The following is a 138,090-nucleotide window of genomic DNA, read 5'->3' as shown; positions in this document are numbered from 1 at the left end:
TGGTAGATAGGTCCTAGTCACTAGCACTATGTTGTCCAACAGGATATCCACTAGCCACATGTGGTTATTTAAATTTCAATTAATTAAAATTAAAACTTCAGTTTCTCAGTCACTCTGGCCATATTACAAGTATTCAAAAGCACCATCAGTACAGAAAGTTCTACTGGGCAGCCTGGCTCTAGAAGACCGAGGAAATTAGAGAGGCTTTCCTTTCAAAAAGATTAGGAGATACTCATCCAAATTCAAATGCAGTTTCTGCCTTGAAACATTTAACCATTAGTTCAAATAATAAGAACACTGCCTTCTTCCACTTTTTCTACAGCGACTGGTAACGGATTCTGTACTCAGGAGCTCAGTACTGATGACTGATCAGTTAATAGTAAGCAAAGTAGTGGGGTAGTCTTGTGCAATAGATAAAACTGCTCTGAGGTTTTTGAATGAATATACCTATGAATCCATCTGTTTCTTGCAGTTAATGAAGATATTGTCAGACACCACACCTCTGAGAGACATAAGTCCCATGCCCCTAAGTCCAATGATACAAAGGGGAAAAAGCGAGTCACTATCCCTAAGGTACCTACTCCGAAGCTCACGTGATTGCAGGAATGAAGGCTGCCCTGGGCTCCAATTCTGTTCTGTTATATTTAGTTGTGCCACATCTTGTTCAAGTCCACCTGTAGTAGAATCCACTGGAGCCTCCCAGTTCCCAGTCTTAGCAGGTGGAGGAGGCGTAGTTTCTGGGACTGGAGGTGCTGGGGTCAGCCCTTCAGGTGGAGGGGGCACCTCCTCTGCAACCTTGACTGCATCTCCAGCTTTGACCCTGGTTCTTCTTGCCCGGGAATAGGATTTCTTCTCAATAGGCCTGTCAGGAGCTGGTGGTGCAGTGTCAGGAGCAGGATTTGGTATCTCTGGGGCTGCCTCTTCCTTCTCAGGACTACCAAGCACTTGAGCATCTGCTTCTGGAGATGGATCCCTTACTGGAGTCTGCTCCAGGCGCCGTGACCGGTAACTAGTCTCATGTTTAACAGTCTCACCAGACCTGCCAGCATGCTGCCCGCCAGCTTCCATAGGCCTAAAACCAGCACAACCTTCCTTGAAGCCTCCAGATCGAGAGTAATTCCTGGCAGCAGACATGCGGCCAGTACCTACAGCATTCCTGTTGATAAATGTCCTTGGTGGTAAGGTGCCCCCAGGACCCTGGTGGCGATGGGACTTATTTGGCCGCTCCCCAATCCAGTTTGGATCTCTTTGTGGAGGACTCCCAAACCTGAACAAATGGAACAGAGAAATAACAAAAGGGACCACTAGAGACATAAACTGAGGGTCAGGGAGACTTCCTATATTCCTCACCCAATTACGGGCCAGAATAGCATTTTTTTTTTTTTTTTTAATAATAGTGTTTATTTATTTTTACTTGTTGACAGTTTGCTTTATTTATGGCTGTGTCGGGTCCTCGTTTCTGTGCGAGGGCTTTCTCTAGTTGTGGCAAGCGGGGGCCACTCTTCATCGCGGTGCGCGGGCCTCTCACTATCGTGGTCCCTCTTATTGCAGAGCACAGGCTCAGTAACTGTGGCTCACGGGCCCAGTTGCTCCGCGGCATGTGGGATCTTCCCAGACCAGGGCTGCAAACCCGTGTCCCCTGCATTGGCAGGCAGATTCTCAACCACTGCGCCACCAGGGAAGCCCCCAGAATAGCATTTTAAAAAGCAGAGACCTGGGCTTCCCTGGTGGCGCAGTGGTTGAGAGTCCGCCTGCCGATGCAGGGGACACAAGTTCGTGCCCCAGTCCGGGAAGATCCCACATGCCGCGAAACGGCTGGGCCTGTGAGCCATGGCCGCTGAGCCTGCGCTTCCGGAGCGTGTGCTCCGCAATGGGAGAGGCCACAACAGTGAGAGGCCCGCGTACCGCAAAAAAAAAAAAAAAAGCAAGAAAAAAAAGCAGAGATTTTCTCCTGTAAATATCAATAGTGTAGGCTCCAAAATTTCCTCACCTGGGTTTCCGAATTCTTCGGGGTTTGATGTCATCAGGATTGTGAGCTGAGCGGATATCATAGCCATAAAGAGCAATGAGCTCCTGTCGGGACTTTGGAGCCTGTTCATCTTCCCGAAACTTGTCATGCTCCCAGCGACCCTCATCCTTCCACAGCTTTCGTTGACGTCCCTTGGGTCTGGTTGAAACCAGGGAAAAGTGTCTTAGGTTGGCAGATTCTGCCAAGTAAAGATGTTCATGGGGCTTCCCTGGTGGCACAGTGGGTGAGAGTCTGCCTGCCGATGCAGGGGACACGGGTTCGTGCCCCGGTCCAGGAAGATCCCACATGCCGCGGAGCGGCTGGGCCCGTGAGCCATGGCCGCTGAGCCTCACGTCCGGAGCCTGCGCTCCGCAACGGGAGAGGCCACAACAGTGACAGGCCCGCATACCGCAAAAAAAAAAAAAAAAAAGATGTTCATGAAATAAACAGGGTTGGGCAGGGAAACAGTAGGAACTCAGGTATTCTCTCCATCTTTCCCAACAGGCTATACAAAACAGGCCTTCCAAAAGCAAGAGTGAATCACAGCACCTCAGGGCCTGCTGGGCTCAAATGTAACAGGAATAGAAATGAGGAGAGACTTCACTTCAAACTACTCAGCACTCTGGAAACATCTCTCTCCTATAAGGCCACCTATGCAAGTATTTCAAATCCCAGAGGTTTTGAGCCTCAGATTAAAGAAGGCAGTGGAAGTGTGGCTCTGGATCCCAGCTCCTCCACCAAGAGTTACTAAATATTCTAAGCCTTACTTTCCTCATTTGTACAAGAGGGATAATCACAGTACTTACCTTAAAATGTTGTGAACAGTAAATGAGATAATACAAGTAAAATACTCAGCAAAGTGCCTGGCATATATTTCAATAGTAAGCACTAAATACATACTAACATACTACAGAGCAGTGGCAAGTGGCTGTTACCTGACTTCCTCCTCCTGAGTCTGCCCTCGAAGATCATGCTCAAAAAAGAGCCCTTTCCGGGGTATGTATGCTGGGTTCTTCCGATCTTCATCATCATCCAAATGCTTAGGGCCATTTTTACCAACTTTGTTCTCCACAGGCTCTGTGCTCTCCTATCGGACAGATAAAGGACTCCTTACTCACTCCAAAGTTAAGAGCTCCTATTCCAGAACCCAAATGGAGGCCTTTGGTGGGTACTAACCTGTCCATCCCCACTTTGCCTCTCTCCAGTCACAGTGCCTTTGGTATCAGGCTTTTCTTCCCCCTTCTCGTCTTTCGCTGAAGAATTAGCAGCATCATTGGCTTCTGATTTCAGCTCCACTTTGGAGTTTTCCTCTTCACTGTACTCCCCTTCATCACCCTGAAAAAAGTTTCCCTGTCAGCTGTGGAGATAAGATCTGAATGGTGTATTTTAAAATTTTCCATTTTTTAAAAAAATTTTCCATTCTTTAGGAAAACATTTTCTAACGAATTAAAAGCAAACACATCAATATTCTTACTAAAATTTCTAGAGAACAGAAACATTGTTAAAAAAATTAAAAGCACATTAAAAATATATATATACAGGGAATTCCCCGGCGGTCCAGTGGTTAGGACTCCATGCTCATGCTTTCACTGCCAAGGGCCTGGGTTCAATCCCTGGTCAGGGAACTGAGATCCCACAAGCCGTGCAGTGTGGCCAATATATATATGTATGTTTATATAGATTCCTGTAAGTTTTCCAGGAAGAAATGCAAGGGTCTGTTAACAGCAGCAGCCTCTTTCATTCACTAAGCTTATTGTGATAATCATTCATGATGTCAAATCATGCTGTACACCTTCAACTTACACAGTGCTATATGTCAATTATACCTTAATAAAACTGGGAGAAAAAAAACCCAAAAACCAAAAACAGTGGCAGCCTCTGGGGAAGAAGTCCAGGGGATATGGATGGGAGGCTTTAAGTGTCTAGCATACAGAAGGAGCTTTATCTTTGTTGATAATTTCTCTCCCTCTCAATGAATCGTCTCTTTAAACATGCAGTGCCTGATAACTACACTCTAACTCAAGCTGTTAATTCTCTCATCTCAAAATGGCTTAGAACAGAGATTCCCAACCTTTTAGATTATATGAACCCCTTTTTAGGATCTAAAATTTTCATGGATCCCCATGAGACAATAGCTCAGTATAGTATCCACAAATTGAGAAAACATGTAATGACAAACAACTGCTATACATTCAATAATACTTTTAAATACATTTATATTTTATTAATTCATATATATATTCAATAATAGTAGTACATAAAGGTGGGAGATGTCGATTTGGTCTACAGATAATGAGAACACAGCTAGTGAATTTGCAACCCTTTATAATAACTCCATGATTTCCCAAGGCACTATTACTCTCAAGTTGGGAAATAGTGGCTTACATTTTTTATGTCTATGATATAAATACTAAATTTTCTGTAGCGTGAGAGCCCCTTAGCAACAACTCTGTCCAGAATAAAATTATAAAATTATGACTTGGTAAACATTAGAAGGACTTGTACAATCACTGCACCTGAGAAATGAAAAAAATTAAAGCCCAAATGCTCTCTCTCCTCCACTTTCTTCCCTCTCTTAGCACAGCAAGATTGGACAATCCAATCAATTATACTTCAATTAAAAAAACAAACAAACAGGGGCTTCCCTGGTGGCGCAGTGGTTGAGAGTCCGCCTGCCGATGCAGGGGACACGGGTTCGTGCCCCGGTCCGGGAAGATCCCACATGCTGCGGAGCGGCTGGGCCCATGAGCCATGGCCGCTGAGCCATGTGGCTGGGAGAGGCCGCAACAGTGAGAGGCCCGCATACCGCAAAAAACAAAAAAACAAAAAAACAACTGGATAATCCTGCTTGTGACATAGAAGTGTTAGGTCTGCCCATACAAAGAAGGGTCCCTTAGGCCATCCTTTAAATAGGGGCCACTAGAAAGGGTTAGGCGATAGAGGTGTAGCTAGTTCTAGGTAGGGAAAGGGAGCAGCTAAGGCTCCTGCTAAGGGGGCTGGCTTTAGACTAAAGTTACTCTCATATCCTTGTCATTCCAAGATTTGGACCTAAGGAGGCAGGGCTATAGGCCAGGGGAGGTAGGTTTAGAGACCTATGAGGACACAAAGAAATGGATTCAAGGGAAGGTAGTTTAGTCCCCACTGCTGGGTTAACATGTAAGGGTATCAATATACCTCTGCCCCTCTGGTATATTCATGTACACTGGTCTCTTATTCTCCTACTGGGTCTGACACTCAATCTGTACCAGACCCTCTCCTGACTCCAGGTCCAGGATGGCCTCAGGAATCTGATCAAAGATACTCACTGAGACTCCTGATGAAACAAGAAGCTCTCAAGTTCTAAGTTTTTGACCTTTTTTCAAATAGGGCTAAGATTGCTGACTGGCCCAGACTAGTCAGTTAATTCCCCTTCCCCTTTATTCCCTGCTCAGCATCAGGGCGTTTCTGCCTCTAAGTGTTTTGGGTTAGGAGTCCCAGGAAGGTGACACTGCTATGAAACCACAGAGTTCAGGGAGACTGCTTGACCACACCCACACTATGAGAACCACACCTTTACCTACAGCTTTTTAACAACCGAGTACCCTTGATTCTTCCCATTTCTCCTCGATCACAAGAAGTTTTCTCTCCTCTTGAGCTGGGAATAGGTGGGTGGTAATCATTCAGTTCTTTCCTTGGTCCTATGTTCCCTGCAGGTTCTGTAGCAGAAATTGCAAGAATCTTGCTTGGGGGACCTCCCTGGTGGTCTAGTGGCTAAGACTCCACATTCCCAATGCAGGGGGCCCAGGTTCGAATCCTGGTCAGGGAACTAGATCCCACATGCCACAACTAAGACCTGGTGCAGCAAATAAATAAATATTAAAATAATAATAATAATAAAGATTTCATCTTTAAAAAAAAATGCCTTCCTTGGTGTGTATGTGACCTTAATTCACTACTCCCCCCCCCCCACCGCCCCAACACTGACTAAATTCAAACACCTTAAAATAGTATCAGCATGATTAATGAGAGAACTTTGTTTTACGCTCTATCCCCTCTTAGTCTGTGGTGGAATGCCAAATGAGGCAACTCTTTTATTCCAAATGAGAAACTAATTTTGTTTCCAGGGCAGGACAGAAAGATACAAATAGCACAGTGCTGAGGAGACTCCAAATTAGCATCAAAGTCTGGTGTAATGGAAGCCAAGGTGCTACCCTAGAGTCAAGCTTCTTCAGCTATGGGCTGACATCAAAACCCTTTACCCTACTGCTGACTCTCCCATTCAGTGAACACCCTTGCCAACCCTAAAGCCTAGCTTTCTACTGAAGCAAATGCTTCCCTGGCAGAATTCTCATGCAAAGGTTTTAGCTCATTTTTTCATTCCCCACATATTTCAGAGTAAGAGGTCGACCTGGTATCTTCCTCATTCTCAATGTCTCTTCCAGATCTAACTCCTCTGCCTCATTTAAAAATTTTTATTGTTTTTAATTTATTACTTATTGAAGAATAGTTGAATTATAATGTGCTAATTACTGCTGCACAGCGAAGTGACTCAGTTATACATATATAAACATTCTTTTTCCTATCCTTTTCCATTGTGGTTTATCACAGGATACTGAATATAGTTCCCTGTGCTATACAGTAAGATCTTGTTGTTTATCCATTCTATATATACCAGTTTGTATGTGCTAATCCCAACTCCACCTCATTTTAAACTGCTGTTTCTCTGAGGCTCCTATCACCTAGCTATACCCTGCTTCTCGAAGGTTAGGATTACACCACTTCACTTTTATGAAAGACCTACAGTAGCACTTGTTTTCACAAACTGAAAGAAACTTGAAGATAATTTTTGTTTTAAGAAAAAAGGCAAAAGTGAAAATTGTACTCAGTGTTTTGTTTTGTAGTGAGCTGTCATACTGGCAGCTCCACACCCCAAGCAGAAATAGTGGCACCACCAAGCTCCTGCCCTGGGAACTACACTCAGCCTCTCAGCATCAAGCTACCACAGCTTTGAACTGTGTCTGTGAGCATCCGTGCTTTATGTCGATTTATTCTGTGCATCCCTTGGCAAGATGTGTCCTAAGGTAATTGCTTCTTTGCTTTAAGCCATTTCAGCTCACAGGGACGCTCTATCAGACCAAGGGGGAAACTGTACCTCTATGCCTCTGCCTGGGTCCACCTTGTCATTAATTTGAAGACTATGGCAAGGAGCTCACAGTTTTCACCTCCACTTTGGTCATCCACTTCCACGTACACACTTCAGTCTTACCTGGAACTGCTATATACATTTTCTTTTTTTTTTAAGTAAACCTGATCTACTTTTAAAAATCTTAAATTTAAACACCTCAGACTTTGATCAAAACTGCCACATGGGGGACTTCCTTGGTGGCGCGGTGGTTAAGCATCTGCCTGCCAATGCAGGGGGCACAGGTTCGAGCCCTGGTCTGGGAAGATCCCACATGCCCTGGAGCAACTAAGCCCGTGTGCCACAACTACTGAGCCTGCACTCTAGAGCCCACAAGCCACAACCACTGAGCCCACGAGCCACAACTACTGAAGCCCATGCGCCTAGAGCCCGTGCTCCGCAACAAGAGAAGCCACCACAATGAGAAGCCCGCGCACCGCAACAAAGAGCAGCCTGCACTCCCCGCAACTAGAGAAAGCCCGCGGGCAGCAACAAACACCCAACGCAGCCAAATATATATATATAAATAAATAAATTTATTAAAAAAAAAGCCACATGGAAAAGAATGAAGTTAGACTCTTACCTCACCCCTTATACAAAAATTAATTCAAAATGGATCAAAGAGCTAAAATATAAGAGCCAAAACTATAAAATTCTTAGAAGAAATTATGACTTTGCATTTGGCATGGATTCAGCAAAAGCTTCTTTGATATGACACCAAACACACAAGCAACAAAAGAAAAAACAGATATATTGGACTTCTTCAACATTGAAACCTTACACCATCAAGAAAGTGAAAAGACAACACACAGAATGGGAAAAAGTATTTGTAAATCATATATCTGATAAGAAACTTATATCTAGAATATATAAAGAACTCTTACAACTCAATGATAAAAAAAACACCCAATTAAAAAAAGGACAAGGTATCTGAATAGCCACTTCTTCTAGGAAGATACACGAATAGCCAATAAACACAAGAAAAAATGCTCAACATCATTACTCATCAGGGAAATACAAATCAAAATGAGATACCGTTTCATACCTACTAGGATGGCTGGAATCAAAAAATCAAGACAATAATAAGTGCTGTTGAGAATGTGGAGAAACTGGAATTCCCATACATTGCTGCTGAGAATGTAAAATGGTGCAGCTGCTTTCGAAAACAGTTTTGACAATTCCTCAAACAATTAAACGGTTACCACATGACTCAGCAACTCCACTCCTAGGTACACAACCAAGAGAAATGCAAACATACAACCACACAAAAACTTGTACACTAACATTTACAGCAGCATTATTCATAATAACAAAAAAACAGAAACTCAAGTGTCCATCAATGGATGAATGGATAAACAAAATGTGGTATATGCATACAACGTAGTATTATTCAGCCATAAAAAGAAACGAAGTACAGGGGACTTCCCTGGTGGTCCAGTGGTAAAAAATCTGCCTTCTAATGCAGGGGACATGGGTTTGATTCCTGGTCAGGGAACTAAGATCCCACATACCACAGGGCAACTAAGCCGGCGCGCCACAACTACTGAGCTCACGCGCCTCAACAAGAGTGCCTGTGTGCCACAAACTACGGAGCCCACATGCCCCAACTAGAGAGAAAATCTGCACACCACAACTAGAGAGAAGCCCGCACACTGCAAAGAAAAATCCCACATGCCTCAACGGAGACCCTGCATGCCGCAACTAACAGCTTGGATGAAAACCTTGGAAACATTATGCTAAGTGAAAGAAGCCAGTATATTATATTATGTTGCCATATAATATATGATTCCATTCATATAGAAGGCCAGAATAGGGAAATCTCTAGACACAGAAAGTATATTTGTGGTTGCTTAGGGCTGGAGCGAATAAGGATGGAGGAACTGTGGGGGGCAAGTGACAGCTAAAGGGTACAGAATTTCTTTTTTTCTTTTTAAGATTTTTTTGATGTGGACCATATATGTATATTTTAAATTAATTTATTTTTTGGCTGCGTTGGGTCTTTGTTGCTGCACGTGGGCTTTCTCTGTGGCAAGCAGGGGCTACTCTTCATTGCAGTGCGCAGGCTTCTCATTGTGGTGGCTTCTCTTGGTCAGCACAGGCTCTAGGTGCATGGGCTTCAGTAGTTGAGGCACGCAGGCTCAGTAGTTGTGGCACACGGGCTTAGCTGGTCCGTGGCATGTGGGATCTTCCCGGACCAGGGATCAAACCCACGTCCCCTGCATTGGTAGACGGATTCTTAACCACTGCACCACTAGGGAAGTCCCCAGAATTTCCTTTTGAAGTGATGAAAATGTTCTGAAACTGACGGCGGTAATGGTCACGCATACCTGTATATACTAAAAACTGTAGAACTGTACACTTTAAAGGGGTAAGTTGAATGGCACATAAATTATATTTCAATAAAGCTGTTAAAAAAAAAAAAACGAAAACCCGCCTGTTATTCCTGTTCTTCCCCAGTTACTCCTTTACTCTCTAGTCTCCAATTTCTTACGTCATCCACTCCCTTGACATTTCTACCTTTTCCCTACCGATCAGTCCTTTCCCACATTCACTTTCCTCTCTCAACTCTGTGACCCCTTCATTTCAATCACTACTAGTAATTCCCTCAAGTCCCCTACTCCCATGTGCCCAAGACTGGATCAACTATCTTTTTCTAAGCTTACAACCAGACTTCTGATCATCACTAAAGGGAGTTAAAAAAAAAAAAATCATACAACTTCACCCATCAGTGCCACCTCCAACCTCAACTACTCAAACTTCCTTTAGTCTCACAATTCCTACACTGCCCTTCCACCAACAACCATTCTTTACGTTTTTCCTTCTACTTCACAAGGAAAACAAAACAAAGGGCACACCAGCTTCCTCCCCATATACCTTTGCTTCCCACTTCTCTATAATTACAATGGAAGATGTTTCCTATTTCTTCTCATGTACTCAGTCAAGGACACCAATACACGCATTACCTATCCCCTCCCTTTCCTCTCCCTTTCTACTGATTTCTTCACCCTTTAGCCATACTTTATTCTCCAACTTAAAAAATAACACCAAACCCTCTCTTGACGTTACAGCCTTCTTTCCAGCTACCAGCTCTCTAGCCTCCCCTTCATAGGCTAATTTCTTTAAAAAATTTTCTTGGAAAAAAAAAAAAATTTTCTTGGAGGATTCTGCGAAAATGGCAGCAGCATAGTTTTTGATCTCTTCAAATCTCCACATGAAATGGGAGCAAGATCAAAACACTCTGGATAACATTTACAACAAAACTAGGTTACAAGCTATCCCCCAGGACCCAAAATATAAGCACATAAGAGCAAAGCATCAACAGCCACAAGACATGCATCAGATTGGTATCAGTGCTGGAAAAAGCAGAGAGCACTAAATGGACCTGAAAACAAAAGAACCCTGAACTAGTCAATAGAAAGCAAAACTGAGAATAACAGTTGAAACCAGAAGGGGTTTTACTGTCTCCAATAGAATGTGTGTTTAAGGGTCCTGCAGTAAGAAGGTCTGAAAGGGTTAGAGCAGTCTAACCCTTCTGAAATCTTAAAACCAATCTAGCTGCCAGGGCTCCCCTCTAGGAGAGTAACACACTGAAGATAAAACTGTTGAGAAGGGAATCAAATTCAGCAGAAGAGGGATAAAAGGAATGAAGGAAAGAGAAGGTCCAAAACAAGTTAGAGAAGGGAACAAAAGCAGAAAATCTCAGAAAGTAAGCCATCATATATATATTTTTTAACACTACAGAAAAACAACTGAAGAGGGAGCTCTATGAAGTTAGAAAAAGTTACTCTGAGCCGTACTTCCTTCGAAAAGATCAGGAAAACTAATTTTTAAAATCAACAAAGGAAAAATACAGAGATCAAATCCCACATAAACTTGCTATGAGAAAAAAAAAAAACGTAGAATAGCATTCCTACAATGAAAGCATGCCAAAAAGACATGCATATCATATCAAAATTGTAACTTCTATTTCAAAATGAGCAAAAAAGACATTAATATTATATAAGGCATGAAAGAACATCAGTCAGAATTAGAAAAATCCAAAAATGAAATGAAAGAACTCATTCATTCAAAGGGAGATATTAGAAATTAAAAAAAAAAATTCATTTCAAATACAAAGTCTAAAACTAGAAGGAACACAAACAACACAAACACAACAATAATGCCTTATGAGAAATTAAAAGTGAAAAGGAAGAAAATATTTAAAAATCAACAGAAAATGAAGAAACAGATATAAAGGATTACAGAAGAAGGGTCAAACACTGAAGACAGGAAAAGAATATTGGGATAGAAGTTCCATGACATACTGTAGAGCACATCTCATACCTATGAACACTGATCCAGAATGACCAACTCCAGGACAAATTCTAATAAATTTATTGGACTTAAAGAAAACATACTGGGAATATCTAGACAAAAATAGCAAGTGACTTATAAGGGAAAGAAAATCAGGTGTTCACCAGTCAGTCCGGTGCAAGATAAAAGCTCTGGGTCACACTGGTATTTTTCCAAGGGTATCATGGAAAGACAATTTGCAAGAAATACAAAGGACAGAGAGAGCATGCTGAGTTGTACTATGAATGAGTGACCATCAAAATCTTTTCAATGGATACACTGTAAAGAAAAGAAAGGGATGAAAAACTAAACTGCAGACTAAGAGATAGATCAAAATTTTAAAAATAGGCAAGACTAAAGTGTAGCATCTAGGTATATACAGTTAGTAATCAACAAGAAATTCAAGCAAGTAACATTACAATGAAAGGCAAGATATCAAGTCTACTTCTCTAATCTAGACAAGTGCTGTCCAACAGATCTTTCTGGGATGATGGAAATGTTTTTATTTATGCACATGTGGCTACTTAAAATGTAGCTACTGCAACTGAGGAGCTGAACTTTTCAGTTTAATTAATTTAAATAGCCACATTTGGCTGGTGACTACCCTATCAGACAGAACAGAACTACACCTCTCTCTTAAATTTCAGACAATATATACTAGATATTGCCACATCAAAGTCCCACATGTTCCTCAATCTCAAAACAACCAAAACTTAACCCAACACTGTCCTTCCTGAAATCTCCTACCACTGTGGTCTGTTTCTTAGTGAATAACAGCATTCATCAACCTGGGAATCCCTTTGACTCCTCCTTAATTCAGGCTCCACATTCAATCAATCAAGAAGTTCTGTTAGTATCACCAAAATATCTCTCAAATCTATGTCTTGCTAGTGCCACTGCCATGTCCCTTCTTTAGGGCACCATCACGCTCCTTGGACTATCCTAATAACCTTTTAACAGCTCTGTCTCCAGTCTTGCCTCATCCACAATGCATCCTCCACACTTAAGCCTCCAACAGCCTTTCTTTCTTTGCTGTTAGAGTAACATCCAAACTCATTTATAAACAGAATGGTAAACTCCTATAAAGTCACAAGCACCAAACCTCACTGAACACTCCATATTGCCTGGCAGTCTTTCTGATGTTTCTGTTCTCTAGTGACAACTGCAAACATTCCTCACTCCAAAACCTCTTATCTCCTTTTTACTCTTTGCAGATAACTTTACCATTGACTTCAAAGAAAATAAATCATCTCATCAATCACCACATTCTGTCAATTCCATAGCCTAAATAACTGTCAGTGCTGTCCACTTCTATTTTCACTGCCACCACTCCACTCCATGCCACACTTACTACTTTCCTAGACTTCCACAGTAGCTTTCTTAACTAGCTTTGCTGTCTCTAGTCTTGCTCCCTTCAGATCAACTCTCCCCACTGCACACAAAATAATGGTTATAAAAATAATAATTCTAAAATATTACTGTGCCTCAACCTGGGATCTTGTTAACATACAAATGTCTGAGTCTTCCCTCCCTCTGCAAGATTGTTTCAGTAGGATTTTTTCATGTAGGTGTTCCCTGGATCTGACAAACACTGCTTTAAAATTTAAGTCTAATTCATAACCTGTATCACACTCTTGTTTAAAACCCTGGTACACTTTTTTACTTCCTTAGAATAAAATCCAAATAGTTTTCAACCTGGCTTATAAAGTACTTTAAAATTTGGACTGAGATTCATCCTTACCACCAGTCATACTAAACCTTTCATATCCTCCAACTCACCATGGAGTCCATCCCTTCTAGACCTTCTTTCCACACTGTTCCCTCTGCTTAGAAAATTCTACCTGGCTAACTCCTACTCACCCTTCAGGTCTCTATTTGAACATTCGCTCCTGTAAACATTTCCAAACACCCTAAACCCAGTTAGTTGTTCCTGCTATGTGCTCCCAAAGCACCATATGCTTCCAATAACATGGCATTTACCAAACATTATTGTAATTACTTAGTTAACTGTCTATATTTTCCCCCTCTGACCTGGAATGTACTGCTAAGTTCCATGAGGGCAGAACCATGCCTGTCTTTTATTCCAGTGCCTAGTACAGCTCCTGGCTCTGAGCAGGCACTTAATAAAGAGAAGGAACAAGTAATCCCTGCATGATCTGGCCCCTACTCACTAATATGCCCTTATTTCTTGTATCCATCCTGTCCCGACAATGTTCCAGCCACACCAAACTACTTTCAAGTTTCCAAATATTTAATCTTCTCTCCCGTCTCTGGGCTTTTGTAGCGGTTGTTCCCTCCGCCTAGAACATGGCTTGCTTGGCTAACTCCATTCATTCTCCTCTGACAGCCTAAGATGGACTCAGTACCCGGCCATTAACACCCTACTTAACCCTATCCCCTAGCAGTTGTCACCAAGTCCTACGATTGCCTCACTGTTTGTCTGACTTCCTTATTAAGTTGTAGGATTCCTAAAGATAGGAACTTTGTTATATCTGTTGCATCTCCCGGGCTTAATGGAAAGTCTAATATGTAGCAACAGTTCTATAAAATTTATAGAATAAACCTTTGATCCACAATCCAATTCCTCCTTATATCTCAGGGCTCTGTTCAACAACTCCAGTAAACAAATAGCCATTCTGATAGCGTCTCTAGTAGTTTATCCAATCAAAACAAGTAAGTTCACAAACGTCTGGCTTAGGGAAGCTTTCTGCTAAAGACCGAAAACCTTATCCACAAACTGAGAAATGTTTCTGACACAAACCACTCAGAATCCTACCCTTTTAAGGTCTTCAGATATACTCAGAAAAAATATCCAACTGGCTGGCTTCACTACCTAGGCATCATGAAATGGAGCGTCAAACAACCTGTAAAAGGCTTCAAAATGTTCTCATTCTCCCATTTAGAACCTTATTTCCTTTAGATAGGGTGAAAAGCCAGCTATTAACAGTATAACACATGTGGCCTGAAGAAGCTTACACCAAGCTTCCCTCCCTATAACTGAACAAGACCCTTTATAATAGTTTTCAGAAGCACAAATGAAGAATGCACAAGAGGAGTAACAAGTAGGTGATGGTACTTTTGAACCACAGGTGCGTACAGTTTTTAAAATACACTTTCCAACCTACACCATAGGAAAAAGAAACTATCACACTCACTTCTGAGTCTTCTGCACTTTCATAATCCGAGAGAACAGCTGAAAGGAAACAGAAACATGTAAAGAAAAAAAATTCAACACAAGTTATTATAATTACATCTCCCGACTGCCTGTTGCGGATCAAGCTAAAGCTCTCATTTAATTCTGGCTTCAACCTATGAGGGAGATAAAATTACAGTCCCCATATCCAGACTGAAAACAGGTTCAAAGAGTGACTTTGACTTTCCCAAGATCATACTGCTAAAACGTACGCTTTTAAGCCCTATGCTACAAAGAGCCACTTTGCGGCACCCTCCCCCAAATCCTTACAGTCTGAGAGGATGTCAATTGCTGGAAACAGCTGACCTGAGTTTATGGGCAAACAACTCTGTCAGGATGCTACTCACCATCGCCCTCGATGCCATCTTCACTCTCCTAAAAGAAAGGAAAAGACATGGGTTAGTTCTGTGATTTCCAAAGGGTGAGAGCTGAAAACCGAACACAAAATGGTTGGAAAGGGGCACGAGGAAAGGTACATCTTTAACAAGCAGCATCCGAGGGAGGTCCCGTCTATTCACCTCCAGTCCCAATTTCTGAATAAACATCCACTACCCATCCGCAGAAGCTCTGCCCTCCCCCCACAAACCGCTCCTCCTCGCTTGGGGCTCCGGAGGCAAACCGCACTGGGATAGCTCTCTTCTCGAACACGTTACGCCTCAGCATCTACCGTCAACTCCCAGCCTCCCATCTTCACCTACACCCCGCCCGCCCCCCGGCCCGCCCCGCCCGCCCGCCCGCCCGCCGGCCCGCCCCGCCCGCGCGCACTCACACACTCCGACTCCTCAGCGCTCTTGGCGCCCCCGCTCTCCAACCGCCGCAGATGAAGGGCCCCGGCTCGGCCTCCGCGCTGGGAAAGCAGAGAGCCACTGCCGCCGCCTCCAGCGCTACCACTACAGCTCCCGCCGCCCCGCGCCGGGGAACCGCCGCTGTCTGAGCCGGAAGCACCAGATTCTTCGTCCTCGGTGTCCTGCGAAGCGCGCTGCCGCCGCCGGTCCGCCATCTTACGGAGAACAGCCGCCGCCGGCCAGCTCCTGACGTATCCCGCCCGTCGCAGGGGCTGCCGGGAAGCTCGAGACCTGGTCCCAGCATGCTTCACTTGCGGCGCTGATCGCCTGGCTCTTCAGAGGGAGGGGCTGGGGGCGGAGCTGGCGCGCTGCGACAAGTTTGCCGGCGAGCGGGATTGCGTAAGTCGGTGACGTGAGGGGGCGTGACGCGGCCCCTGACTTCCCCCGGTAGGGCACCGGGCAAGGGGGGAGTTGCACTCGGGCAGCCTCCTTCGGCTCCACGCCCGGCCATCTTGGGCTTTCTGAGTGGATATCGTTGACCTGTCACGGCTTCACTGCGGCATTGGAGTTGTTTCATGATTTTCTTTTTCGTTTCTACCTACGTTTGAAGCAGATCGTTTGACTGAATTCGTTTGCTTGGTAAAATCACGAATCAAGGGAAACCTCTGAAGCCGTTGTGCTGCATCAGATTTGTTACACCAGCCCATTTTAAGCTAAAGGGCGGAGGAGAAACCAGTTGTCCGTAGTGAAGCCCGAGGATTTAGTGTTGCAGCACTACAGTGTTTTCCCTTGTATTCTCATTTACTCTTCCCTCTTCAAGTGTCTTCCCACCCCAGCCATCACCTCTCCCAAAGCGCAGGCTGGTATGATGGTAATCTTACCAAGATTTTAGAACCGATTTTAAAAAAGAGAATCATAGGAATGGGCATTTGGTTCAATATCCTGACATGATTTCCTTCTTGTTAAGGGCATGCCAGACGGGTAGATGAGGGAATGCTGAGATTTTGGCAACACATTTTTCAGCAATGAAAAAAATCGGTATATTTGTTTTGTACCATAATAAAAACATATAAGAAGCGTTAAGCTATTAGTGCACCTACAGGAGTACACATTTTAATAATACACACCAGAGAAAGGTCACTATCATAGCACAGGATTCTGTCCTGTGTAATGCTTTTACAAATGCTATGGTTAAGGATACTGATGTTTATCAAATTTATAGACAATATGAAACCAGAAGGTATTCTGAATGCCTTCAGAGATATAATCAGGATCCAAACAGATCTCAGCTGGCTAAACAAGTGGTCAAATGTGACAACTTGTAAATACAGCTCCAGAAACCAACTGCCTGAGTTCAAAATGGAGGATGTGTGATCTAATAAGTGTTTACAGAAAGAAAAAAAAAAAAAGACCCAGAGGATCCTATCTATCTCAAAGTAAATTGATATAGTAAAGCTGCCAAGTTTAGTGTCTAAATAAGGAAAGTGATAGTCTGCCACTTTGCCTTTCAGTTGTTTGGTCTGGATTCAATTTTTTTTTTTATAAATTTATTTATTTATTTTTGGCTGCATTGGGTCTTTGTTGCTGCACGTGGGCTTTCTCTAGTTGCGGCGAGCAGGGGCTACTCTCCATTGTGGTTTGCGGGCCTCTCATTGCGGTGGCTTCTCTTGTTGTGGAGCACGGGCTCTAGGGCACAGGCTCAGTAGTTGTGGTGCACGGGGCTTAGTTGCTCCGCAGCATGTGGGATCTTCCCGGACCAGGGCTCAAACCCAAGTCCCCTGCGTTGGCAGGCGGATTCTTAACCACTGCACCACCAGGGAAGCCCCTGGATTCAATTTTTAAATGGACATGAGCAAATCATCCAGAGAACTGAAACATTCAAGATCCTTTCTTTTGAGGAACAATTGTAAAATCTCTGAATGTTAACCATGAAGATTGGGATTGCCACAGCAAACTTTAACTATTTGAGGGACTATGAGGAAAGGAGGAATTGATATTTTTTCATCACCCTAGAAGGCAAAGCAAGAACCAGTGGGCTCGAGTTACAAGAAGTTAGATTTTGTCAACGAGGAAGAATTTTCTAACATTTAGAAAAAAACGTATAAGAGAAAACAAAGTGTTAAAGGAGAAGCTGGACTTCATTTGTCTGGAATGTTGTCAAAGGGAAATCATGTATTGGAGTCAGACTAGATGACCTCTAAGGTCTTTCCAACTGAGGTTTTACTAATTTAGACACCAGGCACCAAGTATCCTATCATCTCTTGTTTTTAAAGTTGCCAATTATGTGTAAGTAAGAACACAGGACAAAGAGGGATGAAACATACATTGTGTTCATACACAAATGGAAGTTAATATCTCATATAAAAGGGAAAATAGTGTTTTTCTATTTTGTGAAAATGGATTTCTTTTTCTAGTCTTTTAAAATATACAAGCAGAATTGTTTAATGCTTCCCAATAAATCTAATAAATTGAAGCAGAAGTTCAAAATTAACAGCCACAATAGTTTATTTACAATTGAACTCTTTATAAGATATTTACAAGACAACCAATTTTACACATCAGAAATGGTATCAAAAGTATGAATTACAACACAGACAACAATATGAAACGGGCATAAAACAAAGCTGAAGTGGACAGACAAGCAATTTCTCTTTTTAATTTATTAACACTAGCTTAAACTTTGTTAAGGAAAGAAACAAAGAACTGTGTTTTAGGAGAACTGCAGGTCCTTCAGTTGAAGATTGAATTTCAGTGTTGTATCCCATGTAGGGAAAAAATAAGACTAATTTTCCCCCCACACTTCAACACACTGTAATTTTGCTCTTGGAACTTTGCTAATCTACTCTCCAACCTCCTTCTCAACAAAACTTCAACATATCCAAATCAAAGGAGAATTGATCTAGAAGAGGGGACAATAAAATAAGAGGTCCTAGGTAGAGGGAGAACCAAGGAAATAGAATCCACTTAAGACTGGCCAGATAGCACCCATGGATTCCTCTTAGTCTAACTCAAGTTCAAAATCTGGGGAGTCTGCTGGATAGGCACAAACATAAAGGCTAAGTTTGCTAATGCATACCCAAATTAGGAGTCTGACAAATGCTGAAAATCAAGAAGAAACTGAGAGAAATCAAGGAATAAAAGAGACACTGACTGGTCTTTTTCTTCTTGGGCACATTATAAAGGAACATAACATAGGTCAGAGTAGGAAAGCCAAACAGCTTGCCATATTAAAATGATGGAGAACAAAGAAAATCTGGCCCAGTTTTTCTAGAAATCTCCTTCCTCTCCTTAAGGTGTGAGATGAGAGCCCCTAGTGGAATAAGTCCTATTTCTCTCTACATTCTTGCTGCAATGAAGTTCACAGCAGGTTCCCTTGTGGAGAGCCCACTCTCCTAAGCAGATGGAGTTACAAATGAAAACCCATAGCCACACACACACACACACACACACAAAGGAGAAATAAGAGCAGCAAGATCATCCAAGAATACTACATGTGCTGCCAGAGTAATTCCTTTAAAAGTCAAACTCAGGGAGCACAGATCAACATCTCACAAAAAGCTTTAGCAGTGGGAGGCCCCTGAGGAACTTTTTTCTTCCCTTCCCACAATGGTATCCCATTCTCTCATGCTCCACTGATGGGCCGGCCACACATCCTACATACCTTGGCTTCTCCTCTAAAAGTGCTAATAATCTGGGGACATATTCTCTTCAAGGATAAAAGCCCCTACCTTCTAGGAGATTAGACCCCTACTTGTTTTCATACAATAGTCCTGAAGACTAAAGAAAGGCAATTCCTATATATTTAAGACCAGAGGTCTTGGCTCTATTTTCCTTCCAGATAGTTACAGGGATCTTACACTGAGACCAAAGTGGCCTGGAGTGCTGTCCTGAAATTCTTTTAACAAAATGGGGGTGGGGTGGGAGGTGGGTGGGAGGGGGGAACTAAGATGGTACACATACAAATCTATTTTTACAAAATGAACGGAGAAGCTCATTAGGTACATCTGTTTGTTTCAAGATGTAGACATTTGCCAGCCAAAGGAAGCACATATTTCCACACACACCCCCACCCTCCCTAAATCTCTATCCCACCACCAAGAGCTCAGCTAAAAGGATAAAACCCAACTAAGGAATACTGGAGAAGTGATGTGACACAAAGACATCTATACAGGATCTGGCATGCCATCCCCAAACACCAACGGCTTTTGTTTAGAGCCATGACTGGTCCCAAACTTACCATCCTCATTCTCTTTTCAGAAGATTTTATTCTTTGAGGGGTGGGGGAAGAAATTCAGTTACCCATTAACTAAGAAAATAATCACAGCCAAACATCCCTTCCCACATGGCTATATCACAGGATAGTTTTAAGAGAACTGTCTTTTCAGATATTTATCTACCAACTCCAACCTCTTTTCTACCCTGTGAAGATGACTTGCTTTATCACGTCACTTGTTATTCCTCATCTGGTCCTTAAGCTCATGGTGAGGTTTTTTGTTTTGTTTTGTTTTAGGGTAAAAACCACTATGCTCACACTATAAGGAAGGGTATACCAGGGCAAGAAGAGTGCCATGCAGGCACAGCTCTAAAGGCAGGGGTTGCTTCATCTTCCAAAAGTCTAATGAAGAGAGCCCTTTCACCCTTTTAACATAGGCAAATGTAGAGAAGCAGACCCCTGAAGCTTCCAAATCTGCCATCCTATAGATTTAGCTTGAGAGTTCATTTCCCCAAAAGGGGAAAAGAAATCCCAATCACCCTCCATAATTCACAATTAGCCCAGTGAAAGAGTATTTGTGAAATCAGAGTGATGAAAACAAAACCAAGATCAGGGGAGTATGGAAGGGCATTACCAGCGAATGATAACATACATGAGGACATCGGTCACATATACAGGTCTCTGCCACTCTCTGGGAATGGCATGCTACAACTATCTGAAGACAGAAGGTTCTTGCCAGCACAGCTATTTCCTACATGTCCGATGAGGTGTTTGCTTCTTCTGGATCTCCAACCTGCATCGGCTACGCTCATCCAACCAGGGCAGCTCAAAATTCCTGGCAAAAAAGGATACAGAAATCAACCTGCAAGACTAGAAGAAACTCAGTATGGACATGAGACTAACTCAGAAAAAGACACTATGCCCTTTACCACTCCTAGCCCTGACTCCCAAGTCCCAGGTTTAGATTGTCTTTCCTGCCTCAAAGCCAGAGCAATGGTGTGCTATTAAAGTGATTGAATAATCTATTTCTAATTCAAAAAGCAATCCTCCTAATTCCTGGCTTGGGAATCTTATCACTGCAAAAACTAGTGGCCCAGGCAGCCTCACTTCTGTCAAAGAGCCATGGCTATCCCTAAGCCAGCTATTCCACCTTATATCTAGGCTTTCATGAAGTCTGGAAGGGAGGTGAAGCACAGACTACCTGAGAGAGGAGGGGAAAAAAACTTTATACTTACTGTGGAGTTAGTTTTGGTAATGGTCGTCCAAATGCTACAACAGGCAAGAAGGGGGTAATCATCAAACTTTCAACTACGGAAGAAAGCCAAACGGGACCTTGTTAGTGACACAGATGGAAAATGTCTAGCAACTATACCTGTTCCAAAATACTGCATTCATTCAGAGCAAGTTGTATCCTGGAGCCCTGTACTCTTTTAGATAAACAAAACTTACCATCATCTGGCTCAGGGAAAAATGAGGTAACCTCGGGCTCAGATTCCTGAATTCCTTTCTTTTTATACATTCTGAGCTGCAGTCGCTGTAAAATTCTTTGTTCCCTGATCCTCTGAATATCCCATCTGGGAAAAACAAACCAGACAAACAAAACAAACAAACCCAACATTACTGAAAACCAGCTCTATAAAGGCAACTCACACAATCCAGATGCTAGGGAGATCTCTGCTGAGTCTTCTAGATGGGGGATGGGGGGTGGGGAGGGGTACGGGGGTAAAGAGAACCGCCTGCTTGGTTAGGGAAGAGCTGTATAGGTCTGGCAGTCTAGATCATGTGTTGGTGTTCCCCAGAAGAAAAAGAGGCCAAACGTGTATAACAACAACCACTTCACACTCTGATACTCAACCAATTGAGTAATTGAAAAGTATTAAGAGCTCCAGGGCTCCCCTCAGCATAGATAAGAGAGGTTAGGGTCCTATAGGGCTCAGTTGTCCCCAGAATGGACATCTCCAGCCTCACCTTTTCCTTCTCTTCTCATCCAGCTCCAGTTTTGCATGCCGCTTCGAAAACACACTGTCATCCAGGTTCTGTGTAAAGAATAGCAGCTGATAAGCTACTTATCACCGTGTGACACATGTATACTCATTTCCAGCTTCCAGGAATGTAAAATCTTTCACCTTCAGGTCCCACCTGAGTCTGTGAGTTCTATGGATATCATAGGAACCTCCTGGTAACAAAATCAACAAAACACATACTCCTTTCCCCACCCCTACCCTGTAGAATCTCCATATTCCAAAGTCATTTCTATAATTTTCCAAGGTGAAAGTCACATCAAACTGAAACAACCCTTGAGACTGCCACAAACCCTCCCTACCTCTATACTTTATAAGAGTCTGAGTTTAAAGTAAGTATCAAACTTATAAGAGTCAAATGAGGTTGGAATATATAATTCTGTTGCTGAGTGGTACACGCTAACTTTTCTACATAGCATGGAATCTAGCTTTGTTTTGAACATTCCCTAGTTATTTATTTTTTAATAAATCACTTAGCCACTCTGGACCTCAGTTTTCTCATCTATACAACAAAGGAGTTGGACTAGATAATCTCTCAAGTTACCTTCTTGCTTCAAAGTTCTATTTAACCCATCCATACAGTTACAATGACATATTCAAGTAACAGCCCCATTTCTCTCTCTCACTCCCTTCTACTGACAGGTCTTAGGTACCTACCTCCAAAAGGTCTGAAGGATTTGGGTCCCTTAGAGGCTCTACTGAGTGGTCCCTCCAAGAAGGAACTGGAAAGAAAAAAGAAAGAGAGAAAGAAAGGGAGGAGGGGTGGAACCACCCTTAAATCCAAGGTCACACAACCTACTATTCACTAGGACAAGAGATCTCTCCCAGATAAGACGAAGTTACCAAGTGATAGGAATCCATTCTATGGCCTCACCTGAAGCCATATTCAGTGTCCTTGCTACGGTATTAAAAGAACCTAAAATGCCATTGCAGTCTGCCAAACACAGGATCACAAAAAACCCTAAACCAATACCTGACAATTCACATAATGGATGCTATTGCAGTTCCTGAAAAACAACTGAAATTTGTAGTCATTTTGAAGTCTATAGTGTAATCATACACCAAGGAATCTCACTCTCCCCCATCCAACTGATGGGGAATGCAGCTCCCAACCATCCACCATCCCACCACCCCCACCCCAGACCCAGCCAGCACAGTTCCTATTCTACTCACCAGCCAAGACTGAAGTTTCTCCTGCAACACTTGATGGCATCAGACACCCTAAATAATGCAGGAAAGAAGAATCACCTCAGTGTAAAAAGAAAAAAAGCCCATACCCAAAATGGAGGAAAGGATCATCACTGAAGTTCTCACTAGGAAGCCATTTTGGTTTTTTGAGTTGTTCTTTTGAGAATTTCTCTCTGGGGGAGGGGAAGAGGGAACAACAGACAAAAGAAAAGAAAATAAGCCCACCACTTTTTTTTTTACACTGAGACGACTTCTTTTCTTCATTATTTAGGGTGGTTTCCCTGCAACAGTTGATGGCCAAGGATATCAAACCTTAAACTCAGAACATGGCAGGTGAGTAAAAGTTGACCCTATTTTTCAAATAAAAGATCAGTGTTCTCAAAACTTACATATGTAGTCTTCTTAAACAGCTCCCTCCTCCCTCCAAACAAACTACCTTGCTGGTCCAGCCTGAACAACATGCACAAAGACTTTGGCTTCCTTAGAACAAGCCATTGAGACTTCCTCTTGAGATAGGGGCGTCAAGAATAAGGATTCACACGTTTATTCACAACTCAGGGTCCTCAAAGGACTAGGATTCCCCCCAATCAGACTCTTTCTGTACTGCTAGGCCCACAATATTAGACGTGTTTGGAATTTTCTGTACTAGGGCAGAAAGGGTTTTCAAAAATAGCCAGTCACACAGAACAGCTCCGGACTAAGCCATTTCCCAATCCTGGATGGGAAATTGCTTCACGGTTTCTCTTGTTACACAGCATTGCCATGGCAGCAAGAAGGTTAACCATTAAGGATGAACCTGTTCAACTAACTGAACCAACAAAAAACCTGAGCCTAGATCAGGGTCCTGGTCTATCGCATGTACTCAAGTGTAAGGCCTAATGAATTTTAGATAATTAAGAAGAGTAATCTATCTTCCCCACTTAATTTTGTCACCAGAACAGCCAAACAAAGCCTGGAGAATGCTCTTGTCTTACTGGAATGGATTCCCATCCCCATCCCTACTAGGGCAAGACACAGCATCAGAAACTCAGGGCTGTGACTCTATCCAAGGCTTCCCCACCGTCACCCCGGAGCACCCGCTGTGACTGTCACAGACTAACATTACACGATTGAAGGCACATTCCAGTTACTGGTTGATGTAGGAGATAGGGGAGCATCTCTGTGTGGAAGCCATGAAGAAAAAAAAGGGAATGAAGACCAAGGTCCCATACCCCACACCCATCCCAAGCAGCTCAGATATCCCAAGATAGTCCTTATTGTTTGAAAAATAGTTTGTAGACCATTTTATTTAAATATATGAACAACCAATGGGCTACTGCAATCCAAGTAAACTCTTCACATTTAGAACCTTTGTGAAGTATCGTAAGATAAAGTAAGACTGTTGGTCTTTGGCAGATTCCTCCTGCCCCCCAGACCGGGACATAGAGATACAGATAAATGTTTATATAGTTAAAGAGCGGAGGCCCAGGTGAAATTCCCCACCCCAAACTGGCTCCCCAACCCAAAAATTACCATTGGCCCCTGAGAACACCCAAAGACCACCCTCCCAGGTTTCACACAATATCAATTGCAGGAACAGTCGTGCATGGCAAAGTATAAGTTCTATGCATTTCACAGCACAGAAAACCCTTCTTTCAGAGGGCATGCAAGTTGCCGGAGATTACACCCCCAAGTCTGGTGCTCTTGTGATGAGCAACTTACTGGCAAACACATCTCCCAGTGTTGTAAGCAGGCAAATACATTGAGCACATTTTGCTGTAATTCCATCTATTTGCAATGCCTGCACAGTGTCTGTCTCTGGCTGTTAACTTACTCATTCTTGACAGAACTCTGCTTTATTGATTGCACTTTTTTAAAAATGCCAAAGGCATTTTCACACTTGTTAGCTTGACCGCCACCACTAGGGTATAAGAGCAAGTGTTCTCTATGCCTTACTTGCTACAGTCTCCTCCTTCTTTGGAGAGGATTCCCGTAATGGTAACGGTGATGGGGGAGGCTGGTGCCAACGACACAAATACATTTCTGTGGTGGAAAGGTACGGCAAATCTTCTATCTCACTTGAGAAGGCTTTCTCCTTGGGATGGGTGCTGGGTCCCTTCTGGGGAGTCGAGAGTCTTGGCGGGGTGTCCACTGAAGACCGGGGCTTTTCTGGAGTTTCCTGGCTCCTCAATTCACGTTTACAAACAGTTTCAGATAAGGAACCACAGGGTTCCTCTTTAACAGGAGAGTGCTTAGGAGTTTTTGTTTTGACTTTTGAAAATTCAGGAGCCAGCTTTTTAACAGGAATCTTTCTTTCTGTACTTCCAAATGGGGATTTCCTATTAGATAGGGAAGAAAACATTATAGAATTTATTGACTCTTGAATAAAATCTAATTTGATTACATTTTGGGGCAAGAGAACTAGCTTGCTTCAAAATAACCAGTATTCAAGTATCTAAATATCTGCGTTCATTTGGCTGTCATTAGCAGGAACAGCTTCATGCTTAACAGTATATATAATAGGCCCTTAGTAAATGTTTGTTGAACAAGTGAGTTTCCATGCTTAAGAACCTCTACTAGTATCCTACTGCCTACTAAATCTAAAAAGGTCCCTATTTTATTCAAGATCCTTTAGCTGGGGCTTCCCTGGTGGCGCAGTGGTTGAGAGTCTGCCTGCTGATGCAGGGGACACGGGTTCGTGCCCCGGTCCAGGAAGATCCCACATGCCGCGAAGCGGCTGGGCCCGTGAGCCATGGCCACTGAGCTTGCGCGTCCGGAGCCTGTGCTCCGCAACGGGAGAGGCCACAACAGTGAGAGGCCGGCGTACCGCAAAAAAAAAAAAAAAAAAAAAAAAAAAAAAAGACCCTTTAGCTAACATTAGAGGCCTCTACTTTGTGGCCTGTTTCATTCCTGTCAGCCAGAGACCAGTCTCTTATTCTACCCCTCCAAACCTACACCATGTTAATTACAATCTCTGTTTCTTTTTTCTTGCTATCTTCTGGCTCTCTTTCTCCCACCAGTCTACACACACACACACACACACACACACACACACACACACACACACACACTTCTAGGATGCCATCTCCTCTCCTTTTTACCAATCTAAATTCTATACTTCTTTTTCAAGATCCATCTCCTCCTTAAAGTTTCACTATTTTAACGCACAATAATCTTTAATCTCTGAATAGTTTGTATCACTGTTGTCTATCTGCATATTTTATTGCAGTTGAATTCTGAGTTTTCAAAACTTATGCCATCCTTATAGCTAGACTAATCTCTTCGAGTCCAAGGACACTTAGAGCTTACATTTTAATGTCTACCAGTGCCTGATGCAATGAAGGAATTTAACACTTCCTAACTTGAAGTGAAGGGCTATAGTTTTCTTTAAGAAACTCAGCTGTCACATTTGTTGCCCATTCTCTTTATGATGTACTCTGCATTCTGTAGTTACTACAGTGACCAAAATGTTCCTAACAGACGTACATAGTCTGCGCAAGAATGTTTCAAGACAGTTTCTCAGCACAGAAGACCTCATGATTCAAGATATAGTTCTATTAAAACAAATTCATAAGTCCTAATCCCTTACTCTCAGTCACTGGAAACAGGTGACCTCATGTCCAGACAGTGTAACAAAGTTATCAGCACACCTTTTGTGTCCCTTTCCACTCCGCCCACAGGAGAAAGGCTTGGGAGGCAGAGTCTGGGATGTCTCGGAAAGCTCCGGCTGGCACTCCAGTTTAATTTTCTCGGATATCTCCGTTTCCTCTCTCTCTTCAGTTTCATAGCCCTGAAACAGCTTGTGCCTTTCCTTCTCGTTATCCTTCTTTACCAGCTGCATCCGCCTTTCCATACGTTCAATCCGAGCAAGGAGCTAAAAGAGAGAATGGCAAAATGCAGACTTAAAAAACAAAAAAATTAAACACAGGTGCTTAGCCCTATTTGCGAATCAGTATGGTCTTCTGCCTCTTTCCATGAACCATAGCAATTCAACTTATTTTTAACAGGCAGACATTAATCTGAATAGATTTTCTTAAACACAATAGAGAAGACAAGGTACACTGCTTGATTTTAGGGGCTAAACTAGTTGGGGAGGGGCATGGGGGAATTTGTACTTCATTCTTCTGAAAGAAAATCCTCTTCACTGGGAGGGGCCACAACATGCCTTTTAAATGGCATGGTCTCTGCTACTGCTAACCATGTGGCTCCAAGTCAGTTTGGGAGTTTCCAGAATTAACCTTAATGTTCTTTTAGGAGGCCCTAAGGTTCTCCAAACCCTATCCTCTCTACTTCCACTCCAAAACACTATACACAAGGACAAAGTCCAGACAGTACATTGAGAAGGAATTAAAAGCTCACACAATCACAGTGCCACTAGGGATTGCAGTGTTATTTGAAGGCGGGTGGGGTGGGGGTGGGGAAGTGCCACCTAAATAATGAACACTCAATTTGGAAGAATTATAAAAGAACCAGTACCCATAAATCCCATCAATCATCAAATATACATATTGCTTTGCATTTGAGATAACAAAAAAATTATACCTATTTGTCTGAATATTGAAAACAAAGTCTTTTAATTCTAGTTAAAGGGAGGACCACATAATCAAACAGAAAATGGAAGTCTATTATCATTGAAAAGTTCACATTAAAATGTTCTGAGAAAAGATGCCAAATGTGCTACTTACACCCTATAATAAGAATTTTATTTGGGTTAGACTGTGATATTAATGTTGACTTCATTACATCCACTTAGCTGCACAGATTTCATGAGAGGCCAAACAACAACTGGAATAAGAGAAACAAGCTTAAGCATCGCTAAGACTGCAATACACAACAGAGGCAATGAATGCCAAGTTCAGACTGACACTCTATCCTTAACTCACCCCGCTTTTCCTGCCTAGGAAAGTCTGCAAAGGGGCCATTACCTCAGGTACTGAACAGAAACCTCCACAATCAGCAGAGAGCCCCCCTGTCAGCCACATTCTCATTTCATCTTCTGTTTTGATTCACAGCCTTAACATTACTTAAACACGGTTTATGGGTGACATTTCCTTGATTTCTTCTCCTTCACTGGTCGTTCTCTTCCCGCCTCCCCCCCCCAAATAAGGACACGATGTGTTGTAATTACAGTACCATCACACCCCTAGACTGCAGTACAGTAGCTGAGCAGTGCCACCTCCATGTTGAGTAACTTCCACAAATCAACACCATGAGATATTTTAATGAGACCGGCCCCAGCTCCCATTCCACCTTGCAGAATGCATTCTCCAATAAAACAGTCGCTGCCTGGAGAGATTCATTTGGAAAGCAAACAAAATGAACAGCCCTCTGCTCTCCTGCTCAGCCCTTGGCGCACACAACGCCAGAGAGGGAGAGGGAGGGAGAGAGGGAGAGAGGGAGAGAGGGAGAGAGGGAGAGAGGGAGTGAGAGGGAGAGAGGGAGAGAGAGAGAGAGAGAGAGAGCGAGTGAGAGGGAGAGAGAGAGAGAGAGAGAGAGAGAGAGGGAGAGGGAGAGAGAGAAAGAGAGAGAGAGAGGGAGAGGGAGAGGGAGAGGGAGGGAGAGAGAGAGACTGCTGCAGCCTGAACACAACAATTGTAGAAACCATGTTTATTTTTAGGCAGCTGTAAGGTATGCTAGCACAGTAATATCCCACCACCACAGCTTTCCTGATATCTGGAGGAATATGTTTTAACACATAAGGTGCCCTTAACTACTGCTGCAGTAAAAATAACCCTATATAGTCGTGCTCCTCAGAAGTACAAAGAAATAATAAATGACTTCCCTACTACCCTAAGATTCTAATATAGGGGAAAAAATTTTGGTCTACTTAATACATTTAATAAGCTTAATTTCCCCTGATGCCTTAAAAACCTTCCAGCCTCTAAACACCATGCTCATACAAGGGAGCTGGTTAGCAGGTCATGTTTTATAACTCAGATTCCTATGAAAAACTGTCTGAAATCAAAGGTGATGATTCTCTTAATATCATTTTAAAAAGCTGTAATAGGGTTCCACTGTGAATCACCTCGACCCCTCTGCCAATTAAAAGGCCTACTACTCTGTCTAAAGATGCTACAGCAGTGCTTAGAGCAACAGCTGCTATGGCCCTCTCCTCCAGAATACATTTATAACGCAAAGCTCTTTAAGTTAACCCCTTCCATAAAGCCACCACATATGTATCCCACCTTTTCATTTTTCAACCCCTCACAAATCAGGTCTTTTCCCACTCTAAACGTCTTTCCCACACGTCTGGGGCTGTCATTTTAAATTAACCCTTTGGCACCTGAAACTTCCCCTCCCCCTCCCCCTGGGAGGTTGCCCTTTAACCCCTCCCTCCAACCCAACGTGTGTCTGTGGGCCTGGCTCCCAAGGACCCGTTAACTAAGAAGACTCCTACGTTGGTGGCCAACCTCCTTACCCCTAACCTAGGGATACCTTAACCTCCTACAGCCCCCTTCCCCCGAGCATGCGCACAACTCGCTCCTAGTCCCGAACGCAGATTAACCCCTCCCGTACCGTGTCTCTCTCTGACTTCAGCTCCTCGATCTCCTTCTCCTTGGCCTGCAGCTGCTGCTGCTGCTGTTCGATGAGGTCCAATTGCAGCAGAAGGATCTGTTTGAGGCAGGCGGCCTGACTGGAGGCTCCCGAGCCGCCGCCACCCCCGAGAGGGCTCTTCCTCGTACTCTTCCATCGGCCCTCGCTGGCCGCCAGGGTTCCGGCGGCGGCGGTGGGCGCGAGGGGTGGCGGCCCGGGCAGAGGTAGTGGTGGGGGTCCCGCCGGGTCCGAGGCGGTGGCACCTGGGGGAGCCGCCCCACCCTTGTCCCCAGCCCAGGGCGTAGGCTCTTTGGCCGCCGCCACGAGAGAGCCCGTCTGAATGGGCAGCACCGCCTGATACTTGGGTCGGGGACTGCAGCCGGCTCCGGCTGCCGCTGGCTCCCCCCCAATGCCAGCTTGTTTGGTGGCCGGGGGCGGACAGGGCAAGGGCACCGAGCCGCCCCAGCTCTCTTCCTGCTGCCCGGGGGCCGCCCCGGCCGGGAGTAACAAGCCCCGGCCCTTGCCGCCGCAGCCGGCCGGGGAGGGCGCAGGGCTCCCGCCCTGGGAGGAGGCCAGCGGAGGCCCCGGCTCCTTGAGCTTACGGTGCCGGGGGAGGAAGTGGGCTTCGGCCGCCCCGGGCTCGTCCTCGGGCCCGCCCAGCGCCGCAGCTCGCTCGTAGTCCAGTCGCTGCTCAGGGTTGCCGCCGGCAGGGGCCGCGGCCGCCTTGAACACTGCGGATCTCATGGTCATAGTGGTCCGGAGCAGCGCCGGGGACCGAAACGGAGGAGGGGGTGGGGAAGGGGTGAGGTGCGGGGGGTCGAGGACGGAGGAGGGGGAGGGGAGTTTGGCGGGCTCGCCTCAGCAGCGCGGCAGCAGGCCTTGGCTAGCGCGGCTCCTCCGGGGCCCGGGCGCCATCCCGCCGGCGTGCGGAGAAGTGGAGGCCGCGGCTGAGGCCCGCCGCCGGCCCATGGGGGCCTCGCCGCCGCCTCTGCTGCCGCCGCCGCCGCCTTCGCCTCAGAGGCAGGAGCTCGCACCCAGCCGCCCCCGAGCTCATCCCCGGAGCTCGCTTCGGCCCCCCCTGGCCCGGCCGGGCCCGCCTCGTCTCCCCACCCCACACACCCCCTTCCCCGCCCCGGCCCCCCGCCCCGGAGCTCGCCTCAGCCGCCCCGAGCCTCCATTTTCCCCCCCCTCCTCCTCAGGAGGGGGTGGGAGGGATGGGTCCGCCCAAAGCCCTCCTACTCCGGGAGGGGGTCTGTCGCCTCCCCCGCGGGTCTCCGGGCTCGGGGTCCCCCTCCCCCACAGTCACCCCCGGCGCCTCAGCGTTTCCCTTTAAAAAAAACGGAGCCGCTCGGAGCCGCCACAACCGCAGCCGCCGCCGACCGGAGGGCGCATGCGCCGGGAGGGAAGCGGGCGGGAGCGAACCGGGAGCGGAGAGGAGGGAGGCGGGCCGCGCTATTGTGAAAGGGGCCGCAGCCACCTCGAGGAAGGCGGGCAAGGGGCCACGGGGGCCCCGGGCGCGGGGGGCCGGCGAGGGGAGGCCGGGGATGAGGGGCGAGGACCGAGGAGCCCGCGGAGCGGCGGGGTGAAGGTGGGCTGCCGGGGGAGGAGCAAGCCGGGGGAGGGTCAGGAGGAGTGAAGAAAGGGCTGGGGCCAGGACGGGTAGAAGGCGAATGCGGAGGCTCCTCGGAAGAGAGGAGCGTGAGAGAATGGAGTTGAGAGGAAGGAAGGGCTCTTCGGGAGGCAGATGCGCCCTCCGTGGAAGTGTACCGAGCGGTCCACGTACCCGGCCTGCGCTGGATTACCCCTTCCCCGGGCACCTTGGCAACCGGCCTGGCCCTCGCTGGAGGGGCCCAGCGGCCCCGCACGCCTCCTGGACCAGTCAGGATGCAGGCTCCTGTTTGAGCCTATGGGTGTTTCCTGGGCATAGAATTCTAACCCTCCACCCCCAGCACTCCCCAGCAGCCCCACACTGGTATGGGAAAGAATGAAGTTCTTTGTCTCTAAGGGATCCAGGCCAGAAACGGAGGGGACCTCTGGTTCCCCGAGGGAGGAAAATCCATGATGTCTGCTGCCTAGGGAGTTGTTGCCACCACCTCCCTGGAATGAAGTATTGCCAACTACCGACAGTTCTTTCCCAACGGCCATCTCCCCAGCCTTCTTAAGTCACTTCTAGCATCTTCTGGGGGTTCATGAAGGATTGAGGCAAAGGAAGTCTCGGAAGGGACCTTTACCTTTACCGGGAATAGGAATACTTTAGGGTATTCTCCTATGCTGAGCACTTTGTCCTCTCTCTTCAGTGTTCATTTTGTGTGTCTGTCTGTCTGTCTTAACTTACAGGCAACTTTAGCCAACAAGTCCTCACAGAATTTCTCCTGGAAAAACTTTTAAATAGTTTTAATTGATTGTTTTTCTTTTGTGTTGAGGTGGGATTTTTTTTTTTTTCCAGTCTATATGGAGATGGAGATGACTTAACATTCTTTGGTCTAATGTGAAAACCTCCCCAAAACACAGAGCACTGGAAATTTTAAATAGATGGGTGCGAATATGCTAAGCCAAGGGAGCCCCAGCGCTCTTCTACCAGACTGTATGGCCTCAGATCTGCAAGGGGAGTCCTGGAGTTAGGGATACCAGTGAAGGAGGTGTGTGGCAGGAGGCATATAGAATAGTGGTGATCTTTTTCAGTGTCGAGACTTTCAATACCATCTCTACACTGGCAACTCCTAAATTTATATCTTCTTCTGGGATCATCCTCTCACTCCAAAATCATATATTCAGCTGCCTAGGAGACATATCCACTTGGATGTGTAACAGGCATTTCAAATGTACGTCTAAAATCACACTCCTGAATTTCCCTCACCCAAATCCTGCTTCTTCTACAGCCTTCCTCTCTTTCTCTCTCACTCCACATCCAATCAGTCTTCAATCCCATTGCCCTTCAATATATATATATATCCAGAATCACACACCTTTGCAGCATCTCCACAACTTGCACCTTGAGTCATAATCTGTGCCATAATCGTATCTCACTTTTTTATTGCAGTAACCTTGTAATTAGTCCCTCAGTTTCAAGCTTTGCCTTCCCCCACTTAAGTCTGTTCTCAACACAGCAGCCATCGTGATTCTGATAAGATATGAGGCAGAGCATGTTCTTTCTCTGCTCAGAACCCTCTCATGACTTACCATCTTACTTGAAGTAAAAACAAAATCATCATTGTGGCTTGTGGGATCTAGTCCCCGGGACTGCTCTCTGACTTTGGCTCCTACTACTCTCCCCCTTACTCACCCCCCTCCTGCCACACTTGCCTCTTTGCTGTCCTTCAGACACACCCAACATGTGTCTGCTCAGGTTCTTTCACTTGCTGTTCCCTCCACTTGGGTCACTCTTTCTTCAGATAGTCACATACCTTCCTCTCTCATCTCCTTCAGCTCTTTACTAAATATCATCTTTTCATCATGCCTTCCTCTCTGGTTACCCTGTGTAAACGCACAACCTCTTCCAAATACCCTCCCTTGCCTTTTCTGCTTTATATTTTTCATATACTTATTACCATCTAAGATGTAATTGACCTTGTTTATTGTCCTCTCACACTAGAATGTGAGCTTTGTGTTTTGTTCACTGCTGCATCCTTAGCCCCTAGAACCATACCTGGCACAAAGTAGGCAGTTAATAAATATTCATTGAATGAGTAAATGAGCTGTTTATATTAAGAGAAAGCATGTACCCTTGACCTTTAGCTTGGTTGAGAGTGACAGTCTTGTAACATTAATAGAGTGTAAAAATTAGTGAAACCTAGGGAAGAATAAAGTTGTCTAGAAGCACAGAGAAGATAGAACATATTATCTGGAGGGAATTGAGGAAGTGACAACTGAAGTGGGTCTTAAAGCTTGAGGCCATAGGAGGACATTTCAGACAGAGGTGAGAACATTGCCTAGGCATGGGATAAAACGATGTGTTGGAGTAAATAGGAGAAGTTGGCTGGACTTTAGCTTGGATACTGGGGAGTACAGGGGGTAAAGCAAGCAAGGTGTGTTGAGACCAGATTGTTAAGGTCTGAAGGCCCAGTTAAGAAATGGATACAGCCGACCCTCCATATGCGCAGGTTCCACATCTGCAGATGCAAACAACTGCAAATTGAAAATATTCAGGAAGGGACTTCGCTGGTGGTGCGGTGGTTAAGAATCCGCCCGCCAATGCAGGGGACACAGGTTCGAGCCCTGGTCTGGGAAGATCCCACACGCCGGGGAGCAACTAAGCCCACGAGCCACAACTGCTGAGCCCGTGTGCCACAACTACTGAAGCCCGTGCGCCTAGAGCCCATGCTCTGCCACGAGAGAAGCCACCGCAATGAGAAGACTGCACACTGCAACAAAGAGTAGCCCCTGCTTGCCGCAACTAGAGAAAGCCTGCACGCAGCAACGAAAACCCAATGCAGCCAAAAATAAATAAGTAAATACATTTAATTTAAAAAGCTGACCATTAAAAAAACAAGAAAATATTCAGGAAAAAAAATTCCAGAAAGTTCCAAGAAGGAAAACTTGAATTTGCCGCAAGCCCGACAACGATTTACATAGCATTTACATTGTGTTAGTTACTGTAAGTAACCTAGAGATGATTTAGAGGATGTGCGTCAGCTATATGCAAATATACGCCATTTTATATAAGGAACTTGAGCATTCGAGGACTTTGGTATCCTGAGCAGGGTCTTGGAACCAATCTCCCTCGGATACTGAGGGACAACTAATTTATCAGCCAAGGTGAAACATCGAAGGATTTCCACCAGAGTGTGGAATGATCAGATTTGTGTTTGAAAGCTAACTTCAGTATACCTTTGCATGGAAGGCAGGAGGCCAGCTTGCAGGCTGTTAGTCCAGGTGAGAGATGATGAATCGTTAATCTAAGGCTTGAGAGTATAGTTATCACATTATTAGTAATTTGCAGAATTTCTTGATCGATAGAAAGTGTGAGGAGGGGGTGAGGGAGAAGGAGGACTTTGTGGTCAAGATTTCTAAGGTCAGGCAGATGGCAATTCCATGAACAAATTGCATATGTTTTCTTCCTCACTAGACAAAGTGTGGTCCTGGACTGGCATCATCAGCATCAGCTGGGAACTTGTTAGAAATGCAAATTCTCAGGCCCCACTCTAGACCTAATGAATCAAACTCTGCAGTGGGACTCAAGCAGTCTTGTGTTTTAACAAGCCCTCCAGGTGATTCTGATGCACCTCAAATTTGAAAAACACTGCTTTGGAGTCTATACCAGGACCTATTCTTCAAGAGCCACATGGTAAGTATTTCAGGCTTTGACAGCTGTGGAGTCTCTTGCACTATTCAACTCTGCCACCGTAGCACAAAAGACAATGTGTAAATGAATGAGCGGTGGCTGATGATGAGTGGTTAATCTAAGGTACCAGTGGTACGGGGATTTAGAGGGAATGACAGGTGGCAGACTCATTGTTTGAAAGCAAAGGCTCTGGGGTGAGGCTGCAACCAGCGATTACATTCCCACCATTTTATAAAATTTTATTTAGGAACACTGAAGTTTAAATTTCATATGTTTTCACGTTTCATGAAATATTATTTTAGATTTTCAACTATTTAAAAATACTTAGTGGGACTTCCCTGGCGGTCCAATGGTTAAGACTCCATGCTTCCAATGCAGAGGGAGAAGGATTCAATCCCTGGTCAGGGAACTAAGATCCCTCATGCCTCTGGGTGTGGCCAAAAATAAATAACAACACACACACACACACACACACACACACACACACACACACACACTTAGCTTAATTATTAGAGAAATGCAAATCAAACTACAATGAGGTACCACCTCACACCAGTCAGAATGGCCATCATTTAAAAGTCTACAAATAGGGCTTCCCTGGTGGCACAGTGGTTGAAAGTCCGCCTGCTGATGCGGGGGACATGGGTTCGTGCCCCGGTCTGGGAAGATCCCACATGCTGCAGAGCGGCTAGGCCCATGAGCCATGGCCGCTGAGCCTGTGCGTCCGGAGCCCCCGCAATGGGAGAGGTCACAACAGTGGGAGGCCCGCGTACCGCCAAAAAAAAAAAAAAAAAAGTCTACAAATAAATGCACCCATGTAAATTAATGCAGGGTGGCTTAATACTGTCATTTACTCAGAGATCACATACTTCCTATTTTGTATATGTTAAAATGTACTTTCGTGAAATGATAGTGATAGTACACAGCAATCGGTGGTGGGTAGTTTTTTTAATGTCCTTACTTGGCAAAATAAAAAGCTTACATCAGTCCCCCACAATTTTTTTTCCTGAAAACTTTACAGCTCTGAAATCCAAAGTCTAGGATTTCACTGCTCCAGACTAAGTAAACATGCTTTTCTCCCCCAAAGCGAAAAGGCTGGAATTTTGGATTTGAGGTCTGATCTTCTTGATCTCAATTCACAGAATGAGGTGGATAGACCACCAGAAAACTGAAACCTGGGAAGAGAAGCTCTCTAAAAAGGGAAGAGAATTCTTGCTGCCAAAGCATTAGGTTCTAAACTGTGATAATCCCTGACCTAGGACATATATAAGGACGTGAGATATCAAAGAGTAAAGGACAAGAGGGAGAAAGTGGACCTACTGGCTGAGGAGCCTTAGGAAAACCATAGGACCCATAAATCAAGTCCCTAAACAAATCTCTGTTTCATCCCTAATGGGATAATGACCATTCCCATTTGCCCTCTGGCTAAGTGTATGGATGCAGCAACACTTTCACCATTCCTCTAAGACTTTTTGGAATGACAGAATTCCGTTTCTATGACCTACATTCTTTGAAGGGAATGCCTATAGTGTGGAAAGAGCATGTAGCAAGCCCTTTTAACAGTCTGGGTCTTGGTTTCCCCAGACCAAAAAGAAAATTGAAACAGATCATCTTTAAGACCGTATGAAGCTGTGTTTTCCTACTAAGAGTGGGGCCGAACTAGGTATAGTAAAAAGAGACTTGTTTTGGCTTCTTCCCGGAGACAGAGTACTCATCTTGGCGACTTCCTGAGCCTCTTGGAAAGGTAAATGAAGACGGGTTGCGTGGCTGGCATTAACCCAGCTCCACATGGCACTGAAATGAGACCACGGGTGGAGAGGCCACCTTTCCCTTTTTGGGGAGGATGGGGGATGGGGAACCAGCATGGAGCCACAAAGGTTTCCGGCTCTGAAGCCCTGCCCCGGCTCAGAGCTTTTTGGCAAAAACCCTGCCCTGCGTTCCAGGCCTCCGCGAGCAGGATGCTCGTTTGCCGCTCCCCTTCTCCCCTCCGCGGGGGCCTCTCCGCAGGACACACCCTCCCTGCTGCCTTTCTTTCTTTTTTTTTTTTTTTAAATAAAATTACAACTCAAATTCGGCTATTTCTCTCGTTTTGCCAGCCCCGCCAAAACTTTCAGCGAGTTCCGCCCACTCCACGTGGACCTCCCTTCCCTGGCCCAGCAACCTCTGCGAGGACCCCGCCCCCAACACGTGACCAATTGTTATATTTCCTTCTTGGGGTCCTTTTTCGCTGGCACCAACTAACGACTGAACAAAAGTGACCCCTTCAGGGTGAATGTGGAGCAGCAGCCTGGGGAGGAGAGGAAAGTTGACTGAGGACTGGAGTACAATAGGGGAACGTGACTGCCTCTGCTTAAAATGATTTCAAAACCATAACTCCCTGGTTAATAACTTTAAGGATCATACAATTAAAAGATGAGGCAGCTTTTCCGGTAAGCGGTCTGAGGTGACCTCTAAAAATGGTTCGCTATTCACTTGACCCAGAAAACTCCACAAAATCATGCAAGTCAAGAGGTTCAAATCTTCGTGTTCACTTTAAGAACACTCGTGAAACTGCCCAGGCCATTAAGGGTATGCATATCCGAAAAGCCACCAAGTATGTGAAGGATGTCACTTTAAAGAAGCAATGTGTGCCGTTCCGTCGTTACAATGGTGGAGTTGGTAGGTGTGCCCAGGCCGGACAGTGGGGCTGGACGCAAGGTCGGTAGCCCAAAAAGAGTGCTGAATTTTTACTGCACATACTCAAAAATGCAGAAAGTAATGCTGAACTTAAGGGCTTAGATGTAGATTCCCTGGTCATTGAGCATATCCAGGCGAACAAAGCCCCCAAGATGCGGCGCAGGACTTACAGAGCTCATGGTCGGATCAACCCATACATGAGCTCTCCCTGCCACATTGAGATGATCCTTACTGAAAAAGAACGGATTGCTCCTAAACCGGAAGAGGAGGTTGCCCAGAAGAAAAAGATATCCCAGAAGAAAGTGAAGAACAAAAACTTATGGCCCGAGGATAAATGCTGCAAAAATTAAATGCAAATAAAAGTAAAAGCAGAGTGTTGGTTGTCTTAATTAGTAAATCTATTTCAAGTGTCATCACAAAATGGATCAAATGAGTTTTCATAAACATGCTGTTTTGCAGAAAAAAAAAAAAAGATGAGGCAAATTCAAGAGGAAGGATATCATTTAAAAAAACTGCTTTGGGGGCTTCCCTGGTGGCTCAGTGGTTAAGAATCCGCCTGCCAATGCAGGGGACACGGGTTCGAGCCCTGGTCCAGGAAGATCCCACATGCCGCAGAGCAACTAAGCCCATGCGCCACAACCACTGAGCCTGCGTGAGCCTGCGTGCCACAACTACTGAAGCCCGTGTGCCTAGAGCCCGTGCTCTGCAAAAAGAGAAGCCACCGCGGTGAGAAGTCCGCGCACTGCAACAAAGAGTAGCCCCCGCTCACCCCAACTAGAGAAAGCCCCCGCGCAGCAACGAAGACCCAACACACCCAAAAATAAATAAATAAATAAATTAGGAAAAAAAAAGAAAACTGCTTTGGAGGTGGAGTTGGGTAGAGTTTTAATCCCTAGCTGCTAAGTTGGTTACCTCTACTCCATTTCCCCTAGACTTCTTCGTGATGCTGGCAGAGCTCTCTGAGATCCCCGAATACCACCCGAGTTCTTCAGTTACGGGCGGGATGATGGGAACGTGGCCTCTCCTAGGGTGAGCGTTCTGCTTCTTGCCTCCTCCGTCACCTCCTCTTCCCCAACGACACTGGAAACAGTTCTTCCTCTCTGGGCTCAGTTTCCTCAAGCTGCAAATTACTTCCAGAATGGAGAATACTCCTCTCTCAACGTTGGGTACATTTGTCCTGGATGGGAAGAGTCCTGGGAGATCATGGTGAAGGAAGGGGGAGAGGGCAGGACAGCAAAAATTAGTCCAGTGGGAAGGCTTGATGCAGAGCAAGGGGACTAAAGAGGAAAAGCTAGAAAATAGGTTAAGTGAAGCTAAACAGAGGAACTGTTTTCCTTGGGAAAGATTCTGACCGGGGCTTTGTCCATTTTCCGCCCCACTCCTTTTCCCCACATGAGATGTGGTGTTGAGAGATGGGGTAGGAAATTGGGGTGACGGAAGTTATGTGGTCGGAGGCTGACTAGGAGAAAGGGTTGTACATCAGGTAGTGATCAGAGAAGGAAGGGTAGGGAAGGGTAAATTTAAAATCAGAATAGTTGGGTGCCATTTGTCCCTCCAAAGTCACAGAGGTCATGAATAGTAGATAGTCCAAGAACTACAAATCTTGGGGCACGAATAATGGGACTTCCATTGTAGCCAAGAAGCACACCACCCAGGGGCATGTTAAAGAGAGATGTGTCAAAGGGAATGGGAGGAGTCCTAAGGCACCTATTTTCAAAGGAAACAGCTCCAAAGCAATCAAGCTAGAACGTTAAGGACTAGGGACACTTGCTCTCCTATAACTCAGCATCTGTCAGCGCTCTCATTACCAGGTGCTATTTCCAGAGTCCTGGGTCTAGTGGAGGAAAAGGGAGGGGCCCTGGTGGAGAGACAGAGGGAGACCCGATGGGCTCCTCCCCCAGCCCAGCTGCAGCTCTAGATTCTCGCCACTCGGGGGCTCCCGAGCTCAACCACAGTCCCAGTGTTAGGGACGGGGACGGGGACGGGGATGGGGACGGGGAAGGGGGAGGGGGTGGGGAGAGAGAGAGATAGAGCCTTCAGAGGACAGTTTGGGACGTCAGTGGTGACCCTGAGCAGAGAGGTGACTTAGGGGACATTTGCTCTGAAGCTGCAGACCCTTCGCATGGCCGTTGGGAAGACATCCAGCCTCAGCCCTTCTCTCGTGGGACTGGGACTAGTTCCCCACCTCTTACCCTCCGAGGTCATTTCCTCCCCTGCGCGTTTCCTTCCCCTCCCCCATCCTTGTGGTAGGAACACCACCACCATCCCCCACAGCCTGTCAGAGTCCTGAGGAATGCTCTCACCCTGGCTGGGTGCCAAGCTCTGGACTTCCTGGGCTTTGGGGTGGGGCTTGGCCAAGGGGAAGCCCTTTGGACAGGAGAGCCACCCAATCCTGCATAGCCTGCTTTCGCGCGCTCTCCCCGTGTCTCTCTCTCCCTCCGCCCCCCCCCCCCCACCCCCCGGCCCCAGGCAAAAGGCTCATCTATCATTCTCTGTCACCATCACCTAATTTCCTACCCCCACAATAGGATTTCCTTGCCAGGGCAAAACATCCACAATATGGAGACGGTGGGCATCCTAAACACTGGTTTGTAGTGAGAGAGGCGGAAAAAACCTATTACAGAACCTGCCTTCCCTGTTGCAGAAGGCATGTAGCTGGAAGGAGAGGTTCAGCTGCCAGGTCCTGAAGGTAAGGGTTTTGTAAACGGTCATTTGGCCCTGGAACTCCTTCTGGATCCTTCTCAGGACCATTGGGTCTAAGGAAGTACGTCTCTCTGTAGTAAAGCTTGGGAGTGAATTTCTGCGTATCTGACTACCTCTGCTCACTCTCCATGTTCCTGAAATAAATCAGCTGAAATCTGAACTTGTTGGTCTACATCAAGGCCAAGGAAATCTTTCCACCCAGTTGTAGCCGACTGGGATGGGATCAGTGAGAATGGGGAACAGGCAGAAATTACTCCCAAATCTAATGAATAGAGACCAGGCCTGTCAGAGGCCTCTGCGTCCTCTCCAAGGGGTCACTGCTCAGAAATGTTTTTGCATTGAGGGGGTTGGAGAATCTTCTGATATTGTCCACAAGTGACAAAGTGAGAACTCAGTCCTGTGGCATCCCCTGCCTCGCGGTCCCTTGGTGCAGATTTTGCAGACTGTCTACCTGAAGTCATCATCTGTAGACCTGTGCCAGATTCCCAAGTTCCTATCTTGAAATCTCAGCCCCCCACACCCAGGGCCTAGAGGAGAGCCGATGTAGGTCACTGCAGCTGAGCCTGCGGGGCTGTTTGCTCCTTGAGCGCAGAGCCTTTCAGGCACAGAGAGGAAACCTTGCAGAGAAGTGAGAGAAAGGGCTCTGTGAGTAACAGAGGAAAGCATTCCTCAAAAAATGAAGCATGGAGAGGACAGGAGTCAACTGGTCGCACCTGAGACAGTGATGGGCGCTCTGCTCCTAAGAGGCTGCATGTGACAGAGGAGGGAAAGGGAGAGGAGAGGGGCTGAGCATGGCCCCCTCCCTGGCTTTCCCTCCCATGCCCCACCCTTGCTCTCTTTGCCTGTGTAAGGGAACCCTTCTGATCTACTGTCCATCCCCCATTCTCCAGTCACCTTGCTTTCAAGGCTTAGATTTCATTCTCTGGAGCCTTTGTGACTTGCCTCAGAGACCCTCTGCTTCCTCTGGTCACAGTTTCTGTGTCTCAGGAAGCTAGAGTAGGCCAGGGTTGTCCCCACCCGCCCCATTGAAAGACTCTTCCTGCTTGTTATCTGTTAAACTCATTTTGCCCAGGGTACTTCCAACCCTCTGGGGCCTCATTTCTTTTCTTGGCTCTCCCTACCCGCCAAGATCCAAAGGAGTGTGTGTTTTTGTGTACATGCATGGTGCCCATACTGTCTTGGTTTTGCATGGGGTGTCAAGGACCTATGGCTGTAATGAGCTTGGGGTCCTCATGGCCAGGAAAAATAGACAAGGGACCAATTTCTACCTCCAGACTCAAAACAATTTAAACCACAATCAATTGTTCTGTAGGAGTCTCAGGACAGGAAGAAAAGTAGGGAAGATGGAGAAAGGATAAATAATCAGTCTTAGCATTCTCTTCCCCTCAAACCCTTACCCTCCCCTTTCACGTCTCAGCTACTTATCCTCCCACTACTTGTTTGCTCTCATTCCCAGAATCCCTGCACACAGTAGGCACTCAATAAATGCTTTTTACACTGAGTCAAACTGAATCCGGTTATGCTCTCTGGCTAAACTTTGAGATGAAAAAGCACAAAAGGAGAAGGTAGACCCTCTCCAGATCCTGGGCTAGATTCTCCTACAGGACTGATTGCTAGGGAACAGAGACCCAGAGCAGTGGTTCTCCTGCATCAGAATCACCTGCAGAGCTGGGTGAAACTCAGATTGCTGGGTTCTACCGCCCGAATTTCTCATTCAATGGGCCTGGGATGGAGCCTGAAAATTTGCATTTCTAACAGGTGCCTGGGTGATGCTGACCCCTCCACTAATCCTGAGAATCACTGTCTTAGGGAACCACAGCCCCTCACCCCAGTGCTCACCATGGGGACCTGGTTCGTCCCAATGTCATATAGTTTAGGAGGAAGGAACAGGTGAGAATTGGGAACACGTGACTCCTGCTCAGTCCTCCACCCCAACACCTACAGGGATCCCAGAAAGATAGGGCAAGGGTGAGCAGAAGTCGGTCTCTGATTGATTAGACGTTCTCTTTTTAAATAGTCCATCGACTCCATCCTTTTTTAAAGTCACTTCCCAAAACATGTTTTGCAGCAGCAACGGAGCACTAGGAATTTCCTGTGGCGAGGCAGCGCCAGCATGGGGAGGGGAGAGGCCTTGCTGAGCGAGCGCCTTCCCTTGGCTCGGGCAGGGCCACGTGCCCCACCCCCTCGCTTGCACATGTCTGCACCGCCACCGCCGCAGCAGCCGGGCTGTTTATGAGCGAGTTGTTGTGGTAGAAATGGAGCAGGCTGCACATGCCCGGGCCATGTGACCCCAGCAGCCCGCGTGAGCCTCGAGCCGGCACAGACACACACACTCGGCCCTGTCCTCCACCGGCTGGAGAAACAGGAGGAAAGATGGGGAAGGAGTGAAAGGGCACTGGGCTCCCTTCCCCCTGTCTCCTGGCTCTTTATTCTGCTTCTGTCTCCTCTGTCTCTCCCAAGCCACCAGGAGAGGAAACACCCAGGAAAGGAACATGGTTTCCCCAGGCATATTCTCCTCCCAGGCAGCCCCTTGGCATTTACACAACCCAGAGCCCTAAGCCCCAAATGAACAAAGGGCCTCCCCAAGCCAAGATCACAGGATGCCAGCCCCAGTCCTCCAGCTGACGTGCTAATGGCAGCCCAGAGCCAAGACTTGGTTTCCCTGCAGCCTGGGCTCCCCAAATCAGGCTGCCTGGTCCCCTCTTTCTAGGAAGGAGGATGCCGCACAGAGATGCAGTGAGTGCCCGGTCCAGAATTAGAACCAGGAGTGTTCAGGGATTTGTGGGGTCAGGGACTGGAAGCAAGGATTCTTTCTGCAGCAGTCGTCTGTGGGGTTAGTGGACAGGAAGGGCAAAATCCCTCTGCCAACTGAGGATAGGGAAGAGCTGAGGGATGGGGTGGGGATGGGGGGTGAGATCTGGAAGAACACAAACTCTGTCCAGCTGGAGAACAAACTCTTCCTTGTGACGCGAGAGACAAGCTCAGCCTCCATCCCTCATGGAAGTGTCCCCTCTCATCCATCTGGCCCTCCCAGCCCCTTAGAGACCTCTGTCAGCACTCTAACCCCAGACCCCCGCTTCCAGCCCTCTGCTCCGGCCCCCCACCCGTGACCCTGTTTCTGAGCGGCAGTGCCTCTTGCTGGGATGTGAGACTGTGCTGGAGTCAGGCGGACAGTAGGTTAGCAGGAACAAGCAAATGAAAGGAGCACGACCCACATTTCCTCACCGCACCAAAACTTCGCAGATCCTGCATTGCAGAGCTAGCGCTTTTTTTTTTTTTTTTTTTTTAATTCTCCACTGGGCCCCTACACGCGTCTGCATTTTTGCAACCAGTACAGATTTTTTTTTCAGGGTGCAAACTGCGCATTCTAATGAGCCAAAGCTCCTTCCCGCGGCATTGAAAATCTCTGGCAAATTGCTTCTCCCCACCCCCACCCCCAATTTAGAAAAAGGGGAGGGATCCCAAATTTGTGAAGTCGCATCCTCCCTTTCTCCTTCCCCTGCTCCCCTCCCCCAACATACTGCAGTCTTTCCAGCCCAACTAACAGCTGCAGACCAGGGGAGAGGGATGGGAGGTGGGAAAAATCAGCCTTGTTCCTCCTTTGCACTCAGACTGAGCTGGCGGGGGGCGGGGTTGCTTTTTTCCTGGGCAACCCGTTGCATCCCTCTTTCCCTCCCCATCCCAGCCAGTGTTTATGTAAGCCTCCCAGAAGCTACACACAGCCCCTAATGCCTGCCCAGGCCGCAGCTCCTCCAAGGTCCGTCCTGCTCACGAGGACTGTCATGAGCCTCCGGCCTCCCCAGGCAGCTGCATGGAGATCTGCAGAGGCTCAAGGAATGAGGAGATGTTGGACACGGAGGGGGTTTGAGATGGAGCTTGGGGTAAGGGATGGCGATGGGGGCAGGCACACAGGTATCCCAGCCTCACCACTCCCCATACATTCCTGTGCATCTTAGTCCTACAGAGGCTCAAGGACAGCCAAGGGGCAGGTGCAGGGACCTGGAAGGTGACACCACCCGTGGGCTCCAGCAGCAGCATAGCAAAGGTTGGACAGGATGGCCTTGCCTTAGCATGTCCTGGATGTCACTGCCCCCAGATCTGGGAGGAGGAACCCCGTGCCAGAAAGTGGGCACTCTGGGGCTTAGTTTTCTCCTGCCAAGGGCAGTCCATGTCACCTCCTTGATCCTGTGAGTTTGCTGGGATCCTGGGCTCAGAGAGGGGAACCCAAGGGAGGATTCCCCAAAGCATCTGCTGAAGAAGCACTGGCCCAGGATGGTAGGTGGCTTTCAGAGGGCTGTTTTCAAAAATGCTCATCTCTCAAGCAGGTAAATGGGGAAGAAGGATGTTGTTTCCTTATGGCTTTTTTTTAAAAAAATAAATTTACTTTATTATTTATTTTTGGCTGCATTGGGTCTTCGTTGCTGCATGCTGGCTTTCTCTAGTTGCAGAGAGCCGGGGCTAGACTTCGTTGTGGTGTGCGTGCTTCTCATTGCGGTGGCTTCTCTTGTTGCGGAGCACGAGGTCTAGGCGCGCGGGCTCTATAGCACAGGCTCAGTAGTTGTGGCGCACGGGTTTAGTTGATCCGCGGCATGTGGAATCTTCCTGGACCAGGGATTGAACCCGTGTCCCCTGCATTGGCAGACGGATTCTTAACCACTGCGCCACCAGGGAAGTCCCTCCTTATGGCTTTTTATACAACTTGTGTCTGTCCTTGGGGGTCTTCCGTACTCTCATTTAACCAATCCATTCTTTTTTATTTTTAATTTTTTTAATTGAAACTTGTATTTGAAGTGTTAACAAGGAAGGAGAACTTTGGTTCACTGGAAAAGTCAATCGACTAAATGAATTATAAAGGTAAGCAAGTATGTAACAGGTCATTACTGGCAATGGGCCCATATTGATTGGTTCCTACCAAGGGGTACACGTAGATATGGTTCTCACCAAAGGGTCTGCATGCAAAAGGCTCCCACAGGAGGGGGTCATCCATGCAGCCCCCATTCATGTGGCCCCACCGAGGGTGCCTTCCAGCAAGATAGAGACCACACCACCCAACCAATCCTTTTTTTTTTTTGTGGCTACACCACGCAGCTTGTGGGATCTTACTTCCCCGACCAGGGCCCTGGCAGTGAAAGCGCCAAGTCCTAACCACTGGACCGCCAGGGAATTCCCATTTTTTTCCCCAACCAATCCATTCCTGATACACCATGGCCCTTTAAGGGGCCCAGACCTATGGAAGGAAGCACCATGGCCCTTTAAGGGGCCCAGACCTATGTGTCCCTCTCCCTTCATCACCAGCTACATATCCCAGAGTCACGGGGTCAGAGAAGAGAAGGATGTCTGCTTAAGTTACTCACTGCTGTAGCAATGTATGTGGAAGTTTGTTTTTTTGTGTGTTTGTTTGCACCCTAATCTGGCCCCCTTCTACCTAACCAGAGGAGGGGAATGTAGGAGTGAGAGAGGGAGGAGTTTAAGGGAAGAAGAAATGAGGGTGGAGTTAGAGGTTCTGGGAAACTAAGGTACTTGTGGAGACAGGAGCAAGGGGTACTTCGGGCTTCCCCTTCTTGGTGACACACCTCATTTCCAGCACCATTGTTGCTTAGGAAACACCAGGATGAGCTTGCAGCTCAGACATTCCACCCAGAGTAATCATTCTCTCAAGGAAGGGCAGTCTTGCTAGTGGGAAGAGTTTTATCCTCAGGCCTGGGGTTGAATTCCCAACATTGCCATTTTCATTGTGCCATTGATAGTAGTAGTTCCAAGAGACAGCTGGGGGAGCTTTAGCTCCTCCATCAGTCTCCATTAACTCCTCCATTCTTTAATGTGACATCTTCTCAATCTTAAGTGCTTCACTTCAAATACAGCTTCAAGACAAGTTGCCTTGTCTCTGGAGCGTCCTGGGCAAGTTAATAAATGTTTCTAAGTCTCAGATTCCCCATCTCTAAATTAAGAATGGGGACTTTCCTGGTGGCGCAAGTGGTTAAGAATCCGCCCGCCAATGCAGGGGACACGGGTTCGAGCCCTGGCCCGGGAAGATCCCACATCCCGCGGAGCAACTAAGCCTGTGCGCCACAACTACTGAGCCTCCGCTCTAAAGCCCGCAAACCGCAATTACCGAGCCCGCGAGCCACAACTACTGAAGCCCGCCCGCCTAGAGCTTGTGCTCCGCGACAAGAGAAGCCACCACAATGAGAAGCCCACGCACCGCAACGAAGAGTAGCCCCCACTTGCCGCAATTAGAGAAAACCCGCGTGCAGCAACAAAGACCCAACGCAGCCAAAAATAAATAAATAAATTTTAAAAATAAATAAACTAAGAATGAGACCTACAGCATAGGGCTGTCATGGACGTTCAATGAAATGATCTGTGTAACACACTTAGCCCAGTACCTGGCATACAGTTGGTACTTAATACATATTTATTACTTCCTTTCCTTGGAAAAAGGAGTAGTGAGGTAAAGATAGAATCTGAGACAAAACACATCCATGGAACCCAGGCTTGGATCATACCTCACCCTCCCTTTTTCTATCACCCCCAGAGAAAAAATTAATTCAGACTTTAACCCTCCTACTTAATTCTCCTGAAATTCTCCCCAAGACATCAAAGCTTTTGGTGGGTTAGGGAAAGCTGGCTGGTCTTTCAGAGAACAGAAAAAGGATCTAGGAGGGCTGGGAATGAGTCTCTCCCAGGCACAGGGCTTGCTGCCTGGGGCTGGGGCATTCCCAGCGCTTCTGTCCTGGGTCTGCATCACCTGGGCAGGCAGGTTATTTTCCTGGGGCAGTGGTTCGTTCCGTGAGAAAGGAGCGGGGAAGGAAGGCACTTCCTTCCTACTGAAGGCTGACCTGGTTTCCAGCAAGGACCCACCCCAGTCAGTCAGTCAGTCAAGCAGTCAGCCCAAGATTTAGGCCACCCAGGATTTGCACAGGGTGTTGCCTTGTTACCCAGAGCACCCTACTGATGAGGAAAATAGGTCTTGGATCAAACACACACATCCACACACATTCTTGCCATTCACACTTACACACTCACACATGCAGTCTCTCGTTCATGATCCTATGATCACACTCTGGCCAGAGCTTGGAGCTCTCACTCTCTTCCTCTACCCTATCTCTGCTGTCCTCCCCAGACCAAAGAAATTCAAGAGAATTTAACACATAGTTGGAAACATATATACACACACAGGATTCCACCCGGCCCCTAAATGGTGAGGTCAGTCTAGGATCCCAGACTCTGAGGAATCGGAGCAGAAGTGTGGGCAACATGGAGCCAGGTGTGCTCTGCTGTGCTGGGTCTGGGATATGCATCCATTCCCCATGGTTCTACCTGGGCACTGTTGATTAAGGGTCCAAGTTGTTCTTGGGCTGAATTTCGCTATGGGAGATACGGTGCGTGAGCATGCACAGGTGTGTGTGTGTGTGTGTGTGTGTGTGTGTGTGTGTGTGTGTATAGAAGTGAACTGGAATGTCCAGCTGGCAGGAGGGGTGGGAGGCCATGTTGAGATACACCTGTTGTCTTAGGTCAAGGTTGAGGTCATAGAGAGGCCAAAGCTAGATTCTATTCCAGGTCCCCAAAGGCCAGACAACCCAGCCTTTTCTCCCTCCATTTGGTGGCTCTTAGTCCCATAGTCTCTGTCCTTCTCCCAGCAGCTGTTGACAGAGAGAGGAGCAGGATGGATAGACAGAAGCTTCTGGAGCCAAGGGAGAGTCCTGCCTCGTCATTATTCTGTATCCTTCTCTCCAGTTGTAGAAGGAAGATCCCAAAGTTACTTCTTTGTCAGGGAGCAAAGGAGGGGCCCTATAAGAAGTGCAGAGGAAGGAGGGCGCAGAAGTAACCCCCCTCCTTTGCCTCCTCCCTCCCAGCCTCCGCCTTCGTACCTCACACAGACTGCAAAACAACCCAGCTTCTTGCCAAGAGTCAGGCTGACTGCATTTCAGCTCTGGCTGCCTCTGCTTCCTCCTCCCTCTCACTGGCTGTAAACTCAGGGAGGGAGTCTTGACCCCTGCCCTCCCCGAGTAGGGATAAACACCAGCAAGTAGAACAAGGGGTGGGCAGGGTGACCACAGCAGCAAGAAGAACTGTAGCTGCCTAACAGGGCAACGAAAGGGAGTGTGCTGACGGGGGTGCTGGGCTGGTGGGGAGCTAGAGGTCAGACCAAGGTCCCTGATTTTGAGTCTAGCCCTGGCAGGTCCCTGGGCTTGGGCTCTGGCCCTGGCCCTGGCTCTGATGGAGACTCAGGAAGGGTGCAGAGAGCATGCAGAGCCGGACATGGCAGTTCACCTCCCAGTTTTCCCTCCAGAGCCCAGCAGGAGGAGGGAGAGGGGGTGGAGGCTGAGTTCAGAACCAAGTTTTCCTGAAAAGCCTCTTTCCTTGTTTGTCCTAGCCCCTCCCAGGTCCTCCCACGCTCTGCTGCAGCTTCCCAGCTCTGGGCCAAGGGGCCAGGGCAGGCCAGGGAAGAGCCCACTGCCCTCACTCTCCCACTGTTCTTGGGGGCAAGGAAACAAAGCTAAAGCCCAGGCCGTTCTAGGGAGCCCATCTGTCTTCCCCTGGGAGTCAGAGGGCCAGCGAGTGGTCAGGCCAGCTGCCCAGCCGCCTCCCCTTCAGTCATCTTCACAGTCCTCTCTGCTTACTTCCTCACCACCCAGCTTACTCCTTCCTTGGTGTCCACACGCCTCCTTTTCTTTACTTTTTCGGTAGCTGTTTCCAGGCATCCATCAATGCTGTCCCAGGAGCTATCTGTGAACAAGTGGAGAAGGGCTTCCTGTGTGGGGAAAAAAAAAAGACAAAAAGAAAACCCTCCCTAGGAGCAGTGGGACTGAGGAGGGACTAGCAGGAAGCAGCAGGTGGCCCAGGTTCACTTGGCTGCTTCAAGAAGAGGCTTGCAGCTCTCCCCGCAAGCCAAGTCCTCAAACAGGATAGACCTCGGGAAATACCTGGCATCTCCCAGTGGTTAGGACTCCCAGCTCTCACTGCCGAAGGCCCGGGTTCAATCCCTGGTTGGGGAATCCCACAAGCCACACAGCGAGGCCAAAAAAAAACCACCCCAAAACAGGATAGACCTTGACTGGAGACCCCTTTTCGCCAATGGGGCAGAGTTGCTCCTCTGAAGGGAGATGCGGGCTGTTTCTAACCCCTATTCAGCGTTTCATTTCCATGTCTGCCCACCTCCTTGATGGTGGTCAAATGAAACTAGCAATGGATGCCTGACCTTGGGCCAATCACTTCTTCTAAGACTCATTTTCCTCGTCAGTAAGGGAGAGAGGGTTAAGATGGTCTTTGTGTTCCCTTCCGTGGAATCCACGCTACCCTGAAGCACTGAGGGTGGGGAGGGGGGTGTCACTCTGCCCCCAAGCCCTGCCTCACCTCTGGCCCCTTTAGAACTTCAAAGCACTTTCACCACAAAGCTCTCCTCCCTTGTCCTTTTTATTTCCTAGACAAAGGGAAATGACTCACCCCGAAGTCACCTTCAGTGGGTGGGGTGGTGTCATACACGAAAACAGGGAGTCCCCAGGGACATCCTCACCACGCCCCCCCCCCCCCCCCCCCCGCCATGGCAACTCGTTTCCCTAGGGGAGTAGAATGGAACAGGGGCCACATTTCCTTTCCATCTCAGGACTTGGCTCTGCAGCAGAAGTTCAGCTTAAGCTCCTGACCGAGGGGATATTCCTACTTGTCATCTCTCTGGTGTCACCAGTAACCTCAAGGCGAAGTCAGTCCTGCAATCACGTGAAGCGCTCACGTTTGCAAGGTTTGCAGAAAGGGGTTGTTAGCTTTGATCTCCCAGGGAGCGGCCAAGCTTGCCAGCCGCTCCCCAGGAATTCACATGCCTCTGCCATACAGGCTTTCCAAACACGCCACCCTGACTCTCAGCGCACTCCACCCGACAAGGCTCTCAGCTCCTCCCCGGTTCCAGCAGGAGCTTTTGCGAGGCAGAAACGGGGAAATATACGCAGTCCGCCCACTTTGCCAATGGACTACATATCCCGACAGCCTTGGCTTTACGCAGGCGCACGGAACTCAACGTGCCTGCTGCTGGAAAAGTGTGTCACTGGGGCACGAGGCGCTCCCTGGGATCACATGGTACCTGCTCCAGTGCCGCGTGCGGCCCGGGAACCCTGGGTTGCTGGCGCCTGCGCAGAGCCCTCTGTCCCAGAGAAAAAGGCTGGGGCAAAAGGCCGTTGAGATTGGCAGAGTGAAATACTGCTGCCGAGGGAACGTAGCAGGGCACACGTCTCGCTTCTTTGCGCCTGGGTGCCCCGTTTCTCCCATCACGTACTTACTTCCTGACTGCAACCTCTCTCCCTCTGGGACTTTTGCACCGGGAGCTCCAGATTCCCTACCCTGCAGCGCTGCGGAGCCTTCAGGCAGTGGCACCCCGGGCACTGCAGAGACCCGACCCTCCTTGCTACCTTCTAGCCAGAACTACTGCAGGCTGATTCCCTCCGCCCCCTTCCCCCACACTCTCTTGCTTTTCCCATGCAAAGCCGACCTCCGTTGCCTCAGCGTCCTACCCTTCTGCAGGGCTGCAGTCGGCCACCCCAAGACCTTGCTGCAGGGTGCCTAGGATCCTTATCGTGAGCCGCGGGGTCCACTCCCCGTCCTCGGTCAGTTCCCAGGGGGCGACAGCGGCAATTGTAATCTCCAGTTTGTGTCAAGGTCCAGTTTGAATGACCGCTGTCAGCTGGTGAAGACATGACGACCCTGGACTCCAACAACAACACAGGTACTAAGATTCCTTTGCTACCATCATTCTTTCTCTGTCACTGTCTCCTCTCCTCCATCTACGCCTTTGTAAGGAACTTTGTAAGGGACTGGAGACTCCCTCGGCCTGGGGATTTGCTAGCGTGATGGGGGCCGTAGGCTGGGATTTCCAGAGTGGGTTGTTCGGCCTGGGAATGCGCCCGGAGGCGCCCCACCATCACCCCTCAGAGCCCCTCTCTTTAGCCTGAAGGACTCGGATCGCGGGGAAAGAGGAAATGGAGAGCGGGTACGTGTGGTGAGATGAACAGTTTACAAGAACTGGGAGTTTTGGAGCAGTGCCCCGAAACGCCCCCATCTGTCCACCCCCTGCAGCTGTGGCATGCTTGGACTTCTCGGAAGGAGGACCCCCTCCTTCCAATCTTCCTCTTCCCTTAGTTCCTGCAGGCTCGAGGGAACTCGAGAAGCAGTGGGGCGACCTGGGTTCCAGGCAGGAGGGGCTGGGGGGATGGGTCGGATCTCACTGGTGAATCCTCAGTAGGGAGCGGCACTTGAGGAGCCCCACGAGTGGTGCTCTGCCCCAGGAAGGACACCCAGAGCGCCCCGGCAGCCCGGAGCGCTCACATGGCTGCGGAGCCGGGCCCACGTGCTGCGTTTGTTTTCATTCTGCAGAAGCCGTCGCCGCCACCCCATTGGTGGTTGCCTCCCGGCCCCATTACATAATGAGCTCCGCCCCCCGTTGCCCCGGCAACGCGTGTACCCTTCTCTCCTCCCCTTAGTAGTCCTGACCCAGCTGGCGTGAGGGACCCAGCCCTAGACTGGGACCCCGGACGCCGAGGAGGGGCGGGGCGGGGGGCGGGGCTGCTGCTCCCGATTGACGGGAAGCGGAGAGGGCGGAACCTCGGGTTCTGGGGTTCCTCGTTGGGGAGCCACGTGCAAGAGGCACACGTGGAGCCGGGACGTGAGGCCGGCTGAGGGCCCGGCTCCCGCCCCGCCCCGCCGAGATCTGGGTGAAGCTGGGCTGACTCACCGCCCCCGCCTGCCTCCTTTTCCTGTCCGCCTGCCCGGCCCTCTCCTCCTTCCCCATAACCGATGCAGAGTAAGACAGAGCCATCCCTGACCTCTCGTGGCCTCATGTTTACACTCCTCAAGGGGACCTCACATCTAGCCACCCTTCTCCTCACTCTTTTCCTCTTCATTCTCTTTGCACCTACCTCACCGTACTGCCTTTAGACTCAGCTTCTCCACATTACAAATTCTTTCTGTTCCCCAAGCATCTCGTTTCTTAGTCCTGCAAACACTGTCTTACGCCTACTCCCAGCAAACAAGAAGCAGTTTGTCTCCTAAGGGCTTCCCGCAGAACAACTACATCCCAGAAACATAGCTGAAAGGATATTAAGTCTCTTTCATCTTTTTTTTTTTTTCCCCACAGAAAGGAAAACTGGGACCCAGAGAGGGGAGTTGATTTCCTCTGGGTCACAAATCAAGTTGGTGGTGATAGATCCAGATCTAAAACTAGACTCTTTTGAGTGTGCCCCACACTTCCAGGTGGAAGTCTCTTCGGATGAATCTTACTTCTCTTTGGGGGATGGCTGAACTGGGTCAGGTTCATTTACCACCAAATAAATATCCCATTCCCCCACCTCAGCCCTGAAACTGTAGGAGCCGATCTATTGTGCAATTATTTTACAGGGAACTCGGTTCACCCTGACCAACCTTGAGCTATTTTAGGGTTGCTCTGCCCAGCTTAGTGTGTGTCAGTGGGTGAGCAAGACATGTGCCTCTGTAGACACGGTGGCATGCCCTGTGTCAGCTCACACGTGTCCTGGGATCCTCCCTCCTCCCACCCCATCCATGGCAGGCCATGCGAGGTACTTGGCAAAGGTGTGGCAGGCAGGTCACCTTCTTCTCCTGCTAATGCAATGGGAACACAGCCACCTGGTTGGCAATATAACTAGAGGGCCAAAGTCCCTGAATGGCCAGAGAGCCAAGGTCATTGTCACCAGGCAGAGAGATCTAGAAGGGGGAATTCCAAAGCCTGAGGCTGGACAGTTTGTCCTTCACTTCCAACTCCTGCAACTCATACTGTTAAGCCCTTCCCTGGGTTCAGGGATAGAGTCCACTCTGACTCTTGATCTTGGAGGCCAGGGGAACCTTTGGAGAATACGTCTTCCAGTTTTGAGGGAATGTGATTGTTTTGCTCTTGTAAGACCCCCACTCTCCTCACTGTTGGCTAGCTGCCCCTCCATGGTCTCATCACTGGAATGGTCTTGGCATTAAAATCAGCAGCTGGTTTTTGTTCTTTTTTTTTGAAGCCTGGGCATTATGAATGGTTTTCAGCTGCTCATCCTATCCCGAGGTCAGCTGCTGACAATTAAGTCATTAGCTGCGGTTGATATTCTAAAGGAAGGCATCCAGGGCGGGGGTGGGGGGGTTGGTACATATGTGAGATACTCGCAGAGCATCACAGAGGTCATGCCTCTAGAGAGGTACCTCGCACGCCAGGCAGAAGCTGAGTGTACCTGCCAAGAGTTGCGGTGGTTGGTTGGCCGTGTCTGGTATGTGTTGGGGAGTTGCTTATTGTGGCTCTTCTGGGGACTCCAGGATTAGGTGTTTCACATGGTTAACTTCTGAGTATCCAACAGTGTTTTGGGAGGCAGGTGAGAGATGGGCAGAGTGGTGACCTAGGACCAAAGATATATGGCGGTTGACACGCCTTTCCCTTGGGTTCTCCTGCCAGGTGGCGTCATCACCTATATCGGCTCCAGCGGCTCCTCCCCAAACCGCACCAGCCCCGAGTCCCTCTACAGTGACAGCTCGAATGGCAGCTTCCAGTCCCTGACCCAAGGCTGTCCCACCTACTTCCCACCATCACCCACTGGCTCCCTCACCCAGGACCCAGCTCGCTCCTTTGGGAGCACTCCACCCAGCTTGGGTGACGATGGTTCCCCTTCTTCATCTTCCTCGTTGTCGTCATCCTCCTCCTTCTATAACGGGAGCCCCCCCAGGGGTCTACAAGTGGCCCTGGAAGACAGCAACCGAGTGTCCCCCAGCAAGAGCACCAGCAACATCACCAGTGAGTAAATTTCCAGCCGATCTGGGGGGAAGGGAAGGTGTCCAGGCTGAGGTGGGGAGTTGACATTCATGTGACACAGTTATTCCCAGGACCTACGCTGGCCTCAGGGATTTCTCCTAGAGTTGCACCAACTGCTGTCAGCCCTGTCTGCTCATTCGGGTGCCCCCTAGATACTGAAGCTCCTCCTCAGTTTCCCACCCCACCCCCCCGCCCAATCTCCAGCTCAGAAAACCTCCAGCTCTCTGACCACTCAGAAACCTGCCCTGTTCACCCACTGCCCCTCTCTTCCCGCAGAGCTGAATGGCATGGTGCTACTGTGTAAGGTGTGTGGGGACGTGGCCTCGGGCTTCCACTATGGCGTGCATGCCTGTGAGGGCTGCAAGGTGAGGCAGGGTGGGGGTAAGGGCAGGTGACCCTCTCCCACAGGACACATAGGCCCGGCCTAGACGGAGATGCTCACTAGCTGCCCCGGCTCCACAGGGCTTTTTCCGTCGGAGCATCCAACAGAACATCCAGTACAAAAGGTGTCTGAAAAACGAGAACTGCTCCATCGTCCGCATCAATCGTAACCGCTGCCAGCAGTGTCGCTTCAAGAAGTGTCTCTCCGTGGGCATGTCTCGAGATGGTGAGGCAGCACCGTGCCCACGAGCCTCCCCTCCCCCTCCCCCGTTCTTCCACTCGGAAGTTTCTGAATTAATCCCTGCCTTACAAAGGCCCAATACTAGGCATCTCATTTGCATAGGGGATGCCCACATTTCATCGGGTCTCAGGTAAACACACACATCTTTCCCATTAGTCTCTCTGGTCACCTCTTACCCTAATGCCTACTTGGAAAACCCCCTCGATGGGTGTGGCCTTGTGGGTTTTATGTGGAACCCCAAGCTCTAAGGGGCTTGCCCTTTCAGGAGGAAGGAAGTGAAGCGTGTGAGTGTGTATTAGAACTTCCTGACACTGCTCTCATCCTGTCGCAGCTGTGCGTTTTGGGCGCATCCCCAAACGAGAGAAGCAGCGGATGCTGGCGGAGATGCAGAGTGCCATGAACCTGGCCAACAACCAGCTAAGCAGCCAGTGCCCGCTGGAGACCCCGCCCACCCAGCACCCCACCCCAAGCCCCATGGGCCCCTCCCCACCCCCAGCCCCTGCCCCCTCACCCTTGGTGGGCTTCTCCCAGTTCCCACAGCAGCTGACGCCTCCCCGATCCCCAAGTCCTGAGCCCACAGTGGAGGATGTAATATCCCAGGTAGCCCGGGCCCACCGAGAGATCTTCACCTACGCCCATGACAAGCTGGGCACCTCACCTGGCAACTTAAATGCCAACCATGCCTCGGGCAACCCTCCAGCCACCACCCCACATCACTGGGAAAGTCAGGGCTGCCCGCCTGCCCCCAATGACAACAACATCGTGGCCGCCCAGCGTCATAATGAGGCCCTGAACAGTTTACGCCAGGCTCCCTCCTCTTACCCTCCCACCTGGCCCCCTGGCCCTGCCCATCACAGCTGCCACCAGCCAAACAGCCATGGGCACCATCTGTGCCCCACCCACGTGTACCCAGCCCCAGAAGGCGAAGCACCTGCCGACAGTCTGCGGCAGGGCAACTCCAAGAACGTTCTGCTGGTGAGGGCACTGGGGGTGAAGTGGGCAGGGGACTGGGGAGACTGGATTTAGCACAGGGCCGCTGGGTGTGCCTGAAGGCTAGGTGCAGGGAGGATGCTCAGCCCTGCAGGAAGGGCTCTGCCTGGGAATCCCTGATCTCCACCTGGCACCCGATTGCTACTTTACCTGAAAGACCCATCCTCCAACGCCACAACTCTAACCCAAGCGGAGTCGGGGGCCCAGCACTGCTGGGGAAGCCTATCTGAGGCAGCCTGACTGATACTCCCCTCCCCAAATTCTCTCCTCTTCCAGGCATGTCCCATGAACATGTACCCGCACGGACGCAGTGGGCGAACTGTGCAGGAGATCTGGGAGGATTTCTCCATGAGCTTCACGCCCGCTGTGAGGGAGGTGGTCGAGTTTGCCAAGCACATCCCTGGCTTCCGTGACCTTTCTCAGCACGACCAGGTCACCCTGCTTAAGGCTGGCACCTTTGAGGTGAGTGACCCTTTGTGCTCCCTGCTCTTGACCTTGGGAAGGATCCAGCAGAAAGGGTGTCTGGGGTGGGCAGGGGCTCTGAAACCTTACTCTTGACGGATGAAGGAAGGGGCAGAATCCCTCCCAGTCCTGCCTATGGATGGCTGGGACTTCTGTCATCTCAGCTGGGGTCTAATTACATCCTATTACCCTAAAATAACACTTTAGGGTACAGCGCTATTCCCGTTCGAGACATGAGCACATTCACTTTGGTGAAGTGCCTTGCCCAAGGTCACAGGGAGCGACAAGGTTGAGACCCAGATTCAGGCTGGATTCCAAAGCCAGTGGGATGTTCCCCATCCACCTGGCACCGCACCCCCCTCATTGCTTACTCAGAAACTAGCCCCAGTCTTGACTGAGAAATCTAAGGCAGCACCAGTAACCCTTTCACAAAACTTTAGGGGAGGGCTTCCCTGGTGGCGCAGTGGTTGAGAGTCCGCCTGCCGATGCAGGGGACACGGGTTCGTGCCCCGGTCCGGGAAGATCCCACATGCTGCGGAGCGGCTGGGCCCGTGAGCCACGGCCGCTGAGCCTGCGCGTCCGGAGAGACCCGCGTACCGCAAAAAACAAAAAAGAAAAAAAAAAAAACTTTAGGGGCAACTTGGCGATTGCTCCTCCCACTCCACCCAGGATGACTGTCCCCGCTTTAGGTGCTGATGGTACGCTTTGCATCGCTGTTCAACGTGAAGGACCAGACAGTGATGTTTCTGAGCCGCACCACCTACAGCCTGCAGGAGCTCGGCGCTATGGGCATGGGAGACCTGCTCAACGCCATGTTCGATTTCAGCGAGAAGCTCAACTCCCTGGCGCTTACCGAGGAGGAGCTGGGCCTCTTCACCGCGGTAGTGCTCGTCTCTGCAGGTAGGTCAGGCTCCCGCCTGAGCCTGACCCCGGGAGGAGGCGGACGCAGTTCGATTCAACACACCTTTTATGGAGTACCTACTCTAGGCCAGGCCCTGCACCCGGGCACTGGGGATACAGACATGATTCAGACACAGTCTAGCTCAGGAGACAGACTCATGCCCGACTAATTATAAAACAGTGAGATAAGTGTCACAGTAGAAGCATGAACCAAGGGCTTTGGAAGCACACACAACTATTTCTGCCTGGGGAGCTGGGGAAGGAGGTGACACTTGAGTGGGGCCTCAAAGGACAAGTAAAGATACTGCCAGGCAGAGAGAGGGGGAAGGGCATCCCAGGCAGAGGGAACTACAGAACAAAAAGCAAGGGAGCCTGGGCGTGTGTGGCCTGTTCAGGGAAGGAGAGCGGCCTGGTGGGGTGGGAGGGGGCCAGCCCTGCTGAGCCTGGGCTCCCAGGTCGCAGGCACCTCCTGCTCTTGGGTCAGAGGCCTAGGAGAGGGAGTCATGTTCCCCCTCCTCCTCCTTCCCCATCGGCCCTCTGAGGGGCTTCGGGGAGAGGCTGCATGGCCGCCGCCGCGTCCTCGCAGGCCTCCGGGTCCTCCTCGTCAGAGGAGCTCAGGGAGCCTGCCTCACTGCCGTCGTCTTCCCCACAGACCGCTCGGGCATGGAGAATTCCGCTTCGGTGGAGCAGCTCCAGGAGACGCTGCTGCGGGCTCTTCGGGCTCTGGTGCTGAAGAACCGGCCCTCGGAGACTTCCCGCTTCACCAAGCTGCTGCTCAAGCTGCCGGACCTGCGGACCCTGAACAACATGCATTCCGAGAAGCTGCTGTCCTTCCGGGTGGACGCCCAGTGACCCGCCCGGCCGGCCTTCTGCCGCTGCCCCCTTGTACAGAATCGAACTCTGCACTTCTCTCTCCTTTACGAGACGAAAAGGAAAAGCAAACCAGAATCTTATTTATATTGTTATAAAATATTCCAAGATGAGCCTCTGGCCCCCCGAGCCTTCTTGTAATACCTGCCTCCCTCCCCCATCACTGAACCTCCCCTGCCTCCCCTATTTAAACCACTCTCTCCCCCCTCTTACTCTCTAGCCCCCCGATTTGTTCTATTCCTGTCTCAAATCCAGTAGTTCACAGCTGAGCTGGCTTCTGTGGTGTGTGCTCGTTCTGGGGGGCGGGGCGGAAGCGTGGCCAAGGCTGGGGGCACACCTCTCCACCTGGTCAGTTTGTGGGGTGGGTCCTCTGGCCAGCAGATGGGAGGATACAGGGAAACAGCACACAAGTCTAAGGGGGGGGTGCCCAAGGGGATTATTTTCATCATATATTTATTACATAAATATATAGTAAAATAGACGAGCAACAATTACCATAAAAATATCTTTCTTTAAAATCCTGACCCAGAACACAACGGGGTGAAAAATCGCACAAAACAGACATACTGATTGTCAACGTGGGGCAGGAGTAGGAGCCCCCAAGTCACCCCTACTGGCCCCACCCCTCCCTGGGGAAGGGACCTACCTCCTTCCCTGTTTCTGGCCACAGCCCCCCTCCCCCCACCCCAGCACCAGCTTCTCATACATTCAGTAGCGCCTGCAAGGAAGTGTCCCCCTCCTCCCACCCAGGAGTTCCCAGGGCAGGAATTACTGTCCCCCTTATGGACGGTGTCTGTGTCACACGCCCTGCCCTCTCCCAGCCCTGTAGACCCGCCACCAGGGGAAGGGGTAGGGGCTCCTCCACCCCCACCCTCCCCAAGTCTGAGCAGGGAGGAGGCTGGATGAGGTATGTGTGTTATGAGTGATGGGAGGGGGAATACTGAGATGGAGAGGCGGGTGGTGGGGGTGGGGTAGTGGTCATGGCTCTGGCACCCCCTTGTCCTGGCCTGGCACCCTCCTCCCACCAACACTGCACCTGCTGCCCCACTCTGCCTGCCCTAGTGCCCCGGGCCAATACTGGGGGAGGCATGCTAAGCACCCACGTCAAGGCCATCCCCCTCATTAGCACCAATGGCCCCCAGGAGAGGGCCCTGTCCCTCACTTCCAAAGCAGGGACTGGGACAGCTGCCTCTCTAGAGCAGGTGCGTGGCGCTCCTGAGTCCCCCCGGCTCCTCCCCCACCACGTGTACTTGCTCACACATTCACACAGAGAAACGCACACATACACCCCACGTCACTGAGAGTGGGGGGAGGGGTCGGGGGTTACGGGGAGGAGTGGGGGATCACAGCTCATATGATTGGGGAGGGGGAGGGGGAGGGGGGGATTCCCAAGTGCCTGTAAGAGGCCAGGCCTCTTGAAGGCCTTTTCTCCACCATGGGCATGGCTGAGAATGGGAACGGAGGGGTGGACGTGGGGATGGAGGGATAGAGAGACTGCAGACAGGTCAGGAATTCCACTGGGCCCCCAGGGGGTGGGAGGAGGGTACAAGAGGGCTTATCCATGGGACTGGAGTAATACAGGAATCAGTACCCCAGGAGAGCGAGAGGGTAGAGACGGACAAGGACAGCACGGGCAGCCCACGAACCCAAGGGGGGCTGGGCAGGCACATGCACAGGTGATAGCAGATGCTCTTCTAGGCCCTCCAGCCCTGTCGGAACACCTGAACAGTGGGGGAAGGACATGCCCTGATGGGCAGCATAGCATTGCCTTCCCGTGTGTGTGTGTGTGTGTGTGTGTGTGCGCGCGCGTGTGTGTGAAGGGGGCTGTGGCAGGCTGAGGGTCAGGGTGGGGTGGCAGGTTCCCCACTGCTTAAGACATTTTTGCCCCAATAGTGCAAAGCGCAGGAAGCCCTGGCACCCCTCCCCCCGCCCCCTGCCCCATTCCCCATGGCTTCCGGGGGCATCTGTGTCCACCCATCCATCCCTGCCGACATGCAGCCCTGAGCCCAGGGCCCTCTGGTCTGCTCCGTCCCTCCCCCACCCTCCCCTCCCCCCACCCTCAGAGGGCTACCTCCTCCCTCCCTCTCTCGCCTGCGGAGTGGGCGATAGCCAAAGGGAGGAGGAGGGCAGCTCACCCAAGTGCAGACCAACAGAGCACTCCTCACCAGGAGGGTGGGAGGTGGCTCAAGCCAAAGTCCCTGAATTAGAGAAAAGAAGAGGGGAAAGGGGTTCCGGGGGCACAGGGGCAGCTGGCCTGAAGAGCTTCAAAGAAAAGAGGAGGAGCACCAACCACCCCCTCCCCCGGGGCTTCGACTAAGTGCCACTTATCTAAGCACCCCCATTCCGGTGCCTGCCTGCCCGGAGTCTGGGATAGTGCATCGAGTGGGAGTGGAAAGGAGGAGGGCAGGGGTTAGAGAGAGCCCAGCAGACAGATGGAAACAGGGGCCGAGGGGGGTGGAGGCTCTCGGAGAAGCTCACGCACACCCCCCCCCCCCCAGGGCAGCAGCATCTGGATCATAGCTAATACTGCAGGATGTGAGGAGGGCGGGACCTTGAGCCACAGTTTTTCCTGTGTGGGTGCCACGATGCGGAAGGAGCTGGTGGGGGACACAGGGAGAGGCCCCTGGGGCTGGGCACTTGAGAGGGGAGCTGTGCGGGCAGCAGGGCAGGCTGGTGAGGGGCCAGTTGGCATCCAGCGTGAGAGGTAGATGGAACTCAGCGGGCACGAGTGGCAGAGAGCAGAGGGAGTACTGGCGCGGGGGTGCCAAAGGGGCACAGAGGAGGGGCAAGGCAAGGGGGGGTGGCCAGGACCCTGTTGTATTAACTCACAGCTCTGATCGGCAGCCCTACCCCTGGGGACCTGGTGCGGGGGGCAGTTCTCTCTGATGTGGGGGGAGGAGGGGCAGCTCTCAAAGTGCTTGGGGGTGGGGGGGTCCTCCCCTCTGGCCAGCCTCAGTTAATAACTTAATATCATCTCTCTATCAATCGCTCGCTCTCTCTTTTTTCTCTTTTTTTCTTCTGTCTAGTACTTCTTCATTTATCTTGTCTCCGTGCCTGGTTTCCAAAGTGCAGTTAGAATGACTGTAATTTTTAACCTCCAGGGGAGGGGCCAAGCCAAGCCTTTCTTTGCACCCAGGCATCTGGGGAAGCAGAGAGGCCCTTAGCCTGGAGGGGGAACCTAGGCCAAGAGACTGGGCGGGGGGCTCTCTCTTGCATGTGTGCAGGGGGTGAGTTGAGGGCATCTTCCCCCATCCCTCCATCCCCTACGGTCAAGATGGCTTGTCCCCTCTTAGCTCTCCCTCCCTTCTCCTACCTTCTCGGAGGACGGGGTCCTGGGAACTGCAGGACACGGTCCCCCCCGCCCCCTGAGCCCCCCCCCCCCACCTCCCACACTGTCCTTTTCATAGCAAGTTCATTTGTTTGCCCTGCCCCAGGGCTGGAGGTTCTGAGGAGGGACGGGGCAATGCGGGGTGTGTGTGTGTGTGTGTGGGGAGCTGAATCTATCCGAGGACGAGAGGGAGGAGAGAAGAGGTGTGGGGGTCTCCCTCAGCCCCCAGCTCTGCCCCTTCTCTCCAGGCTCCTCCCCACCAGCTCCGCACACCCTCTGGCCGCCTGAGGCTTTAGACTTCCTGATCCTCAAAGACCTCGAGGAAGAGTGGGGGGAAGAGTTCGGTGGGGCACTCGACTTTCATGTGGAGGAAGCGGCTGGCGTGGCAGGCCCCGATCATGCGGAGGTCAGTCACCTTCATCAGCAGCTTGGGCCAGAAATGCGGAATGTTGTGTTTGCGGTGGTTGACGTAGTGCTCGAACGCCAGCAGGTACGCCTCCTGACTCTTCTCGATCTTGTCCACACACAGCAGGCCCGAGCGGTCTGCGGGGAAGGAGGGGCAGGCGGGTGAGTGGGCGGAGGGGGGCAGAGGCGGAGAGGCTGGGGGAGAGGGAAGAAAAACACGTTCTGGGCAAGTGTAGGGGCAACCGCAGGGCAGAGGGAGGGGACCGGGGGGTGGAGGGGCAGGTAAAGAGGACAGAGGGCAAGAGGTAGGCCTGGAAAGAGAGGAGACCTGGAGACAGGGCAGGACTAGCGGACAGAGAGATGGGGTGGGGAGAGCAATACAGAGGGAGTTAGGGGCAAGAAAGGGGCACTGAGGACAGAGGAGGGATGGGGGAGAGAAGGTGAATGGGAACAGAGTAGGGGATGGGGAACAAAGGGGTCTGGGAGAGACAGAGAGCAGGTGGGGGCAGAGAGAACAAATGAAGCCAGGATAGGAGGAGAGGAGGGACTGGGAGGTAAGAGATGGGCCTGGATATCAGAACAGAGTGGGGGTGGGTGAAAGAGCAGGGGACAGAGAGGTAGCTTTGTGGAGCAGAGAGACCACGGGGTTAAAGAAGGAGCGTGACAGGCCCAGGGCCCAGCCAAACTCTGGGCCCCTGGACGCTCCTGAGCCCTCCCAGCCAGGCCTCGGTACCTGTTGACATTAGCAGCACAGCCTGCAGCAGAGCCACTTCCGTGTCATCCAAGTTAAAGGCAGAGAGTGACTTGCCCAGTTCAAAGATGGCATCGGAGACGACACCCAGGCCGCCATTCTTGAGCTGCTCCCGCTTGACAGCCATCTCCCCGCTCAGTGTCAGGGTGTCGCTCTCGGGGTCATAGCGGACAGCCGCCCGCAGGGACATAATCTCCATGCAGCACCCCTTCAGGAGGATGATCTGGTCTTCGCAAGGCAGCTGCAGAACCACAGGGACACTCAGCAGGCCCCTCCCCGTAAGCATCGCCCGCGGGGGCCCCCTGGGAGCCGCAAGGCCACCACGGGCCAGGAACGTGTGCTCTGAACAGCTCCCTTGCAATGAGCGATGGATCTGCCCTGTTTCATTAACTCTCCCAACCGTGCCTCTGAGTTAGGTCCCGTCAGTACCTCCATGCCCACCGCAGATGAGCAAAGGGAGGTATAGGGAGTTAGGCCACGTGGCCAAGGTCACAAGCCAGTAGGGCAGCCTGTTCCCAGAGTCAGTGCTCTTTAAAGTAAGGAGAACTTCCAGAGTCAGGATGGCTGCATAGACTTCAGGGGAGACAGGAAGGGACGGGCTGGGGAGGCTGGGCCCATGGAGCCTGCTGGTTCTTTAGGGATCAGCTCACCCTGTGCGTGTATGTGTGTGCATGTGTGCGTGCGTGTGTGTTGGCTGTGTTGACCTACAGGAATTGCTCCCCATCCAGAGAGCTTCAGATGAGCACGAGCTGGGACTGGGTGATCTGGGGAGCAGCCCGAGCTCTCCCTCCAGCGTGGCACCGTGTCTCTCCTCCCATCTGCCACTCACCTCAGAGAACATGGGCAGTTTTTTGGCAAAGTCCACCACGCGGGTGATGGCCGGGGTGATGATCTTGGTAAACTCGCTGAAGGCCTCAAGGTCCACCTTGTCTCCGTCCGGCATGGAGACGATGGGTGACTGGCCAATGTCATCCGGCTAGAGGGAGAGATGGGGGTCAGCTGGGGCTGCAGACCCCTTTCAACCTCTCACAGAGGCTCCCTGCCCACCAGGGGGAGCTCCAAGGCAGCTTGGGGAGGCGGGGCCACCAGCACCTGGGGACAGCTGTGTCCCAACCCAGGTCTAAGGCTTCTCCCATCTTGGGGCAGAGAATACACCAGCATCAGAGCTCCAAGTTGGCTAATAATCACAAGGATCATAATAGCAGTAGAGGTAATGTCATAACAATAGAAGCTAGATTTACTGAATATTTAACATGTAACTAGGCATGAAGCCATGTGTTTTACACATACTATCTCATTTAATCCTCACCACGACTTATCACCATTAGTTGATGTTATACTTACCATCATTTCACAGATGAGGAAACTGAGACAGACTGCAGCTAAGTAATAAGCCCAAGGTCATGTGGCTAGTAAGTGGTAGAACCAGGATTTGAACCCGGGCAGTCTGATCCCCGACAAGTTACGCACACACGCGCTTGGGATCAGAGTCAGTGCTCCTAACAGCATACTGTTCCGCACGCGGACACACTCCGCCAGGAGTTTTCTGCCTTCCCCACCATACACAACCAACTATCCGTCTCCTCCCAAGCTGGCCATTTTCTTGGCACTCAGTTTTGCCGGGGCCTAAAACAATGCCCAGCAACCAAGAGGTCCCCCAAAATGCTGTTACATGACTGTGTCCTCACCCTTCCTCCCAGTCACTGTGGGCGGGAAAAAGAGGAGAGCTCACCTCCGTTCACTGGAAATTCGATGAGGAGGGCAAGGCCCTGCCCTCATGGAGCTCCCAGTCAGATGGAAAAGGCAGGACCCTGATAGCAGCGACACACACACAGGTGTACGAATCAGCACTGTCAAGTCGTGGAGACTATCAGCCTTGGGTCAGACTAAACTAAGAAGGCTTTCCAGAGGAGGCAAGACTCTGAGTTCACTCTCCTCTCCTGGCTACCTGGCTGCCGCTCCCCCGTGCTCCCTCTCTCCTTACCAGGAATTTCCGCCTCTGTTTCCAATGGCTGCCCTGGGCATTTGTGCTGCGATGGGCCTCCGTGGCAACGTGGATCAGGTCCCACTCTTCGGGAGTGGGCTCTGGTCGCTGCTGCAGTGATCGGATCATCTCCTCCTTCCGCCGCCGCTCCCGGTTCTGCTCAATCAGCTTGCGTTTGGCCACCCGCTTCGAATCATCTAGAACCACTGTCAACAACAGACAGATACGATGCCCTTTGCATGGCACACTCCGTAACCCACTCAGAAACTATGCTTCCCAGTAGGCCAAGAGAGGCTAAGTGGCTTCCCAAATCACCTAGCAGTCGGGTGGCACAACCTGGATCCTGAATGATCACTGAGACCACATCAACTCCAATTTGGGCTGACCCAGAGGAAGACCATGTTCTGATCTAAAGGGCTATGGTGACAGTAGTTACTAGAAGACTGTACCATCCAATCCCTAGCTAATGAAAAATGCCCTCTCTCACCCAGAAGTGGGGTGCCTTCTCTAGTAGTCAGAGACACTGTGCTCTTGGGGGGGGGGGTACTCAGGACTTATTTCTACCCAACAACTCTAAGGCCCTGGAGTGGTGAAAGGCAGGCAGGCACTGGGGCCCATGCCCCGAGCCCAGAGAGGGATCCTGTTTCCTTTTCTTCAGAGATGAGGGCAGCAGGGACCAAGATTCTGAACATTCATTCTGCCACCAGCCTGACCCAGACTGTCCCTCTGCTCTGTGGGTACCTGGAAGGGAGCTGCCGTGTCTGAACGCACCCCCCTCCCACAGCTGCCTGGCCCGCTTCCCCCACCCATCCCCTTACAGTCCATGGCCATGCCCACAGCGATGCACTTCTTGAAGCGGCACAGCTGGCACTGATTGCGGGTGATCTTGTCAATGACACAACAGCTGTCATATTTGCACGAGTAGGTGGGGTGGAGGTTCTTCTGGATTGTGCGGCGAAAGAAGCCCTGGAGTTGGGGGAGGGCAGGGAGACGGAGCATGTTGTGATCACAACCCTCCCTTCCTGGATCAACCGTGCAGTTCTCTGGGGTTGGCGGGGGTGGGGGGCGGCGGGCTGGGGAGCTAGTGAGGGAACCTGGCATCCTCTCGATACAGCAAGCCCAGCATCACTGGGCTCTGCCAGGACTTAGAAATACACATCCTCAGCCCCCCAGCTGCCTAGGGGCCGGGGTACATGGGTAGTGGTGGTGGCAGAGTTAAGGATGGTGACCGCAGTTAGGAGATTTGAGCCTGGGATGGTGTGAGGTGCTCAGAGGCCTGAAGGAATAGCCGCTTTGGACACCAATTAATACCTGATTTTCCATCCTGTTAAACGACTCTAAAAACAACACTGGCCCCAAAACCACTCTCATACATGCTGCCTGTTGCCCATGCAGGTGGAATTCATGAAATGGGGGGCGGGGGGTCAAAAAGTTAAGAAAAGGCATTGGGTATGAACTCTAGTAGCATGAAGAGAATATTTTCAATTTTATATACAGAGTTTAGTCTTTGCTTTAAAGGAAAAACCTCAAGACTCAAGATGGCAGTGATAATATGAAGAGCTAATGTCTGCTGCATACTTACTATGTGTCGGGCACTTATAAGCCTTTTCTTTCCTGTATCATCACATTTAACGCTCACGTCAACCCCGTGAGGTAGGAACTGTTATTATCTCCATTTTGCCGACTAAGAAACTGCAGCTTGGAGAGATTAAGCACTTTGCTCAAAGTCATATGGCTAAATGGCAGCAGACACTCAGAACTGGACCTGAGGTATAAGACACAAGGTCTGAGCTCTCAGATTCTGGGGTGCAATTAAGATCACCTTGGGCAGCCATCAAAAATACAGACTCTTGGGCCTCACGCTAGCGGGCCTCACGCTAGACCTACAACATCAGGCTCTCTAGGAGTGGGAAGGCATCTCTGTCCTTTCGGGATGCCCCGCTGGGACTCAGATGCCCTTGAGGGTGAGGTTCCTGGCTCTATATTACACTGCTGGCATTGCTTGCAGGAACACTGCTAGGGGACTCTATATCCCTGGTGGTCTTGGTCTGATTGACGACACCAGGAAAGAGAGGAACTTGAAGCCTTGACACATTCTTAAAGCTTTCTGTTTCTTGAAAGGTCTTACATTGTCAGGAAGTGATGATCCTGGGAAAACCATGTAGGCTGATGTGTCCAAAGTGAGATCTAATGAAGCCTCTTCAAGCCAGAGACCCGCTCTGCCCAGGGAGACTCTGCCATCCTCTTCTCTGGCCTCTGCCATGCCCCCCAGCACTGGTTCTCACCCTTTCAGGTGCAGTGGAAGCAATCCAAGGCAGATTCCACCACAAAACATTCTGATTGAGTAGGGTTGGAATGAGGCCTTGGGATCTGCACTTAACAAGTACTGCAGGTGGTCCAGGAACTACGTTTTGAGAAACACTGATGCTGTTTAACTGATGTCAGTCTTTCTCTGGTAGGTTGTGAGCAACTTGAGGGAGGCACACATACTGCACATCTCACGCTTAATACACTGAATGGATGGATGAAAGCAGACATGTATTGAATGCTTCTTTTGTACTTGGTGCTGTTTTAAGTACTCTATGTGCGTTATCTCATTTTATTCCTCTAGCAACTCTATGAAGTAGGTAGTATGTTTATCCCCATTTTATAGATGAAGAAACTGAGGCTCAGAGAGATTAGGCATCTTACCTATGAGTGGCAGAGCAGGAATTATGAATGAACAAATGAATGAATGAACGAATAAGAGAAGAGAAATGAGGATATAACAGGTGCACTTTAGCTTACATGTTTATAGAGCTGTCTGTTGTGCCAGGTGCTGAGGGACTTAAAGGGAATGTGATGGCAGGGGGGGGAGGGTGGGGCTCAGGTGGTGGGGGAGGGGCAGGAGCTGGCTGGTCCATACCTTGCAGCCCTCACAAGTGATGCAGCGGTAGTGATAACCGGTTGCCTTGTCCCCACACACGACACACTGCTCGTCTTTGTCCAGGTAACTAGGGATATACCCTGGGAGGGAGGAAGGGAGGCAGGCAGGCAGGCATGGCTTGGGTCCCCAGCAGAGAGGCTCCTATACTTTCTCCATCCCCCAGCTTTTCCTTCCTGGCCCATCCCCTAGCCCAACCTCCCTGAAGGGTTCTCTGTCTCCAGGTATAATCCTGGAGACACATCAGAGGTCACCTTGTCCATCCCCTTCCCTAAGAATATGGAGAATCCAGTTCTTCTGACTGCCCCATTCAGGGCTTTTCTCTTGCTGCATGCCAGGGGCAGGGGATATGGGAGAAGGAGAAGCAAATGTCAGAGCAGCTCATCTTGGGGACCTCGGGCAAGGGAGTTATGGGGGAAGGGAAGAGGCCCTTCCTGACCTAATCCATCCTCAAAGGCTGGAGCGTGCCCCACATCAACCCTCTCACCCCAGACAAGTCCATCCCACGCTCTCCAGGAGGCTCTCCCTGTGGGACACAGGAACTGCTGGTATAGGCCCAGGCCCTGGAATTGTCCCGGCCTGGTTCTGTCGGGTTGAGGGTGGGAAGGAAGGCCACACGCAGCCAGGCTCACCTGACATGCTGGTTTTCAGGGAACATTGGCCGTTCTTTCTTTTTCGCTTTCCATCTGGTGACCTGGCACTGGATGGGGGCAAAGTGGGCCGAATCAGAGAGCAGTCCTTGGGCAGCCCCCCTTCTCATTCCATAGGCTGAAGTCATCCCCCACGCCTGACTCCCTCCTTCTTGTGTCCTCATCCTACCTCCCACCCCCAGGTCAACTGACAAAACTGAGAAGGGTCCAGCTATCTGGAAGCTTTGGGGAGAGAGATAAAGGGCTTGGCTGGGGCACAAGCATGTTCTAGGGCCCCAACATACACACACACACACACACACACACACACACACACACACACGAGCATGCCCATAATCTATAAGATAGCCACATATTTAAGCCTTCAGTACATGACACATATGCAGAAAGAATCTTCAGGACATGCTTAAAGCTATATAACCTTTAGAATACACACAAATGTGTGCAACATAAGACCAGCACACACGAACAACTATGCTGCCTTCAGTACAAACCCAGGCACGGTAAACAAGCAGCAGGTTCTACCATCTATATCTATGCAACTTTCAAGGCTTTCTCAAATGTGTTACATGACGTCTAGGATATGCCCACATGTTACACAACCCTCTAGACGGGCACCTAATAATACCATGCCCCTCCCCCCAGTGAACATGTGACTTGATTTCCAGGTCATGCACACACGCTAAATAACCACAGTGGGACTTCCCTGGTGGCGCAGTGGTTAGGAGTCTGCCTGCCAACGCAGGGGACACGGATTCGAGCCCTGGTCCGGGAAGATCCCATACGCCGTGAAGCAACTAAGCCCGTGCACCACAACTACTGAGCCTGCGCTCTAGAGCCCGCGAGCCACAACTACGGAAGCCCGCGTGTCTGCCACAGCTACTGAGCCCACATGCTGCAACTACTGAGCCCGCGTGCTACAACTACTGAAGCCCGCGCACCTAGAGCCCGTGCTCTGCAACAAGAGAAGCCACCGCAATGAGAAGTCCACGCACCGCGACGAACGGTAGCCCCCGCTCGCCACCACTAGAGAAAGCCCACGTGCAGCAACGAAGACCCAACACCAGCCAAAAATTAAAATAAAAGTAAATTAAATAACCACAGTGGCCCACTAGAACCTAGACCCAAGAATATGAGAAAAGGATGGGACTCCCAGAGCTGCCCAGTCCATGGCCTCCCTTTAACAGAGCAGCAAACCTAGGCCCCACTCGTGCTGGTGACACTGTGGCTGGAGTCAGAGCCAGGACAAGGACACTGGGCCCCTCCAAGTAAGGTATTAGCAACCCTCAGCCACTGCACACATATGTTGCCAGCCTCTCCACATACATGTTACATAACCTCGGCACACACAGGTTACATAAGCTTTCTACATGCATGCACGGATTGTATAACCTCCCACACCCACCCTGTGTGTGGCATGTTGCAGGGTCCTCCGCCCTCTCTCCACCCGCCTGGGGCCTGATGCGGCTCCCAACACACTGACACAGTGACCTTGGCCAGGGTCACAGCCACAGACAACTCTGTGTTCCACACGCCCTGGGGATTACCCCTGTCTGATGTCTACAACAGTTCGAGGGTCGGATCTCCCTCCTGCCTCTGGAGGGGTGGGTGTGGGGGGGACTCCCCGGCCACCTAGGCCCCAGTCGAGCTGGCAGTCTTCAGCAATTAACTAGACTCACAGCCTCTGGGTGCAGTCCCAGGGACAGCCACAAGGTGGCGCAGGGACATGGGGGAGGGGAGGCAGACAGGGGAGGGGCTGCAGTCCTGGGGGACCAGGAACTGGCATTCCCGCCTTTCTCAGAGTTAGCAGCAGACTTTCCCAGATCCACAGAAGTCTGGGCAGGGAGGTACAGAGGCTGTAAGTGAGAGCTACGCAATGACAGGCTAAATCTTTTTCAGAGCCCCCAGGGGTGGGGATTGGGTTGGGGGGATACCCCCATTGCCCTACCCAGCTGCCAGCCCCATCCACTTCCTCTACCCCTCCAGGGACCCAGTCTTGGGCCCCAGGGCTTTGCTGGGCCAGGCCTCCGGCCTCCTGGCTCAGGATCTGGTCTCCTAGGCAACGGCCACACTACTCCCCAGAGCACCCCCTCCCCCACCCTCTCCCTGGCCATAGGCACAGGCTGTACCCAGCTCCCAGGGCACCACGCCAACTGAGACTGAGCTCTGTGCCACTTGGAGCTGATGGGAGAGGCAGAGACCCTCTGGGCTCCTGAAGCACAATGCAGATAGTAGGTAACCCATCCCTAGTTGCGTGTGCAGGGCTGATGCCTCCTCCACGTGGGAGCAAAACCTTCATAGCTGGCATTCCCTTTCACTTCCTGGGAGGAGCCCCATGGCAATGCCCGCCCTTGCCCATGAACAAGGAAGAGCTTGTGAGGCTCCCAATAGGTTCCAAATATAAGCGTGAGCTGTGACCAACAGCTACTGGTGCATGTGCCCTGAAATGTCATGTCACATGCACCATGGCTTCTGGACAACACGCTGGTGGTCAGAAGTGAACAACCTGGTAGGGAGAGGAGGGAAATGGCAAGGCTTGGATTCCACATGCTCAGGTGAGGGTGGCTGAGGGGACACTGGGGGGCATTGGAGACTCCCAGCACTGTCAAGGGAGGGGCCACGTGCCTGCTGCCTGTAATTACTCTGCTCTGCATCACCTCCCCCTTTCAAAATGGGCATCTTTCCATTGAGGTGCCTAATTCCCTGCCGCATGGGAACATGACCTCATCTCCTGGGCAAAGGTAGGCAGCAGGCTTGTTGGCCTCATGCCCATCCCCCCAGAGGTGCTTAAAAGGCCCAAGCTCCACTCTCTCGGGCCCAGCCAGGTGACCCTTCCTGTTGCCTAGGAGTTGGCACGACCTAGTTGCCAGACCCATTACCTGTTCTCCTCTGGGTCTGACCCACACTCCACCTTGCTTGGCTTCTGTTCCATTCACTTTAATTCCATCCAGGATGCCCTCCAGCACGCCAAGAGACTGGGGTGGGCACACTGGCCCCCCCGGCACGCCCACAGGCCGCCCACCCCCCGCCACCCAGGCCCTAGGGCCCAGCACCCATGGTGCCCGCCTCAGCACTTGGCCTTTCACACCATGCCCTGCGCCCCAAGGGGGGCGGGCGGTGAGAGGGGCCAGGGAGTGGCAGATAGTGGGGTTGTGGGGGAAGCCGGGTCTGTGGGGGGGTCCTGGGCTGGGGGAGTAGCTTCGGAATCTTGTCCTGTCCGGAGGTCCCTGCAGAGAGAGGAAAGAGGCAGGGATAAGGCGGCGCCATGGTGGGGCTGGGTGAATAGGATTCCTTTGGTGCCAACATTTGGGGGCTCGTAACGAGATGGTGGTAGTCATGGAGGGCAGGCACCAGGACAACCCTTCAGATTAACAGACAGCAGGCAAGACTGGAGAGCCACATCCTGCTCCCCAGACATGGAAAGGGATGGAGGGAAAGAATGAGGTCACCCATGTACCTCGTCTCAGTCCTCACATTCCAAGTGCCTGGCCCTTAATAGGCGTCTATTAAACATCAGCTATTGTTACCACCCCCCAGTTTCCCTAAAACTCATCAGTATTACAGGGCAAGAGGCCACCAGAGATGGGCAGCTTCAGCCCAGGCATGGGGGGTACTGGTGAAGGAAGTGTGGCTTGTGGGGGCAGCATGCAGGGATCCTGAATGCCCACGTGGGTGCCTTCACGGAGAGGGGCATTGCAAATAGTAGGGAGACGACCCCCCCGGCTGCTGGCTCAGTTACGACTCCCCACTCCCGGCCCCCCAGGGAGCTTCCCATACAACGTCCCGAATCACACTTCCCAGTCTGAGGACCAGACTTCCCAGTCGGTTTAGCTGAGCTGCCACCCACCAGGATGGCAAGAGGAGGGGAAAGGAAACTAACCCGCGTTAATGGAATAGAGAATATAGGCCCTCTGGTATCAGAGCTGCACAGGTGAGGAAATAAAGCCTCAGAAAGCCCGACCATTCACTCGAGTTGGCACAGCTAGTGAGCAGCCTGCCTCCGATGCTTGCCTTGTCCTGCTATCTGGGGTCCAGGGCAGTGCCCACCTGGGCCAACCATTCCCCCCATGCTGCTCCGCTGACCCCAGCCTGCAGGCCCGAGGCTCCGTGTCTGCACACACAAGGCAGGTGTGGGCACGTGAGAGGGGACAGAAGGCGCAGCTCTCCGCACACAGCCTCCATCGAGTGGCTGCTGCACCAGAGTCGTTGCCCCTGGGCCCCCCCGGCCCCACCCCTAGGAACTGATAAGGAGCCAGGGTGGGAGGGGAAAGGAGAGATAAGTCAGGCCATTGGGCAGGGTAGGACCGGGCTGGACCATGGGACAGGGCCTCTGCACTCAGACAAGTCCCCATCCTGGGGAGCAGGGCAGTAGTACAGAAGGGTGGCCTACTCTGCTTTCGATGCCCCCGCAGACCAGAACTGGGCACTGGGGGCTGGACAGGAGACATGGGGTGGAGGGGTGCGAGCAGGGAGCCTTAGCCCAGGGAGCCGTCAAGAAAGTAGGTCAAGTTTTTCTTGGCTTGCGGAGAAATTCCTGTTATAAATTTATAATGGCGTAGCCAGCCCTAAGGGGTGGAGATGGGGGGAGAAGGAGTGGGTGGGGATGCCCAGAGCCTGGGCATAGGGGCCTGCTGCTCTCAGCCAGAGCAGTGAGGGGCTGGGGGCCGAGGCAGGCGTGGGCCTTGGGCTGGACAATAGAGGGTTATTTTCTGTCGCCTCTGTTTCCACTTCTATCTGTGCCCAGTGAAGCTTCCTTTGGTCTGTCTGTCTGCATCTGAATGTCTCTCTCTCTCTCTCTCTCTCTCTCTCTCTGGGTCTGGGTGTCTCCCTGTCTCCCCCACCCCCCAAGACTGTGCCTCGGTGCTTGGCACACCCTGGCTGCGGTGCTGCCCCCGCCCGTCTCCTGCCCACCTGGCATACTGCCACCACTTGTTTACAGAAGCTGGAAAAATCCACTCGCCAGCCTGAGGCCCGAGTGCCCCCGGGGAGGGGAGGAGGCAGGCACAGGAGTGGGCATGCTGAGAGAGGGGCAGCCGCGCGAGCAGGCCCTGGAGGCAGGTGAAGGGAACCGGGGTGTGTGGGAATGGGTATCAGCGGCTACGGGCCAGACCAGGCAGGGAGCACCGGCGGCAGCACATGGCATGGGCAGCTCCTGCCCCAGGCCACAGCTCTGGAAGACCCCTCCCCCTGACTTCTGCTACCGCCAGTTGCTACAGGGCACACCTGGGGCAGTGCCAACCTAAGCCACCATGTTTTTTTTCCCTTCCCCCGACCCAGCCTGGCCTTAACTCCAAATGTGGCTGGGCACTGCCAAGGGCTTGCACGTGCCTGCTGCAGGGGGTGGAGGGAGGAGGCCCCCACTCTGCCTCACCTCTATGCTGAGCCGAACGGTGCCTGATGCCACCCAGGCTCCACTGAGCCCCTGGTAGTGGGCAGGGAAGCAAGGTCCTGCCCTCACTGCTTAGGGCACCCTTGCCTGGCACCTAGCAGGAGGCTGGAACCCCTGGGGAGTCCTTGTCATCTCTCTGGGGACATACCTGGGCCTCTGAGGCGACAGGGCAGGCAGAGGGCCCAGCATGCGGGGAGGCACATAGCACATGTGCCTGTGTCAGCTGTGGGCAGTGGGGCAGGGGGGCGGGGCAGAGATACCCATGCTGCAGGGCAGCCTCTCTCCCCTCCTCCTGGAGTCCTCCTCAATTCCCCCAGTGCCAGCCTGGCACATCCCCTGCAGAGGAAGACGATCAGCATCCCCCCAAGAGGCAGAGGGCTGGAGCTATGGGGCTCTGAGACTAGGCCGGACAGCCGGCAGGCAAGGCCCACCTGTTGGCTGGCCTGGCCACCCACTCCCTCTTTGTCAGATAAGAGATGCCTGGTGGCAGTGTGGGCAAGGTGCCCGCGGAGGGGGAAGCATTTCATTAAGCTTAAGTGCTTCTGCAATGGGGGGACTGAGACAAGAGGCCAATGCGGCATCCATGGGCACCATGCCATGTTCCTGCTGCTGGACTGTCCCACTCCGCAGTCCTGTGGACCCAAGGGACTCCCTGGAAGGACTCCTAGGGCTGCCAGAGGGGACTCTCTGCCCCAGAATCCAGCCCCCAATTCTGTACCCACCACTCTCCTGAGTGTCTGCTCTTGGCTTTGGCCCCACCTGTCAGGGCCGGTGAACTTTGTCCTTAATGCTCTACGGAAAGCCCAGCCCTCCTCCTTGCCAACCACAGAGGGAAAGACTCACATAGAGAGAGGGGGGCTGAGAAAATGGGAGAAAGAGAAGAAGCAGAGAGGTGAAAGGGACGATGGGGGAAGAGGGGGAGAAGGATGAGGAGAGGCAAGAACAAAGAGATGGGCAGGGGTGGGGGCAGAGGCAGGGATGACAATGAAGCCAAGGGAGAGGAAGAAAGGCAGCAAGGAGATGGGAGTGGAGAGAGAAGGGTGAGGGAGAAAAGAGGACAGAGAAGGGAAGGGGAGACAAAGGCAGAAAGGTAACAAAGAAAGATGGGTGGGGGGTGCTTCATGGAGGCTGGGGGGAGGGGAGAAGAGAAATGGTTTCCACGGTGACAGCTGGTTCTTGGTGGCCTGGCATGTGGGCTATTAATAGTGCTGTGGGGAGATTCACACCTCCCTCTCCCCTTCCCCTTTGCCTGCTGCTAGGGTGGGGGGAGGTACTTCTCCCCCACTCCCAATTATCTGGCACTGACGCCCTGACTCCACACCATGGGGGCCAAGAAGGGTGGCCAGGTGGCCACTGTAGCCCAAACACACACACACACATACACACACACACACACACACACACACACACGGGCATGCACAGGCAAACACAGGCATCTGTGTGCAGACACTGCCGCCTGTGCCAGCGTGGGCTCCCATGGACAGCCACAAACACCAACAGCCCCGGGAGTCTGGAGATGGTGGAGGCTGCGGCAGCAACACAGGCACGCAGGTTGAGGAGTAGATGCCTCTCGGGGCTGGGACCTCTTCCTCCTCTCCCAGATCCCCCCGTTCTATTCTCAGGTATGGACTGAAGGGGACTGCCCCACCCAACCTGCTGTTATCCTAGTGCCAGCAGAGAGAGGAGGAGTGAAGGCGGGAAGGGAGGTACTATTTGGCAGGTGTGACATGGCAGAGGAGTACACAGACAGAGGCACCAGCTTGGCAAGCGCGGCGGGGGGGGCGTGGGTGGGCAGGGGCTGAGGCAGCCTCTTTGGTGGGCTCTCGCTGGGCCCCCATGAGATGGATTCTGGAGCGTAAGGGCAGTGACCCTTAAGTCTGATCTCCTAGCCACTGTGGGGCCTTGGAGGCTAGAGAATGGGAGATGGGGTTGGGGGATATAATATAAGGGGGAGATAGGTTACTTAAACAAAAGGATCCTCTCCTCCAAAAGAATATAACAGGAAATTCCCCCCTGCAGGCACAGACAGAAAGACATAAACAGTAGCCTTGACTTGGGCCAGATGCCCAGTATTAACATCAAAGACTGTGCTTCCCGCCCAACCCCACCATAACCTCACCCACCTGCTGCTCTCCTGTCCCTCCTCCCACCCCAGGCCAGCTCCAGTCAGGCATTAAGGTGGGCGCCCAAGTCTAGGGCTCACCTCCATCCCCCCCCACGCATACTGACGATGGTTGTGCCCACATCCATGCTCAAGAGCTCAGCCCCTTCCCTGTCAACCCACAGAACTTCGTGCCCCCTGCCCCAGTTCCCCCCAGAAATGGAGGGGGAGATCCAAATAGCCAAGAAGGCAGCGTTAGGAGCACCCACAAGCTGGGCATACTCTCCCTGCCCTCCCCCCAGCAGCCAGCGGGTAATCGGAGCTGGGAGGTGGGGCAGCTGAAGGCTGGAGGCATGAATGTCACAGGGCCAAGGCGCTCAGTGCAGATGGCATCAGGGGCACAGGGCTTGGGGTCCTCCCTTCCCCACTCCCCTCTTCCAAGGAGGAGGCTGCAGAGAGGAGTCTGCAAGCGCTGGGGAGCACGCCCAGGAGGGAAGGGAATGGTGGACGGGAAAAGAAAAGCAGGGATGTTCTCCCAGGCACCCCAGAGAGGCGGGAGATAGCCCCCACCCAAGCAGAACTGGCCGAGGAGGGGAGGTGGGGGAGAGGGACGAAGAGAGAAGCGGGGAGAGAGAAGCCAGGAGAGGGAGGGAGGGAATGGGGAGAGAGAGAGAGATTGAAAATTGTGTGTGTGTGTGTGTGTGTGTGTGTGTGTGTGTGAGAGAGAGAGAGAGAGAGAGAGAGAGAGAGAGAGAGAGAGAGAGAGAGAGAGAGAGACACAGAGAGAGAGGGGGGGGGGAGAGAGAGAGAGAGAGAGAGAGAGAGAGAGGGAGGGAGGGAGGGAGGGAGAGAGGGAGAGAGGGAGAAGGGAGAAGGGAGAAGGGAGAAGGGAGGGAGGGGAGCGCATACGAGGGAGAGAGAGCAGGCGAGAGCGAGCAAGTAAATGCAGCTGAGTCTCCCGCACACACACGGACACGTGCAGACACACACACTCACCCCGCATGCGCAGAGCCTCGGGCTCTGGGTACCCCATTCCAGCAGATATTCAGAGCCCTCCCCAGCCCACACATGCCCAAAACACGCATACATGGATTGCACGCACAACACACCCACTCACTGATGTGTACAAAGACGCTGATAGCCACCAAAGCCTCAGGTCCCATTCCCCTTCCCTCGCCCACGCCCCACGCGCCTGGGTAAAAGAGAAAATGAAACAGGCAGCCAAGGCTCTAGGAGCCAAGAGCTCATCTCTTCCTTACAAGAGTAAGAGAGGAGGAAGAGGGCTGGGGGCTGGGGCCAATCACGCTGCTCTGCCACTGCTGGAGGTGTGGCTGTGCCTTTGGCCCTAACCTTTAACCCCAGTCCCCAGTGCTGGGTGCCCACCTCCAAAGCAGGGGACCAAGGATAGCATTTTCTGGGCACCAATAAGTTCCATCTTGCTCCCCTTGTCTACCCAGAGAACTTCTGACCCCTCCCTCTGGACCACCTCACACAATGGCATGCAAGCGGGAGGTCCCCTTTGGTGCCCCAGCCCTGGCCTGCCAGGAAGGCAGGCGACACCATATGCCTGAAAACCACATGCTCCCCTCCCTCCAGCAGCCCCAGATGCCTCTGTGAGAGACGGAGAACTGTCTCTGGTTCCAAGCAGCGTGTGTATCCGCACCCTGGAGCGTTCCAGGCCTTGGGAAGAGAGGAGAATCCACAGGCGTTGTTTGCCGTGCCAGTGCCAGGATGCAATACCGACTGACCACAGGTGTCACCCCACGTTATGTTATTTACCCTCACTCTGCGTGAGGTGGGCATCATTGTCTCCAGATTATGAAAACCTAGGCCCAGAGTCAGAAACTGGCAAATGGTGAAAACCCAGCCTCCAACTCCCAGCCCGCGCTCTTCCCGCCATGGTCACGCTCGCCTCCCGCCCCAAGAGGCACAAAAGTCCCCCAAGCACCTTTAGAGCCATGAGAACCAGGGTTGAGATGAGCTCCCTACTCCAGAGGCTCCCCAGTGGCCCACCACGAGGCATATCCCCACCACTGTCCTGGGGGAGCTGCATAAAAGGGATTTGGGGGGAGAGAGGAGTCCTATCACCAGATGCAGAGGAAAGGTGGCAACCCAGGACAGACCCTGGGTCTCGAGGTGCCACGCCTAACACCCTCCTTATTCACTGCCGCCGTCCTCCACACTAATGCCCCCTCCATGCAGGGGTGGGGAATCTGTCAGCCCGGGCTGGGTCCTGGTTGATTGATCAATGGCAGGTAGCTGAGATGCTGGGTCCCCAGGAGAGAGGAAGGGTGCCGTACTCTACTCATAAGAAAGGAGCGGGGGTATGGAGAGAGCCTGCTTTCCTTGTTTTTTCTCTCCCCCATTCCCAGTGCTCAGACTTGTCCTAACCAGAGATGCAGTGATGCCCAAACATTCATGCATTTGCCCCTAACTGGGGAGGTGTGTCCAGGCTGAGATGTCAAGAGCTCCTTTTAAGAAGCAGCTAAAAGGTGATCAGAGGAGGGCAAGGCAGAGGGGCTCCAGCCTGCACAAACTCATGCGGGAGAGAGAGGGGACGTGGAGGCTGAGGAGGCTGGAGATTAGCGACCCACTATCCCTACCACCCCCATCCCCATCCCATTCCTGTGATGTCTAGGAGATCCAATTCTCCACCGAGCTTCTCCAAGAAGTGACCTACAGACCTCCTCGTTGTAACAGCTAACACATACAGTGCATGTTAGGCACCAGGCACTTGTTAAAGCGTTTTATGTATTCTGACTCCTCTAATCCTCAAAAAGCTGAATGAGGTAGGTATTATCCTCCTCAATTCACAGACAAGGCAAGTGAGAGGTTAAATCGCTTGCCCAGGAGTATACAGCCCACAAGTGGCAGGGCTGGGATTCAAACCCAGGCGATCTAGTTCCTATATATATATATATATATATATATATATTTATCCCTGTTTTTAACCATTACAGCATATCACCTGCTAGAGGAACAATATCTTGTTCTTTCATCCAGCTATGTGTTCCCTGTGACCCAGCCTCAGTTTCCCTTTCAGTAGCAGCCATGGATTCTCTATGGTAGAATCCCTACCAGTGTCTCCTCATCCATGGTCTGGGCCACAGCTAGAGGGGAGCATGGCCAGAAATGGTAGATGTCCCCTGCTCAAACTCCCTCTCCGGAAGACTTGCCACTCTGGGCTGGAGGGCCAGCGCATGGGAGAGGGCCTCACGAAGTCTGGGCAGCTGTACCCTCAGAACCAGGCTCTGAGGCTGGGCAAAGCAGACACAGCTGTTGGGCATCTCGGAGGTGGGTCTCAGCTGCCAGGGGTGTGGAGAAAGGCCACTGTGAGTCCTGCCAAAGACCCAGCTCAGCCGGGTCCTGCCAACTCCTGCCACCGCCCCCGGGGGCAATTATCTTCCAGCGGGTCAGTGTGGAGGGAGCCCCCTCTCCGGCCTGTTTGGGAGCTGGCTAGCCATGGCCTGCACACCCAGGCCTTCCACCCAGCTGGTGTCCCCTGGCTGAGCCTGCCAGCCTGAGAGATCAGCATGGGCAGTGGCCGACCCCCTTTCCTTCTCCCCCCCACTCCCAGCCCCCCAAACTCGCTGGCCGCAGCTGCAGCACTGAGGAAGCGCAGGATGTCCTGAGCAGCCAGCTGAGCCCCCTGCCCCCCACCCCAACCTCCCGCTGACCCCAGAGGCAGGGCAGGCAGGCCGAGGGGCGGGGTTTGAGTATGAACAACTGGAGAAGAATGAAGAACCTCACCACCAGTTCCCAGCTCTGAGCAAGGAGGCTGCGGCAGAAACGGAGACCAGAACAGGGGTCGACGGGGTCAGGGACAGGTGAGAGTTACAGACTAGCAGAGAAGCGAGGAGGGAGGAGACACAGCGGAGACAGCGTTGGAGCGAAATTCCAAGTCAAAAATACACATCACTCACCCAGACACTCACCAACATACTGCCTCCTACGGCAGGCTTCCAAGTTTAGACAGGAGGGCAGAGGTGGGTAAAGGGGCCAGACTCACGGTGGGAGGCAGGAACTCAGCTGGGGGCCCGTGAGCATCCCCAGGAATGGCTCAAACAACCCCAGCAGGGGCGGCTAGGTTCCTTATTTGCTTTTGGGGTGGGGATAGAGGCTGCTTCCTAGGAGCCAGGTTTCCCCAAGACCCCCCTCCCCCCAGCAACCAGGATCATCTCAGCTCCTGAAGTCACTGAGCACTGCTTCAGGTCCATGACTCGGCCCTCTAGAACTCCCCTACCCCCTACTCTCTTTGCTCTAATTTCTCTGTCCCTCAAAAAAAAAGAACGTCAAAAAAGAAGACAGGAGGAAGCTTGAGGAGAAAAGTCTATGACTGTATGTCCATCTAGGGGTGTGCCTGACTGCACAGCTACACCGTGCGCATCCAGAGTTGTAGACCTGTGACTGTGTGGGCCGGAGCCTTGTAAGTGCCTTCTGCACCTGAGGCCCTGGGACTGTGTGCAAATGAGTGTACCTGTGTCCAGAGTTCCCACAGTCAATCAATTAACAAGTATTTACAGAGCACTTCCTATGCTAGGCTCTGGGTGGGATCCAGAGCAATTCCAGAGATTCTCCCAGGTCTCAAGGAGCTCACCATCTGGGGGAGGGGGGGGATGACAAGCGAAAGAGGTGGAAAATGTTATCGTGAATGCATGCCTTACACCATTATGGGAGCAGGGGTTTTGTGGTATACAGAACCTCAGAGAGCCACAGTAAGAGTCCAGGAAAATACTTGTTGCTAAGTTGTGTATCCGTGTGTTGATGTGTAACTGCATTTGCGTTTGACTGAGTGACAGCGACTGATACGGCAAGGAGATGATGCCTGTGTGACTGGGCTCATGCGAGCACGTGTGTGCCTGTGAGTGACAGGGTCTTTTGTAATGTACGGCTGTGTGCAATTGCTCTGTGTTCATGCAAGCGTGCGATAGTGACTTTTTCTGTGTGGGTGACAGCGACTCCTCCTTGTTGTGTGTGACAGCATCTCCATGTGACCCTGTGCATGGGTATGTGCATGGGTTGGTCTCCCTGCTCTTGGTCTCCTGTGGGTGTGTCTCACCCCTCTGAGCTCCCCTGTGCAGTGGCAGCCAGCCTCTTCCCTTGTCCCCATGTGGGTGTGTCCAGCAGCTCCTGTCCTTGAATCCGCCTGGGTGTCCCCGGGTGTGCATGTGGCTGTCTATGTGGGCACATCTGTGTGTCTGCATGTCACTTTTGCTTCCCCCCTCATCTTGGACAACAGCCCCCTTCATCCCTTCCCCCTCCTGGGGCCAGAGCCAGCACTGAGAGGTGGGCTCCCATCTCACTGACTTTCCTTCTGCAACCTCCACCCCTGGAAACGCGTGGCTCTCTCCATTGCCCCTATCATCCCCCACCCCGCAGGCTTTTCCTTCACACTGGACTAGGGAAGGCCCCAGGCAGAGAAGGGGCACCAGAGACACGTTGCAAGGGGAGGGAAACGGGTGGCACACACAACACGGGTCCATTCCTCCCTCTCTTCCCTAACCGCCCTAGCTTGCAACTCCCTTAATCATCTAGGAACCCTCAGATACACCCCCCCGCCCCGCACACACACACCCCCCCCCCCCAACCAGTCGCGTTTTTGCAATTAGGAGTGTTGCAACCAGAGAGCCATGTTCAATTGGGGAGGCGGGTGAAGGGGGGGGGGACTTCCTCCTCCCGGGGCCAGTGCAAGCCCACCCCCCACCCCACTCCTACCGCCCTCCGCAGCTGGAGGCAGCTTTGCAAAGGCCACTCGGCCTCGGCCTGGGAGGCTAGGGGTGGGAGCTGGGGGGGCAGGCCTCCGGCGCACCGTAAACAAACCGCGGCGCGGCGGGCGGGGGAGCTCCGGCGGCCGGCAGCGGGGCCGGGCCCGGGAATGCGCAGCGGACGGGCCGGACAGAGGCCGGGCGGGCCCTCGAGGGGGAGGCCCGGACGCCATCTCCGCCGGCGAACCCCGGGGCCCACCGACCTCCCAGCAACGCCTCTCTTCCCCAGGGCGTAAGTTGCAAGCTCCCGGCCAGTGACAGGGTCACCGGGGCGTCCAGGAAAGCTGAGGCTGGCAGCGGGTACCCCTCGGGCGCCCCCAGCCCACCTGGGAGCTGGCCAGAGAGCCCCGCGGCTTTGCATAATCAATCGCGATGCATTTGCATATTAATGCCCCCTCGCTCCCTCCCCCTTACCTCGGCGTGGCGCGCTGGACCGGGCTGGGCAGCGACGCGGGGGTCTCAGCGCCCCGTGCCGGGGGCGTCCATGGGGGGCCGGTGGGGCCCGGGCCGCCCGCCTCCTGCGCCCGGGTGTGAGTGCGAGTGAGCGCGGGGGGGCGGGGGGCGAGTGTGGCGGCCCCGCGGCTCCTCCGGCAGAGGCGGCGGCCGCTCTTAGCTCCTCCCTCCCCCGCCCCACTCTGGCTGGGGCTCGGGCTCTGCGCGCCCGCCCGGCTCTCGGCTGCTCCCTGCAGGCCGCCTAGACGCCGCCGCCGCCGCCGCCGCCGCCGCCGCCGGCCCCCGCCTCCCGCCCCCCGCCCCCCGCCGCGCCCCGGGACCCCGGCCAGCCGCCCCTCGGCCGCCTCTGCCCCCGCCCCGCCCGCACTTGCCCGCCCCACTCCAGGCGTCTCCGGCGGGAGTGGTACTTGGTGACATATTTTGGAAGAGATGTCATTTAGAAAATAGCCTTCCCTTGCTGGAAGAATTGCAGGGTTGGGGGAGATGCACCACGGGGATGGAGAAGGGCTTATCGGCGAGCCGCCTGCACCTTAGAAGTCGGGGGGAAAGTCTAAATACCAAACCCCAGGAGGTTTAGAGTTTGTTTTGAGTTCGGGTCCCTTCTCTGCCAGTAACTCACTGTGTGACCTTGAACAAATCGCCACCGCTCTAGGTGGCAGAGCTGCCTCAACCTTAAAATTTGAGGATTGTGCACGGTTACCCCTGAGGTCCTTTTAACTTCAATCATCCTGTGTTTTTAATCCTTTTGGAGGTATGCTTCCCCATTACCTCCCTTGCAGGCTCATTTCTAACATCATTACCTGATCCACTGCCTCCTCTTTCAAATGTCACCCTCCTCCAGTATAGGCTTTTTCTATTCACTGTCACCAGTCATTTCCTCAACAATCTGGTCCTCTTACTGAGCTGGGGAGGGGGTAAGGCTTGCCCTACCCCATCAACTCTCAGCTTCACAGAGGTGGTTTTTCCTCCCATGTTTGCCCCCCCCATCCAAATGTACAGGGCCAGTCTAAGGAGGAGGGTGGGCTGTGTAAAAATGGACCCCCTTCCCCAAAGGAGAGGCCTCCATCATGCCAGCCCCACCCCTCATGCACACACACACACACACACACACACACACACACACACACACACCTGCATTCATGGACATAAAACCAACCCAGTGACGCCAGATCCTTTCATCTCAGGATCTCCCAGCACCAGGCAGAGCCCTAATTACCCCAGCACCCTCCCCTACCCCTCCGGTTCACCTGCTGTCATTAGCTCAGTTTTTACCAGTGGGGGCCATAGCCTACCCACGGCTCCCAGGGCGGGGCCCTGTCTCCACTCTCTGCTCTTGGAGAGGTGTGTGTGTGTGTGTGTGTGTGTGTGTTAAGGGGAGCTGTTCTACCAGTTGCCCAGTTTGTACTGAATCACTTGTCAAATGTGGGGTTCTGACCAACAGCCTATGTGAATTGGGCTGCCCTTGGTCTTCTTTTTTTTTTTTTTTTTTTTTTGCGGTATGCGGGCCTCTCCCTGTTGTGGCCTCTCCTGTTGCAGAGCACAGGCTCCGGACGTGCAGGCTCAGCGGCCATGGCTCACGGGCCCAGCCGCTCCAGGGCATGTGGGATCTTCCCGGACCGGGGCACGAACCCGTGTCCCCTGCATCGGCAGGCGGACTCTCAACCACTGCGCCACCAGGGGAGCCCTGCCCTTGGTCTTCTTAGTCTCAGCCACCTGCATCCTCAGCTCTGTTGGAACCACTTCTTTTAGGGGGTATTGGGGTTTGCAATGCATGGGAGAGGCGAGAGTGACTCTCTTGGGACCCCCTGGAATCAAGGGGATGAGAAATGCATGGGATGCAGAGTGGAGTGGTGGTGATTAGGGGTTTGCAGTGGGGGAAGGGAGCCTGCAGTGGGGAATTGGGGCTGCAGTGTGCAGTGTCAGCATGCAGTAAATGAACCTGTGGGTTCAGCCTGGGCTCACGGTGGACATGCAACAGCTGCAATATGGGGCAGGAAGCTGATCACGCAGGGTCAGGGCAGCATGCAGGGGGAGGTGCAGTGATGGTGGCTGTCTGCCAATCAATGCCACCTCCTCAGTGATCGGGTTTGGCTGATTGGCAGGGGGGGGTGGGGGGTGGGGGGTGGCGCAGGGCAGGGCCGCGGTGTGCAGTGCTTAGGGTGCAGGCTGTACCATGTATGGAGATAGTCCCTTGGGACTGGGCTGCCCAAGGAGTTAGGCAGTACATAATCTCAGTACATAAGATACATTTATGAGATGAGGTGCATGTATCCTCTGCATCCATCAGCCGGAAGCAGGAGGCAGTGGAGAGGTCTAGCAGCAATCTGGATTAGGTAGTGCAGGGTGATGGAGTCCAGAGTGAGAAGGTGAAAGTGCTATGGTTTTTGTCTCCCCTCCATTCTGGCTTCCCCACCACATCTTTTTTTTTTTTTTTTTGTGGTATGCGGGCCTCCCACTGTTATGGCCTCTCCCATTGTGGAGCACAGGCTCCGGACGCGCAGGCTCAGTGGCCACGGCTCACGGGCCTAGCCGCTCCGCGGCATGTGGGATCTTCCCGGACCGGGGCACGTACCCGTGTCCCCTGCATCGGCAGGCAGACTCTCAACACTGCGCCATCAGGGAAGCCCCCCACCACATCTTTTTGATGAAAGGCCCTAAAGTTATTGAATGAGGGAGACTTTTTGAAATCCTAGACCCAGAGCCATAGAAAATGAAGTGTCTCCTGATCCATCTTTTTTCCCCAGGGCCAGAGTGAGCACCTTGAACTCAAAGATGAAAGTTCACCATTCTTATCTTCTCCTTACCTCTCTCCCTTTCCTTGGCTCCAGATGTGGGCTGGTAACAGACCTGGGCAAGGACAAAGTGAAGGGCATACTGCCTCCAAAGCAGGCATCTTGCCAGATGCCAGGATCCAGCCCAAGTCTGTGCTTATAGCCCCTGGCCCTGTGTTGCATCACTCCCGTTCCCACCGCACTCACCCTGCCTACCCCCATTTCTTGAAGCTTATAGCTCGCCTCATGGTCATTTCATCCCCAACTCATGTTCCCTCCTTGCCATGAAACCTCTACCGGGATGCTCCGACCATCCCCGCCACCCCTGCCTCAGCGCTGAGTCCAAGGGGAGAACAGAATGGTGGGGCATGAGTGAGGATGGATAGAGACCCCGCAAGGGGATACATCTGACGGCCCCCTCCCTCTTAGACTTCGGTTGCCAAGGAGGCAGCAAGAACAGCCTGTTCTCTGGGCTCCCATTGGAACAGCTATGCCCAGGCCCCTCCCTCTCTTCCTTCTCTTTCCTTCTCTCCCTCCCAGACTGTTGCTAGGAAGCACCCCAAGATTTCTCAAGGGTCCCACCCCTAGAAGCCAGGGGATCCAGATTGCTTTCTGAATAGCTTCCCCAAAAGCCTGGAAGCCAAGACCCCACACAGCATTCTCCACCCCTGCCAAGAAGCCCCAAACAGTTTGGGGGAACAGGGGACAAGCCCTCTGCCAGCCTGTCCTGGAACTAGCTCAGTGGCCTGGGCCTCAGTAATTCCTCTCCCCATCTCATCTTGACCTCCTGGGCTCTGAGTGATGTCAGCAAGTGATGAGGTGTCCAGCAGACACCCCTTGACTCTGCAGACACAGCCCCACTTATTGGGGAGTTCTGGAAAGACTCTGGAAAGCAGAGGAAACTGAGGTATCACCAACTAAGAGAACTTAAAACCCAGGTATTTCTCCCTCTTACCAATTTTTTAATCAAGAAAAGATGGTGGAAATGGAGGAAAGAAAGGGGGGGTCAGTTTATGGGAATTGGGGATTAAGTGGCTGGCAGAGATGAGAGACTGGGAAATTAGCAAACAATTGTCCTGCTAAGAGTAAAGTGGCCACTTAATGCCCCCCTATCGACCACATTTGTCCCATCACGTGCCCTGGTTATGGGTCACAAAAAAGAATCAGCGAAGGGACTCGGGCCTGGCTGAGCCTTGCTTCTGGTATCTGAGGATAGAAATGGAAAACCAAGCTGACACCTTCTCCAGGTTGTCTTTCAGAGTTTCTCCTACTTTTATTCATTCATTTGACACTTTTTTTTGAACATTTAATACATGCCAGGTATTGGATCCCCTAAATGTGCCCAGCTTCTGGTCTCTCTGCCGTGTGGATCCCCTTCGTCCTGCTTTGGCAGGAGGAGAGAGGAGGGGAGGGGTATGGGGCAGTCTCCTTTACCTACCACACTGCAGCCCTCCCCCTTCAGTTAAAGGAGAGATGGGACAGGTTGATGTGGAGGCCAAGAGTACAGAGTGGCTCTCAGGGCCCGGAGGAAGGAGCAGCTGGCCTGTCCAGGATTCAGGATCACAGCACTCTTTTCTCCGCGCTGGAGGGTGTGGAGAGGGAAGGCATCCTTCAGGGTGTTAGGGAGGAAACAACTCCAAGGATTGGTTCAAATTCTGCCTTTCACTGTCCTGGCTTGTCTCTTTCTGGACCTTTCCTGGGGGCAGTGGGAAGACAGAGATGGAACTGTGGGCATCCAGGAGCTGTCCCTGGAACTAGCTCGTAGCCTTCTCCCCCATCTTCCTCTTCCCCAGATAGACAGAGCAGGGATTCTGAGGTGGGGACTGGTGGGGGGAGGGAACTGGTTTGGAGCCAGCTGTGTATGAGTGTGTGGGAACAACTCTCTTTCTTTCCCACCCACCTGCTGCCAATTAACTCCCCTTAGTGGGGGGACCCAGGCAAGCATCCAAAGGAAAATGTTCCAGTTAGAGGAGGGGAAACGAGTCAGTTACCCTATAGAGAGAAGGGAAGATGAAACCCTTTGTGCGTTGTACGCTTACCAAGTATTTCAGTGTTTCTGGGTCTAGACTTGCCACTTTTCCTTATACTTCTTTACAGCCTAGGTGAGGAATGTTTCCATGTCCTTGGTTACCAAAACCCCAGTTCCTCACAGCCTCTTTCTTACTCCACCCCAAGTCCTCACTCTGACCTAGTTCCTTTTCTGCTACTGCTCCAGTGTCGCCGTGTCACTCTGCCTGGCTGGCTTCTATCTGCCCCTCTTCTCCAGCCAGACCCCTTCCCCAGGCAGACCAGGCAACAAGATGAAGAGCTTGGGGCTCAGGGCTAAGAGAGCAGAAGTGGGAGCCCAGTCTGGATCAGTGCTGAGGGAGAAGGAAAGGATAGCCAAGGAAAGTGGAATATGTAAGAGGGGCTGTGTGGGGGGCGGGTTTCCTTCTACACACAAAGGGGATGTTGGCATCTCTTCTCTCATTCACAGGAGTATTATCATGGAGTCCTGTTCTTGTGGAGGGCAAGCCAAGAGCTTGTGAGTCCTAGGAAGCTATTCTGGGCTGAAGGGGAGCAGTGGTGTACAGAAAGGCTGTCTCTGAAATTGACAGACTAGAGAGTCAGGCCAAAGTAGAGAAATTGGAAATAGCCCTTGCCCAGAACTAAGGAAGCCCTTTTAGGGAATTCCCTGGTGGTCCAGTGGTTAGGACTCCACACTTTCACTGCCAAGGGCCCAGGTTCAATCCCTAGTTGGGGAACTAAGATCCCACAAGCCATGCGGCATGGCCAAAAAAAAAATAATAATAAAAATAATAATAAGGGAGTTCTTTTACACCCTTAGGAGTCCAGTCCTTGGGGAAACCCTGCCAAACCAAGAGAAAGGGCTGCTGGTGACAGGTGGGGGATAGGGAAGGCAGACTGTCTCACCACAGAAGCCACCTCCCTGCCACTGTAAAGTGGGGAGGAGGCGCCCCCCGGAGATCTGCCAGCTTCCTGAAAGAAGGGGATGATTTTTTTTTTTTTTTTTTTTTTTTTTTTTGCGGTACGCGGGCCTCTCTCTGTTGTGGCCTCTCCCGTTGCGGAGCACAGGCTCCGGACACACAGGCTCAGCGGCCATAGCTCACAGGCCCAGCCGCTTCGCGGCATGTGGGATCCTCCCGGACCGGGGCACAAACCCGCGTCCCCTGCATCGGCAGGTGGACTCTCAACCAGTGCGCCACCAGGGAAGCCCAGAAGGGGATGATTTAAGTTCAGACTATCACTATCCTCAGGGCCCAAACATTCTCCACTCCCATGTGGACTGGACCAAATACCTACTAAGTCTGGAGCAGTAACAAAGTTGACAGTTTTTCTCCAAGAGGGCAGTTTGGGCTCTGACAGATGGGAAAGGAGCTGCAGGATCCAGGGATGGGTCAAGGTGGGGAGCCCTAAGCTGCAGTAACAGCAAAGAGATGAGAGGAGGGAAGAGGCAAAGGTAGAGTGAGGGGCCTGGGAGAAGAAGGGGGGCCAGATATGTGAGGGGCTGCTGAGAAAAAGGGTCTGTGGCTGTCTCCAGCATATGTGTGTGTGTGGGGCGGGGGGGAGCTTGGAGGTTAAGTGTGAGGAGTCTGGGTTCTCCCTCCTTCTTGCTTTGGAAGCTTTGGCTACACATATTTAGCAGCTGTTTTGTATAAACATAATTTCCCCGTGGTGTCGCTTGGGCAGGCACTAAAGGGAGCAGAATGGAAGGGGTTGTGGGTGGGTTATGGGGATGGAGGAAGGCCATAGGCAGTCATGACCTTAGAGGGATGTGATCTGGCTCTCCTCCAGGTGCACTCTCCTCTTCAGAACAGGAGTTCTTGTCTCCCTGTTTAGACTATGCTCCAGATACCCAGGATCCTGTGATTCTCTGCCCTGAGGGCCTCATGTTTGCTTCCAGGGCCTTAGTGGACTGCTCTTCCAGAGTCATCCCTCTGAGAACTGATTTTGCCACTGAAAGTATGACCAAAGCATGGTTATTGGGAAATATGGATGGAGCTTGGACTCATGGATGGGAATATGAGGCTCCTCACAGTATGGGATGGGGGGCTGAAAATAGGGGTAGCAGGACACTGGCTGGAGGCTTCCATATTGTTCTGGTTGTAAATGTTAGCGATGACCTGTCCACGGGACAGGACAGGGATGAGGCCTGTGTATAGGGAAGCTCAGATGAGGCCCAGATGTTGGAGTCAGAGGTGGGTAGCATTTGCTTTTGGCTTCTCACTGCAGGGAAGGGAGGAAGAAGGGCTAATACCCCAAACACTGGACATAATTATCTACGATATGGGTCCATAGGATAAAGCGAGACATTATATTGGTTTTAATAAACATTTCTTTAAAGAATAGTTTTAGATTTATAGGAAAAAAATTGAAGATAGTAGAGGGTCCTTATGTACCCCACACCCAACCCCCCGCCTTTAACCTCTTACATTAGTATGGTTCATGTTACAATTAATGAACCAATACTGATACATTTTTATTAACGAAAGTCCACGCTTTATTCAGATTGCTTAGTTTTCACCTAATGTTCTTCTGTTTCAGGATCACATTCAGGATACCAAGTTACATTTAGTCATCGTGTCTCCTTAGGTCCTCTTGACTGTAACAGTTTCTCAAACTTTCCTTATTTTCTATATCCTAAACCTCAGTTTCCTCCTTATGTCTCCCTGTAGTCAAGCAGTATTCTGGGCCAAGAGATTCTGAGAGGACTTCCAGATTTGGGGGTGAAGTAGTGGGTGAGGTGTGTACAACTGACAGAGACTCAGTGTCACTTCTGGAATACAGGTGTGGAAATGAGAAGAACTCAGGAAGATCCAGGGGTTTAGGAGAACAAAAGGAGGCCAGGAAAGAGAAAACCTATTGCTGAACGTATGCCACACCTTTGGTGTGCCTACTAACTACGGGTAATGGAAGGGTGTCGGAAAGTGATTTAAATGCTCGGTCGATAGTGACGTCACTGGACGATGCCTGATAAAAGGGAGACCTTTCGAGAGCCTTTCTCCCTAAGCCCCCCGAGTCTTTGGGATGCCTCAGCTACTAGTAGTCTTTTCCTAAAGGAGAGAAACAATGCGAGCTGACCAGCTTCGTCTCTTGGGTTCCTCGCTTGGCGTCCTCGCCAGCGGAGTCCAAGGAACTACAACTCCCAGAAGACATCGTGGCATGAGCGGTCTCTTGCTGCATTCCTACTGGTTCATGTTTGTTACTCCCAGCCAATAGAAAATTAGCTCTTTGATAAGTGCCAAAATGGCGGTACCTAGGATCTAGGACTGGATTATCCGGTAGGCTTAAATTTGGGGAGGTGGTGGATGAAAAGGAAAGAGGGAATTATAGTTTTAGGGTTGGGGAAGGTGGAGGGAATGCGGGGGAGGAATCTGGATTTGGGATGGTAGTGGCTGAGGGACGCAGCCAGAGCTAAGGGCGTATTTAGGCAACCGGAACTGGCTTAACCCCTTGGTACCCATTTATTCTTCGTATTAAGCCCATTTGACACTCTCTTCTTAGTGCTCCAGTTTAGAGAAAGTTGATTCAGGAGGGAAAAGCCTGACAGGATCCCTACTTTTCCCCTTTCTCCTTTCTCCTTTTCCGCATTTTTGTTCTGCCTCCCTTTAATCATCCTGTATCTTCTCCATTCAACTCTGTGCTGCACCCCTGCCCCCCGTTCTTTTCCTCAGAATCCCCTAGCCCCTTCTCTAGCTCGACTTCTCCCACCTCAAGGCTGACCGCCACGGGCCCCGCCTCCTCAGAGTAAAATCATGAAGGTGGTGAACCTGAAGCAAGCCATTCTGCAAGCTTGGAAGGAGCGATGGAGTGACTACCAGTGGGCAATCAACATGAAGAAATTCTTTCCCAAAGGAGCCACCTGGGACATTCTCAACCTAGCAGGTCTCAAGTGAAGTAGGAAGGAAGGATGGGAGGGCTAAACCCAAAATTGTTGTAACCGCTCAGTCTTCCTTTGTTATTCCCCTTGCAGAAGCACTACTGGAGCAGGCCATGATTGGACCTTCCCCCAATCCTCTCATCCTGTCCTACCTGAAGTATGCCATTAGTTCCCAGGTAAACTCTTCCACCTATGCCAGAGAATGAGGGTTTGAAGGTAAAAGACTTGGAATACAGTTGTCAGCTCACACTTTCTAGGTGAATTTGTTTGAACACATCGTTTCTCTGAGCCTCAGTTTTCTTATGAAAATAATAGTACTTCATTGGTTATGATGAATATTACGTTAACTTATTCTATCAGTAAATATTCACAGATGCTTGTATGTGCCAGACGGTGCCATAGGCTCTGGGGATTTAGCTGTGAACAAGGTCTAATCCAAGCACTCAAGGAATATAGTGGGTAATACAGTCATGTAAATAAGCAGTCAGTCACAGAATGGGACTATGATATAGGCTCGGACAGAGTACTATGGGAGTACATAGGAGGGATACCTAATCCAGTTTGAGCAACCAGGTAGGAAGTGATGTTTAAACCAAGACGTGAGTGTTGAGTGGGAGTTAGCCAGGCAGATTGATGAGTGTGTACAAAGCAGAGAGAAAAGCATATGCAACGGCTGGGAGACAAACATCACATGATGTTTAGGAACTGAAAATAATGTGGTATGGCTAGAGTAGCAGTTTTGGTCTCAGGACATTTTGTATTCTTAAAAATTGAGTCTCCTACAGAGCTTTTGTTTAGATTATATCTATTCATATTTACCACTTTAAAAATGAAAGCTGAGAAATGTAAAAACTATGTATTTAAAAATAATAAAAAGTAAATCCATTATATATTAATATAAGTAAAATTTTAATGAAAAATAACCATATTTTACAAAACAAACAAAAAAATTAGTGAGGAAGCTGGCATTGTTTTACATTTTTGCAAATCTCTTTAACTTTGACTTAATAGAATACAGCTGAATTCTCATAGCTGCTTCTGCATTCAGTTGTTGCAGTAGGCTGTTTCAGCTGAAGTATATGAAGGAAATCTGGCCTCACACATCAGGTATTTAGTTTGAAAAGGGAAGAACATTTTAATAAGCCTTTCAGATAAATGTAGATATTCTTTGACATTCCACTAAAGTTCAATAGGTGATGTGAAATCACATCAATGAACTTTTAATACTCTGTTACATTAAAATCCATTGGTCTCTCTCTTGCGCTTTGAATAGATCTTTTACCCATGCCTGATTTTATAAATTGTGAATTGGTCATTTGGTAAATATCCATTACTAAGTTATATAGATATTCTAATTGTTGACACATTTAATTACATAGTGTAATCACATGTCATGGAGCCTCTGGGACATTCCACTGTACAATTGTGAGAGAATAAGAGTAAAAAAGGGGGGCTTCCCTGGTGGTACAGTGGTTAAGAATCCACCTGCCAGTGCAGAGGACACGGCTTCAAGCCCTGGTCCAGGAAGATCCCACATGCCACGGAGCAACTAAGCCTGTGCACCACAACTACTGAGCCTGTGCTCTAGAGCCCGCAAGCCACAACTACTGAGCCCATGTGCCACAACTACTGAAGCCCGTGCACCCAGGGCCCATGCTCTGCAACAAGAGAAGCCACCACACCACAACCAAGAGTAGTTCCCACTCGCCCCAACTAAAGAAAGCCCACGCGCAGCAACGAAGACCCAACGCAGCCAAAAATAAATAAATTAATTAATTAAAAAAAAAAGAATGAACTACTGACATACACAACATAAAGCTCAGCAACATTTATGTTAAATAAAAAAAGATAGCGTTAAGAGTTTATACTATATGAGTCCATTTCTATGAAATCCAAATATAGGCAATAGTTATCTATGGTGATAGAAAACATTTAGTGGACTAGAAAAGGAAAGATGGACTAGAAAAGGGTACAAGGAAACTTTCTGGGAGAATGGAAACATTCTGTATCTTATTTTGGAAGTTAGTGACATGGGTATACACAATTACTAAAACTCAATGAATTAATCTTAAAAGCTGTACGTTTTATTGCACGTTAAATAGTGTATATATATATATATATATATATATATATATATATATATATATATATAAATCCTATCACACTATTCCTCCACTTAAAACCCTTTAAATGATTATTCATCACCCTAAGGTAAAGTCCAAACTCCTTAGCATCACCCACAGGTCACTTATGACCTAACCTCTGTCTTTCTCTCTAAACCATTCTCCTCCTTGAAGTGCTAACCCAGCAGTTATCAAAATATGGTCCAGGAGCCCCTGGGGATCTGTGAGGTCAAAACTGTTTTTAAAATACTAAGATGTCATTTGCCTTTTTTACTCTTTTTTTTTTTTTAAAGCAATGGGATGCTTTGTGTGTGTGTGTTTATAAAAATTTATTTATTTATTTATTTATTTTTGGCTGTGTTGGGTCTTTGTAGCTGTGTTCAGGCTTTCTCTAGTTGCAGCGAGTGGGGGTTACTCTTCATTGCGGTGCGCGGGCTTCTCATTGCAGTGGCTTCTCTTGGTGCGGAGCACGGGCTCTAGGCGCGCGAGCTTCAGTAGTTGTGGCACACGGGCTCAGCAGTTGTGGCTCGCGGGCTCTAGGGCGCAGGCTCAGTAGTTGTGGCACATGGGCTTAGTTGCTCTGTGGCATGTGGAATCTTCCTGGGCCAGGGATCAAACCCATGTCCCCTGCATTGGCAGGCAGATTCTTAACCCCTGTGCCACCAGGGAAGTCCCTACCTTTTTCTTTTTCACTGCTGCCTAGTGTTCCATATGTAGTGTAATTTAAGTTGTTTTAAATTTTTTACTGTTATAGTCAATGTTTTACTGAACATTCTTGTACTTGCCTCTGCATATCTGGGACTCTTTCCCTAGGATAGATAGCTAGAAATGGAATTGCTGATTTGAAGGGTGCACACATACTAAATTATAGTAGATCCTGCAGATTGCCCTCAAAAAAAGGATTGTATCAGTTTACACCTGCCCCATAGTGCTTTATAGTGTTTCCCCACACCTTTGCCAAGGTTGAATCTGTTAAGATTATTTTCTAGAGAGGCAAAAAATTACAACATGTTATAAGATGTATTTCCATGATTGTGATATTGAGCGTATTTTTTCATGTTTATTGGCCCTCTGTGTATATTGTATGAATTACTTATGAATATCATTTGCCCATTTTTCTGTCATTAGTTTGTTTTCTTAAGTTTTTTAGTAACAGCTTTATTTGAGATATAAATCACATACCATACAGTTTACCCATTTAAGGTGTACAATTCACTGGTTTTTAGTATATTTAGAATTATGCAACCTTCACCACAGTCATTTAGAACCTTTTCATCACTCCAAGAATTCTTACTGATTTTTCAGTCTTTTAGTATACTCTGTCTTGTAATCATTGTCTGATTTTTATGTTTTAAATTTTCTATCACTTTTTTACTTTATCATTTTATTTTTTTAGCATGCAGAATTCTATTTATTTATTTTGGCTGCACAGTGTGCCTCGCAGGATCTTAGTTCCCCAACCAGGCATTGAACCCAGGCCCTCGGCAGTGAAAGCATGGATTCCTAACCCCTGGACTACCAGGGAATTCCCCAGAATTTTATTTTATTATTAACTTTTAAAATATTTATTTATTTGGCTGCATCGGGTCTTAGTTGCGGCACACGGGATCTTCGTTGTGGGCATGGACTTCTCTCTAGTTCAGGCTTACGGGCTCTAGAGCACACGGCCTTAGTTGCCCCGCAGTATTTGGGATTTTAGTTCCCCAACCAGGGATCGAACCTGCGTCCCCTGCATCGGAAGGCGGATTCTTGACCATTGGACCACCAGGGAGGTCCCTCCCCAGAATTTTAAATATGTATTTGTTGTCAGGTTTAACCATTTTTTCCTCTGTATGGCTTTTGTCTTGCATAAGGGCTTCCCTGCTCCAAGGATCAGAATATAGTCTTTAATTTCTGCCAACACTTCACTTTGTTTAATCCATTTAAAACTTATTCTGGTGTGAGGAAGAGATCCAAATTTATTTATTTTTCCAAATAGATGGACAATTGGCTCAACTGCCTTTATTGAATAGGCCATTCTTTGTCATATCTTAAATTCTCCTATAGACTAGGGTCTATTTCTTGACATTCTAGTATATATCATTGACATATTTGTCTTTTCTTGTACCAGTACTTTACTGTTTTAATTACTATACCTTTATAGTATGTTTGATATCTTGTTAGGGAAGTGTTCCCTTAGTTGTTTTATTTTTCAAAAATTTCTTGGCTATTTTCAGGCATTTTCTTTTCCAGACAGATTTTAGACTTAAGTTCCTTAAAAAGGCTTTTTGCATTTTGATTGGGGTTTCCTTGACTTTGGATTTGTGGATCAATTTTAGAAATATCACTCTGATTGCAGTTTGAAGAATGAGTTGGAGGGAGGTAAGACAGAAAGCAGGGAGACAATTTTTCTGTAAAGGACCAGATAATAAATGCTTTCAGCTTAGCAGGCTGTATGGTCTCTGTTAGCAGGCCTATAACGTGTAGGCGATATAGAAGTAAGTGGACATGGCTGTGTCCTGATGCAGCTTTATTTACCAAAAAGGTGATGAGCCGGATTTGGCTTGCGAGCTGTTGTTTTCCAGCCCCTGATTTCGGCTGTTGCAGGGATTCAGGTAAGAGACGATACCAGCATAAACTTGAGAAGTGGCAGCAGAAAAAAAAAAAAGGTGAATTCAAGAACAAATTAGGAAGTGGCATTGCGAGGACTTGGTGATTAGCTGGATGAAAGGTGTGAGGGAGAGGAAGAAGTCAAGGCCAGTGTCTAGGTGTCTGGTTTGGACATCCGGATGGCTGATGGGATCGTAAGGAGACGGTGGGAGAAGAGCAGGACTGTTGTTAGCATTGCAGATGAGGGGTGGAGATGGCTTGTTTGATTCTGGCCTTGGTTCGTGGAAAGCGCCTGTGTGGGCTGTCAAAGAGAAGACACTCAGTAGGCAGTAGAACATCGATGTCTGGGACTCAGGAGGAGAGGTCAGGGCTGGAGCTACGGTTTAGGAGTTGTCAGCCGCAGGTGGTAATTGAAGGTATGGGCGTGGATGAGATTTACCCAGAGAGAGCGTGCAGAGGGAGCAAAGAAGTGACCCAAACCATGTTTCTAAGGAACCAGTCACATTTAAGGAACACACGTAGGAAGAGAATTCCTCATAGGAGTCTGAAAAGAAGGGGCCAGTGAGGAGAGAAGGAAAACAAGGGAGTGTGGTATCAAGAAAAACCCAGGGGGGACTTCCCTGGCGGTCCAGTGGTTAAGACGCTGTGCTTCCAATGCAGGGGCCGGGGGTTTGATCCCTGGTTGGGGAACTAAGATTCAGCATGCCTCAAGGCGTGGCCAAAAAAAAGAAAAGCCCAGGGAGGAGAGGACCAAAGGATGAGTAGGTGTTTCCTGGTGTGAGATGCTGCTGAGAGGTCAGCAAGATCAGAACTGAGAAGTATCCATGGGGTTTAACAAGTTTGTTGATGAGCTTCATGAGAGATTTCATGTGGTGGGAAGGACAGAAGTGATTGGAGTGGGTCGCATTGTGAATGGAAGGTGGGGAGGTAGAGTGTAGAGAACTCCTATGACTGTGAAGAGAGCGTGGTGGTTAATTGGAAGTATAGGGTCTGCGGGAGTTTCTTTTAAAAAGAGAAGAATCTTGAGATGTGTAAACTGGTGGCAAAGGCAAGAGAGAGGAAGAGGCTGAAGTACCAGTGAGTGAGAAATAAATATATATGCGAGACCTCCATGACTTGCAAAGTGCTGTGCAAAATTAGTAATTTATTTTTCCTTCGGAGTCAAGAGGCTCTTTGGTCCAGTGCTGTGCGTGTAGAGAGCCCTTAGGAGTAGTTGAAGGCGTCGAATATGAAGAAGAGAAGGGGGATTAGAGAGCAGCTGCAGGGTCTCTCTGGGCTGGCCAGGTGTGCACTGGGCTGCGTCAATGGGCTCCAGCCTTGGGGGCTGGTGGTAGTTCAGAGCTTCTACGTTGATAGATATAGTAGGACTGAGATAAGTTATAAGTCCTGCTGTGAAAAACAGTTCACCATGTGGAAAGTATTTTTAGGTCTTTAGAGTAGAGGGCTTTATCGATACTGTTAGCAGAAATTCACTGAACACAATTCTGAATTTGGAGACAATAAATTCATGGTAACGAACAACATCCCTTAGAACATACAGAATTGGGGCTTTCTCTTGTGGTAGTTTGGGGTCAGTTTCTAGTGGAAACATCCAGCTCCCCCTTCAGGTTGGTATCCAGCAAGGTTCGGTTCACTTCCAAGCTCTTGCTATGGGGACATCAGTTATTAATAAACAAACACTCGCCTGGAATGCTATGGTCATCCTGCCAGGCAGGCTCCCAACTTTCTGGTCCCTGTCAGACACCAGCTAGTGCTTCACAGCGTGACCCGCTGAGAGTGGCACTAAACACTAATTGTGTATTTAAGTCCTCTGTGTGTTTTGCTCCTCTTTATCCAAGAATACTGGTTAAAAAATGTCTGAACAGAGAGCAGCCTGTTCATGTGAGGGAGAAATTATACATGGAAGGCATTGCCAAGCATGTAAAATTTGCCATACTGAGTCATTGAGGGTGACTTAGCTTTCTTCTTTTTTTAAAAAAATTTATTTATTATTTTTGGCTGCGTCCGGTCTTCGTTGCTGCGCACAGGCTTTCTCTAGTTGCGGCGAGTGGGGGCTACTCTTCCTTGCGATGCATGGGCTTCTCATTGCAGTGGCTTCTCTTGCCGCGGAGCACGGGCTCTAGGTGCACAGGCTTCAGTAGTTGTGGCTCGCGGGCTTCAGTAGTTGTGGCTCGCGGGCTCTAGAGCGTAGGCTCAGTTGTTGTGGCGCACGGGCTTAGTTGCTTCGTGGCATGTGAGATCTTCCTGGACCAGGGCTCGAACCCGTGTCCCCTGCATTGACAGGCGGATTCTTAACCACTGCGCCACCAGGGAAGCCCTAGCTTTCTTCTTAAATCTTTGGAAATTTCTTTTCCTCTAGTGAAGACAACCTATGAGGCAGGTGATTATCCTGACAGTTTCTGGCATTGTATTCTGCTTTTTATTTTGGTATATTTTGCCACTGATTTTGAGTATAGAGTTGTAACTATTTTCTATAGTATTATTCATATTTGATCAGCATGCTATAATTTTTTTTTTTTTTTGCGGTACGCGGGCCTCTCACTGTTGTGGCCTCTTCCGTTGCGGAGCACAGGCTCCGAACGCGCAGGCTCAGCGGCCATGGCTCGCGGGCCCAGCCGCTCTGCGGCATGTGGGATCTTCCCGGACCGGGGCACGAACCCGTGTCCCCTGCATCGGCAGGCGGACTCTCAACCACTGCGCCACCAGGGAAGCCCGCTATAATTATTTTTTAAAAATATGACAACTTAAAAGCTCTCTGTTAGGTTTGATTTCATTCAGGACAGATTATTTCTTTTGAACTACATCTCCAATCTTATAATGGTGATAATAGGTTTTGCTAATAGAAATTTGTGTTACGGTAAAAATGTTTTCAGAATGCTAGTTACTAGAATTCGTCAAACCAAAGCAGTCCTACTATGTGGTAGGCCCCAGACTAGGTTCTAGGGAAACATATAAATTTAACACTATTTCTGTTCTCAGGGATCTTGCTGTTCAGATGGCATTTTGCGAAATGTGTTTTGCAGATACTAGTTAAATGAGATTCCTTGGTCAAGTAAATTGGAAAAATATTGCTTGCTTCATCTCCAGTGATCTTAGAGAGTCTCATTGTATACAAGTATATTATTATGGGTAAGAGCAGTCCTACAGTAAAGAAAGCTCTTTACTAAAAGAACCCTTAAAAAAAAGCTCTCTGTGTATGTTTATTTCAGGGTTTCTCAAATTCATGTCACACAGAAGCTCTGTGTATGTGTGTGCATGTGTAAAAGTTTTTAACATCTTGAGGACCCTTTGGAACAGCATCACCCAATAGAACTTTCTACAGTGATAAAAATGTTCTGTATCTGCGCTGTCCAGTACAGCAGCCACTAGCCCCATGAGCCTGTTGAGCACCTGAAATGTGGTTACTATGAGTAAGGAACTGAATTTTTAATGTTATTTAATTTAAACTTAAACAGCCATATGTGGCTAATGGCTTCCCTATTGGACAGTGCAGCTTTGGAAGCTACTTTGAGAAATATTGATCTAAAGTTGTGTTTTACTTATTCATTCTACAAACATTAACAAGTTGATGGTGGTCACTGAGTAAAATCACCCTTGTCTTTTTTTTTTTAACATCTTTATTGGAGTATAATTGCTTTACAACGTTGTGTTAGTTTCTGCTGTATAACAAAGTGAATCAGCTATATGTACACACATATCCCCGTATCTCCTCCCTCTTGCGTCTCCCTCCCACCCTCCCTAAGCACCCTTGTCTTCAAGGAGCTCCTAGTTTGGTGGGGGCAGCAGGTACCCACTGTGTAATGATGGGTCTAAGGGGATTACTTGGAGCACCGAGAAAGGATTTCAGCTTTGGGTGGTGTCCTGGAGGTATCCTAGAGAATGAGTATGTGTATTGAAATTCACTTCCTATTTCAAAGTGGAGTTACTACCTGTTCATTGCAAGAGCAGTTCGTATGTCTCCAGTTCTTGTCCAGATAAAATCACCCTTGGTAGGAGTTGCAGGAGTAGAGTAACTGACCTCACTTGTGTCCATTCTTCTGCCCACCAGCAGTCAAACCTTGTACTATACGGTGGACAGTGTGTGGCAGGTGAACATGAAACATGGCCCCTTTGAATACTCCCAAATCATCTTCTTAGTGGGTTTATGCTGGTGCTGTCAATCATAGTGAGTTTGATGGAAGCAGGGATGGGCACAGTGCCTGGTGTTACTGCCTCTGGGCTTGTGGAAGGCCTCTTGAAGGGGTTGAGATTTTAGGAGCGACTTTAAGTGTCTGTGTTTTGTTCCTCTCAACTGTGTTGTTCCTCTCAGACACCAGTTTTCTGAACTTTATCTTTCTTCTTTCTCTCCAGATGGTGTCCTACTCCTCCGTCCTCACAGCTATCAGTAAGGTATGACCATAGATACTTACAAGCTAGATGGGGGATGGGGGGACAGAGATATGGTAGTGACAGATGGGGCCCCACCTCCTTGACTGCTCTGATAGAGTGACCTCTGTGGCTGGGCAGGCAGCACAGCATGCCTCTGGCTGGCATGGCTGCCTCCCATTAGAGGGAGGGGGATCCTAGGAAGTGGGCACTGGCAATTAGGAGCCAATTTCCAGTGTTGAAAGGCTGCCGAGTCTGAAACCTGGGGTTGGAGGAAAGATGAGCAGGACTCCTGAATGCGCCAACTGCCTCATGTTTGAGACTGGGGGGTGACTGGGACACCCCGTCGCATCGCCACTGTTCTCTCCACAGTTTGATGACTTTTCCCGGGACCTGTGTGTCCAGGCTTTGCTGGATATCATGGACATGTTTTGTGACCGACTGAGGTAATGGCAGGGATGAGGAGCTCACCACCTTCCAGCATTACCTTAGTGTAAAGGAGAAGCTCCCGGCATATAGGCTCAGACCACCTCTGTTGGTTCCCACACTTCTTCCCACCTGCTCGTCTGCACCCACCCATCCACGTCTTTTTCTACTTACTCCCTTAGGACTAAAGTGCCTCTTCTCTATTTGGAGTAACTCATTTGAAATCTTATCCAGTGAAAGCCAACAGGGCAGTCTTCCCCAGGACTTTGCAAGCTTCCCAACTTTCTTCCCTAGTAAGGGAGTGCCAGGCACTCTGGGGAACATGGGTGTGGGTCGGATTTCAGCCTTTGGATCAAAGACAGATTTTGCATCCTTTCCCGGTAGCTGTCACGGCAAAGCAGAGGAGTGCATCGGGCTGTGCCGGGCCCTTCTCAGCGCCCTCCACTGGCTGCTGCGCTGCACCGCAGCCTCTGCAGAGCGGCTCCGGGAGGGGCTGGAGGCCGGCACCCCAGCGGCTGGTGAGAAGCAGCTTGCCATGTGCCTGCAGCGCCTGGAGAAGACCCTCAGCAGCACCAAGAACCGGGCCCTGCTCCACATCGCCAAACTAGAGGAGGCCTGTATGTCCCCTGGTTCCCTGAGCCCCACCCATCACTGCTCCCATAGCTGGTTCTTTAATTGAGAGGGGAGAGGCAGGATGCCATCCCACTTTTTTCCAGGAGGATCTGAAATCATCCCACTTCCTTTTTTTTCTCCCCATAAGCATTGCATACATCCCAGGGACTTGGGCAGGGTGGCACCCGAGCCAATCAACCAACAGGTATTTACTGAGCATTATTGTACGCCCAGCACTGTGCCAGGTGCTGGGGGTGGGGGCGGGGGGCTACCGAAGGGGCATGTGGCAGGGTCCCTGCCCTCAACAAGTGTACGTGCTAGTGGGGAGCAAGGCTAGTACGTAATATACATGGAAAAAACGAGAGGTCAAGACAAGCACGCCATCCATCGCTGTGTTTGTCTCCATGTTACTCATCTGAAAGCAGATAACTTTTGTGTTTGAGTGCTGCCTAAAACATCCCTTTAAATGCAGTGCCTGCCTGCTGCCAGGCCTGCTGAGCCACACGCCTCTCTACTCAAGTGCAGATGTTAAACGTTGGAACCCTCCAGAGCCCGGGATCACACAGATCACCTGGTGGGAGGGAAGACGGGTATTTCTGGACATGGGGCCTGAAGGCCACGGTCTTGCTGCTGAGGCTCGGGGCCACCTAAGGATCGCTTGTTCTCCAGTAACGAGAATGCTGGGGTGGGTTACACCCAGGTCTCTAGGACCTGGTTGAAGAACTTGTTACAGGATTAGTATATTTATTACTTCTCAAAATATGGCTATTGGCTATGAAAAGTCCAGAAAGATGATCACTACGTAAAAGTGGGCTATGTTGACAGTTTGTCTATTTTGAGCGCTTGACAAATGTTTATTGGCTGAAAAATGAATGAACTTTTAACTTAATTTTATTGGATCTCAGGTCTTATCTTTTTGTTTTTTTCCCCTATGCTACATGGAGGTTAATGGGCTAGTTGGCGCCGTTATTCATCATTTGACCCTCTGGAAGTGTAACTAGGATAAGTGACTTATAAGTGCCAAACTGTGTGGTATAGACCATGAGTTCAGGCATTTAGGAGTAAGAGGTCAGTGGGTTGGACCAGTTGGGTAAGTTGTTAAAGGAGCTGGGGCTTGAACATAGACTCGCAGGGTAGTGAGAGTGTGAGGGGAGAAGGTGAGTAGGAGGGGCTTTTCAGAGGGGAGAACAGCGAGAGCAAAGGCCCAGACAGGGAGCAGGTGAACACAGAAGGCTGTTTAGGAATCCAGCTTGACTGCGGTGGAGAGCGGTGGCCACTTGCAAAGCTGGCCCACTCTCGGAATGATTTGTGGTCACCTCCCTGTTCTGGCCACTGGACTGCAAGCCCCCTGGGCCTCTCTCTGTCACTGCCTGTCTTCTGCCGTACCTAGTTTCTGAAGTCAGCTGTGGGCGACCCCTAAGGAATCGGGCTTCTGGGGATCGTTTCTAGTGGCTTCATCATTGGTGCTCACCCCCCTTCTGGAAACAGTGCATGCTGCCCTCAGGCCCCTAGCTTCCATGCCATCCTCGGGGGAAGCCTCCCTGCGTGGTTTTTCTGGGCCCAGGGGGTGCCAAGTCAAGGAGTTTGGGGCCAGTCTCTCTCTCTCCTCTGCTCCCCATGATTCTCTGCATTTTCTTTTCTCTGCCAGCCTCCTGGACTGCCATCGAGCATTGTCTCTTGAAGCTTGGGGAGATCCTGGCCAATCTCAGCAGCCCCCAGCTCCGGAGCCAGGCTGAGCAGTGCGGCACGCTCATTAGGAGGTACCTGCTCCCAGGGTGATCTGGTGAAGGGAGAGAGGAAAGGCCCGGGTATGGGGGGGAAGATGTGGCCTCTGGCCCTGACCCCTCTGCTCTCCCCTCCTCTCTGACTCTCCCTTACCGCCCGCACACTGTCCCCTCTGTGTCCCCTCAGCATCCCCACCATGCTGTCCGTGCACTCTGAGCAGCTGCACAAGACTGGCTTCCCCACGGTCCACGCGGTGGTCCTGCTTGAGGGCACCATGAACCTGACCGGCGAGACACAGCCCCTGGTGGAGCAGCTGATGATGGTGAAACGCATGCAGGTGGGAGGCCAGCGCTGCTTCTCTGTCCCCGGGGCGGGCCGGCTGTGTGGGGGCGGGAGGGAGGATTCTTCTGGTCTTTCAGGGGAGAAATAGGGTTTCTCCTAATTCGTGGTGGAACGTGCATGGTTCTGTCAGGTGGAATGGTTCTGCCATGTCACCTGCTCTCCCTGGTTCTTGCACAAGAGTCGGGGAGGTGCCTGTGCTGCCCTCCTGTGACCCACTGACCCCCGGGGTCAGGAGACGGGACGGGGGTGGGCGCCCTCTTACGCTCTCCCTTGGGTCTTCCCACAGCATATCCCCACCCCGCTCTTTGTCCTGGAGATCTGGAAAGCCTGCTTCGTGGGCCTCATCGAGTCTCCTGAGGGCACGGGGGAGCTCAAGTGGACAGCTTTCACCTTCCTCAAGGTACCTGGGACGTGGGAGCCACAGAGGGCCAGTCTCAGGATGGTTCCCAGGAAGAGCGGAGACACCCTGGGCCTTTGCCCCACATTTCTCCCCGCTGACTTCATGCCCAGCTTGCCAGGTCCCCCAGCACAAGTTGCCCTGATTTTCCCTGAAGGTCCCAGGGCTGTTCAGCCTGCTTGGCAGGCTCTGCCATGTCTTGGCCCGCAGGTGCTGGGAGCTTGGTCGTCAGCCATGTTGGCGCGGGGCAGCTCCGGGAGCCCACTTTCACTTAGAGCGTTTCCTTGTTGAGCCATGGCAGTGCGGGGTTCCTGGGCCCTGCGGGCTGAGGGCAGCGGGCGCGTGGCTAGACGTCAGCTTTCGCATTTGGCTCTTGGAGCACCTTCACTTCCAGGGCAGGAGTGTTCCTGTCTCAACCCAGAGCAGGGGGACGGAAGGGATGCCTTTCGTTCTGGGTGAAAGAGAGAAGAAATTGAGCTGCCTGTTTTTCCCCCTGCCTCACCCTGTAGATTCCACAGGTTTTGGTGAAGTTGAAGAAATACTCCCATGGGGACAAGGTAAGTTAAAGAAATGAGATGGGGAGTTGGCATGGGAACAGGTGAATCCTTGTTACAGCTCTGGAGAAACAAGGGCAAGGGAAGGGTCACTTGGCCCTACCTGGGCGGTAGTGTGTTCTTGTGCTGGGGAGGGCTGGAAGCGGGGGTATCCCCCGAGCACTCGCGGGCATCCACGCACAGAAGGCAGCCAGGCTGCTCCGGAGGCGAGGGTGCCCGGGATGACCAGGGCCGAGATGGCAGGGAGCAGTGATGCCCCATCCTGTCCCCGTCCAGTCGCTGGAAGCCAGCAGTGGGCACGGCCGACCTGTAGGCGGCTGTGCCCAGCGGGGTGTCATTGTGAGCCTGCCTCACGGGCCGTGGGTGGGCGGAGGACCTGGAAGCCAGAAGGCAGTTTCTGTCTCTTTGCAGGACTTCACCGAGGATGTCAATTCTGCTTTTGAGTTCCTGCTGAAGCTCACGCCCTTGCTGGACAAAGCCGACCAGCGCTGCAAGTATGAGGTCCCCTGCTCACCTCACTGTACTGGCAGGAGTCCTGGCTCTTCCCCGCTCTTTGTGCCAGATCAGCACCGGGGACCGGCTCCTCGTTCCTCCTCTCGGCAGGGGCAGGAGGCAGCAGCCCCGTGGTTGCCGAGTGCCCAAGCCCTTCTGCCTCCCCTCAGGCACTCAAAATGTTCTTCACCCTAAAGGAGGGAGGATGTTGGGCAGGGCCTCACGGCTCGCCCTCCATAATCCCTGCAGTATGCCTAGGCCCCCCATCATCTTTTTCCCTCACAGCTGTGACTGTACAAATTTCCTACTCCAAGAATGTAGCAAGCAGGGGCTTCTGTCTGAAGCCAGTACGAACAACCTCATGGCCAAGCGGTAAGTATGAACTCCTGGGCTGGCCCATGGGCCCCTTGACCACCCGCCTCATGTCCAGACTGGGCTGCTGGGTGCCTTTTCCCTCCTGTCGAGGGTTTGAGTGTGGGTGATGGGAACCACACCTAGGGTTACCAGGGACAGGAGACACTGATTTCTGCAGACCAGGGTTTTGCACTGTTAGGGCTTTAACTCTCGCCCTCCTTTGTGATCGAAGTAGAAATTGTAAGACTTCCTTCAGTCTTAAATGAACTTTCAAAACAGATGTGATGACTAGAGACGATTTGAAGCAGTTGCGATACTGGACGCACTTTCATAGGCATCAGCCGAGCCCGTGGTGCTTATGTGCTTCGCGCCTTCTCTGTGCCTCTGCTCCTGGGCCTGGACTAAGGAGCGTGTCAGGAATTCATCTCTGTTCCCTTACCTTCTCTTGTGGCCACAGCAAAGCAGACCGGGAGCACGCACCCCAGCTGAAATCAGATGAAAATGCCAACATCCAGCCCAACCCCGGGCTGATCCTCCGCGCGGAGCCCACCGTCACCAACATCCTCAAAGTGAGTACGCTGTTCCCTTGCCACCAGGGGCATACCTTCCCTCTTTCCAGTTTCCCTCTTCTTCCAGATAAGTAAATAGGCCACGGACCTCTCTCTCTTCTGGTTACTTTGGAAGTAGAGAAAGGGGGAAGGTGAGGGAAGCGCCCCTGGAAACAAGTGTTTGTTGAGCTTCACTGGTCAGCCAGGCGCTGTGGTGGGTGTGGAAACAGCGCTGAATCGCACAGCAGAGACCTCGCCCATCCTGACTCCAGCGCCATCGTCCATCCCAGTTTAGTCGAGAGGAATGGATCGGAGAGCAAAGAACTTAAGGAACGGCTTTCCAGATTGGAGTCAGATGTCGATTAAATGGCAGGTCCTGGTATCCCGTTTAATGGAGACATGCAGAGAGAGAAACTGTGGCTAGGCTGTACCTGGGGGGGTCTTCAGTGTTCTTCAGGACTTGGTTTCCTGTCTTGTCCCCAGACGATGGATGCAGACCACTCCAAGTCCCCGGAGGGGCTGCTGGGGGTCCTGGGCCACATGCTGTCTGGGAAGAGCCTGGACTTGCTGCTGGCTGCTGCTGCGGCCACTGGGAAGCTTAAGTCCTTTGCCCGGAAATTCATCAAGTAAGGAAGCCTGAGCTCCTGACCAGGGTCTGGGAGGCACGTGTGAAGGAGGAGGTGGGAACTTCCCTGGTGGCCCAGTGGCTAAGACTCTGTGCTCCCAATGCAGGCGGCCCGGGTTCGATCCCTTGTCAGGGAACTAGATCCCACATGCCGCAACTAAGAGTTCACATGCCGCAACTGAAAGATCCCACGTGCTGCAGTGAAGATCCCGTGTGCCGCGACTAAGACCCGGCACAGCCAAATATAAATAAATAAATATTAAAAAGAAAGAAAGCAAAAAACAAAGGAGGAGGTGGCAGAATAAGGGCAAGGCACTGGGGTCTGAGTCTCCCCAGAGATGCCAAGGCAGAGCATGCCAGCTGGAGACCTGGGGGAAGGGCCCATTCTCTGGACATGAAGTGCTGTTTTCTCTTCAGCTGAGGATGGAGTGCAGGTGTTTGGCAAGGTGACGAGGTGTTGGATAGCAGGTGTGGAGGGATGGTGTTCATACCCACTTATTAATAAGGGACTCTCAAATTCTGCTGACTTTTTGGATTGACCTGGAATTTGATGTGTAGAATGTTGTTCCATTCAGCGAGCCATTCTCTAGGCCTTGGAAATCTTTTGAAAATAGAAAGAGTTCTTGTTTCTGTAGCAATGGTGTTCCTTTTAAGTTGAACCCATAATTCAGACTCTAGTGACCGCCTCTCTGAGTGGGCAGAGCCCCTGACCCCAGCCGCTGCCCAGCCCTTGCCCTGGTTGATGCAACCTGTCTCCATTCCTTCTGCAGTTTGAATGAATTCACGACACACCGCAGCGAAGAAAGCAGTAAGTCAGCTCCACACACCCCCAGGCCCAGTGGTGCTGAAGGAGGGGTGTGGAGGGAGAGAACAGGGGAGGGAAGAGGACACTTTTGCTCATCCTGGGGAGGCTGTGTTCTCCCCTAGGAATGACTGACTGAAGCTTTTGGGGAGCCGTGAAAGAGGGTCATGCTGGGAAAAGCATTCTTCCCAAACCACCCTTTGCCTCTCTCCATCCCCCCTTGCGATTTGGTCAGGTGTTGGGGGAAAGGAGGGTTCAGGAGTCTTTGGTTCCAAGGAAGGGATGATGTTCCAACTGAGACTCAAGAAAAGGATTCTGAGCCTCAGAGCTTTGAAGGAGCCACTCGGTCCCTGACCTTCCTTGAGGCAGATCTTGAGCCCCTCCCGACCCAGACAAGGCCTTTGGGCCCCTGCCCTAGGCTGGGGGTCAGCCTTTTCATCCTCCACAGCCAAGGCGGCCTCAGTTCGAGCCTTGCTCTTTGACATCTCCTTTCTCATGCTGTGCCACGTGGCCCAGACCTATGGCTCAGAGGTGAGTGACGGGGAGCAGTCAGGCTTGGGGCACTTGGGACAAAGGGGAAGGTAACAACCAATAAGTCTCCCCACCTCACACCCCTACCCCACCCCCGTCAATGTCCCAAGCCAGTTAGTTCTCCTGGCTGCAGAAATCAGATGCCCCCGCCCCAAGTCAATAGATGCCCCCTTGTCATGTCCTGAATCCTTCAGTTCCACACCCACCACTAGGTGGCAGCATAGCCCCTGTCTTTCCCCCTCAGACCAATTTGTCCCCAGTTCTTCAGGCTGGGAGCGGGGAAGCCACTGGGCAGGAAGAGAGGTGCGGGGTGCTGCACCTCCCCACCCCCTCCTTTCTCAGGTGATCCTGTCCGAGTCAAACACGGGAGGAGAGGTGTTCTTCTTTGAGACCTGGATGCAGACCTGCATGCCCGAGGAGGGAAAAATCCTGAACCCTGACCACCCCTGCTTCCGGCCCGACTCCACCAAAGTGGAGTCCCTGGTGGCTCTGCTCAACAATTCCTCGGAGATAAAGCTGGTGTCAGTGGCCTGGGCGCCCACTCCAAGGGTGGTAGGGCGGGTAGGGCCCAGACCCTCTCCCTCAGCCCATCCCACGCCCCCCAGTGGTGATTTTTCTCCCATTCCCACCCTCTCGTAGGCAGATGAAGTGGCATGAAGCCTGTCTCAACATTTCGGCGGCCATCTTGGAAATCCTCAATGCCTGGGAGAATGGGGTGCTGGCCTTTGAGTCCATCCAGGTAGCCCCACCTTTCCAGTGGCCTTCTCTCTTCCCTGAGACACAGAGGCAGTCTTCGATAGCTTGTTAGATTTCGTAAGAACGAAAAGGCCCTTAATCCAGGAGCCTGTGTGTGGCTCTTGATCTTTCTTGTGGTCATAGTGTTAGCTGCTCCGTCCCCCGCAGGGAACTTGGGGAAAATCAGGCCTGTGGTGAAAAGAGGCATGGAACACGGCCCTGGATCCCACTGACACGCTGAGTTGCCCACGGAGGCCGGGGCAGGTGGTGGCCAGGGAAGGGGAGAGGGTGGCCCCATCACCCTTCCCCCCTCCCCCCCCAGAAAATCACCGATAACATCAAGGGGAAGGTGTGCAGCCTGGCAGTGTGTGCTGTGGCCTGGCTTGTGGCCCACGTGCGGATGCTGGGGCTGGACGAGCGTGAGAAGTCGCTGCAGATGATCCGCCAGCTGGCAGGGCCGCTGTACAGCGAGAACACCCTGCAGTTCTACAACGAGAGGTCAGCGGCCCATCCCCTCCCTTCTGGAACTCTGCAGGTCTGTCCTGAGAAGCCAGCGCCTCTGGAAACCACTCTCTTCCTCTTCTCTTACCTTCCCAAACATGCAGCTCACCTGCTCAGTCTCTTCCTCACTCACTCACGTTCTCAATCACGTCTTCACTCACTGACTCAGCAACACTTAGTGTGTGTCTCTGTGCCGGGAGTGTTATTACCCAGCACCCGCTGTGTGTGCGCCGGAACTACAGACCCCACGTGGCTATGATTCCTGCCCTTGAAGGGCTCGAGTCCTGGGGAGCTGGCTTGCCAGAACGGAATGGTTATCTTAGCTCTGTCACTCTTAAGGAACTGTGAGCCCATCTGTAGATCTTATAGGCCTTGGGCCTGTCCACCCCCTCCCTACCCTGCCCCTCCAGGCCCAGCTATCTTCTGTACCATTTTCCTGCCTGGGCTTTTCAGGGACTTGGAGGACCTCCCTAGCGACTTCAGCTGTGTTGAGTTCAGTGGTGTTTGTTCATTTGCCCATCCAATAAGCTTTTTAAAAAAAATACGGTAAAAAATACCTAACATAAAGTTTACCACCTTAACCATTTTTAAGGGCACAGTTCAGTAGTGTGTTAAGTATATTCACACTGTTGTGAAACAGATATCCAGAACTTTTTCATCTTGTAAATCTGAACCTGGACCCGTTAAACAACACCCCTTCCCCCAGCCCCTGGCAACCACCGTCCTACTTTCTGTTTCTCTGAATTTGATTTCTTTAGGTACCCCATGTAAGTGGAGTCATGTAGTGTTTGTCTTTTTGTGGCGGGCATATCTCATTTTGTGTAATGTCCCCAAGGTTCAACCATGTCATTGCATGTGTCAGAATTTCCTTCCTTTTTAAGGCTGGATCGTATGTATATACCACATTTTGCTTATCCATCCCTTGGTTGATGGACACGTGGGTTTCTTTCACTTCTCGGCTTTTGTGAATAGTGCTGCTGTGAACGTGGGCATGCGCCAAGCAATGAGTTATGAGCGATGACCCACAAGGTAGCCATCAGGATGTCTTTTAAGAGAAGTGGAAACACTGAGCTGAAATGAGGTTGGGAGGATCTGTAAAATCCCGTCTCCTCTTTATTCCTCCCCTCCCTCAGCGTCCTCCCCGCAAAAGTCATGGACTGTTTTCTGTGACGTAATCCATTCTAAGCACCCTGACTCCTGTCTGGGAAATCTGTGGCTCGATCATGCAGGTGGAAATAGTGGCCGTGAAAGTCATGGTGACTTTCCCAGAGCCACCCAGTGTTCCCCGAACGGTTAGCGCTCAGGCCCAGGCCTGCATTCCTTGTCGAAGACTCTTCATGAGAAAATTCCTGGATATACATTTATACTTGCCCAGCTACCAACGGCCGGGAAAAGTCTTGTGGGGCAGTCCTTGGGCCCTTGTCCTGGAAGTAACAGCTACTTTGGGAGGAGGCCAAGGCTGGGTGGGGAACCCCCGCAAGCACTCAGCCTAGAGGGAAGTGATTGTATTTATTTATGCCAGAGGATTGTCAGGGCCCAGGCCTGGGGGATGGAGGAAGTTGGAGAGAGAGAGTGAGAGAAAGTATGAATGAATATATTGCTAGAATGACCTGGGGGAGGCAAGTGCCCCGGCCCCCCATAGGCTGGTGCCGGAGCAGGACTCGTGGGGTCAGGTCTCCTAGGGGTTTGCAACTTCCCCTTGTCTCCTCCCTCAGCATAGAATGGGGTTAATTCCGTAACCCGAGTCCTGGGAAGGGTCGGGCCTGCCTGTTCCTGCCCCCACCCCAGCTATTGAACCTGCTGCTGCCTGAACCATAGGCCCTCCCGCCTCCCTCCCCCCATCAGGGTGGTGATCATGAGCTCCATCCTGGAGCATATGTGTGCGGACGTGCTGCAGCAGACGGCCACACAGATCAAGTTCCCATCCACGGGCATGGACACCATGCCCTACTGGAACCTGCTGCCCCCCAAGCGACCCATCAAGGAGGTGCTGACGGACATATTTGCTAAGGTGCTGGAGAAGGGATGGGTGGACAGTCGCTCCATCCACATCTTTGACACCCTGCTGCACATGGGAGGCGTCTACTGGTTCTGCAACAACCTGATTAAGGTACTGGGGTTGGGGGTGGGGGTGGGCTGGGGGGAACAGGCGTCCTCAGACCGCCGGAGACAGCTGGGAAAACGCCTGACGGGACCAAGTGTGGTCTGGTCCTCTGGCTTCTCAACCCCCAGCCCAGTCGGCCGGGCTTCTCTGCGAGGCCCACTGAATGCAGAGAAGATTCCTTGGACTCCAGAGGCCGGTCCTCGCCTCGGGAGCTCCTGGGGTCTGAAGGGAGTTGCAGGACGTCACTGCCCACGTTGAGGGCCCTCAGCTCCTCGGTCCTCCTCTGCCCCGTCCTTCCAGGAGCTGTTGAAGGAGACGCGGAAGGAGCACACGCTGCGGGCGGTGGAGCTGCTCTACTCCATCTTCTGTCTGGACATGCAGCAAGTGACCCTGGTCCTGCTGGGCCACATCCTGCCTGGTCTGCTCACCGACTCCTCCAAGTGGCACAGCCTCATGGACCCCCCTGGCACCGCTCTCGCCAAGTAGGATTTTGTGGAGAGCCTTAAGTCCCCCCAGCCTGGAGTGGGGCACCCTGCCTGGGCCACCCAGGAAGCTGGGCTGTGGGGAAGCCCTGTCGGGTGGGGCCTGATCAGCATGGGCACAGAAACCGCGTCGGGGCCTCTTTGATTTTACCCCCTTTTCCTGGACCCCTTTGCCAGGCTGGCCGTCTGGTGTGCCCTGAGTTCCTACTCTTCCCACAAGGGGCAGGCGTCCTCCCGCCAAAAGAAGAGACAGCGCGAAGACATCGAGGTAGGGTAGGGGCCCCTTCCCCCGTTCATTGCCCTTGTGCTTGTTCAGCAGATGCTCACTGAGCCTCTTCTGGTAAGAGGCGCCTTCCCGGGCACAGGCAGCCAGGCATGGTCCCTGCCTCTGGGCCACTGTGTCAGGGGTGACTGTGTGGGAGGGTCTCTCCCTAGGGTAGTGGGAGAGGCGAGGAGAGGGAAGCTGACCCCCTGGAGATGCTGCCTGCGGCCTGTGGGGGCTTGACTCCAAACTGAGCTCCAGTCCTGGAAGATCCGGGGATGCAGCTGTGGGTAACAGTGGCTCTCCTGCCCCCCAGGATTACATCAGCCTCTTCCCCTTGGATGACATGCAGCCCTCGAAGCTGATGCGACTGCTGAGCTCCAATGAGGAAGATGCAAATATCCTTTCGAGTCCCAGTGAGTGTGTGGACGGGCCGGGCGGGCTGTTTCCTTTCCCGGGAACTCACTCCTCCTGAGAGCTGCTCTGCAGCTCGCTGGCTGGTCGGAGAGGCTGTGGTAGGAGTCTGCCCCGTTCTGTCCCCTACGGATGCTCTGCTTCCTCTCCTCGAGCCACCAAAGCTTGCTGTGGATCACTCCCTAAGGGCTGAAGCTCTTCTGCCCAGATCCCATCCCAGCCCGGGGTGCATAGTTGACCCTTCCCCACGCCTCACGGCAGTGAGTTCACTGCCTTGGGCACAGTCTGTGCCACTGACTCACAGCTCTGACCTTCCTTCCCCTGAAGCAGGCCCTGAGACCTGGAGCAGGCCTGGGCTGGTACTTGGGACTGCTCCCCACTCTTCCTGCCTGGAGAGCACCCCAACTCCACCTGCTTCCCTAGATGTCATCGCCTCTCCTTGCTAAGGGCTCTTCCGTGGCGTTTAATTTTTCCTGTTTCCAGAGATTTCTCCTGAGCCTAGAAGTTTCTCTGAGGTCTTTTAGGGACTAGGGGACCAATTGTGCACTTGAACAGAGGAAAGCTGCCATGGCCTTTGGCTAGTTACTTAGCAAATCTCAGCCTCAGCTTCCTCGTCTGTAAAACGGAGACGTGAGGATTAGCGGTTTCAGCCGTACGCAGCCCACAGATTGGCACCTGGCGGTGACCAGATGGTAGTTCTCTCTCACCTGCTTGTGGGGAAGCCTGTATTTGGGGACCGTGTGACTGGACCCAATCATCTTCTCCGGCCGGGCCCTCCACCCCCGACAGGCGAGGGCTCCCGTGGGCGGCGGTTCGGAACTCAGGAGGCCATTGGCTCAGTGCCCCTCGCTTGCCCCACAGCGGACCGGTCCATGAGCAGCAACCTGTCAGCCTCCCAGCTTCACACGGTTAACATGAGAGACCCGCTGAACCGAGTCCTGGGTGAGGCCTCCCAGCCCCGCTCCCCACCCTCCTCCCCTTTGCCCTCCGTCCCCCCTGATTGCCAGCTCTCCTGTCTCCCCCAGGCCCCCGTCGCGTCCCTCTCTGGCTCGCCCCCAGCTTTCCTTTGTACTTTCTCTTTTTGACGTCCCCATTTGGGGGGACACCCTTAGCACTTCTTTCTTCTCCCAGAATCTGACCTCTTCCCAAACCCTTCTCATGGAGTTCTCCTTCCCCCCGCCACCCTTTCCTCACAGCCAACCTGTTCCTGCTCATCTCCTCCATCCTGGGCTCTCGGACCGCCGGCCCCCACACGCAGTTTGCGCAGTGGTTCATGGAGGGCTGCGTGGACTGCCTGGAACAGGGCGGCCGAGGCAGCATCCTGCAGTTCATGCCCTTTACCACCGTGAGTGCCGCGCCCCCGGGCCACTGGCCCACCCTCCAGCTCAGAGCGGGTCAGCACGTCGCAGGAGAGCTTGGGGTCCAGCGGCCAGGAGGGAGGGCTTCTTCCTCCTGGACGTCACACCCACCATCACCTTGCTGAGCAGCTGTCTGTCTGTCTGACAGGTATCGGAACTGGTGAAGGTGTCAGCCATGTCCAGCCCCAAGGTGGTTCTGGCCGTCACGGACCTCAGCCTGCCCCTGGGCCGCCAGGTGGCCGCCAAAGCCATTGCCGCCCTCTGAGGGGCTTGGAGTGACCACAGGGGCTGGCAGGCAGGGTCCCAGCCCCGGGCGCCTCAGAAAAGGACGTGTGGAAAGATGAGACATCATTGCTCATATCCACATGATGTAACTGCCCTCCGTCGGTCTCCAGATCTTTCCCCTGCTCCTGACTTCTGACCTCTAAGACGGCTCCCAGTTTCTTTCATAATTTCCTTTCCCACTGCCAGCACCTGATGCGTGTGAGCAGCCTGGTTCCTTGACTCCGGGCGGTCTGACTGCAGCCCTCCCGCCCGACCCCTGTGCGTGCCTCCCGCTTCCAAGAGTGGATTTAGCTCCGGGGAACTTTACAGGTGCAGGGTATGTGTGTATATATGTGTGTGTGTGTATATATATATATATATATTATCTCTTTTTACATGGGTGTGTTCACCTCGGCTGGCTTGTAAGTAAAGACCTCGTGGATCCCTCTGTGCCTGTTGGTACTGTTGGTGCCTGTGTCCGATGGGGGTGGGGAACGGCTGGCTCCGCCTTGGACCCGTGCAGGCCCAGCTGGAGGAAGCAGGAGGGCGCAGAGGAGGGCTGGGCACAGGGTCCCTGTTTGTGTGCTCAGTAGGGGTGGGGCAGGGCAGCGGGAGCAGCTTGCCTTCCTCATTCCCGCCTGCCACTTCCCCCCACCTCGCAAAGTCAGACTTACTCCGAAAAGGGAGAGGTTTTGGCTAAAGGCCCCGCTGGTGCTGGGGTAGGGTGTCCTGTTCTGATGTTCCCCAGCCCGGCCAAGCCCCACCCAGAGTCTGACTGGCCTGGAGTTGGATCTTTCCTCTCCAGTAAGGACTTGGAGGGTATGAGGGGTGAGGGGCTGAGGCATGAGGGGGGATGGAGGCAGGAACTCTGTTTAACCCTTCTTTGCCTGGTCGTCTCCAAGCCCCGATTCTTCAGGACCAACTAGAGAGGGGGGACCCTGAGCCGTGCAGCTGGGGGTTCTAGCCCCACTCAGCCCGACCCTGCTTCTAAGGAACCAGATGGGGAAGGGAAGTGGGAAGTGACTCAGGAGCTGAGGATGGGGAAGTCTTGGGAGGGGACCTGGGGACTGGTTGGCCGTCTGGACGTCCTTGGTCTGGTGGTGGCAGCCTGGAAGCATACGTGCGTCTTCAGCTGAGAGCACAGAGAGCTTTGTCTTGAATCTGAGCTGTGAAGCGGCGCCTCCGGTCTCCCCAGGTGTGAGCTCAGGCCTCTTCAGCCCATTAGCCCCGAGACAGGTAGGAAGGCTGTGGGCTCCCCGCCAGATCAGAGGCAGTGCTTGACGAGGGACAGAAGTGCAGAGCCTGGAATGTGGGGTCCAACCCAAGCTGTCACCTTGACCTCAGCTTCCTAATCTGTAAAAGGCCCTTCATAATTCTGTGTTTGTGGGTGGCTGTGAGCATGGATGGGTGAAGGTTTATGGAAGGTGGTAAACTGAAGCCCTGTGCACATGTTAAATCCTCCCTCGCTTCGGGCCCGTGTCCATCTGTGTCTGGACTGTTGAGCCCCCCAGTCCCCCTCTCCCAACCCTACTCTCTCCTCCCCCGGTACGGGTGACCCATCTACCTTCTGTCCTCCCTGCTAGGCGGTGGCTCCACGGGGCCAGGGACCACGCCTGCCTCATTCACTGCCGTGTCCTAGCACCCGGCCCAGTGTCTGCACCCAGTGGGTGCACCTCCTCTTCCCCTCCTTTGGGCCTCGCCCTCCATTCAACTCCCTGCCCGCGACCCCTGGCCAGGCACCAGCTGGACTCAAGAAGGAGGAAGGACATTTACTGGAGACAAACACTTTATTATCGTGAAGTTTGGCTACAATGAGAAAGTGGGCGCCGAGGGGGAAGGTGAACGGTCGAGCGTCCCTCTCACACCCCGTCACACGAGCCCCCTCATCTTTTCCCTCCCACATTCCCAGCCCCACCCAGCAAGGCAGAGACACGACTGCCCAGCCTGAAAAGGAGTCAGAATCCCGACCCTGACCCCGGCGGGGTGGGGCAGGCGCCACTAGACTGATGGTGTCTATAGCGCATCCAGAAAAACGAGGCGTCGCTGATGGTTGCCTGGGCTCCCCACACAAGGAGTCAAAACGTGCCCGAAAAAAATCTTAAAACGATTCCCCAGCAAATTCGCGGGACCCCAGGGTCAAGCGTCCCGGCTTCGGCTGCCTCTGATGGGCTCCGTGCCCGAGGCAAAGGGGACTCGAGGGAAGCAGCCAAGTCAGGCAGAGCCAGGGGTGCAAGGACCCAGTTGGGGAACACTGCTGTTTAAATATTAAACAGGGCTGTCTCATCTCCCACGTGGGAGACTTCCCGATGATTCCAAGGGTCCCGAGGTAGGCACCCTCAGGGTAGGGGTTCGCTGTGGCTCTCCCCAGAGCCCACCACGGAGCCAGGCAGGGAGGAGTCACGGGAAGTAATACTTGGTATTTACCAACTCCCTCCCAGTCCAGGGGACGGGAAGACGGGAGTTTTTCTCCCTGCTACAGGCGGGAGAATGAAACTTGGAGGTGGAGGGAAGGATCCAGGAGTCCGGGGCTCCTTTCTGTCTTCCCCGTCTTTAAATATTAGGTTTAAATAAGCATAAATATTAAATAGAGATAAATACACTGGATGGGGAGGGCTTTGCTCAGGGCTCGGCCAGGTAGCGCAGGACACGGTACGCGAGCTCCAGGAAGCTCTGCAGCTTGGAAGCAACCAGGACCCCTCCTGCCCGGCGCTGGAAAGCCGAGGTGAAGGTCGGCATGGGGCCCTGGGTGGGCTGCACAGCAGGGGCCACCCCCAGGTCTTCCATCTGTGGGGGAAGGTGAGGTCAGCAATCAGGCCGTGCTGAGTGGGTAGTTAGCACGGGGAGGAAAGGCGAAGGGCTGATGGGCTGTAGACGATCCAGGGTTCATGGTGGAGCCAGGACCGAACCCAGGTCTCTTTAAGGTCCAGTGACCCCGCCTCATGCCCTCAACTAGGGGGGATGGGGTAGGGTCCTGGGATGAGGTGGTAGCTCCCTACATCCAGCCCACCGAGAATGTTTCTGCCCCAGCCCTAGAGAACTCCGGGGTCCCCAGGCTGGCAGCACCACCTTTGAGGACCAGCTCGGTCCGGGGCCCTAACGCTTGCTGCTCCGGAAGAGACTCACCTGCAGCCAGATGTTGGTGGCAAAGTCGGTGACGTCCAGCTGCAGTATGTCCAAGGTGGGGGCCAACTCTGGGGAGATCCCCGCCAGGGCCTGCAGGAGGCCCTGGTAGAGGAAGAGGCCGCCGTGCAGTTGGCTCAGGCAGGCTGTCTGGGAGATGGGATAGGAAAGTCAGGGGACGCTGCCTGGGCTGCTCCCCTCAGGGGCCCAGCATGGAGCCTGGAGGACTGGGGAGCCTTCCAGGTCATCCTTTCCCGCCTGTCCCCTCATCTCCCTTCTCCCCTCCGGACACTCACCAGCTGCAGGGTCTGGCTGGAGCAGCTACTCAGGGAAGCCTGGGGGATGCCCAGAGAGTGCCCAAGCAGCACCAGCTCCTCAGGGTGGCACAGCTTGTGGGTGGTGCACTGGGGATGGGAAGGATGCTGAGTGAGGGGGACTGGCAGAGCCGGGCGGCTCCTCCTTCCCGAGTGCCCCCATCTCTCCACATCCACATCTTCCCTCCCTCCACGTCCCGCCAGGCTTCTCAGCCCTGTTCCTCCGTCCAAGCCCCCAGCCAGCCCCTCCCAGCACTGTCCCCAAGAGGTTCTTCCCCCAGTTCCCCACCAGCCGCTGGGGCTCTGCCTCTCCTAATTTCCTCCCATTTCCCCTGAGTCTCTCCTCTCCCATCCCATGTCCCTTCCCCATGGTTCCCTTTGCTTCCCTCCGCTTCTCTGTCTCCCCTCAGCTCTGCCTTGCACACCTTCTTTCCTCCCTGCCCGCTGCTGCGGTATCTCTGTCCCCTCCCTGTCCCTCCGCAGGCTGCCCTCACTCACCAGCCTCTCCTGCAGCTCAGCGCCATCAGCCTGGATTTTCCTCACTTGCTCTAAGCACTTAAGCAGGAAGCTCTGGGGCAGGGAGCTGGCAGGGCCGAGGGGTGTGGCTTCTTGCACCGTCAAGAGTGCGCTGTGCCAGAGCAGCAGCTGCAGGGCTGGGAGCAGACGGGGGCTCAGGAGACGTGCATACCTCTCTGGGAGCCCAGGGACCCTGCCCTCTGCCACTCCGGGCCCCGCAGCTCTCCCCTCCTGGGGCCCGGACACTCACCCATCAGCTTCATGGGGCTCTGGGCAGCAGGTTCAGCCGGGGGTCTGGATGGGTCTGTAGGTTCTGGGTTCTGTCAGGGACCAGGTCCAGGGGCCTTTATACACAAGCCCATGGAGGCCTGGGAGGAAATTACCTGGTGCTGCGACTAAGGCTTAGTAATAACTTCCCAAGATTTATGCAAATTTGGTGTCCAGTACAATGCAGGGGGGTTGGGACAAAAAAAAGTGTTTGCGAAAGTTTTGTGAAATTGTGGAATCTCTGATTCTTCTTTGACGTCTTGCCCCCCTCAAACTCCCTTCCTCCCCTCAGCCCCACCCAGGTCTGAATTGCCCCAGAGTGTTTGAACTGAACCGCTGAACCAAAGCTGAGCCAATGATAAAAGCCGGGGAGGCTGGAGTCAGGTCGACCCCGGGGAAGAGGCAGGCCTAGGCCTTGGGGCCCTCCCTCCCACCCTCCCCTGGCACATCTCCTGGGTCAGCCCCATTTGCCACTCTCCCTTGGGATTCTCAAGCCACCTGCTCCCTAGGCCCCCAATTCTGAGAAGGAAGAAACCAGTTGCCCTATTTCTATCCCCCCCAATTCCCAGAGGCTGCCTTTCTGAGTGCCCTCTTGAGGGGCCAGGGGCCTGAGATAGGAACACTGGGGTCTTGCCTCCTGTCCCCACCGCACATGTTGAGAGGCATCACCCTGGTTCCTGTCCCGAACTGATTAGCTGGGAACTCCCCAATCCCCCCCATGACTCATTCCTTTAAGCCCCCGGAATCCTGGCAGAGACCAGAGGAAACCGGATGTCTGTCCCGAATGAAGCAAGACCCATTGAGGCTCTCGGTTCAGGTTCACCTGACCTTGCCCTTCCTCCTCCCCGCACCACCCCCCCAACCCGCCCGCACTACCCCTCCCCCCTAGTGTCGCAGTGCTTTGGAGTTGAGGGTCTGGGACAGGTGGCTTCCCTGGCCAGGTTCACTGCCAGCGGGCATGTGTGTGCTGCCCTGAGTGGAGAAGCGCTAGGGTGAGCAAAAAGAAACCACCCGGCTTCAAACCCGAGAACCACGTACTCTTAGCGCTGGAAGGGACTTTGGAGTCTGTTCCAACCCTGTGAACTGGGCCAGTGAGGGAAGAGGCTTGCCCAAGGTCACGGGTAGCAGAGTCAGAGTTATAATCCAGACCTCTGCCTTGGGCCTGAGAGTTTTCCACAGGCCATGGGGCCTGCCTGGGGAAGTCTGACCAACTGCACGCAAGACTGTCATGTTCTGTCCCAACAGAACGTTGTTCTACCCCAGGACGGGCCAGAACAGAGTCTCTTCGGATGAGGAGTGGGTGTGTCTGACTGGGCCAGGCCATCTCTGGGGCGGGGGTGCCCCCTGGTGGCCACAGCTGGCAGGGCCTTCACCTGCTGATCAATTCACGTCCTGCCTCTGGTCCCTGGTCCTGCCGGGCAGCCCTGGCCCCCAGCTCCACCTTAGGCCAGGCAACTGGCCACCATGCCCCTATTAAGCCCAGTTCTGCGCCCACCTCCATGGGAGGAGAGGGGTGGGTTTAACAGAACTGTGGCGGGATGGCAGAGGTTCTCACAAACATGCCTCCTCTCCTTCCCACTAAGAACCTCCGGAGGACCCAGCCCGCCCCAGATGTTGTGCAGAGCATGCCCTGTACATTGGCAAATGCATTGCTTTCAATAAGCCTATGAGGAATGTATCAGAACCATTTCCCCTTTTACAGAAGATGAATCTGACCTTGGAGAGGTTGACTTGCCCAAAACTAGCAGAGCCAAGGTCTGCACTGTGCCAGAGTCTTAAACTCTTACCCATTGAATCTCTTTCATTCATTCATTCATTATTTATATAAAATTTATTTATTTATTTGGCTGCGTCGGGTCTTAGTTGTGGCACGCGAGATCTTCCTTGTGGCATGAAGGGTATTTCGGTGCGGTGTGCAGGCTCTAGAGGGACAGGGCTGAGTTGCCCCGCAGCATGTAGGATCTTAGTTCCCTGACCAGGGATCAAACCCCCGTCCCCTGCATTGGAAGGCGGATTCTTAACCACTGGACAACCAGGGAAGTGCCCACCATTGAATCTCTTGACCAATGTTTGGCCTTCCTCAACCATAACCAGGCCAGCTCTAGACCCAAACTTTAATTTTCACTTACAGTCCAAGTGTGTCAGAGGTTTGGCTCAGAAAATGCTACTTCTAACGAGGGTGGCCAGAATGGTGAAAGGACTTGCGATGATGATTTGAAGAAAACACACCATTTTGTCTGGTCAAGAGGAGAGGTTGTTGTGTGGTCTCAAGGGCTAGAAGTGGGCAGGGAGTGGAAGCCCAGCTAGCCAGCTTTCAGCTCAAGGAAAGAGCTTTCTAACTGCCAGAGGTGCTGGAGGATGGAGTGGGCTACTTCCAGAGGAAGTGAACTGCCTGACCAGGGAGGTGTTCTGGCCTCCATTCCATAGAGGGAAAATCCGAATGTTGGCTGGCAGTTACCGGACACCTCTTATATGCCAGGCACCTTCCATTACACTTTTGTCTTTCATCCTATCAACCAAGTGTGGACTATTCCCATTAGAGACAAGGGACAGCCTCAGAGAACCGAAAGGCCCAAGATCACAGAACAAGTCGGGGGCAGAGCGAGGCAGGATCTGTGATCAGCCTTCCCAAGCCCCCGTCATTCCTATTACACTATCTTCCTGTTCAGAGAGCTGTATGTACTTCTTGGATGATGGCTCAATCCAGATCTCAGCCCCACCCATGAGAGAATAAAGACCAGGCAGAGAGAAAGCCCGGTTACCAGTCCTGACACATGCGGGCTGAGCCAGACTGAAATGATCTGGCAAAGGTCCTGGCTCCAGAGACCCCCCACTAGCTGTTATTCATCCTTCCAGCTTCCTAAAGGCTTTCCCAGTTATTTCTCAATGGCCAGAGTGGGTGAGTGGCTTCCACTCACACTTCCTGTTTTCATCTGGAACTGGGCTTGGAGTGTCCTTATGAAGGCTCCGGCGTAATGCCTTTGTTGCAGACTTGGCCTGTGGGCCAAGATACGTACACCCTGAGTTAAGAATCGGTTTTACATGTTTTAAGTGGTTGGAAAAAAATCAAAAGATTCTTTTTTCTTTGGCTGCATTGCGCAGCATGCGAGATCTTAGTTCCCTGACCAGGGACCTCGCCCCCTGCAGTGGAAGCACAGTCTTAACCACTAGATTGCCAGGGAAGTCCCAAAAGAATATTTTAGCACAGGTAAAAATCATGAAAAGCCAGTGTTCATAAATAATTTGTTTACATATTGTTTATGTAAGGCCCCTTTCAAGAAGGGCAGAAGTGAGTAGGTGTGAAAGAGCACATGGCTCACAAGCCTAAAAAACGTACCATCTGGCCCTTTAAGAAAAGTTCGCAAACTAGCACACAGGACATATGTACAAGGGGACATACAGAAATGTCCTCTGCAGTGTTGTTTGTAACAGTAAACCAGTGGCCACCAATAAATTAATGAACAAATAAATTGTGGCACATTCATACCACATGTGCCTCTCCATCCTTCCACAATAGAAACCCCACGACGAAAGCAGTTTGTTTCATTCAGTTCTTTTCTTAGTCCCTAGAACAGTGCTGGGCACGGGTTTAAACATGATTAGATCTCAAAACCCATACTGAGTAAAAGGAACTTACTTTCATGTGATACATCATTAACAAAGATTTAAAAACTCAAGACAATACTATATTTTGTAGTAAAACTATAAAAACATAAACTGGAAGGATACCCACTGAATTCATCAGAGTGGCTGCCTTTAGGGAAGGAGGGAGGAGGCCTGGGGAAGGAAGATGGGCTTTTAACTTATCTGTCATGTTTTATCTTGCATGAAAAAACTTGACATGATAACAAAAGGTTGACATTTATTAAAATTGGGTGGAAAGTACATGGGTATTTCTTATGTTATTCTTTGTACTTCTCTGTAGTTTTCTAATTAAAAAACAAAACTGGAAGGTAGAGAACACAGTGAACTCTCCAAGCATAAAAATAACACTGAACTTCTCCAGGAAAAGAAAGCTAAGCCAGTGGCGATGAATTATAAGAAACTTCCAGACTGTGAGCAGACAGAAGAATGGTCTATAGACTCAAGGTGGTTGAGAACCAGGAAATCATGACAAATGACCCCAACTCTGTGTAACAGGATGATAGACTCTCCAATCCATTACCAACCAGGAAAGGGTATGGGGCACTTTGGGCTGGGTGCTGACTTTAAGATTTGTCATTGGGAATAACAGTAATTACAACTAATTATCACACACTCAAAAAGAAAGTCATTTTAGAGGTCAGGTAAAGTGGTCATGGGCCAGAAGGACAGCCATGTGGGGACAAAAACCAACCAACCAACCAGATAACAGAGCCACAGACTGAGGCTGGGAGAAGGCTGCACAGCCTACAGAACGTGACCTGAACTTGGTATCACGTAGGCCAGTGTTCAAGTCCCACCTAAGCCTGTCCTCAGGAGCCTGGAAGGCGCACAGAGGGGTGCTCACTGTTAGTCCCCATCCTTCCTGGAAGGGAATTAAAGATCTCCTATTAGGGGCTTCCCTGGTGGTGCACTGGTTGAGAATCTGCCTGCCAACGGAGGGGACACGGGTTCGAGTCCTGGTCTGGGAAGATCCCACATGCCGCGGAGCAACTAGGCCCGTGAGCCACAACTACTGAGCCTGCGCGTCTGGAGCCTGTGCTCCGCAACAAGAGAGGCCGCGATAGTGAGAGGCCCGCGCACCGCGATGAAGAGTGGCCCCCGCTTGCCACAACTAGAGAAAGCCCTCGCACAGAAACGAAGACCCAACACAGTCAAAAATAAATAAATTAATTAATTAAAAAAAAGATCTCCTATCAGATTTTCGAATTGGCCTGTAAAATGGGGAAAAGATTGAATCCTTTAAAAAAAAATAATGGAAAGTTTGGATGCTGGAATAATAACATCTTCCACAAAGATCAAGGGGGGAGCTTGGGGAAAAAAAGTGCTGTTTCACAAAGCAAACTTTAAAAAGTTTCACTAGGTACTTCCCTGGTGGTGCAGTGGTTTAGAATCCGCCTGCCAATGCAGAGGACACGGGTTCGAGCCCTGGTCCAGGAAGGGCCCACATGCCGCAGAGCAACTAAGCCCGTGCGCCGCAACTACTGAGCCTGCGCTGTAGAGCCCGCGAGCCACAACTATTGAGCCCGTGTGCCACAGCTACTGAAGCCCGCGCACCTAGAACCCGTGCTCTGCAACGAGAAGCCCGCGCACCACAACGAAAAGTAGCCCCTGCTCGCCACAACTAGAGAAAGCTCGTGCCGCAATGAAGACCCAATGCAGCCAAAAAAAAAAAAAAAGTGTCACTACCTGGGTTTCACAAAAGCTTAAAGGAAGTGGGCAATACCAAATCACACCGAGGCTGGGGTGGGATCAGAAACCAAAGCAAGGCCAGTCTAAAACATGCCTTTGATGGAAGTTAGGGCTATCGGGGTATGAAAATCAGCAGTTGGTGATGAACACATGGCGTACCTTTCCTAACAAACAAGACGTTAACCAGCTCGTGTGCCAGGTACTGGGCAAGGCCCCGGGGGGACAGAAGTGCCTCATGCTCTTTAAGAAGTTACAATCTAGTTGGGAGGATAAGGCTTTCACAGCGACAACCTCCTAAGAGAATCTGATTATCCAGTGAGTGGTTCAGACGCCAGGGAGTTGAATCACTGTGAGGCAGGATGCCTGGAAGATGTGTAGCAATCAGCAAGGTGCAGAGCGAGAGCTCGACAGGAGAGGGAACGCAGCTAGGAGAGGCAGAAACCCACGAGGCATCGTTCTGATAGCAGAGCTCGCGCAGCAGGAACGAAGGGTACGTGTACGGCAACGCCCCAGGTGCCAACCAGAGAACATCAATGATGCGAAGGACCCAATGTGGGGAGCACTGCTGACAGCGACTGGGAGACTTACAGAGACCCTGGCAGGTGCATTTTCCCACCACATGCAGCTGAAGGTGGGCTGGGCATCCACAGGGAGCCCCCTCTCGCCTGACCCCCGCTCTGCTCTCAGGGAGGAGCCTATCCCCCACTCCATAAGGACCACTGGGCAGAACCCTGCTCTCAACCCGCTGGAGCCTTGCAGGAGACCCTTCTCTCCTCTGTGAACCTCACCTGAGGGTCAGACTTGCACCTTGTGTTTGATCCACTGGAAGCCCAGATTCCCAGTTTTAGAGCCAGGAGGTCACTGAGTCTAATCATTTATCTGGCAGATATGGGAAAGGAGCCTGAGAAGTTTGGAGGTGCCAGTTATCTGAGAGCCAGTTAGATATGAAAGAGTAAACCCAGCCCCTCTGATCCCAGATCAGAGTCTCTCCACCCAGCCCTCGGCCTCCTCTTCATCTACAGCTGCTTCGGGTCCTCGGGTCATGCTCCCCACACTGGGTCCTCTGCATCATTGATGTTCTCTGGTTGGCACCTGGGGCGTTGCCGTACACGTACCCTTCGTTCCTGCTGAGCGAGCTCTGCTATCAGAACGATGCCTCGTGGGTTTCTGCCTCTCCTAGCTGCGTTCCCCCCCAGGCCAGAAAAAACTCTGGGCCTGTTAACGTTGCACATGTGAGAGTGAAATAAGAGTAATTAACTGATGCACAAAGGGTCCTGGAGAACTTTTTATTGTTTAAAAATCACAACTGAAGCTTCAAAAAACATACAACCTAACACATGTCCCAGTTCCAGTGCCCTCCTCCCTGGAGGAGAGCACAGGGCTAGTCCCTCCCATCCTGCTGCCCACACTGCTAGCCAGGACCCTGCCCTGGGGAGGCTGCCTGCTCGCCCTCCTGCCCACGTGTGCTACGTCACCGGCTGGGGAGGGGCCCTGGGATGAGGTGGGGGTGACTGGCTCCCTGCACCCCTCAGCCCCTGCACATATGCAGTCTGTGTGCAGCGTGTGGGAAAAGGGGCCGGTTCCCTGGGCAGGGACCCCCAATGGGGAAGGATAAAGAGCCAGTCCCCACTCACCCACCCCTCCCCAGCCCCCCAGCTCAAGGAAAGCTGTCATCGTCATCTTCCGCCATCTCCTTGGCAAACTCCAAGTCCTGCTGCTCCCGCTCCCGCCGCTCCTGGGGACAGAGGGGGCGAGGGCCGGGCTGCTGAGGACAGGTCGGGCTCTCTCACTCCGTCTCCACCCAGGGCCAGAGACCGCCCAAGCTTCGGAGTTGCCCCAGCCCTTGCAGAAAGCTCCCCTCTCCCCTTTCTAGAGGGAAGTTTGATCTTTCAGTCTTACCCGAAGCAGAAGGCAGCTTACCTCCGCAGACTCCAAGTCCTTGTTGTACGATTTGGGAGGAAACCTCATGGCCTGAAGCACAACAGAGAGAGGAACAAGGTGAAGAGGAGGCATCAACGTAACACCCACTCATCGTGCTCCTGCGTGCCAGGCGCCAGGGTATGCGCGGGGTAGGCGATCACTCCCTAGTTCAGTCCGGTGGCGGAGCCGGGCATGGAGACTAATTCATTACTACAACACCACAGGATAAGTGCTGAAGATGGAGAATTAGAAGAAGCCAGAGGTATAAATGATTAACCCTCCTGATCGGGCCGGGAGAGGGACTGGCAGTGAGAAGGAAGACGAAGAATGGACGGGCTGTGGGAGTGGAGGAAAGGCGTTGCAGGCAGAGGACTCAGGGTGTGAGCTGGCCCGGCCTGAGTTCATTGGGGCCAACTGGGGCGGAGGAGGGGGGTTGGCGGAGAGGTCCTGGGTGGGGGGGAGGCCAGGGACGCCGGGGACCAGATCACGAAGGGCCTTTCCTGTCTAGCAGAGCACAGCGTTTGCCTGGTTATAAGTGAAGCTATATCCCTGGTTTCCTGGGGGAAGAGAGCAGGAAAAAAATCGGCAGCCCAACAGTACCAGCACCTAACCCAGCGCCTGACACAGGGTAAGAGCTTAAGAGCCTTTTGTGGAATGAGATGGCAGCCCTACCTTTTACACAATTCAGACTTCGCTAAGTGCCCCAAGACAGTGATTTCATGTAATCCTGTCAACCCTGCGAAGCAGGCAGGGCAGGTAACACCTCATTACCAGCTTCACAGAAGGAGAAACAGGCTCAGAGAAGGTAAATGACTCAAACTTGGAACCAAATCCAGAACACTGCGCTCTGAATCCCTGTCTGACCCTCCCTGGCAACCAGACCCCTGAAGAGCAAAGGGAAGGTGCTGTGGTCCCACAAGCAGTCCTCTGCCCCTTCCGTACACCCAGTGGTTTTACAGAGATCGTCTGGGAACTGTGCCCCAAACCAAGCCAGTCTTCCCTGAGGAACCCGTGGGTGTGGAGGGGGGCACGTTGCTGCCAAGCATCGCCTCTGCAGCCCAGGGCTCCGCACCTTGACAGACATGTTGTGAATATCCAGGCAGAAGGAGATGCGCTGGTGGAAGGCTAGCTGGGGCTCACGGGTGGAATAGATGTCAATCATCTCCTTGGACTGGACGTAGCCCTTCTCGTGGTTGATGCTGGCCTCAATGACGCCATCCCGGATGGCCTGCAGGCCCCAAAGGTAGGAAGAGTCACCAGAAAGTCCATCTTCTAAGTCCTAGAACATCTTGTCCCATCTCTTTGTCCTCCTTGATCTCTCACACACTCACTGGCATACACACACCCTCTCTCTTTCTGTGGCAACTTCCTGGCTTCACTGCAAGACGGGCACTCCCTGAAAAGACTATGCCACTGCTTTACCCATTCCCCTCCTTGGTCAACCTCCTCCCACCCCCATCTCTGAAATAAGGCAGGAAGGTGACAACCGCGGTCCCCGAGCCAGGCCCACCTTGGCAACAATGAACTCTGCATCCTCTGGGCTATCGAGCTGCAGCTTCTGGGCGATGTCCGCCAGGGAGATTCGGGAATAGGAGAGGCTGATCATGCGCACACCTGGGAGAGGAAGGAGCGGTGGGGAAGATGGGGCGGGCACAGACCTGTCACCCGCCCAGGCGCCCACAGGGTTGTCCCTGCCCCTGGAGAAGCCTAGTCCGGGTCCTGCTCTGCCAGGGGCCCCTCAGACGCTGCTCCACACCTGTCTTGATGACGTTGTGTCGCAGTCGGATGATGAGGGTGTAGGTCCCATCTGCTTGAAACTTCTCCCCAAATTGATCCAGGACCTGGTTGAACTTGGCCAGGTTTCCCGTCCTGACAGCTGCAGTGGGGAGAGGAGTGGATCAGATGCTGCACAGGGTGCACACAAAAAAGGGGCCACGGTGCCAGGGGTCCGGCAAGCTCTGGGAGGGGACCAGCCCTTACCCTGGGTCAGAAGGAAGTAAGGCATGAGCGAGCGCTTGAGGGACGGTTGACGGAACTGCAGCCGGTCCGGGATCTCCCCCAGCAACAGCTCCACCACAATCAGAAGCTTGTGCACCTGGCAGAGTGCGACAGAGGAACACAGTGGGCAGGGAGCCCCACCGGGTGGTAGAAGAGAATGAAATGGGGCTTCAATTCAGTCAGACACACAGGGAAAGAGGGAACGTGGCACTGGGACCAGGCCCACAGAGAGAGGAAAAAAATCCTCAAGCTGTGCTGGGCGTGGAATTGAAGCTCTGCCTTGGGAGACAGGCCTTGTGAGCTTCTGACCCTTTGGCCACACCAGGTCCTCAGCTGCATTTCATCTGGCCAATCGGTGCACAGCGCCCTGAAATGGCAAAGTTCTAAAGTACAGGCAGATGGGTAGGTTCTGTGGCTCAGAAATGGTGAGGAAGCAGGGCCGAGAGGCCTAGGCAATGGAATGTGAGTCAGCCAAAGATGCTGCTAAGGAGGTGAACTATGTGTAAAGTTAGTTATCTGGGTAGAGGCAGCAGCTCAGGGAAGGGCCTGCAGCACCTCAGCGAGTGAGCCGGCTGGCTGGAAAATCGGGCCCCTCCTCCTCCAAATACCACTGTGGGTATTTCTCAAGGGCGCCTCCCGTGGATTCAGCACCGTGCAAGGACGACTACGGTGGAGGGGACGATGCCCAGCAGTTACGGAGCCTCCCACCAAGCAGGAGGGACAGGAGCACAGACAGCTAAACCACGTGACAGCAAGTGTCACGAGGGAGGTAAGGGGTTAAAATGGGTGGTGGCTGATGGTGTCCACCCCTGGGCAAGTACCCTTCCTTCGCTCCTCCACCCACACCCACGAGGCTGCCCTGTCCCTTGGCCCTCGGCGTACCCCACGAGTGAGGGGAAAGCCATGCCGACGGCAGAAGCTAACACATGCCTTAAGGATTCTGATGAAGCAGAAAAGGAGGGAGGACGTTTCAGACAAGGGAACAGGCTGGTGAAGAGGCCGGCATACTGGAGGGGGTGTGTGTGGGGCCACCTGGAGAGATGAGCGGGGGCCCGTCCGGGGACGTGCGGTTTTGAATGCCAGGCTGAGTTCTGAGTTTGGAGACAGAACTAGCTAGGCTGTACTTGCTAGCTAGGAAACGCTGAGCAACTGAGTCTTTGGTTTCTACCTCCCTAAAACGGGCCTAACAACAACAATAATACCTGGCTTGCCTACTTCACAAGACTTACAATACTCTACTGGGCGGGCAATGGGGAGAAATGCAAGCTTCCCGGGCCACGCAGACGGGCCTGGAGCTCCGCTGAGTCAGGCAGCTGTGCGGAAGCTGGGCTGGTGGAGGGGAGGATGGCGACCAGCAGGGTCAGCGGCTTGAACAAGGGCACTGGTAACATCAGAGAGGAGATGAATACAAAAGCCATGGAGGCAAATCAACAGATGACTCAGCGATGGTGAAGGGGGTGTGGGGAGGAGTCCAAGATGGCCCGGCGGCTCCTATCTGGATCAGGAGGGCAGGAGGAAGGACTGGTGAGGGGTGCCCAGAAGGGCCTGTCTGGACAAACTGAGGGTGAGGAATCAGGCAGTCTCTACACAGAGATGCGTGGTGGGAAGTCGGATTTGCAGGTCTGGCTTCATGAAAGGGGTTAGAATTTGTATTATGGGCTGAACTGTGAACCCCCAAATTCATATGCTGAAGCCCTAACCCCCTAGTACCTCAGAATGTGACTGGATTTGGAGATAGAGCCGTTAAAGAAATAATTAAGGTAAAATGAGGTCATATGAGTGGGCCCTAATTCAATACGACTGGGGTTCTTATAAGAAGGATTAGGATACAGACGTGCACAGAGGAGAGACCATTTGAAGACGTCAGAAGATGGCCAACTACAAGCAAAAGAGAAGCCCTCGAAAGAACCAGCCATGCTGACACCCGGACCTTGGACTTCTTGCCTCCAAAACTGTGATGAAATAAATTTCTATTGTTTAAGCCACCCAGTCTTGTAATAGCAACCCGAGCAGATTAAGACAGTTCATAACGGACTTTGGTGAAGCGTCATGGAGGTCACAGCTGAGCCATGAAGGCAAATGAGATCACCCAAGGCGAGAATGTGGATTTTCTACAGATGGATACTTTCAACATGCTCTGTTGTGGACTCCAAGTTAAATTCGATGTCTCTCTTTACCCATTCTCACTCTCCCTGTTTTTACTTAAAGCTGGCTTCTCCATGTGGGCTCTCTATCCCACTCCTCCTACCTTGTTCAAGGCCTTGGCCCATCGCCTATTTGCTTAAGTCTCTCTGGGTGGCAAGTTCCCCAACTCTGCCCCTTCCCCTCTCAGGCAACCCTCCCACCTCCTTCCTGGCTCCCTGGCCAACAGTCTACAGGTCAAAGACCGTACTCCAGCGCCCTCTGCTCCTTCTTCTGGCGACCTGGCTCCACCACAGAAAACTGTGAAACCTTACCCATCCACAGTAAAACCTGGTCTGAAAACACTGCTTTACCCCACGAGACCTCTCCCTGGTGCACAACACAGCCTATATGTTAATTACCTGTATTTTTAGTGAATTTTTGAAGAAGCCTTAGTGTGTGTCCTACGTTGTAAAAGCAATCTCTCACTGTGCAATGTACCCCATGTGTCTGGAAAGCCATTCCTTTCTATGAAAATTCTACCCATCTTTCAAAACCCAGATCAAATTTAACTATTTAAGATTACTTTGACCACAACTGAATCTGCCGTTCTCTGAACTTCTGAACTGAAACAAAACAAACCTCCCACCACACTGAGCTAATCACTGCACGTGCTCACCCTGCTCTCTTTCAAGGGCACTAGGAGGTGGATGTGTTAATGTGAGAGCAGAGGTTTGTAGCTGGGAAAGCTGGTCCTAATTCTGGCTACCAGTCTCTGTGCCTTTACACAGGCCGTCAAGCCTTTCTGAGTCAATGTTCTTTATCTATCTCTTCGAGGGCAAGTACCATTTCTTATTCTTCTTTTCTATCCCTCATAGTGCCTAACGTGAAGGTCAGTACTCAAACAACTACCTGGTGACTGACAGCTTTGCCACGGCCAAGGTTTACCTCCACCTGAGTCAGACAGCCTTAGGGAGAGCTCTGGGTTCCCTGGCCACAGACAACACTGCTCCCGAAGGGGCATGTGAGGGACCAGGTAAGAGCCTGGGGTTTATCAACACAATCCAGGCCCTCACCCGCAATGACTACAGGGGGTTCTGGGGAATGAGGAATATTCTAAACCTACGTACCGGGGAGAATACTGGAAACAGAAACTGCCCGAGGTACAGGTAGCGTCTGCCTAACGCGCCCTGAACAGCGTCACGTGCAAACAGACATGCGATGCCACCTTCAGGGTAAGAAGATTAAGGACCTCCTGGGCTCCTCAGATAGGGAAGCGGCACTAACATGGTATGAGACAAGTAAGGGGGTCAAAGGGGTGAGAACTGCCGCTCACCGTCTGTTTGAAGCCGACAGCTGTGTGCTGAGGGGCCTTGCGAAGGGCATTGGTCATCGTCCTCCGGGCCTCTGAGTACTCCAGCTGGATGGCTTTGATGCGCCCTGGGTGTGAAGAAGAGAACTGATCAAGAGGATGGTGTGATCCAAACTCCGGCCCCCCGCAAACCAGAGTGCCAAATGGGCGCTCTTATGCACCAAGGGCACCACTTTCTTAGCAAATTTGCACCGAGTGAGCCCGAGACACCTTCCGGCTGGGGGCCGGGCCCTGCTCACCTGTATAGTAGAGGTACCTTGCCCACTCATTGTTGTTGGCCTGCTCGGGGAACACAGACTTGGACACCAGCTTCTCGGCCTGGTCGTACAAGCTGTAGTGTAGGTAGTTCCGCAGCAGGAGGTTCAGCAGTGTGGCCTGCCCGTCCGCGTCATGCCGCAGGGTGGCGGTCCGGAGCCGAGCGTGCAAGAAGCTTCAAGAAGGAAAGAACCGGGAGGTCAAAGCCTTCACGTAACAACTCTTCAAGCTGCCTCTGACCTCTCCATTCTCTCTCAATTCCTAAAAAAGTGACTCAAACTGCTTTTCTGGTTATTCACTGAATACTCAACAAATGAAGCACTAGTCCAGGTGCACAGAAGGACAGAACTCTGCTCAGGGAACCTGCATTCTAGTGGGGGGAGACAGACAGCCATCACGATGAATAAGCGTACCATGCAGCTCAACAAAAGGTGGTGGGGTGACGTCGAAAGCAGGGTAAGTACGACGGGAACCGCAGAAGGAGAGGAGGATGGGGTTGCAACTTTAAACAGCCCAGTCAGCGTAGGACTCGCTGAGAAGGTAACAGTTAAGCAGAGGCTTGAAAGAGGCAGGGAGGAGAGCGTTCTCGGCCGAGGGAACAGTGCGCTGGCGTGCCCGCGATAGAGCGAGGCGGCCAGCGTCGGGGGAGCAGTGGAAATAAAGTCAAGGAGGCAGTAACGGGGGCCAGACCCCGTGGGGCCTTATAAGCTGACATCACGAGGGCTTTGGCTTTTCCCTGAGGGAAACGGGGAGCCGCTGCAGGTTTCAAGTAGAGGAGCGAAAGGCTTTCCGGCCTGAACCTGCTTGCACCTCTGACCCACTAATGAGTCCTCCCCTGACGTGTGGTGAAGGGAAGAGCCTGGGAGACAGGACTTAACAGGCCAGTGGTCGTCTCCATTTCCTCATCTAGTCTCAGCCTCGCCCTCAAACCCTCGCTCTCAAACCCTTGCACACCCATTACCCCCACTTCCTGCTGGGCACGTTACATCTACCAGCCCACAGCCCCCTGCAAGTCCACAGCTCTGTGGTAGTGCCTGACCGTGTCTCTGACCCCACGGGCCGCGAGCCAGACCGCTGGCCACAGTACCTGCGCACCACATCCAGCTTGTCCAGGAACTCATAGACCCGAGCATGGTAATAGTAACACTTTGCAGCCACAAGGTCCAGGGCCCGGCGGTTCTGAGTGCTGATCTTCTGCATCAGGTCATCAGAGATCTTCTGTGCCTGGGGAGGCAGCCAAAAGAGAATCAAGCGTCAGTGTTTCAAAACGTTAAACACGGAGCCAGCAATTCCCCTCCTAGGCATACGTCCAAGAGAACTGGAAACACACGTTCACATAAAAACTTGCACACGAACATTCATATCAGCATCATTCACAATAACCAAAATGTGGAAACAACTCAAGTGCCTATCACCCAATGAATGGATAAACAAAATGTGGTATATCTATAGGATGGAATTTTACTCAGCCATAAAAATGAACAGAGTACAGATATATGCCACAACATGGATGAACTTAGAAAACATCATGCTACAAAAAAAAGCCAGACACAAAAGGCACATATTATATAATTCCATTTAGATAAAACGCCCAGAATAGGAAAATCCATGGGACACAAAATATTAATAGATTACTGGGCTGGGGTGAGGGCAGAACAAGGAGTGACTACAGATAGGTATGGCGTTTTTCGGTGGGGGCAGTGATTAAACTGGTGTGGAATTAGATAGTGAGGGCGGTTGCACAACCTTGTGAATATACCAAAGACTACTGAGTTGTACACTTTCAAGGGAGTGAATTATTCCTAAAAACCAACCAAACGAAAGCCAACCAGTGGCAGAGCAAGGAAAACACAAAACAGAGGACTGAGGAGACCTGTCATTTTTGGGGCATGCTCTTGGGACAGCAGCTAAGCCTGACAAAGGAGCTGGCCCCGGCTGGAAGGCGTGGTACAAGAGTGCTATCCAAAATGGAGTCTTTCAGTTTCATAATAATAGCTACCATTTATTAAAATGTTGTGAAAGCTTACTACGTGCAGATCATTGTGCTAAGTATTTTTAAAATATATTATTTTATTTAATACTAACAATAATCTTGTAAGGTGGGCAGTTTGTCTCATTTTACACACAGCTGGGAGAAATTAATGTGCCTAAGGTACAAACGGGATTTGAACCCAGGTATTTCTGTCTCCAGACCTACTCTTCTCGAAAGCATCCACTATACTGGGATCGCACCACAGACGGGTACAGAGTGGCCACTGCCAGCCCTTTCCCAGAGCCTGAGCAGGAGTTGAGGGGTCTTCCCCGGATGTGGGGCTGGGTGCATTCCCACACGGGGGAAGAGCCTGGGGGACAGTTAATAACCCAGCGATTGTCTATTTCTTCACTAGAGGCACCCTCTCCCACTAAGCCCGCACCCCGCCTGGGGCGCGTCCGTCACTTGCACGGGCCCCGGCTACCTCTTTGTAGCTCTTGCTGTTCATCAGGAAGATGACCACGAGGAGCTGGAGGTAGGCTTCCACTTCAGGCAGGAGGGGAGCAGACGCAGCTTTTCCTGTTCGGGGACGGAACTGCAAATCGGCTTCTGTGTCCATGGGCTAGAGAGGACATGAGTCACCGTGGAAGAGCTCAGTCAGATCAATCAACCAAGAATTTATTAAGCACTCACTATGTATTTCAACAAATATTTAATAAGTGTCTACTACACGCCAAGATTTTTCTAGGTGCTGGGGGTTCAGAAATAAAGATGACACAGTCTCTTTCTGAAGGGAGTCAAGGAGGCTGGCAATACAATAAATACAGAAAAGGGTTACAGGAGTATAACATCCTTACAGAATATAATGTGGACAGAAAGGATGATGTAAGGACCCCTCGGAGAGCCTACAATCTAAGTAAAGATTAAACCACCATACTTGGAACCACTGCGAATTCTATCAGGCAGGGTTAATAAAGGGATATAATTCTAGAGATGAGATCAAGAATAATGAGTCAGGGAGTTCCCTGGTGGTCTAGTGGTTGGGATTCTGGGCTTTCACTGCCGTGGCCTGGGTTCAGTCCCTGGTTGGGGAACTGAGTCCTGCAAATCGTGCGGTGTGGCCAAAATTAAAAAAAAAAAAAAAAAAAAGAATAATGAAACAAAAAAAAATTTTTTTTTGGTGGGAACAAAGGAATTTGGGGAGAAATTGACATATACATAGTACTTACCTTCAGATCTAGTCACCAAAACTGGAATAATGTGTAATAGATCAAAAGACGATCATGGTGGGTTACTTTAGAGATGTAAAGGTTAAAAACATTCCAGGTGGGGCTGGGAGAGGGGGCGCTTTTCCTTTTTCCCAGACAGTAAAGTCTTCACTGTCCACCTCAAGGATTTTCTGAGTTTTTACATCTATGAAACAGACTGTAAGCATACAGGATTTTAGGGAGATGAAGGTGGCTGAAGGGCCAGTGAGGTTTGAGAAGGGGCAGGACCCGAACTGTATCATGGATGATAAGGGGAGTTTTACAGCCAGAAAGGAAAAGGAGAGGTTTCTCCTGGCATGGAGACCACTACCACCAGCAAACTAACTTCATCAACATGCACTCTGTGCCACACCCTGTTCTAAGAGCTTTCCCCCTCCTCCTCGCCCCCCCCCAAATCTGTTCATCACATTTACCAAATGAAGAAAATGAGGCACAAGGAGGTTAGGTCATTTGCCCAAGTCCCACAGATACCAAATGGTAGAGTTTGGATTCAAATTCAGCACCCCCTCCAAAACCTGTGCTCTTAACCACTGTTCTTTTGTTCCTTTTTTTGTTGCTTTTTTTTTTTTGGCCGCACCATGTGGCATGTGGGATCTGTGGGATCTTAGTTCCCCAATCAGGGGTGGAAGCAAGGAATCTTAACCACTGGACCGCCAGGGAAGTCCCTTAACCACTGTTCTACACATCCTTCATGGTGAAGCTTCGGAGGCAAAAAGGCAGTGGAATAGGCCCCCTGTTGGGGGTGGTGGGAAATGAGTGTGGCTGGAAGGGTCCTGATTCCTGGCTCTTCTTCCTGACTCAGAAGAATGATTCTACAGGGCAGAAGGATGGTCGCCTTGTTAGAGGGCAAATGAGTATTAAGAGGGGCTGTCTTGCTTCATGACTCTGCTATGGCAGGTAACAAGACAGGTCTCCAGGATAGGAAACAGTTACACAGGGTGGAATGTGTGTGTCAAGCCAAGCCTGCACCCTTCACCCTGGCCTGACTCACTTACCTCTTCCAGAAAGGGTAGCAAGAAGTCTCGAGTGGCACTGTTGGAGGTGAAAAAGCCATGCACAGCCTTGTACAGAACGTAGTGGTTGAGGCGGCGTGATGTGGAAGGTAGCATCCGCAGGGCCCGCAGCACGAACCGGGGCTCCTTGCCTGAGACTGCCTTCTCCAGCTGTTTCACGTGCTCCTTGATGTCTGTGGAGGACAAGGGGAGAAAAATGTTAATTCCAACTCCTACTCCCCCCACCCCCCGCCACTCCAGCCAAGCAGTCCTAGGGAGCCTCTTACAAATGGCAGGATGTGGCCAATCACCGCTTTTGCCCTAAGAGCAATAGTTATGGATGCCATACATTGATTTTAAGACATAATCAAGAGACAAAGAAAAATAAAGCTGGGGTGGGGGAAGGAGCAGAGGGTGACAGAAAAAAGAAAAAAACAATGAAAAACAAAAACACGTGGAGATTTAGCGTATCGTCAAATAGGAAAAGACTTCTAAAATTCTTCTGAGAACTGTAAGCAAAAGAAAAATATCTGCAACACATGTGACCAGAGATTCATATTGTTTTTCAACAAGGAGCTCGTATAAAGGATTACAATAAATAAAAATGAACATGAATGGACAATACAAAAAGAGGAATGACAAATAACAGACGTGAAAAGTATATTTCACTAGTATTCAAATAATCACAAGGGAAAACATTTTTCAATTACCATTCTAGTGGTGTTTAAAAAATGATAACATATAGAGTACAGGGGTGAGCAAGACATTTCTGCTCGTATAATGTATATCAGTACAGTTTTTCTGGACAGTAACTACCAAAAACCTTAAAAACAAACGTAAATACCCGTTCAATTCAGGGATCTCTAATGAAGAAATAATTATAGAGGTAGATCAGACACTTGGGCACAGAGATGACGGCTGCAAAGCTATTTGTAACAGAGAAAAATAGACACAACTTAAATATCCAGAAATAAGGGAATGCAATCAATTGGTCGTTTCTCAGTTACCTTTGTATTTTTAGCATAGGGTGCCGGGGTCACATTAACGATATAATAATAATAACAGCTAATATTTATGGAGGATTTTACTATGTTTTCATCACGTATTAGGCACAGTTGTAAACATTTTAATCTTCACAACAACCCAATTAAGTAGGTACTATTACTTGCACTTATAGAGATGAGGAAACTAATCCCAGAGCGTATATTCTTAGCCATTATATCAGTTATTCAATAAATGTTTCTGGAATACATTGAATGCTTTGTTTATGGATATGTTGCATGAAGGCACACAAAATCATCTGTATTTAGTTATGCCTTGTTCCAAACTGTATATATAAACTTGATCTCAATTATGGGAGAGCAGCTCAAAAATTCATAGGAAATAACGTCAACCACGGTTGGGTTTTTTTCCCCCCCTACTTTAGACCTCTTATATTAAAATGTTTATAAGAAACATATGTATATACCCAGTAGGTAATGCTGAATGGCACCTTTGCCACTGGTTGACTATCGTTATTTCATGTAAAATGATCTTTATTAGACACTGAGCCTGCTATCCAACTTCAGAGTAGAAGCTGATGCAGTCAGCGCTACCACATCCTCAAAGCACCACCCAGGAGCCTAACTTTGCTTATTTCAATGTTTTCGAGCTAGTTTCTCGTGCAGTTAAGTAGAGAGAAAACCCGATAAATAGTCCGGTCCTACTTGATCCAGAACCAGAAAAGAGCACCAGGGTCACAGTGGGAAGCTCTCACTCTACCCACTCCAAATGCGGACAGGATGCTCTAAGTAGGAAAAGTGAAATATGAACTTGGAGGAACAAGAGGATGATAGGAAACAGGGAACAGGCACCTAGGAGAAAAGAAATGGGATTGGTATATAGTTTACGTGGAAGGTGAACATTAGGAACTCACACATCCGACACCTAAAAAGTTGGAGTGTGTAATGTGTTTAAACTCTTTAGAAACAGAGTAGGAGTAAGTGCTTGCAGGAAAAGAAAAAGAGCAATGGGTTCGTTTGGGCACCTCAATTACAGCAACAAGGAAGCAAGATACTAGGTAGAAAGGGGGAGTTAGGGGAGTTTGCTAAAGGTAGTTAAGACAACAGAAACCATTCTTAAAATGCAGGAGCCAGTATTTGGCGTCATTCTGACCCCCTTCAAACATAAATACAGACACTGGTTTTTAGAGAGATCAATCGTGCACTGGGGTCGCTAGAATCAGTCCGGTGGGATGTAAATGGAGTAATAAGGTCAGAGGAGAAAACTCAGAAGAGTCTATGGGCCCAGTGAGACCTACTTCTAGATGCAATCCCCAGTGGGGGGTGGTGTGTGCGAAGGGAGGAGTCCTGAGCCTAGAGAAAACGTTCAGTTATCCGGGCTGGGGTCGGGAGTGTCAGGGTAGTGGGGGCAGGCATTTTGGGTGATCGCAAGGAACCCTCAAGTCAAGGTGGTAGAGGCTGCGCTGGCATCCCAAGGAGAGGGTGGATCACCGCTGCGCTGTCACCCGTGATAATGGCACGTCCCCGGCCCGGGCTCTCTTACCCTCCAAGGTGACGGTGTCTAGCTCTCGCTGGGAGTGCTCAGCCGCCGCAGCCGCCGCCTTGCCATCGGTCTCGCCAGTTGATCCGCCACCCGCCGCCGCCTCCTCTTTCATCTCCACATCCTGGGTCGCCGGGGGCGGCGGTGGTTCTTGTTCCCCTCCGCCGGGCGGCGGCTTCGCCTTATCCGCGCCGCGGCGCCGCGCCGAGCCCTCCTGCTTCATGGCGCCCGGGGTCGCGGCCTAGTCCGGGGACCGAGGCCGGGGCCTCGCGTGAACCCTCGCACCGGAGACCAGGAACAGAGCCGGGCCTGCACACGAGCGCGGACTCGCGTCGGGCCGCACGATGACGGAGCACCTGCAAACCCCTTCCCGGCGCTGGGCCTTCTGGGAAACGCCAGGCCGGGCTGGCCGATGGCCGAGTCATCAAAGGGGAAAAAAGTCAACCGCCGAGATGCAGGATGGAGGCGGATCTTCGCAGAAAGAGCGGGGAGGAGCCTTTATGAATTTGCGGGGCTTGCTTTGGAGTGCTCCAGTGTGTTGATTTTTTTTCTTGCGCCTCTCGAGTGCATTTCCGTATATGTCCACAAGAGGTCACCTCAGGCTCCAACTGGGTTACCGCGGACTCCACCGCGAGTAACCCACCCCGCGTGGAGTGGGTAGGGCCTATCGGAACGTAGGGCGTGATGACGCCACGAGTTGCTGGGCGGGTTTCATGCCTAAACTCGCTCAATTTGCGCCTGGCAAGAGGTCCGTTTTGGTATCCAGGAGGCTGGTCTTCAACCGCCGCCCGAAGGGATGTGGAGCTAGGTTGTTGGACTTAAAATAAAACCAAACTGGAGACAAGGAAGAACCTTATGGGATTCAGACTTCTTTGTCCGAGTTTAGCTCGTGCTGAAAATAAGGCATAAAATCTCTGCAGCCTGGGAGTGCGGATGGGGGCAGAGTGCATTTGTGTGTGATTACTTAAGTTTAATAAAATTTAGGGGTCCACTCTGTGAGGCCCAGGGCTAGCACATTCAGGGGGAGGGGTGGTAAAAAACAGCGCCAGACTGTAGCCTCCTGGAAGCCTTGCTCTGGGCTGCTGTGTATTGTGAGGCCAGAGGAAAGAGAGAGGCCTCAGGGGGTACGTTGGGGCGCCTTTATGCATCCAGACAGACACTGTAGTGAAATGGGGGAACAGAATAATAGTACACCTAAGGAGCACCTAAGAATCCTCCAAGGGAAAGAAATTGGACCTGAAACCCTGGCCACTTATCTTTCAAAGGAATCCTCCAGCGATTCTGCAGGAGGAGGATACAGTTTCCAATTTCTTAAGACACAAAACAAAAACTCCCTTCCTATCTTGGAACTTTTATCTCTTCCATAAATGGAAGTTTTAAGTTTTAGACC

The 138,090-nt window shown here is 51.4% G+C and overlaps 7 protein-coding genes and 1 non-coding gene across 20 annotated transcripts in view; 3 read left to right on the top strand and 5 right to left on the bottom strand.

Annotated features, from left to right (window-relative positions):
* The window catches only part of CASC3 (CASC3 exon junction complex subunit), a 22,092-nt gene extending 5,213 nt beyond the window's left edge, over positions 1-16,879 (bottom strand). Inside the window, exons 1-7 of the mRNA XM_019939356.3 lie at positions 15,464-16,879; positions 15,042-15,069; positions 14,657-14,694; positions 3,185-3,343; positions 2,944-3,095; positions 1,991-2,167; positions 582-1,267 (exon numbers count right to left, since the gene is read on the bottom strand). Of these exons, the coding sequence (XP_019794915.1) occupies positions 582-1,267; positions 1,991-2,167; positions 2,944-3,095; positions 3,185-3,343; positions 14,657-14,694; positions 15,042-15,069; positions 15,464-15,694 (1,471 nt within the window). The 5' untranslated portion in view covers positions 15,695-16,879. The remainder of the gene's footprint in view (positions 1-581; positions 1,268-1,990; positions 2,168-2,943; positions 3,096-3,184; positions 3,344-14,656; positions 14,695-15,041; positions 15,070-15,463) is intronic.
* A 1,080-nt stretch (positions 16,880-17,959) lies between these two features.
* On the bottom strand, positions 17,960-30,466 carry MSL1 (MSL complex subunit 1). 2 transcript variants are annotated; one of them, XM_019939353.3, is made up of 9 exons: positions 29,397-30,466; positions 26,531-26,754; positions 24,837-25,219; positions 22,887-22,934; positions 22,371-22,435; positions 21,661-21,728; positions 21,142-21,266; positions 20,928-21,000; positions 17,960-20,527 (listed from the first exon to the last, which is right to left on the bottom strand). In XM_019939353.3, the coding sequence occupies exons 1-9, from the start codon at positions 30,162-30,164 to the stop codon at positions 20,437-20,439; spliced, it is 1,845 nt and encodes a 614-aa protein (XP_019794912.1). In that variant the 5' UTR covers positions 30,165-30,466; the 3' UTR covers positions 17,960-20,436. The 2 variants fall into 2 exon arrangements, with proteins under 2 accessions (XP_019794912.1, XP_019794913.1); XM_019939354.3 differs by lacking the exon at positions 22,887-22,934.
* Positions 30,467-50,263: 19,797 nt separating this feature from the next.
* On the top strand, positions 50,264-57,973 carry NR1D1 (nuclear receptor subfamily 1 group D member 1). The gene is made up of 8 exons (XM_033847959.2): positions 50,264-50,791; positions 53,507-53,842; positions 54,137-54,225; positions 54,323-54,467; positions 54,814-55,457; positions 55,749-55,934; positions 56,624-56,834; positions 57,487-57,973. Exons 1-8 carry the CDS (start codon positions 50,761-50,763, stop codon positions 57,684-57,686), a joined length of 1,842 nt encoding a protein of 613 aa, XP_033703850.1. The 5' UTR covers positions 50,264-50,760; the 3' UTR covers positions 57,687-57,973.
* A 2,531-nt stretch (positions 57,974-60,504) lies between these two features.
* On the bottom strand, positions 60,505-81,618 carry THRA (thyroid hormone receptor alpha). Its single transcript, XM_033847960.2, has 9 exons — positions 81,415-81,618; positions 70,625-70,972; positions 67,728-67,795; positions 67,078-67,178; positions 64,991-65,138; positions 64,173-64,378; positions 63,018-63,164; positions 62,171-62,429; positions 60,505-61,575 (listed from the first exon to the last, which is right to left on the bottom strand). Exons 2-9 carry the CDS (start codon positions 70,675-70,677, stop codon positions 61,325-61,327), a joined length of 1,233 nt encoding a protein of 410 aa, XP_033703851.1. The 5' UTR covers positions 70,678-70,972; positions 81,415-81,618; the 3' UTR covers positions 60,505-61,324.
* MED24 (mediator complex subunit 24) lies at positions 74,608-113,162 on the top strand. 11 transcript variants are annotated; one of them, XM_073797627.1, is made up of 27 exons: positions 81,053-81,232; positions 88,770-89,506; positions 89,943-90,110; positions 90,199-90,281; positions 99,168-99,206; positions 99,555-99,628; positions 99,993-100,225; positions 100,369-100,425; positions 101,869-101,980; positions 102,132-102,282; positions 102,574-102,687; positions 103,194-103,241; positions 103,650-103,732; positions 104,016-104,102; positions 104,542-104,653; positions 105,116-105,258; positions 106,028-106,065; positions 106,478-106,590; positions 106,933-107,111; positions 107,230-107,329; positions 107,648-107,823; positions 109,672-109,936; positions 110,231-110,412; positions 110,590-110,680; positions 110,991-111,090; positions 111,950-112,030; positions 112,285-113,162. In XM_073797627.1, the coding sequence occupies exons 3-27, from the start codon at positions 89,981-89,983 to the stop codon at positions 112,569-112,571; spliced, it is 3,078 nt and encodes a 1,025-aa protein (XP_073653728.1). In that variant the 5' UTR covers positions 81,053-81,232; positions 88,770-89,506; positions 89,943-89,980; the 3' UTR covers positions 112,572-113,162. The 11 variants fall into 11 exon arrangements, 10 of the variants coding, with proteins under 10 accessions (XP_073653726.1, XP_073653728.1, XP_073653727.1 ...); XM_073797626.1 differs by having other exon boundaries at positions 89,900-90,110; XM_073797628.1 differs by having other exon boundaries at positions 81,058-81,232; positions 88,770-90,110; positions 112,285-112,433; positions 112,595-113,162.
* LOC117309886 (small nucleolar RNA SNORD124) lies at positions 106,326-106,429 on the top strand. The gene has a single exon (XR_004524174.1). It is a non-coding gene; the product is annotated as a small nucleolar RNA SNORD124 (small nucleolar RNA).
* Positions 113,163-114,258: 1,096 nt separating the features above from the next.
* Positions 114,259-117,760, bottom strand: CSF3 (colony stimulating factor 3). The gene is made up of 5 exons (XM_033847961.2): positions 116,911-117,760; positions 116,643-116,797; positions 116,127-116,234; positions 115,834-115,980; positions 114,259-115,494 (listed from the first exon to the last, which is right to left on the bottom strand). The coding sequence occupies exons 1-5, from the start codon at positions 116,921-116,923 to the stop codon at positions 115,330-115,332; spliced, it is 588 nt and encodes a 195-aa protein (XP_033703852.1). The 5' UTR covers positions 116,924-117,760; the 3' UTR covers positions 114,259-115,329.
* A 5,773-nt stretch (positions 117,761-123,533) lies between these two features.
* PSMD3 (proteasome 26S subunit, non-ATPase 3) lies at positions 123,534-137,097 on the bottom strand. 2 transcript variants are annotated; one of them, XM_073797635.1, is made up of 12 exons: positions 136,704-137,097; positions 134,163-134,353; positions 132,384-132,521; positions 131,015-131,151; positions 129,912-130,102; positions 129,637-129,740; positions 126,162-126,276; positions 125,938-126,057; positions 125,692-125,795; positions 125,254-125,409; positions 124,161-124,232; positions 123,534-123,996 (listed from the first exon to the last, which is right to left on the bottom strand). In XM_073797635.1, exons 1-12 carry the CDS (start codon positions 136,921-136,923, stop codon positions 123,919-123,921), a joined length of 1,626 nt encoding a protein of 541 aa, XP_073653736.1. In that variant the 5' UTR covers positions 136,924-137,097; the 3' UTR covers positions 123,534-123,918. The 2 variants fall into 2 exon arrangements, with proteins under 2 accessions (XP_073653736.1, XP_004311972.1); XM_004311924.4 differs by having other exon boundaries at positions 124,182-124,232; positions 136,704-137,095.
* Positions 137,098-138,090: the final 993 nt, after the last annotated feature.

Source organism: Tursiops truncatus, chromosome 20 (genome assembly GCF_011762595.2).
Source record: "Tursiops truncatus isolate mTurTru1 chromosome 20, mTurTru1.mat.Y, whole genome shotgun sequence".
Lineage (NCBI taxonomy): Eukaryota > Metazoa > Chordata > Mammalia > Artiodactyla > Delphinidae > Tursiops > Tursiops truncatus.
The sequence above is the reverse complement of the archived record's forward strand: the minus strand, read 5'-3'. Positions and strand labels throughout refer to the sequence as shown.

What these genes read in the sequence shown, in the direction of transcription:
- MSL1 (XM_019939353.3), bottom strand. Translation starts at nt 30,164, where the DNA reads ATGACCATGAGATCCGCAGTGTTCAAGGCGGCCGCGGCCCCTGCCGGC. An exon ending in AGTGGAAAGGGACACAAAAG is followed by an intron (nt 25,220 to 26,530) that starts GTGTGCTGATAA and finishes CCTATCTAATAG; the next exon opens with GAAATCCCCATTTGGAAGTA. An exon ending in TTACCAAAACTAACTCCACA is followed by an intron (nt 20,528 to 20,927) that starts GTAAGTATAAAG and finishes CTTTTTTGCCAG; the next exon opens with GAATTTTGAGCTGCCCTGGT.
- NR1D1 (XM_033847959.2), top strand. Translation starts at nt 50,761, where the DNA reads ATGACGACCCTGGACTCCAACAACAACACAG. An exon ending in GGACTCCAACAACAACACAG is followed by an intron (nt 50,792 to 53,506) that starts GTACTAAGATTC and finishes TTCTCCTGCCAG; the next exon opens with GTGGCGTCATCACCTATATC. An exon ending in TTAAGGCTGGCACCTTTGAG is followed by an intron (nt 55,935 to 56,623) that starts GTGAGTGACCCT and finishes TCCCCGCTTTAG; the next exon opens with GTGCTGATGGTACGCTTTGC.
- THRA (XM_033847960.2), bottom strand. Translation starts at nt 70,677, where the DNA reads ATGGAACAGAAGCCAAGCAAGGTGGAGTGTGGGTCAGACCCAGAGGAG. An exon ending in TCACTTGTGAGGGCTGCAAG is followed by an intron (nt 65,139 to 67,077) that starts GTATGGACCAGC and finishes CCCCAACTCCAG; the next exon opens with GGCTTCTTTCGCCGCACAAT. An exon ending in TGTGGGCATGGCCATGGACT is followed by an intron (nt 64,379 to 64,990) that starts GTAAGGGGATGG and finishes TGTTGTTGACAG; the next exon opens with TGGTTCTAGATGATTCGAAG.
- MED24 (XM_073797625.1), top strand. Translation starts at nt 89,981, where the DNA reads ATGAAGGTGGTGAACCTGAAGCAAGCCATTCTGCAAGCTTGGAAGGAG. An exon ending in AATACTCCCATGGGGACAAG is followed by an intron (nt 103,242 to 103,649) that starts GTAAGTTAAAGA and finishes GTCTCTTTGCAG; the next exon opens with GACTTCACCGAGGATGTCAA. An exon ending in AAATATCCTTTCGAGTCCCA is followed by an intron (nt 111,091 to 111,949) that starts GTGAGTGTGTGG and finishes CTTGCCCCACAG; the next exon opens with CGGACCGGTCCATGAGCAGC.
- CSF3 (XM_033847961.2), bottom strand. An exon ending in CTGAGCTGCAGGAGAGGCTG is followed by an intron (nt 116,235 to 116,642) that starts GTGAGTGAGGGC and finishes TCCCATCCCCAG; the next exon opens with TGCACCACCCACAAGCTGTG. An exon ending in CCACCAACATCTGGCTGCAG is followed by an intron (nt 115,495 to 115,833) that starts GTGAGTCTCTTC and finishes CTTCCCCCACAG; the next exon opens with ATGGAAGACCTGGGGGTGGC.
- PSMD3 (XM_073797635.1), bottom strand. Translation starts at nt 136,923, where the DNA reads ATGAAGCAGGAGGGCTCGGCGCGGCGCCGCGGCGCGGATAAGGCGAAG. An exon ending in AGACACCGTCACCTTGGAGG is followed by an intron (nt 134,354 to 136,703) that starts GTAAGAGAGCCC and finishes TGTCCTCCACAG; the next exon opens with ACATCAAGGAGCACGTGAAA. An exon ending in TTCACAACATGTCTGTCAAG is followed by an intron (nt 124,233 to 125,253) that starts GTGCGGAGCCCT and finishes GTTGTGCTTCAG; the next exon opens with GCCATGAGGTTTCCTCCCAA.